Source organism: Mytilus californianus, unplaced genomic scaffold (assembly GCF_021869535.1).
Source record: "Mytilus californianus isolate M0D057914Y unplaced genomic scaffold, xbMytCali1.0.p SCAF_35, whole genome shotgun sequence".
NCBI lineage: Eukaryota > Metazoa > Mollusca > Bivalvia > Mytilida > Mytilidae > Mytilus > Mytilus californianus.
In genome coordinates, this window is record NW_026262685.1 from 326947 (window position 1) to 437323 (window position 110377).

Genomic DNA, 110377 nt, shown 5'->3' on the forward strand with positions numbered 1-110377 from the left:
CTATTCCATGACTCAGCGGGAGACAATTTTTTGAATGTCACTCTCTCGTGCAGACCAATCAAACATCGATGGTTAAATGATAATGAATCGAATGTACCCCTTTACAAAACGACACTGCTCAAGTTGTACGTTTTGGCCTCGTAACTTTTTCATAGACTGTCAAAATTTAAAAAAAAAGCATTGCTTCACTTTTGTGTTTTTTTATTGTTACTACAACGTTGTTATGTACATGCCTTCATAGTTAAGTTCTTTCAATTTAAAATTTAAAAGATAATAATGATAGAACATCCAGTATAATAAATTAAATAACACATATCTGAGTAGGTGATAGAGCAGATTGGTACCCCTCAAAAAATATTGTCAACCTTGGCTTCGTATTGGTTGACAATGTTTTCTAGGGGTAACAATCTGCTCTATCACCCTCTCAGCTATGTGCTATTTATATATTAAAGTAGCTGGGGTGTCTAAATGTTCGACGATAGATTTTTCTTTAACTTCTGTACAGGATTTCTGGGTCAATGTCCATTCAAATTTCAATCTAAAAACTGGGGATCACTGATCGTGTTTTTTCTTTTCTTCGTTAAAATAAATTGAAATTAACGCAATCACGGCTATTCTTATTTTTTCTTTACGAGGGAAATTTAGAGATAGAATATGTCGAAATTCCAGGAGAAAATTGCTTTTCATAAATACTTAAGAAATCTCAAAGAAAAGTAGGGGCCACATTCTTGCAAAATAAAACAAAAGACAAATTGTCCTATCAAATTCTATATAATAATCTGCCCTTGATTTTAAAAGGATTTTTTCTGAAAACTTAGAATAAACTTAAAGACACTTATTTTTTTATAGTTAATCCTAAAATTTAAGGTTTAATATGATTCTGTTGTATATTGAATGATACGTGGTAAACTATTTAAACCCCAAAAAAGTAAAAAGAAGGGATGCTCAAAAAAGGACACCCGATCTACCTTAATCAAATTAAAAAGCTATGGCAGGATTTTAACATGTTATAAAAGTCGCCAGTTACTGTCAAAGGTCAGTATAAGTGATCATTGTAAAATTAGGCAAATATATAGAAATCTTAGAAGTCCTTCATTATTCAAAGTATTAATGATCTTTTGGAAGAATTGTTTGCAACGAATATAGACTTGGATAATTTAGTTTTTGGAGAAGGAAAAGGTTGTCATGAAGAAATTGGAAAATGATCTGCAAGCCTAGCCAGAACTAATAAAATAACATTGACAATGACAGGATGAAATGTATATTCTTTTACTCAAATTGCAGGAAATAGTTATTTACAAAATGTGGATAAACTATGCAAGCAACAGGCGAAAACGAAAGATACGTTTGCAAAAATTTCACGCCCTCTTCCCCAGAAAATGAAATTATCGTCACCTAAATGAGTTAAATCCTCGAGACATCCAGGCATTCCTCATTCTTTTGAGAAAATTAAAAATAGATTAAAACAGCATCGGTTCTATAATTTTCTTGATCTTGTATGTTATAATTGCAAAAAAGTTTGTTTATTATTATTTTTCAACAAAAAGTCTGTTCTGAGTAACAAACCCCTCACTACAAAACACATCAAACAACAGATATATATATATATATATATATTTATTGTGCCATTAAAGGATTTAAACTTGAATAAATCACAAGTGACGTTAAATATTTGGAGTTGTCGGTGCAGAAGGTTTTGGATTTTTTTCCATTGTTCAGAATTAAAGAAGAATTTGTATTTCGGGTTATCTTGTCACTAGATACATTATTTGCATAAGTTATCATGGCATGCGCAGCTATAACTTTAATCATAATTCACATTTGTTTATACATCATTGACATCGGAATTATCATGCTACTCCAAAAGACATTATCCTAATGTGTTTCAAAAAAAGAAAACAATGATTTTACTAAAAATTCTATAACGCTATTTGATTGAATGTTTGTTGTTTGTTAATGTTCAGTGGCAGATATGTGATGTGTATTCAGACTGAGCATATATCAACAATAGATCTAATATTATTGGTTTTGACTGAGTCGATCGACAGAGGGAGGATTGAATCGCAATCTCCTTCAGACTTGCAAAAAGAGGGAGAAAGTACCAAAGGAACAATACAAATGAAAACTAACTACACCATGACAATAAAGAAAAACAGCAGTCCAAAAACTAAAGATTGAGCAAAACGAGCCCCACAAAACACCGTGCTAATTAACGGTCATCTGATTAACATTTCAAGCGCAGCTAATTTAAACTATTTCAGTAACACTTTCAACGATCCCTGAAATAGGAATCACACTTTATAAATTATAATTAGTATTTTTTCTGAAGCCTAATCATTTAGCTGTTGATGGCAAGGTAAATGTAGCACTGATTCACTGTGATTATGGATGTAACACTTCTGTCTTTGATAAATCCCAGATTAAATGGCATCGACAACTGTGTACAATCGGAAGTCATAAGTTTCTTTTTTAAACATTTGGACGAAACAAGATTAGCAACATTCCCCATGTTGATTGAAGGTATAAACAGATAGATCAGATAAAACGATAAGGACTATATCTACACGTGATGATATGTTATATGACATAAAATACATAACCTTATGTCAAAGGTTGCTCAAATTGACCCCATCGTCAAAATGAAGAGGTTGACATTACAGCGAGTAAATCAATAAAAACAGACAAAAAGACAAAAAGACAAAAAGACAAACACAATTAAATATTATGTTCAACGACGACGGCAGCCACTAAAAATCGCAAACGAAAAAGACAGCGACTGAACATCCGAAAGGTTAAGAAACCAGCTGAACATCTTGAACAAAAAAAAACACTGATTATCCTGTAGGACAAAAACACTCGCTGAACATTCGTAATGCCAAAAAAACTCATTGAAAATCCTTTAGGATAAAATACTTACAGGACATTCTGAAGGACAAAGCCTTCGCTAAACACCCTCAAGGAAGAAAACACCTTCTGAATATCCTTAAGGAAAAAAACACCCACTGAACATAATTAAGGAAAAAAACAACACTCTCTGAACATCCTTAAGGAAAAACTCTCGATGAACATACTGAAGTATAAAAACACAAACTGAACACCCTTAAGGATAAATAACCCATTATACATCATCAAGGGCAAAACATTCATTTAGGAAAATAAACACCCATTGAACGTCTTTAAAGAAAAAACACTCTCTAAACATCTTTAAGGACAAAACATGCACTGAACATCCTTAAGGATAAAATACCCACTGAACATCCTTAAGGATAAAATACCCACTGAACATCCTTAAGGATAAAATACTTACTGAACATCCTTTTGGACAAAACATTCCTTGAACATCCTTAAAAACAAAAGATTGCTGAGCATCCTTTCATGATCATAGAAAACACCCAGTGTAATAGAAATCCTTAAAGGAAAAATACACTCTGAAAATCCTCAAGGACAAAACCTTTCTGAACATTCTTGAGGATAAAACACTAACTGAATATCCTTGAGGATAAAACACCCACTGAACATCCTTATGGATAAAAACTCGCTTTAAAGATAAAAAAACTCGCTGAATATTCTTAAGGACAACAACTCTTGCGGAGCATCCATAAGGACAAATTACTTATTACGCATCCTAAATAACAAAAACTCTTACTGAACATCATTAATGACAACAATACCCACTTTATCTTTTCAAAGGACAAAGGCACTCATTGGACATCATAAAGAACATAAAAAAACATCTATTGGGCATAATTGATAACAAAAAACAAGAATGGGTCCAAAGTACACGGATGCCCCACTCGCACTATCATCTTCTATGTTCAGTGGACCGTGAAATTGGGATGAAAACTCTAATTTGGCATTCATATCATAGGGAACATGTGTACCAAGTTTCAAGTTGATTGGACTTCAACTTCATCAAAAACTAGCTTGACCAAAAACTTTAACCTGAAGCGGGACAACCCACTCGCACTATCATTTTCTATGTTCAGTGGACCGTGGCATTTAAATTAGAAAGATCATATCATAGGGAACATGTGTACTAAGTTTCAAGTTGTTTGGACTTCAACTTCATCAAAAACTAGCTTGACCAAAAACTTTAACCTGAAGCGGGACAACCCACTCGCACTATCATTTTCTATGTTCAGTGGACCGTGGCATTTAAATTAGAAAGATCCTATCATAGGGAACATGTGTACTAAGTTTCAAGTTGATTGGACTTCAACTTCATCAAAAACTAGCTTGACCAAAAACTTTAACCTGAAGCGGGACAACCCACTCGCATTATCATTTTCTATGTTCAGTGGACCGTGGCATTTAAATTAGAAAGATCATATCATAGGGAACATGTGTACTAAGTTTCAAGTTGATTGGACTTCAACTTCATCAAAACTAGCTTGACCAAAAACTTTAACCTGAAGCGGGACAACCCACTCGCACTATCATTTTCTATGTTCAGTGGACCGTGGCATTTAAATTAGAAAGATCATATCATAGGGAACATGTGTACTAAGTTTCAAGTTGATTGGACTTCAACTTCATCAAAAACTACCTTGACCAAAAACTTTAACCTGAAGCGGGACAGACGGACGAACGGACGAACGGACGTACGGACGCACAGACCGAAAAGCATAATGCCCCTAGGTGGGGAATAACAAAATGTCTTCCTTAAACTGAACATCATTAAGGACAAAACACGCACTTAACATTCTGATTGAAAAAAAAAACTATATACTGAACACCTTAAATCATCGAGAAAACCATCGAAATTCCTAACAATAGAGTACCGAGTTACATATTGTATCAAATACTTGCAAAGGGTTACAGATATGTGGAATCTTTGATTGGATGAATATGGTATTTTACGGGAACAAGATTGAGAGGTTACGCATTTTCTTTCTAAAAGAACATAACTATCGTTCGTCTTCATGTCATTAACTGGAAAAGCGTCGTTACTTCAACAACAATTTCCTTTTATGTTGCTTCAAAACTTGGTTGAGAAGAATAAAGCAAAGTAAATCATTGGATTCCTTCTGTAAATACCATTTTCTCACTGCAATTTGTTGTCATAATGTATCAAGTCATATCATCTGATCCGTCTGCACTTGTTGTAATGAACCCTCCCGTCTTCATTCGCTTCTTCTTACCGGACTTTCATAAAATTGTTTACATGTGTTTTCCTATTCGTAAGAGGTCGAGTATGATATGTCTTTGAAATTGTAAAAATCACTGCTGAATTTGATATCAAAATTCCTTTTTGCTGAGCATTGCGATAGTTAAAATATACTTACGTTTAACAAATGCTAAAATCAGAGTTAAAGTCTAATGAATAAATGTGTTATCAATTCTGTTGGGATATAAAAGTCTATAATATAATAATGCTGATTGAATGTTTTAGTTATAATTTACATTTTCTGTTTTAACAAACAGGTTAAAGTGATAAGCACATACATTTTTGTTTTTTGTATTTGCATATCTTTTTTTTTACACGAAACTGAAAGAATTTCTTCGTGCGGTTTTGATCAAACGATATCAATGTTTTTATACCGACGATTGATTATTCTTTTTTCGTTTCAATGGCGACAGAACTCTAATTTTGAAAAGTAAAGTTATTTGCAAGAAATTTTTTTCACATGCCAAAATGGTAGGACAAGATGAAACACCAATTATAAAGGAGAATTTTAAACGCAAAAATTTAGCATACCTGTAAGATAATAATGATTTTTTTTATTATAAATACAGTATTATATCCTTTCTCCGCCGTCTTCGTTTTGCTAAATATTTATATACCGGTAATCCGAAAACATGCATATATATTGGTCAACTTCTGGTGATTGTCAGTTTGAAATTATGCATAGGAAACATTAAGTCAACCTAGGGTTACTAGGGTTACTAGTGTCTCTGTAGACGTCTAAACCAAAGGCACATATTTCAGATGTCATCCATTAAAAGTCAGTTTAACAGACATTTTGACTCGCTTGATTAAAGGATAAAATTGATGCTGATGTATTTTCCTCTGACGAGTTATTGCACCCTTTTTGATTGATAATCTAATCTAAGTTTTAAACGGTAAAGCGATATTTGAATCAATAGTTAATTATAAACATAATTCATAAAAAATAACTGAATAATTTTCATAAAATGTAACATACAATCTGTCAATTTGGATTTTTAATTACTGGAATCAAACTATACAAGCAATGGAATATGAAACAACAATCCGACAATACAATTACCAAACATTAAAAGGTCTAACGAAAGATATAAAATAAATAAAAAGAAATAAATACAACAAGTTGTGGAGGTAAGCACTTAAAGGCAACCGTACGGCCTTCAACAATGAGTAAAACCCATATCGTATAGTCGGCTATACAAGGCCCCGATATGAAAAATGTGAAACAATTCAATTGAAAAGAAAACTAACGGCATCATCTATAACAAAAACAATTTACGAAAAACATATATGACAGACATGAACTAACGACAACCACTGAACTACAGGCTCTTGACTTGGGCCAGGCACATACATAATGTGGCGGGGTTAAACATGTTTGTAGGCGCCAACCCTCCCCAAACCTGAGACGGCGGTGTGACAGCACAACACTAGAACAAGCTACAAAACAATAAATGAAAAAAAAAAATGAGAAACAGCAATAACTGACAAATCTGCTTCTGGACAATTAGAAAATAAAAACAAAACAAAACAAAAAAACCGAAGAACTGAAACAAAAAACAGAGGAAGAAAACAACATCAAACGTGTACATTAAAATGTGTAATATATTAAGAAAGGGGTTTATACGGCGTTAGTATATTCAAATTGACTTGTTTGCATACCGTAGAGAAACAAATGCATATTTTAATTACATCAACAGGCTTCGATTTTTGAGGGAGAAAGTCAAATGGACCAGCTGATTCTGTTTAATTAGAGTAACATAACAACTACATAGATGGGTTTCTATAGTACTAATTATGAAAGTAGACGCTATTCTTTGCTAAGCGATTATGCGAATATTTATATATAGCTGCATTATTTATGAGCTATGTCCCAAAAATGTTATACCCTTCTATTGCATAAACAATTCCAATTTTCTTATTCATTCGTCCTTTACTTTTTCAATAGTTACTAATAATTAAAAGATACTATCCGGTACGGCATTGAGTTTACAATCCGCAAATGTTAGTAAACAAATGATTCATTTTTATATGAAATTTTCTCCTGATCTTGTTTACCTTGGTTTTTATTGTTACATCTTTTTTTTTAAATTATAATCAAACATCACAATAGTTATTATAGTTTTCACGTCTAAACGTGATCTGACGTCATTTATAGTAGAAGTTGTATAAGCATTTATCTTGGTCCTTAACATACTTTTACAGCTACTTTTCAACACTCATGCACTATGTGTATTGATTATTCTGATACTTATAACAAATTCGAATATTGTGGTGGCATATTCACTTCAACCAAGTTCAAGCCTTAACTGTTTAGAACAAAATTAGAAACCCGATGTGTTACTATAATAAAATATTGCAATAAAGAAGAAAAAAAAAGATTCATTTTCATATAGCATTTTCAATAATAACTCAAATATAAAAGTGATTTAAAAGTTAATTAAACGAATGTATAACGTATTCTAAAGCATGCTAGCGGGTTAAGTACATGTAGATAATTTGTTTATGACGAGATTGTTTCACTGTTTACTCAACAAACATAATTTATAGAAGCGTTTCTTTTTTTCAACCCAACAAACCAAATACATTTACATTGATTATTTTTTATCAGTAGTTATCAAATTATTAGGAATAATTATCTGAAAATACATGAAATTAAATTATATTAAGGAAGAAAAGGCTTTGTAAATACCATTTGAATTTTTTAAATTAAAACAACTCTTCGTAAACACGCACTGGGATTAATATATATATATGATTTATTCTTAATGTGAAAGTAACATATATTGATACAATAGGTGTTATATCTAGTATTTTCCCAGGATATTTCCTATTTATCTATTTTTTTTCACTTGACGTACCTAGGACTATTAACGTATAACACATCAGCTTATAGATGTTATTTATTTCCAATATCTGATGTGATTTTTATGTCTTCATTTATTTGTTGAAGGACCATCATAGAAAGCCATCATTTTTGCCATTAATATAAGTGATATTTCTGTTGTTATGGACGGCATGTGGTGCCATTATTATAAGTGACCGTAGTTCTGTTGTTATGGACGGCATGTGGTACCATTATTATGAGTGATCATAGTTCTGTTGTAATGGACGGCATGTGGTACCATTATTATAAGTGATCATAGCTCTGTTGTTATGAACGGCATGTGGTACCATTATTATAAGTGATCATAGTTCTGTTGTCATGGACGGCATGTGGTACCATTCTTATAAGTGATCATAGTTCTGTTGTCATGGACGGCATGTGGGTATGAATTGGAGTCAACTGAAGTTTTTGTCCCTGGAATATAAGGATTCGTGTGCAGACGTTTCCTAACAAAGTTATTAAAAATAAGGGTCGTTTCAAAAGGACAAATTTACTGAAAGTACAAATGTACTTCAAGAATTTCTAAAACACAGTCCTATTGCTTCATATGTATACTTAAAGGTGTTATGGACATTTTATTTTGCGTATTTCCAAGCATTTAACCAAACAATAAGCACCTATATAAAGCATGTAATTTCAGTTTGATCGATTGGGACAAAATTTGACTATTCATAAAACAGACAATCATACCACATCTCCTTATTTTTATATGGAGGAGGTTCTCAACCAAAACCAAATGAAAGATTAATTAGACGCAAATAAATTCCCATTGGTGCAACTGCAACTTGCAACACTGCCGCTGAGGAGCTATATGACCACACGGGACATAAAAACAATGGCCACTTCATCTAAGGTCGACTTCGCCTGGGGGCAGTTGGAACCTCAGTTTCTTTTTAAAAAATTTATTAACGAAGATTTCAAGTAATTTATGTTATACATAATAGATACAGGTTCTCTCTATCAACAATACAGGTTCTCTGATTAAATCGCGTTAGTATAAAATAGTAACAGCCACATCTTCCTCTATCTCATTTACAATTTCATATCAGTGGACAACTGAGGTCTAAATTTTATGACACTTAGAAGTATTTCATAAGAGACATTCAAACTCATAAGTCGAAAATAAACTCACAATACCATGACAAAAAAAAAACAGACAAACAACAGTACACACAGCACAACATAGAAAACTTAAGACTGAGCAACAACAACAACTTTCATACGAAATGAAAAGGTATGAAAACCCTATGAAAACCTAAACTCAACGTATATCGACAACGATCAACTATTGATATCACACAGGGAACGTGAATCTGGCATCAATAGGTTTAGACATATACACGCTTCCTTATAGGATTGCTGTATTGTTTGTATCCATCGAGTATCCGTTTTTTTTCCCAATTAACATGCTAATGGAGTATCAATTTAACATCTATAGATGATGATCAGAATTTCGCTTTTACAACTGCAGACATTTCATCACTTCAGTCAGAATCTCGTTAGAAGTTTCAATATCTTACTAATCATTGATAATGCACAATGTTTTTGGATGGACTTTGTTGTAAATGGAAATAATTTCGTTGAAATTATCTAAGAGCAATAGTCCTACCCCAAAAGATGTTTCTCTTAAATAAAATTCTCAGCATAAGACATGTTTTCCTAAAATATCTTTAGAGAAAGATTATTGCTCATAACTATTAATATTGATGGGAAGACCTCCGAGAGGATATTTAACTCTCAAAAGTTAAAATATGCTTACCAAACAAAATTCAGATATATGATCATTGATATCTGACACACGTTTATGTCTTCTTGACACCGGTATTTGAAATATATTATTAAAGAGATTTTAAGACTTTTTAATTTCAAAATCATGTTCTAAAAAGAGACTTTATAAAAATAAGGACATGTAGTATGATTGTCAATGAGAAAACTATCCACCAGAGTTCACATGAAGTGTAAGCAATTATAGGCAACCGTACGGCCTTCAACAATGATTAAACGCCATACCGTATGGTCGACTATAAAAGGCCCCGACATGAAAAATGTGAAACATTTCAAACTAGAAAACTTACGGCCTAATTTTAATTAAAAACAAATATAACAGACTATATTGCGCCTATTACCGGCCTGATTTTGCAATTCTGTATTCTACTCAAAACTTTTATACTCAACGTTCATTCAACCTTCAAATTTCTTAATAAAATTCCTGTTCTTTATCAAACTTTCGCTTTTCTAATACGACGTCTAAAGTCGCAGTAACATAGTTATAAAATATCGTATAACTAAAATGGAAATGCATATATTCAAAAGTACAAACAACAACATTTAAGAAAATGTAAACACAAAAATAATAAGTAAACAGATTGACACACATTCTACTTCTTTATAGAAGTACTTCTGTTCAGACAAGAGCATGCCATTAATTTATAAAATCCAAACTTAAAAAAATACGTATTGAAAATGAAGGACAAATTTAATGTCTGACAAAATCGCGTTTAAAGTTCGGCAAGCTAACACAATTTTAATGTTTTTAAAATATCGTTTATATTCATGAAATTCTTACGGGGTTACACGTCTACAATGAGTAGGTGTAATTATTTTGTGATATGGTTTCAAATGCAACTATCATATAACGTTCTTCTAGGTTTGAACGAAACTAAACATTTTGCTTTATTCACATATGCTTATTTTCAAAATAAAATTTGATTAAATTCTTTTTAGGTAAGTTTTACGACATTGATTTTATTAAATTTTGAAATTGTTTGTAATCAAAAGTTTGACTTTCATTCAACGAGTGACAAGTGATGATTACGTTTTGGACATTTTTCAAGACTTTCAGTGTGAATTTACAGCTCTGTTTAAAGTTTTTTTAATTGCTGAAAGACTTCCTTCCGAAATAACGTTTTGCATTTACCATACATAATATGATGCAACAAATCGGTCTAACGCCCTCATGGGTGTATGTAATACTTGAGTGATGTGTTCGAATTTTCTGCAGTAATCATAGGCGGATCCAGAGGGTAACATAAGAAAGGGACACAAAGAAGATGTCGTGGGTAAAACATGCATTGCTGATAAGCTAAACTGTTTATTGTAGCGGATACATGGTCATTTCTGTGCAAACAGTGTTGTTTTTCATAACTAAATGGGTAGTTATATTACCCTTCGGTTTTATGGAAGTTCGAATTTGTTGATCAAGTCAATAGGATTCAGCGTTCAGTGTTGCCGTATCTTTGAATAACTCTGTCTTTTGAGACTGTCTTGTGGATATTAATGTAATTCAATATTTTCTAAATATAAAATCCCTCTGGTACTCTTTTAGTCTGTATGCAAATAAATCAGTGTTAGGTTTTATAGAAACATTTAAATTCTTGTTTGTATTCATGAATTTTGTATATGTTTGTATTCATGAAATTTGTATATAAGTACAAGTCGACAGCGAAGAGATTTATAACTTCTTTTAGGGCTTTCTATCTCTTAGCATCATCATATAACAAAAGATTAAAATCTGAAGAAGATTCAATTAAAATTTCTCATCACTCGCCCACCAAGAAATCTGAATTAAGAAATAAAACTGATTCGAATTCTTTATCTAATTAACGTTTGGAAGGGTTAATTTTTATTCGATAAGTGAAAAAAAAACTTTAAAAGTCTAGTAAAAGTATTTTTATTGGAGAATATGTTTTATCTTTAAGATAATATTCAGGTTTATCATTACACCAATAAAATATTCTTGAATATCTCACTGACTCTGTAAAACATCATATGGAAAAATCATTCTTGAGATTTTATTCTGTTATGTATAAACGTGAACACGACCACCACGGAGCAAGAAAATGACATTACTTCTTTAACTGTATAATTAGTTTCATTCATAAACTTAAGGTCAATAAATATTTATATTATACACAATATAGTTCATTAAATTGTTATATGATTAGCTCTCCGAGGCAGTTTTATGTAAACTTAAACATTATGAACAGATTTTTAGGTTAGTTTAGGTCGTATTATCGTACACAAAGTACTTGTGTTTATATATAAATATAAAGACTTGAGATGATAAGGCCTATATTTAACTTTATATATTCGAGTACTTTAAAAGCATAATTTCAGTTTAATGTCGTAATAAAATAATTTAAGATACAACAGTAATTAAAACCGAATTCTGAATTCATGACTAACGACAAAAATGCCAAAGGAAAGCTGACTTCAGATCTTTGTGATGTCTTTCTAATTGATTTATTTTTCATACATACTAATCCCAACAACAGAAAGACAAATTTGAAGGACAACTTAACTTGTTTGCTTTATCATGTTGAATACATACAAACTGGGTGTGAAATAATACCTTTAGATGGAATCATTACACATCATTAAGTTTCCGAAACAAAGTTTGGAGACTTATTGGTTCTTCTTCTTCTTATTGGTTCTTCTTCTTCTTCTTCTTCTTCTTCTTCTTCTTCTTATTATTATTATTATCATTCTTATTATCATTATTATTATTTTCCGCTTCTTTCTCTCTCTTGCAGCTGAACTTGTCTAGGGTGGATCTTGGAAACCGTAGGCTGAGAGTCGACGGTCCTTCATGGTATTATAGGCCTACATGTATGTTCCTAGATGATCCAAAGCGTTTAAGTATTTTTTGGAGGGTCAAAAGTATTAAAAGTCTGATGGAAAATTGAAGAAAAAAAATTTCATATGATCACAACTTGAAAACTATTGAAAATAATGATAAGGGGTCTTCAGTAACTATTGTAAGACTGCAAATAGATGATTTGGGTTTTTTCCATGTGGTGCTACTTTTTTTGGTGGGCGGGGAGAGTTATTTCTGCTTGATATGTTCCATTTTCCGCATTATTCAGGAAGGGTGTTCCAAAAACATATTTAAAGGCATTTCCAGCATGATTCAGGTCCTGGGGGTACAATGTTCAATCGCTGTTCGTCTGGGAGACTTTCGTAACAGTATCCTGTTACAAAGATACCTTGTTATCATTGATATTTAAGTGAAAAATTCGTGTATGTGAAGGGACATCATGGATGTGCCATGCGAGTTAGTCTATTTATGCCCCCTTTATATGCACGGATTTTTCTTACGAGTCCTTCCTTACTGATCGCACTAATTCACGGATCCTTACGATAGTTTTAGCTAGAATGTTCTTCTTACAATTTGTAACATAAAAGAAAAATTGTAAAAGTTATCTTTTATGAAGCTTGTCTTTCTCCATCTCTACATTAAAATAAGAATTGCAATGTTCACCTATATTTCTATCTTAAGCCAGTTCTTTTAAAAATAAAACAAGAGACAAGTTTATCTCACTGAATATTTCTGATCATTATTTGATATTAGTTATTTATACCCCTTCCCCCATATCTAATATGGAGCCATATTTGTTGTTAAGTGATAACTTGAACTGGTCAGAGTTCAATAGAAGTTGATAAACAGATCGTTGTTAAATAAGTTATTAAATTGCGAGTTGTGTACATGTATATTATAAGTACCGTAGAATTGATACTTATGAAGATATACCAATGTCATTGTTTACTTTCTTATCTATGTGAAATTTACTAAGTTTAATTTCGTCCTTGTTCATGTACTTTACAAGTACGACAAAAGTTCCCCTGTTTACTCTCATTTATACAAGATTGTCTGGATGGGGGGTAATTTATTTCTTTATTCTTAAATTTTTTAGACCATTTTTCTCTATTCTTTATTTCTTTTTTCCCGTTCTTCTCTATTCTTTATATGTTTGCAGCCCTTTATTCTCTATTCTCTATATTTTTGCACACTTTATTCTCTATTCTTTCTTTCTTTTTTTCATATTTTTCTCTATTCTTTATTTTTTTTTATTTTGCCGCTTATTCTGCACTTTTTGCCCATTATTCTCTATTCTGAAAACCCCATCTAGACCCTCATACAAGACTATATAAAGACGACAAGATAATACGCCATCTCGAAGAAGCTATTTTTTGTGTTTTTGTTTGTTTTTATGGTTGCTTTATCTATTATATCTTTTTTTTTGGTGATGGTGCTATTTATTTTATTTATCTGCATCAAAATGCTAACAAATGGCGTCTTCTGAGAAATCTCTTTATTAAAAATATTAACACTGTCTAAATCAAACAAATAGTTAATGGTAGAAGACATAAGACGAACTAATTAAATTTCGAAATTCATTTATTAAGAAATAGGGAAACTGCTTTTATTAGCATTAAACATTTGACCCACTATTTTATGATTCAGTTCTGTTAAGGATTACATTGAGCTACATTGTATAACAGCAAATACCAATTAATCTTTGGTTTGACCCAACCGGGAATCGATGAAACACGCAACCTCCCATATTCGAGGCGAGCAAGCTTTCACGAAACCAGCGAGATTAGCTCTATTTTCATCTCTTTCAGAGGTATTATAGAACCAATCAATTATATTTCTATACAATAAAAGTATATTCAACATTGAACGACAATTTTAAATATAATGATTTTGACAATACCAATTTTTTTTTTCCTCCCAGCAGGACATTTTATGCATTTGACCTGCCATTGTTATGTTTCTTTATTTCTCTTAAAATTAATAGAAACAATTCCCGACTCAATGAGAAACTAAATGTAAAAAAGAGATGTGGTATGAGACAATTATCCATGACACATATCCATAGACCAAAGGACAAAGATGCTTCAATTATGAGCAAAACCAATGCCGTGAAGTAGGTTATAAAAGCCCCCGGCATAACAAAATGTCAATTATTGAAACTAGAAAAAGTGTAAATTGTCAACTTTTGTCTCCTTTATAGATTTTAAGAAGGCATACGATACAATTGACATGTCATTATTGTTTAACAAATTAAATGATATAGGTATTAGTACAAAGTTTATGTTTGCTTTGCAAGCCATTTATTCAAATATAGAATGTTGAGTTCGTGTGAACGGTAACACTACTGATTGTTTTAGTGTTAACACTGGTTTGAAACAAGGATGTGTTTTATCCACAGTCATGTTTGATATTTTCATTAATAAGTTAATTGATGATATAAAAGAATTAAATGTTGGTATAGACATTCACGGTGAAAAGGTTGCTAATTTGTTATATGCAGACGATCTTGTATTATTGTCTGAAAATAAAGAAGATATGCAGAAATTGATTGATGTAATAGGTGTATGGTGTAGTAATAATTGCTTAAAAGTTGATTTAAGTAAATCAAAAATCATGCATTTTAGAAATCCCTCTGTGATAAGATCAGATTTTGTTTTTAATATAAATGGTAAAGTCATTAAATATGTTTCTAGCTATCAATATTTAGGATTGGTATTAAATGAATTTTTAGATTATAAAGTTATGGCAAAGGCAGCTGCAAAGTCAGCAAGTCGAGCATTAGGCATTCTTATTGTAAAATGTAAGGCACATGATGGCTTCCAACACAATATTTTCACCAAATTGTTTGACACTTTAGTTTGGTCGGTCATCAATTACAGCTCAGCTATTTGGGGTACGAGTGAGTTCTCTTCCATTCAAGCAGTTCAAAACCGAGCCATGAGATTTTATATGGGAGTTGGAAAGTATACTCCCAGATGCTGTTTCAGGTGACATGGGTTGGAAGCCTCCATATGTTAAACAGTGGACTAACATTTTAAGACACTGGGTTAGATGTACAAAAATGGATAATGACAGAATAAATTATAAAGTGCACAAATGGTCAATTAGAAAAGCCAGTTATAAAATCGAAAATTGGAGTTATAAAGTTATGGAAATGTTGAAACTTTACAATATGGACGAATTTTGTAATGTAGATGAGTATATACTGGATAAAAATACAATGTATCAGTTAGAAGATAATATTTTTGATAATTATAAAAATGAATGGAGTACAAGGCTTGATTCTTATGGTCAAGGAAATAAGTTGAGAACTTCAAGTTATAAATTGTTTAAATTTTCATACTCTACTGAACAATATTTGTTACAAAATATACCTACTCGGTATCGCAGTGCACATGCTAAATTTAGATGTGGAGTAGCACATTTAAATATTGAAACTGGTCGTTACGAAAGATTAGATATAGATAAAAGATTGTGTTTCAATTGTGATAATATAGAAGATGAAAAACATGTATTGTTAACATGTCCATTATATGAACAGATGATGCAAAATTTATATTTTTATTCAAAATGAAAATGTTTGTAGTTCTGTTGCCAAAACCTGCCATAATATTTTATTGCGACAAAATAGTATTTTATATCGTTGAAATTTGAAGATGATATTTTTATGTACATGTACATGTATCGTTTTTATCCTTGAATGTGCATGGTGATATTGTACTTTTATTTTTTGTGTAAATAGCAAAACTATGTTTTATTCTGATGTTTTAATTAGGTATATAACAGTCTCTCGTAGTTCTTTTAAGAATGGCACATGCGTTCTAAATTTTATATTGTGTATTAAGGTAGATAGGGTGTCTTCCTCCATCTTGGATTTTGAAATACCAGAAAACAATCGGTCTAGATCTTTAATAAAAGGTGCAAATTTTGAGAGAAGTAGGTAATTCATGTGTAAGAATTTTCATTTCTATATAGAAAAATGACATATTTTATCATATTTATGGTTGTATTTTACAAAAAAACAGAATACTTTTGTTTGATTCTATTTTTTCCAACTTTGCCACATAAGGGGAGGCAACTCAAATGTAAGGGCAGATAATTCAGATAAAAGTTACTTTTACAATAGAATGTGTTAGAAATTTACCTATTTTATTATGTAGCAAGAAAACGGGTCCCGTGACCCCATTTTTTCTTTTTCTTATCTGAAAGCATACTATTAGAGCTATCTTCTCATATTTTATCTCAAAATTCTATGGTGTAGTTTTCGTTTTATGGCAGAAAATTGGGTTTTCCATGCATAATCTATACAAAATCTGTCAATTTTGCACAACCTATAGCGTGAAAATAAGCCCCGTGACCCATTCTTTTTATTATTTTTTTTAAAAAGCATGATATAAACTACATTTTGGCAAATTATTAAAAAATTCTATGGATTATAATTAAGACACCCCATCTACCTTAAATGTCATATTGTGTTTATACTTGTATGTATGTGGTGAGACTATAATAAACTATTGAACTTGAAAAACAGTTCAAAAGAGAATAGCTATAGTCTGATTTACAAGACATCAAAGAACGAAAATCCAATTAATTATGTCAGGCTGCAACAAACGGCAATTACTGTATTCCAAGTTCCTAGCATGGCACGGGCACATAAAGAATGTAGCGGAGTTTATCATGTTTGACAGCGCTTAATATAAGCCAGTGGGCGTAACAACACAACATACATGTAAGAACAAAGTCATAAAAATCAGTTGGAAAGGGCTTGACTCATTATATCAGTACCTTTCACAAACATAATTAATAAAAACATCCGGAAGGTATCAAAGGGAAAATAAATAATCTCAATTATAAAAACCCCGACAATACCATGGCTAAAAACCCCGACAATACCATGGCTAAAAAACCCGACAATAACATGGCTAAAAACCCCGACAATACCATGGCTTAAAACCCCGACAATACCATGGCTAAGAACCCCGACAATACCATGGCTAAGAACCCCGACAATACCATGGCTAAGAACCCCGACAATACCATGGATAAGAACCCCGACAATACCATGGATAAAACCCCGACAATACCATGGCTGAAAACCCCGACAATACCATGGCTAAAAACCCCGACAATACCATGGCTAAGAACCCCGACAATACCATGGATAAAAAAAAACCGACAATAACATGGCTAAAAACGAAAAAAAAAACACTCAAAGACACAACAGTCGACAAAATACTAAAAAAAAACTAAAGACTGAACAACACGCAATCTTCGGTGATCTCAAGTTCTCCTGACAGGTAAGCAGATCCTGGTCCACGTGTGGCACCTGTTATTTTGCTCATGGTAAGTACAAATTTGATTATAAATGTCAAAATTAGTAGTAAGCAAAAGGGATGGAACTACGTAGACGACAATAGGAACATACCCGTTGTCACCTGTGACACAGATATCCCATAGCGATCACCTAAAATCTGGATGGCGTCCGTAAATATTTCAAAGGAATGACCAACTTTACAACTAGGAACAATTGGTTTAAAAGCTTCATTGTCAGTAGCGACCCTCTATAAACATTATGATAGGAAACGCAAGCTCTGAATTGTCGAATTAACTGGTATATACATATATATATATATATATATATACTCTACATGCAGACGATGCATGAATGTTGCTACATAAAAATGGAAACTTTTCAATAAGAAAGCTGTAATGATCATTTTTAATCCGACCCTCATTGTCAATTTCTAGATGAAAGTCAAGATATAAGGCAGAATTTATGACTGTGTAGTGACCAAAAATATTTACTTATATTAATGTCATTTGGTCTGGTGGATAGGTGTCTCATTTGCAATTATCCCACATCTCAAATCACATTTATATTAACTGTATCTAGGACATTTTTAGTTTTAAGTTCGATTATCTATAACATCCTTAGTTTTAAGATGGGATAGACGAGTTAAACAAAGTCACCAAACTTACACACTTATTTGTGTAGATGACTTCATCTTTACAGCCGAACTTAAAGTTGAATAAAAACGCTAGTTTGTTTTAAAAGAAAAAACATAAATAGTTATCAAAGGTACCAGGATTATAATTTAATACGCCAGACGCGCGTTTCGTCTACATAAGACTCATCAGTGATGCTCAGATAAAAATAGTTAATAAGATGCACATATACAATGTTCTTTCAAGGTGATTTTGTTCAAACTTTAATTTAGTTGAAGGCTGAAAAAGAGACTGAAGCTACCAAAAGGAACACGAACACGTTGAACTAGACGAGAAAAAGCAATGAGTTCACTTAGTGTACATAGACTTTATTTGAATAACTTAAGTTAACTGTCATAAACAGGAATCATTAAAATCTTGAGTTTTTAACATAAAATTATATATTCCATATATGTGTATAAAACAAATTATAAACATTAATGTGTTAAAGTCATAAAATGATTTAGGCTAATAAACTACTAAAAGAATTTGAAAAACAAGTCCCATGAACACTTTATACGTGCACGATGATTAATTGATAATTTGATAAACATACAATTCGATGTATTTCGTGTTTTTGAACAATAAAGTCACTCAATTGATATGTTACACATAGAGTGTGTCGATCACGATGAAACGAGAAAAGGTCATGAGACATGCAGTACTGAAAATATAGGGTTTGTTGGATACAGGAAGGAACTGTAAAATCCCATTAAAACAGTTGTTGCAAAATATAGGGGTTTGTTGGATACAGGAAGGAACTGTATAACCTCATAATACAGATGTTGAAAAATATAGGGTTTGTTGGATTCAATAGGAAATTGTATAACCTCATAAAACAGATGTTAATAGAAATAAGAAGATATGGTATGAGTGCCAATGAGACAACTCTCCATCCAAGTCACAATGTGTAAAAAGTAAACAATTACAGGTCAAAGTACGGCCTTCAACACGGAGCCTTGGCTCACACCGAACAGCAAGCTATAAAGGGCCCCAAAATGACTAGTGTAAAACAATTCAAACAGGAAAACCAACGGTCTAATCTATATAAAAAACGAAAAACACTTAAGAACCACATCAACAAACCACAACCACTGAAACAGGTTCTTGACTTCGGACAGGTGCAAACAAACGCAGCGGGTTTAAACGTTTTAACAGGCGCCAACCTTTACCCTAACCTGAAATAGTAGAGTAACATTACAACATAGAAAGACACACTATAAAATATAAATTGAAATGGTTGGTTGCCAAATATAGGGTTTGTCGAATATGAGAAGAAATTGTATAACCTTATAAAACAGATATTGAAAATACAGGGTTTGTTCGATATGAGAAGATATTATATAACATTATCAAACAGATGTTGTAACATATAGGGTTTGTTCGATATAAGAACGAATCATATAACCCATAAACCAGTTGTTGCAAAATATAGGATTAGTTGGATATTGGGTGGAATTGTACAATCCCATTAACAGTTTTTGCAAGGCTTTTTTTAGTAATTACAGAGAGCATACCAGGCACTTCCCCTACATGAGCCAGTGGATTCAACTACCTAATTCCGAACGAATGTAGTTACGTTTTATGCACAACCAGCTAGCCAAACAGATGCTCCTCACAAGGACGGGCTTAACTGGCTGCCGGACAAGAAGATTGGGGAACATAAATCTATACACTGATCAACTCTTAGGGTTATCATTATGATTTGAAGTCGAATCGAACAACACTGTATTTACTTATTTTCATTCTAACCGTTAATTAACTTATATCTTATGAGTCTATATATATATCTAAAATAAAATCTTCATCGTCAATTTTACGAGCTGAACCCTTGTCAGTTGTAACTTTTTTTTTTAAATTGCCGCTGTAACCGAAAATTGTGAACATAAAACGTTGTTAAGTGTCAAGTAGTATATTCTTCAACCCGGTTTTTTTTTCTTTGTATGGACGTGACAACCATCAACACTTGCCTTTAAGTATTGCCATATTATGTCAAGCAAATTGTTGACAATTTACTGAAAAGCATGACCATGTAAAACATAATGCTAATTAGATAAGTAAAACGTTAATGTTAGACAAGACAATAAATTGTCACACTCATGGCCTTTTTTGAACAGACTGGTGTCCTAAAAGCATTATTTCAGCTTCGGGAAAGAATTTTATGGCGTCAAACATCCGAAACATAACAAATAAAGTGCTACTGCTTCCGATATATTTCACCAGAGAGACATTTATTAATTTATCACGTTCCTGGTAACATGTATAAAAACAAAGGATAAGAAAATCAAACTGCCTTTATGGAAAAAATTCCAACTTGCGTTAATATTAGGTTAATATTGGGTTAATATCGTCATTAGATTTATTCGAATTTTTTATATACACAATGGAAATACGCGTGAATTGCAAATAAGAAATTATCCAGAACAATTATCTTTAACTTTGTTGACCATTTCATCCTGAACAATTAATTGATTTTTACACTTTGCCAAGATAAAAAAAAAAGATTCGAGCCCAATATTCTAAATGTTTACAATTGGTAAATTTATGCCTTTTTATTGGTATTATATTGACGACTTAATTGTTTTGTACTAGATGGATGTTATATATAACGACTTCAATGCAGCAACTGGTTAATTCTTAGAAGTATTCAGTCCATCTATTCATCAACCATTTCTTCCGGCTTTTCTTTATCAAGTTAAATACCCTAATATCTTTAGATTGAGTACTAAACGTGTGCGATTTCGTATTGGTCTGTAGTTGTTGATTACTAATTTATCAGTTGTCTACGAATGATATATTTTATAGGAAAAATACATGTAGTATCAAATATTGATGAATATTAAAGATTACTTGTTTAATTTTCTGAGGTCCTTCTTAAATTTCCATCAAGATTTAGACTCTTTCAATGTCGTAAAGCCAAGTTCCTTTCTCCTAACTACAAATTCTGGTGAAGTATCGAAAATAAAAACGGCTAAAAAATCCTTGGGATTCTTTCTGTCTTAGTCAAATATGTATGACAACTGGTTGATCACCGTATTAAAAGATTTCGAAAGGAGCTTTATACAAGATTGTTATACTAAATCAATTTCATGACTGAGAAACAAATTAATACTTTCTGTTTTCTTTTGACAAACTAGCCTAGTATCATTTGAATTATTCATGCTTTGAAACGACACTCAACATGTTATTTTTTATTGTTCAAATGATGTATTATAGAAAATGTCGGTCTTCGAAAATAGACAGTTATCTATAGAAAATGTTGGTCTTCGAAAATAGACAGTTATCTATTATAGAAAATGTCGGTCTTCAAAAATATACAGTTATCTATCAATCTGTGTTACACGCAGTAGTTTGTTTTCTGCGTAATAATTTGTGTACTATGATCTGTCTTTTCTTCATTTTCTTTTCGTTTTGCCAATGCGTTGTTTATATTTCATTACGATCGACTTATGATTACATGTCTTCCATTGAAATTAAGTACAACGATCGGTGTTCCTTTTTAAAGATTTCACCTCAACATATATTATGTTTCTGAAATAATGTCGTCATGATCACGAGAAAGAAACACAGTTGAGATATAAAACTCTCAGAAAATACATAGATGGAGCCTATAGCTGTGTGAGGAAATTTAAATTTTGGATTCAATAATATTGCTGCGTTTAGATAAAATTTAACTTGCGTTTTGTTCTTAAACATTAAAGCATTTTCCCTAGATCCTAAATCGTTAACATTCAAACAACGACCAAAGGGGGACAACTAGAATATATCAGGTGCAAAACTATCAGTCAACTATCCTTTCCAGTTTCGTCGACATCTAGCCGATTGTAACGTTCTTTAAGCAAAGCCAACACTGGGATACATGATACTATACCACCTAGCATACACCAAGAGGCCCAGTTTGTACCTGGAATGAGATCAAACATATTAAGCTTTAAAATATCTCCTCGGGTATTAAGACTTTTAACATGTACATTATGTTAGAATTATAATCTCCTGTTTCTCAGGACGCTGCCGCCTATGAAAGATCATATGGTTCGCTTTACAGCAAAAGCCTATTTGTTAGTTTTCTTTCTCAATTACTTACAACACACCTCTATTTAAAGGTTTACAAGAGCTAATAAAATTAATATTTAATTACATGTAGTAATATTGTCAGGTTTCTGGATATTAAAATATAAGCTGCAAGTCACGATATGAAACTTTTTTGGCGAGTAAGTGATCTTTGTAGATGAAAAATTTGATAATTAATTTATAGAATTATAATGATTTTCAAAATGAAGTAAATCATTATTTTAATTTTTATTTGCTACGCCTTCATCTTACCTGGTAATACTTATTAATGAATTCCCTAGTTATGTCATTATTTACCAAGGTTTTGTAGGACGTCGGGTTTGTATAATTAAAACCCATGAATAAACTCATCATAGATACCAGACACCAAGTCATGTACGCCAGACGCGCGTTTCGTCTACAAAAACTCATCATTGACGCTCGACTGATAAAAAAAAGTAAAACAGGCCAAATAAAGTACGAAGTTGAAGATCATTGAGGACCTAAATTTCCGAAAATCAATACGTGATTAAATAGTTAAAGTGTGTGCGTGATAATGTTCAAAGCATGCGCATGTGTACTTATATTACCTATATTTGGTATCATTTGTATAAGAAGGAATATAAGTCCACCAATATTGCTGCTGAGCGTCAACACAAGGTTAGTGATGCCCTCGGGAACGGGATATGCTGCTTCACACGCCATTTCAAAGAAAAGTGGCATTGTTGACGTCAGGAACATTGTCCCCGTTATTATTGATGCATATAACATAACTATGAAAAAAAATAATATCCGTATTCAACTGAATTCACTTTTTACAAGTATATTGTCAAAAGATAAAAAAAAAAAAAAAAAAAAAAAAAACAGGACAAGAATATTTTGGTTCATTAAATAATGTAATGCTAATATTTGGTGTTTTTTCATGTTGATCATATTTGGTCATGGCGTACATAATTACCAGCTGTACAGTAGGATTCAATCAAAGTGATTGTGATTACTGAAGGGTTGATATTTCAATAATTTTGAAGTGGGAACAAAAAAAATGGCAATCAACTGCAATTATAAACAAAGGAGGATAACTCTAATTTAATTATTAAAAGAGAGGCGAAGGATACCAGAGGGACATTCAAACTCATAAGTCGAGTTTGAATGTCCAATGACATTATGAATATGTTTTAGAATAGGTTCATGCACCCTGTACATGTTATGCATGTTTCTTGACAAGTATTGTCATACACATACACATCACTTTCTCCGTACATATTTCGTTGATAAATTTCTTGAAAAGTACATGGATATGGTTTACAGAATGTTGTGCTCAATGCACTATGTGTGTTTTATCTCAAAAGTAGTGATACAGTTTGAACAATTTATCACTGATCAAGCCAGCCCCATAAGGGTTTGATTGCATTAATGCAATCTTCACCCCAACAAAATGATACCATAAGAGCAAATTAAATCCTACCGAGTAAATGTAGAAATAATCATAAAAACCTGTCCTCCGAATAAATTTAAATTAAAAAATTAAGATGAATATTGAGCCATACGTTTACTAAGCATAGTCACTGTAAGTTTTCTTTTCTTTAAATGACCACGGGGTCCAGATACCTTACATTTTGACAATGCACGTTGACTGAAAGATTAGAATGAATTAAGTAAAGTATTGACCTTAGCCTTTTAGTAGCAACTTCCGTTGCCTCAACGGACTTAACCCCGGATGCTTTGGTGGTCGAGTGGTCTAGGTTGTCCATCTACTGTATTCATAGCCTGTCGACACTGAGGTTTTGAGTCCGAACCTTGTACGTGGCGAGTGCGTTCGATTGAAATCTCAATTGACTACCTTTGTTAACTTGTTTTAGAAAATAAATGGTATATCTTTTAACTAGAATTATAAGTTTTCCTGTGGAAGGTCGGAATAGTTCTCTCCGGGCACTCTGGCTTCCTCCACCATCACCTAACCAATAGTGCTGAAAGGGGCATTAATCACCAACAATCAAACAATGAATCAATACATCCAAGCCACGTGTTGGGGGGTATTTCACAGATAGTGCACAAACAAATCTAGTTACAACTTCAAACAGTCGAAAGGTAACCTTTTCAAATTAAATTACAAGCAAATCACCAAACATACTTGGTTTAGGCAGCTTTTAGAATTGTGCACCCTTTCACCATATACAAATATGTCAGATCTTGTGAATCGATTAATTGGTTAAATTTCCGATCTGAATAAGCATAAACTATTTGGCACTTGCTTTTGATAAACAATAACTAATCAATCGGCGAGTTACTAAATAAAAATCTATTTAGACGTAATTCTTGCCAAATCTCTCATTGAAAATCTCGAATCTGGAAGCTCTACCGTAACTACCTTAACTTATACATAAAATGAAGACTTACTTGTAGAATTCTGAATAACACCTTCAACGAGAAATATAAACCATACAAAACATCCGGTAGCAGATATGTACAGAAATAACAAAAATAATCTCATATGCCGTGCAAATACATCGGAAAATCTGAAACAGATTTCAAAATTTTATTGAATACATATAAAAACTTTAGATCTCTTATACTATAAGGAAAATATCGTGTTTGGAATTGTCTGATAGTCTTGAAAACTTTGTTTTAGAATCAAAATTGTAAAAAAATTTCAACACGAGAAAGGCTTGAAGAACGATAATGAGGCAGCGACATCAGTGAAGTCTAAAAGAGAAATAGAATAGAGGTCAAAATACGTCCCTCAACAATAGACAAGTGTCGTATTAATATTATAAAATCTAGATCCCCCAGTCGACAAAAGTCGTTACTAAGTTAATAAAATGTGCCATCAAACGAAAATTTCATATACTTAGTAGGTAAAAAATCATCAAGCATGACTATTACACATGTACCAGGTTTCTAAACATCTGACTTGGTTAAACTGGTGTTTTGAAAACTTAATCCTCCCTACTGGTTAATCGTAATGAGTGATAAAACAAAACCATATACACGTAATGTTCCCTTGAATAAATTCACTCTTAAAGGCTATCAAATTTGCATTGTAGTAAGATCTTTGAATGTTGTTTTTATCGATACTAACATTGTTTTATTTGATATATAATAGTTTAATACACAACTAAACACTCAATTGAATTGTTCCATATTTTTCATGTCGGGGCCTTTTATAGCCGACTGTACGGTATTGGTTTTTCTCATTGTTGCAGGCCGTACGGTTGCCTATAATTGCTTACATCCACTTTATTTTAACTTTGATGGATAGTTGTGTCATTGGCAATCATACCACATCTCCTTATTGATATATGTATTGTTATCCAGGCATAAATATTTATGGTCCTACATCCGGATCCTGCCGATACTTGTATTTTGACATTGCCAATGGTCATGTATTTCTAAGACTGCTTATGACGTCTTACCACTGAATCCGTTGGAGGTTACCTATTGACATTATAGTTTAGGAGAACATGATTTTTCCATTATTTGAAAGTAGACAATGAACTTGTTTTCAGTTACAGCGAGTGTTCTTAGATCAGAACTTTGTGTCTTTTGTATCATTTGCTTTTGTGCCATGTACCGATCTGATGATACAAGCGTTTCTAACTTATTTTAACAATGTGCTCTTATGTTTCATTTTAACACCACTGTCCCATATAAGAGAAAGATTGAACGCGCACAAACACTCGCGGTAACCCCTGCCGCATTCTGTATGTACCTTTCGTTAGCCAGGAAACTATAATACAATGACTGTCATATTTGTTTTTTCGTTCCTTGTTGTAGTATAAATCAAAAAAGTTAGTTTTTCTTTTGAATTATTTCACATTTTGTCATATCGCGATCTTTTACAGCTTCAAGTTTTTTGGGCTCATTGTTGAATGCGATGGCCTGTGATAATTATTGTTCACATCTTTGTCCTTTTTGATAGTAGTCGCATGGCTATTATACTCTAGAATTTATAACCTACAAGATTCGATAAACAAGCCCCTTTTGATGTCATGTTACAGCATACGTGAAATGCCCATATTCAATGAGAGTAATGAATTTATCCCCAAGATGACATTCCATATACTTTACTAATCTGCTGATAACAATTTCAGTACGGCATATGTTCAATATTGGAAGTTAATGACAAAATGCAAAGTTACAGCTCTGTATGTTTGTGGAGATTAGTTTGCATAAAAGACGAGTTTATATTCGTTTATAACATGCTATTACAAAATTTAGCAAAGTAATAGACGAAAGTGACTAATCATGCGCATTCGTATTCTAAATCTAGGATATTTCTGAAGAGGAAAATAATACTAGTCTTACTTTGCGAAAACAAGTGATGCAAGGCATCCTGCAATCATTGAGTAAAACCCAAGCCACCCGGCTTCATTCTACAAAAGTGCGGGTCATTTTAGTTCAAGAGCTAACACACTTATATATTTTGAGATAAGCATAGTTAGTTCGATTTTTTTATACATTTTTTTATGATGTGCCTTAATTAAATTCATAATTACTTTAAAAGATGCATAAATACACTTAAATATATCCTTTCTTTTTCAATTCATAAATAAAAGGTAGTTGTATGTGTCTGAAACCCGTGTTTATCCACCATGTTACCGGTAACTGCCTTCTTTAAGTTGTTATATTGTATGCGTTGATTGATTTTTTGCCTATGTTTAAAACGGTTTAGTTTGGTCTTGCAGTTTTCTGTTTTATAAATTGCAATGTATGACTTAATTGTAGTGCCATGCATTAGCAACAAAAACAGTTATCATGGTTTTATTACATACATATTTACTTGATCACTTGTAATAGTTCATACAGCTCCTAACGTGTCTACGTATTTATACATCCCTGGCTTTCTAATGTTTAGATGTAAGCGTCCATAATGAAGGTAAACCCATAAAAGCGTCATCGGACGAACAAAGCTACAAAGTGATATTTTTTTTTATTATAGTAAATAAATACCTGGGAAATATTATGTGGCTTCAAATTAACATCCAAAACACCCTGCCAGCTACTGAATACACCTTGTGAAACACCAAAGGTCAGGCAGATCAACCAGAATCTTACATTTCTACAGTATAAACGTTTAATGATCTGTATATTTTGGAAATTTGACCGGGTTTGTACTTACATGAGCACATGTGGAATAGAATCCGCTTACCCTTCCGGAGCACCTGATATCACCCTCGTTTTCTGTGTTGTGTTTTGTATACTGTTGTTTGTCTTTTGGTCTTTTTCTTTTTTTGCCATGGCGTTGTCAGTTTATTTTCGACTTATGAGTTTGAATGTCCTTACGGAGTCTTAAGCCTCTCTTTTGATGTGCGATAAGTTCGGAAATAATAATATTATTAATCCATGAAAAATATCTTCAGTTGCCTCTCGTCAAATTACAGTTTACTGTAAAAACTCGAATTTGAAATTATCAAATGATAGTAGAATTAAAGGTTAAATTGGTATCTACTACTCAAGTATATACTTCATGTATTCCTATTTCTATTAGTGTCGTCTCATAGATGACATAGATAGTTCTTTTTCTGGACTTCGGACGTTTTGAGGTCATCTGTTATTTTTAAGTTGTGTGTGGAATTAAATAAAAACAAATGTACTGCTTATAACCTGTTTTAACCAACCGAATATTTTGGTGACAAACCTTAACAGATCTTTGATACCAGAACGAAAATCTAGACGTGCCACTGAGGCTGATATTGTAGGTGGGAGGTCAGGTTTCTTTGGATAGTATACTAACATCAGCAAAAATGCAATCACAATAAAGCACAAATCTGTAAAAATAAACAATAAATATAAAGCAGAAATCAGTAAACACCAAAAGGTTATCAATAGACAATTAAAGAGTAATTATTTATTCGAAAAGTTAATATATATGTTGCATGCAGTTATGATTAAATGAGTATATTTTATTACAATTAAAATAATGTTATTTCTCCAATCATTCTAATATTAGATACATAGACGTTGACATTTTCAAATGCAGGACATTTTGATCAACATAATTCTCTTAATCTTCAATTTAAGAAATTCTAAAATTAAGAAATGACTTAAAACTACCTTGTCGCCCTCTTTTTGATAACTTATTCCAGTAAGGTTATGCGTTTTTAAGACTATAAAATCAACTCTTAATTTTACAAAATCTATAGTCACCAACACGAAGCTTTTGATCGTGATTCGTTTTATTTTTATATTTACAGCTTATGACAGAACCATAAGTGTCTTGATACTTACTGCTACTGGTAAAGCTTGACCTTTCTATTCACGTGTTTAAGTATATTTGCGGCTCACGTTTTTACTCTCATGTTTGTCGTTAAATGCATGGGAAATTGAATTTCAGGTGACCTTGTCATAGAGCAGAGTTACGAAGAACGACTGAACTCGATACTATATAAGTTTTACGGTCACCACCACTAATTGTTTGACCGATGTTGTTGTGTCGGTATCTCAACTAATTAGCGACATGCTTTCACGGTCTTACAATTGTCGACTTCTCATTTCTCAGCAGTAACATACCTGTCAATGCACCCGGTCTCGCTCCTTTTTTAATTCATGTGATACCCTCAGTTTCTGTTTTGTTTCCTTGATTTGTCTTTTCCTAATCGATTTCTTATGTTCTTCAATAAATAATGTCAACATACTATCTTGTTATCTTTTTATCTCAACAATATGTATGCATCATTCTTACCGTAAAGCATGTATCTGCTGATGTCGTGACGTTCAGTTATCATATTTGTTTCTGTAAAATTATAAAATGTAAAATAAAAACATAGTTACAGAACCCGAAGTCATTTCAGTAAATTATTTTGTGAACAGAATAAAGTAATAAAATTTAAAGCTTATGCGATAACCACTGTCAGAAAATAAAATTAATTTAGACAAAGGAATATGATTGGTATGTGTTAAAATTAAGTCCATACTGGAGCATTTTAGACTACTAGCTAGAACTAATGATAATTAGAAAATTACCAGCGGAACAGTTGAAATGACCCAGTACTACAACTATAGCAAGCAATTCAGATTTAGTTTGAAATGTATCTATTTTTCTCTGATTTCTTTATATAACTGTTATTTGGCCAGACTTAAAGCATTAAAATTTGATAATATTGCTTAGTTTAAAACTGAGAATGCTATGTCTCAGTACAGAGAATTAATAGGGTGTTTTACAGGACCCTTTTATACAAATCATTTTTTGTAAGTCCATAGAATACCAACGAAACCATGAAACAGAGCTACCTACGTCTTAAAAAGACAAACTATATGATACTAAATGAATATAATTTGGCTTATAATATTACACATAAGTTAATTATGAAAATATCTATCCTTTTCACAAGTAATAGCAACACGACGGTACAACATGTGGAGCACGGTCTGCTTACCCTTCCACAGCACCTGAGATTGTGGCCTTTTTCGTGTTTAGCCATTGCGTTGTCAGTTTATTTTCGACTGATGAGTTTGAATGTCCCTTTGGTATAGTTCACCTCTCTTCTCTAAAAGAGAGACGAAAGATACCAAAGGCATATTCAAACTCATCAGTCGAAAATAAACTGACAACGCTATGGCTAAAAAAGAAAATGACCAACAGACAAACAATTGTACACAAAACACAACATAGAAAACCAATGACTGAGCAACAAGAACCCTATACAATGTACAAAGCAAACTACAACAGTACAGAACACGTTTGATTTCAAGGCAGATGTTATAATCAACAATACGATGATATGACTGTCATACAAGTGATAGGTTTAGCTAGCTATAAAACCAGGTTTAATCCACCATTTTCTACATAAGGAAATGCTTGTACCAAGTCAGGAATATGACAGTTGTTTTCCATTCGTTTGATGTGTTTGGGCTTTTGCTTTTGCCATTTGATAAGGGACTTTCCGATTTGAATTTTCCTTGGAGTTCGGTATTTTTATTATTTTATGATACATGTAGAAAGTATAATTAATCGATAGCTATATGTATGGTCAGGTATTCTCAGGAAAATAGACGACAACACATTCGCACATGAAAACATTAGACAACACATAAAAAAAGCTTGTGAACAAACTACCTTATACCACGGAAATGATTAGTTTATAAATACAATATACAGATATAAATAAATATAAAATATGATAAATAAAAAGAATGTAGTTAATACAACTTACGATTCGTGCAGTTATTTGTGATACTCCCATCAAAATTACTATAAAAATAATTAAAATTATTATTTCATCTTTATACATTGCGTACTAGTCTATAAAACATGCAAAAACCTGAGGTTGACATATACGAAAGAATAAAAGTCTGATATAACCAATGCATAAAAGAACCATACTTGTGTTACTTTTCTGCATTTTCTTGTTATATTCGGTTTAAAATCGCACGTCATGATAAAAAAGGGTGAAAATACAAAAGACAACATTGTTTGTTATTTATTATGAAATAAAAGTAGGTTGGACGAGTCATGAAGAGTAAGCAACGATTAAAATTAACATGAGGATCAACAGACAGCAGACAATGCAATAAACCCCCATTAAAAGAAGCCGGTTGTAGGCGCATGTGATATGTACAGCGAGATGTACAATTAAAAGAGCACGTTTACCATGGCATATGCATAGTTCAAACAAAAAAAACACCTTTCCCGTTTCGAAATGCAAAAAAAAAAAATATGTCCTGTAGCGAAAAAAAAAATCCATACAAGGTTCTCAAATCAATTAAAGTCATATGAAACTTCAAATTTAAAAAAAAAGTTAAATATGTTTTATATACTTTAATGGGTAAGTTTTGCTATAAAACAAGTGTACGTGATCTTTCTTGTAAAAGAAATCCTTTATATTATCAAAATCTTTATAAATGTACTCCTACACTAATTCGCCGATATTTTCCCGTATACAGTGCCCTTAACTACGAGACCTCTCGTTACAACTTCGGCTACCGCACAGCGCAAAACAGTGATGAAAGAGTGTAAACAAACGTGCACTGGAAGGTAAATAGTAATAACTTATTCTTAAAGAACAAATTTAATACAACAAATCATTTAACAACTGTTATGGAAAATTTTAATTAACTAATTGGGAACGCATGGAAACAATAAAAAAAAACAAATATCATGGCCCTATCAATTTACTTATTTGTCACGAGCTCCACATGCTATGTGTTGATTGTTTATCAACGTCAAGATCCGGTAAACATCAGCAACAAATCTCGAAAGTGAATTAGCATTCGATCAACAATCACTGAATGAAAAATTATTTGTCGATAATACGTTATAGATTCGTAATACATACAAAAAAAAACGTGCATAGGCTACAGGACTTAGTTTAGTATATATGCATGCATTGGTTTAATAATTTCGATAACATTTAAATTACTTTAAAACCTCGTTTGATATGGCTATAAATTTTACAGACGTTGTTAAATGGAAATAATGGTTACAAAAGTAAAAAATGAAACTATAATATTTATGCGTTTGCAATTAATTGATACAACTAAAATGGATAATAAGCAGGTGAAATTGGAACGATCGTCATATCTGTGTTGTGAGATTGTACTATATAGTATCACATGTATCGTAAACACTTGTTATACAATGCTGCTAAATCGTCTCTGGTTAGCATAATGAAATCTTTCTGTAAAGTCTGACTTATTATGAAGGATGAAATGAGGACAATATGAATTATTGGATAAAAGAATAAGGAGACGAACGGTACTAGTTTTACCCCACCAGATTCGCATTTCGTCAGCTATTATCTCTGGTGATGCCTAAGGCCAAAATAGTTTCAAATCCTCATATAAACGTTGAAAAGATAACGACAATATAACTAAACTTTCAGGAAAATAGTACAGATTTAAAAAAAAAGAAGGTTAGTTATCACGCACCTGCTTATGTTAATTACTGTGTCTTTGACATTACAAGAACCTCTAAACGGCACTAAGTGTGGTCCTACAATAGTTTTAACAAACATTTATAAATAATTTAAACATATTATGATATGTGCAAGCGTTCGTTATTTAAATATATGCATAACGTTCTTTTTTTTTTTGAAACAATTTGGCGTATGCAGCAAAAGATTATTCAAAGCATAGCCATCTGGAAGATGTGAACAAGATAAATCTGTGGTTTATTCATTTAGATAAAAACAGAAAGTGTTTTAAAATGTTTTATTTATGAATGCTGATATATACTACTTTGAGAAAACTATTAAAATTACAATAATTTCCCAAGAACAACAGTTGTTTCCTTATTCGTGAATTGGAAATGTTTATTGTATTTCAAAGAAAGAAAAAAGAGATTTACCTTATAGGAAATCGAAATAATGATTTTGATTACACACCAACGTTTAACAACTATCTTCAGTCAATATTGATCTTCGATCACGTTAATGTGATATTAACTACTATTGACTGCACATACCCAATGTAAATGATAGGGCGGATCCTACACTGTTTAAAACTGTATTTAGTGCAGTGGCAGTAGTTCTTTCGTTAGCAGGAAACCATAAGGCTGACAGAACAGGTGGAGCACCAAATGCTATTGGTCCAGCTAAACCATTCAATAACTGCCCAATGTTACTTGTCCTGCAAAATAAGAACAATAGTATCCAAAATAAATTTTGAGCTAAAGTATTTTATGTTCAATTGATCTGTTACCTACGTGAACGTAGAACTTGTAAAATGATAACTGGTGTACAACCTCAGAGCATTGTTAGAGTAGAATTTAATATTACATGTTTTTAAAGGCATTTTAAGCGAACATTTATGAAAGCTAGCTTTGTATTGCATTTTTTGTTTATTTCAAATTGAGTTTCAAGAATTATTTGCTTACGTTTTAGACGTTAGGGAAAAGTTTGTTTGCACTTAAAACTGATTTAACCACACCACACTGCTTGCCTGTACGATGTCTGCCTGAGGCTATGTAGACTATGCATTCGTATGTGTTAATCTTTATTTTCAAGACCGTTTTTGTCGAAGACGTCGGGTGTAGGTGGATGATGTGGTCTGTTTTTGTCGAAGACGTCGGGTGTAGGTGGATGATGTGGTCTGTTTTTTGTCGAAGACGTCGGGTGTTGGTGGATGATGTGGTCTGTTTTTGTCGAAGACGTCGGGTGTTGGTGGATGATGTGGTCTGTTTTTGTCGAAGACGTCGGGTGTAGGTGGATGATGTGGTCTGTTTTTGTCGAAGACGTCGGGGGTAGGTGGATGATGTGGTCTGTTTTAGTCGAAGACGTCGGGTGTAGGTGGATGATGTGGTCTGTTTTTGTCGAAGACGTCGGGTGTAGGAGGATGCTGTGGTCTCTTATACGGTATTTTGGGGATTCCATGTAGTCTTTTTCTTGTTTAACATCATTGTAAATTACATAGATATTTCAAATTCCTTTTTCTGTTTTTCTACAGACTTTTAGGATGAGTGCCTCACATTAATGTTGAATTCAGAAAGCTATGGGAGATATCTGAAATTTTTTATGCTAAATAACAACACAATGATAAGGAACTAGATGCGAAAAATGAGAATAAATAAATCGATATCAAGATGACAACACACATACGCAACAAACAAAAAGCAAAAACACTGGTGTAAAGGAAAAGAAGAAATTCTTCTTAAAACATTCACACTCAGATTTCTGCAATACGATCTCGTATCAAAACCGAAAATAATAAATTATGCTCCGAAGGGGTAAACTATTTATTTTGTACAGTACATATATTATTAATTATATACACGGAATTGGTTCCGTACGTTATTTTATTGGAATCAAATAATTTTCTCCTCACAAAATGAAAAACAAGATAAGTGAATGGGTTTCTATCGGTAGAAATATTAATTGATTGTATTAGTCAAACCTTTCCCTTCCTCTTGTATATGTATGTAACATTTTGGAAGACTAACGTTTTATAACAATTTTTGTCATCATTATCATTATAGTAAATCAGTATGTATATCCTAAATAACTATTTATAATTACCACGTGACGTATGTTGGATCTGTTGTAATACATCGTGCAACAGCGCCCATGAGAGTCAGAAATGTAGCTGTTAATGATGCAACTCTAATACCTGAAATGCCACATATATAGCAACATTTACAGAGCTTGTCTCTTGTGTTGTGTTGAGACCGTGAATAGTTTCTCATATTTTGCAGTTATGACGTCTTTGATCGAGGTAACTTTTCATATGTGTAGTTCTTTCTCGCTTGGTCTGTATTTTTATCGAATCGAATTGGTCTGTAGTCCAACCGTTTTATATGCCCTACTTATGCCATGTTAGCTAACACTCACCTTGATGTACAATATTGTTCTCTGAATGTGTGTATTTTATTTTGGATTTTACAGTGAGAATGTCAGATAAATAATAACAGTTTTTCTTAAATTCTTTGTTCGTTAAAATCTGACATTTGATGATATGCCCGGTATTTATGTCCTTCCATCCACCACTTTGTCATTATCTCGACACCAAGATTTCATTTAAACCGACGAATTGTCAATGATTTTTAAGCTTCAAATTGTATATGAAGAACAACATTGCTCTGGATTTTCCAAAGTGCGTGTAGGGATTTTGTGTAATGAATTAATAAATATCTATCTTCGTTCTTCCCTATTTAACTAAATACCCATTGTGTTAACTAGGTTTCAGTATTGTTTGCCGTTATATTGAGTGCACCTTATTTATGTTTTATGTTAACTAGGTTTCAGCGTTGCTTGCCGTTATATTGAGTGCATCTTATTTATGTTTTATGTTAACTAGGTTTCAGCGTTGCTTGCCGTTATATTGAGTGCATCTTATTAATGTTTTATGTTAACTAGGTTTCAGCATTGTTTGCCGTTATATTGAGTGCATCTTATTTATGTTTTATGTTAACTAGGTTTCAGTATTGTTTGCCGTTATATTGAGTGCACCTTATTTATGTTTTATGTTAACTAGGTTTCAGCGTTGCTTGCCGTTATATTGAGTGCATCTTATTTATGTTTTATGTTAACTAGGTTTCAGCGTTGCTTGTCGTTATATTGAGTGCATCTTATTTATGTTTTATGTTAACTAGGTTTCAGCATTGTTTGCCGTTATATTGAGTGCATCTTATTTATGTTTTATGTTAACTAGGTTTCAGCATTGTTTGCCGTTATATTGAGTGCATCTTATTTATGTTTTATGTTAACTAGGTTTCAGTATTGTTTGCCGTTATATTGAGTGCACCTTATTTATGTTTTATGTTAAGTAGGTGTCAGTATTGTTTGCCGTTATATTGAGTGCACCTTATTTATGTTTTATGTTAAGTAGGTTTCAGCGTTGCTTGCCGTTATATTGAGTGCATCTTATTTATGTTTTATGTTAACTAGGTTTCAGCGTTGCTTGCCGTTATATTGAGTGCACCTTATTTATGTTTTATGTTAAGTAGGTGTCAGTATTGTTTGCCGTTATATTGAGTGCACCTTATTTATGTTTTATGTTAAGTAGGTTTCAGCGTTGCTTGCCGTTATATTGAGTGCATCTTATTTATGTTTTATGTTAACTAGGTTTCAGCGTTGCTTGCCGTTATATTGAGTGCACCTTATTTATGTTTTATGTTAACTAGGTTTGAGCGGTGCTTTCCGTTATATTGAGTGCATCTTATTTATGTTTTGTGTTAACTAGGTTTGAGCGTTGCTTGCCGTTATATTGAGTGCATCTTATTTATGTTTTATGTTAACTAGGTTTCAGCGTTGCTTGCCGTTATATATAGTGCATCTTATTTATGTTTCATGTTAACTAGGTTTCAGTATTGTTTGCCGTTATATTGAGTGCACCTTATTTATGTTTTATGTTAACTAGGTTTCAGCGGTGCTTTCCGTTATATTGAGTGCACCTATTTATGTTTTATGTTAACTAGGTTTCAGCATTGTTTGCCGTTATATTGAGTGCATCTTATTTATGGTTTATGTTAACTAGGTTTCAGCGTTGTTTGCCGTTATATTGAGTGCATCATATTTATGTTTTATGTTAACTAGGTTTCAGCATTGTTTGCCGTTATATTGAGTGCATCTTATTTATGTTTTATGTTAACTAGGTTTCAGCGTTGTTTGCCGTTATATTGAGTGCATCTTATTTATGTTTTATGTTAACTAGGTTTCAGCGTTGCTTGCCGTTATATTGAGTGCATCTTATTTATGTTTTATGTTAACTAGGTTTGAGCGGTGCTTGCCGTTATATTGAGTGCATCTTATTTATGTTTTATGTTAACTAGGTTTCAGCGTTGCTTGCCGTTATATTGAGTGCATCTTATTTATGGTTTATGTTAACTAGGTTTTGGCGTTGTTTGCCGTTATATTGGGTGCATCTTCTTTATATTTTATGCTGACTAGGTTTAAGCGTTGTTTGCCGTTATATTGAGTGCATCTCATTTATGTTTTATGCTAACTAGGTTTATATGGAAGGGGATATCCGCAATAATTATACATTTCTTAATTTGTAAAATGCGCAATTTCTTAATTTGTAACATGTATTTTTCCCATCGTTATATGAATTTCTGCAATTCTTGATTTGTGAAATGTAACTTCTTAATGTGTGAATGCAATTTCTTAATTTGTAACATGAATTTTCCCATCGTTATATGAATTTCTACAATTCTTGATTTGTGAAATGTAATTAATGCAATTTCTTAATTTGTAAACGTTTTTTCTTCCTTCGTTACATGAAATTCTACATTTTTTTATTTGTAAAATATAATTTCTTTGTTTGAGTCACGTTTTGGGAGAATGTGTCAGTGAAATCGTTACCGCTGTCAGCCAATGAGAAGTTCCGTTTCTCAAGAAAAACTACAAGTTACAAATCAAGAAGTTTTACAAATCAAGAATGAAATAGTTCCACAATATTCCACACGAGGTCGCTGTGGATCCAAGTCAACTCGTACCTTAGCCAACTCGTTCTCAATATCTACCAACTCGTACTTTTACCAACTCGTACCCAACATTTTATTATTTATACGCATTAAAGTTTTCTTGTTCTTTTATATAATATACAGATTACAATAGAGTACAACTTTATTGATTAGTAATCTGATGCAATTTGTTTTCAAATCAGAAATACCTAAAGTTAATCATTCGTCTTTAGAAGTAAGTGATTATATGAAATTATTAGAACGATAATTTATTTCATATATATGTTGAAAAATTATATTCATACAATGTTCTAATCAGTGATCATTAGTCAGTGCCGGGGGGAGGGGGCGGGGGGGGGGGGGGGGGGGGGGGGGTGGGGGGGTCCGATGGTTTAAAAGCCCTATTTGACAACTAATGCTTTTGTATGGAGACATATGGTTGGAACCCCCCTTTTTATATGTTGGAACCCCATTCAAAAATGGTTGGATCCGCAACTGATTTGTAGATAATAGGCTAGGACCTAAAAAAAAAAAGGCGAACAGTATGATCTTACATTTGTAATCATGGTTCGTATCTGTTACAGTATCTTAACTGTAAATTTAAAAACGTTTGGACTATGTTTTATTTCTTAAGCTGGCTTTATTGCTTCAAAACGATTAGAAAGACCTTCATATATAAACTAACTAGAAAATCTCTTGAACACAAGTTCAACGCAAAAGTCAGTAAAAAGTATCCCTCTCTCATATTCTATGGAGCTTTTTTTTACTGTTTTTTGCGTTGAACATGTGTTTAAGAAGATTATTTTAGTTAGTTTACATATGAAGGCATTTCGAATCTTTTTGATGCGATAAAGCCAGCACATAAATTCAAAATTAGTCAAAAAAGAAAACATAAATATAATCGTTTGGTAGGTTTAAATTATCTAAGTTAGTTAACATCGCTTCAACAAAAATACAGATATCATGTCCAAGCAAAATGTCAATGAAATCTGGAGACAGCAGTCTTTTCTTCAGCCCACAACCGTTTAAGAAACAAAGCGTTAAGCTATCGTTGTTCAATTCATATTCACTATTTACGGTTTCATTACTGGTCGATTTCTTTTTAGATAGTCCTCTTGCACCAACCCCCTATCTGCCAGAAGTCGGTGGAGCATTTGCGATTGGTGGACGAGGGGACGGCCCCTGTTGCTGTCTTTTACTAGGTGGGATATCACTAGAGTAAGACCCTTTTGGGGGTTATGTCCTGATTTGTTGACGAAGAGCTGGTACGCTCTGTCCTAACTTCGTCTAATACAGTAACAGTAATATAGAGCTGATTGTCTAAGACGAATGATTAACTTTAGATATTTCTGATTTGAAAACAAATTGCATCAGGTTACCAATCAATAAAGTTGTATTTAATTGTATTTGTATGTTTCTATATTATATAAGATAACATAACAACTTTAATGCATATAAATAATAAAATATTGGGTACGAGTTGGTAGAGATATGTGTTGGTTGAGTACAAATTGGCGAATGTACGAGTTGACGTGGATCCACAGCGACCTCGTGCAGAATATTGTGAAACTATTTCATTCTCGATTTGTAAAACTTCTAGATTTGGAACTTGTTGATTTGTAACTTGTAGTTTTTTTTGAGAAATGGAACTTCTCATTGGCTGGCAGTGGTAACAATTACACTGACACATTTTCCGAAACGTGACTCAAACAAAGAATTTACATTTCACAAAATAAGAAATGTAGAATTTCATGTAACAAACGAAGAAAATACATTTACAAATTAAGACATTGCATTTACACATTAAGAAGTTACATTTCACGAATCAAGAATTGTAGAAATTCATGTAATGGATGGAAAAAATACATGTTACAAATTAAGAAATCACATTTTACAAATTAAGAAATGTATGGTTATGGCGGATATTCCATTCCATAGGTTTAAGCGTTGTTTGTCGTTATATTGGGTGCATCTAATTGGTGAATCGTGTTGTATCCGGCTAGGATCGTTCATTCTCGACATTTTTAATTTTCTTTCATCACAATAGATCAATATTTCATTGTGAGAATGACGTAGATTAGAAAAAGTTGCTCCTTGATTAAATATAAAAATATACATAACCGGTTTTGTGGCGACCCATGCATCATAGTTTGTGTGCCAAGTTACAAATGTTGAAGATTATGTTAACATCTTTATTATGTTGGTATTTTTGGTTTTTGTTTGGTTGCTGCCTCATTTACTCTCAAATAGGTTTTTTCATACATACCCTGTGTATGCCTTTGTTAAGAAAATGAAAATTATATGACACCTGAATGCGTATTAAATGATTCTAAATAGAAGACAACCAAATAGTCCCTTACAGTTGTACAAATAAACAAGCAAATAGTCCCTTACAGTTGTACAAATAAACAAGCAAATAGTCCCTTACAGTTGTACAAATAAACAAGCAAATAGTCCCTTACAGGTGTACAAATAAACAACCAAATAGTCCCTTACAGTTGTACAAATAAACAACCAAATAGTCCCTTACAGGTGTACAAATAAACAAGCAAATAGTCCCTTACAGGTGTACAAATAAACAAGCAAATAGTCCCTTACAGTTGTACAAATAAACAACCAAATAGTCCCTTACAGGTGTACAAATAAACAACCAAATAGTCCCTTACAGTTGTACAAATAAACAAGCAAATAGTCCCTTACAGGTGTACAAATAAACAACCAAATAGTCCCTTACAGGTGTACAAATAAACAACCAAATAGTCCCTTACAGTTGTACAAATAAACAAGCAAATAGTCCCTTACAGATGTACAAATAAACAAGCCATTAGCCCCTTACAGTTGTACAAATAAACAAGCAAAAAGTCCCTTACAGTTGTACAAATAAACAAGCAAATAGTCCCTTACAGTTGTACAAATAAACAAGCGAAGGCCGTACGGTGACCTATAGTTGTTAATTTCTGTGTCATTTGGTCTCTTGTGGAGAGTTGTCTCATTGGCAATCATATCAAATCTTTTTTTTGTGAGCAAATACATTCAATTTGGTAAATACGAACGAATGATCTAACTGGTAATTAATTTTCTTAGCAAGGGCTAAAATAAATCTTTGGAAGCCCGATCAACATGGAAGTATTACAAAATTATAAACTGAACAATTAAACAAGAAAGGGAGAATCATAGTCAAAGTTAGCAGGTCATATCAATTATAAACAATGGTAAATTGAACAATGACAGTATAACATAACTAGTACATGTATGTATGTTTGTAATATTTAAGATATACATGTGTAACAGTATTTATAACTATTAAGTTCTTTGTTTACCTTTCGTTTCTATCAGCCAAGCGAATGGAAAGGTTGTTATTAAATACGCTATTGGTCCCCACGCTGTCAACAACGCTATGTTTGAATCTTTCCAACCAAATGCGTCCTCTGTTGTAGCTGATATCGGACCATAAATACTCCACGATCCGCCCTGAGACATAGCAAATAGACAGAATATTACCATAACATACCAACGACGTTTATAAACTTTTGTTCTCGGCATCGACTCGTTTGCATTATTGATAACATTTTGACTGCATGTCTTATAAATAACTGAACCCGTTTCGCTGTAATTAGTATCCGTATTGTCACTACTATCTTCACACAGAAGCGATTGCTTCTCACATTCCATGATTGATGTAACGGTTTAATCAGTCATACTATATTTGACTTGGCTGGTAATCTTGATCTTTTCGTATTCCATTTTTGCGAAGACTTCATGATGACATTAATTCCGATTAAAAGATTGAAACACAGATTTAAAATATTGACAACGCTTCACTATTATTTACTTGAAAAAGGTGAAAAATCGTTCATTAAAAGATAACACGTATATTATGTATTACACATCTTACACATGTTACATGACACATTTAAATTTATTTGATTATCGTTGATAACATAATTTTGTTTATGGAAAATGACATGCAAAATGGGGCATACTTGAAGTATACAGGTAAATGTTTGAATTTGAAACCCTTTTGATATTTTTTTTACAATTGCTTCTCTTATTTCCATAGCTAGATTTTCGAACTTGTTTTATTAATTTGTTTCCAATCTAATTAAAATATAGAACTCGGATTTCGTTATACTACATACAATCCGAGTTCTATATTTTAATTAGATTAATTTGTTTCCTTATTATCTTCTGCCTTTTTGTTGTTGTCAAGTTGTTGCTTTATTTGAAGTGGTTTTCGGGATTTTCCATTCATCTGGAATGCTCGGGGTCAAAGACTGGTGAAGCCAAACAATTAGAGTTAAAAGTAATTTAACATTGTTCTAAACTAGAATAATAAACTGAGAGAAAAATAGAGAATCGCATGAAATACAAACGGACCGATATCGGATTAAGTTATGCGTCTTCTTCTGTGAGCACATCATCCGCCCTGCGAATTCAGACTATAAACATATTCGGAACTAGCTATCCAATGGTTGCTATTTCTTTTGTTATGCCCCCACAACTGAAAGTTGATATTGTTTTACCCCTGTCAGTCCGTCCGTCCCATTATGGGTATATTGCTATTCCAAATAACTCCTCCTACAGTTTGAATGCTAGGAAGTTTTCACTTTGCTTGCTGTTTGTACATATATTGACGGTGTGCATGTGGTCAGGGTTTTGATTTTTATTAATATTTGCTCTTTTGGGAGATAGTTGAACTTTGTCATTTTTGGAGTATATACTTGCATAAGAGGTGCATAGCTATTCCAGATAACTCCCCCTACAGTTTGAATGCTAGGAAGTTTTCACTTTGCTGGCTGTTTGTACATATATTGAAGGTGTGCATGTGGTCAGGGGTTTGATTTTTATTAGTATTTGCTCTTTTGGGAGATAGTTGAACTTTGTCATTTTTTGGAGTATTTACTTGCATAAGAGGTGCATAGCGTTTACGGATAACTCCTCCCACAGTTTGAATGCTAGGAGGTTTTCACTTTGCTGGCTGTTTGTATGTATACATATATTGAAGGTGTGCATGTGGTCAGGGTTTTGATTTTTATTAATATTTGCTCTTTTGGGAGATAGTTGAACTTTGTTATTTTTGGAGTATATACTTGCATAAGAGGTGCATAGGGTTTCCGGATAACTCCTCCTACTGTGAGCCATAGACCTATATGCTCCCATGCTCAACTTTGTGTATTTCAAACTATATACACTTTGCATCTGTGGGGCATCATTTGTTTCTCCCAGGCACAATAATATCTCAAAGAAAGTCCTACATTGACTTATAATACAGTTATAATACAGTCACTTCAGAGTGGAGTGCGGGGGCATCTTTTTGTCTAGTCTTTTAATAAAAATCCTACCAGATTTATCTTATTTAGAGGTTGGACTCTTTGATAGTACGAGCGTTAATCTTCTCTGTACATACGCAAAATATCTAGAATATTGCAATTTGGAAATGCGTTAAAAGTACGGTCAAAATTTTACAAATTAAAAAACGTGTTAGCTAAATTTCGTATACGTCCTTCCGTTTGTAGGATATATTTAATTTCAACCTCCTCATGAAAAACGAAACATATCTCAAACTTATTACATCTTTTGTATGCATCTCTTCATACACTTCCTATAAGTTTGCAAAAATACAAGGTACCTGATCAATCTACCGGTTCAATCAATCAATCAATCGGTTTTCAATCTACCGGACAGTATCAGTAGGTCAAAATAGCTGTTGCATCATTAAATTAAAAACAAATCATTGAATATAAGAATTAGATAGCAAAATCGATTTACACAATAAAAATGGTCAGTCGTGTTATGGAACACTTTCAACCCACAGGAACAAGTTACTGATCTGAAATGTTGAAGATTTCTTGAATATCAGGTACCTTTATTTACAACGCTAAAGACAAAATAAAATGTTTGGAACGCCAAAATATATCGTTTGAAAGCATAAAATTCAAAAGGGTCAAAACAAAAAACCCTAAGTCTTCCAAGATCTTCTGTCTGAAGAAGTTGTATACATAGTAAACAGTACAATAAATTTCATTAATTTACAGACAAACTATATTAGTTTCAAAACATTGACTAATGTGTGGATTGAACTCAAGATCTGAAACTGATAGTCTACCAGAACCGATCCAGTGCTAGTAACAAGACGCGACACATGTTTCGGAATAATATTCATCAAATTCGCTAGAGATAACAGGTATGAGCGCATATTTCTTTTTACAAAGCACTTTTTGTATCAAATCTTTTCATGGAACTTCGGTTAATTACATGTATAAAAAAGAGAACTAAAGATAGTATAACGTAAAAAGATGCCAATTTGGATGCACCAGATGCGCACTGAGACAAACACAGTATCTTAAAAGGTATTAAAGGATATGACGTAATCCTGAACGCTAAATACTGTGGTCCCCAAATTAAAAATAAACAAAGAAAAGCTTATTATAATCAAACAAAAACGAACTGAAACCTGACTTAGATCCAAAGTTGTGAAAATGGAGAAGTGATATGTCAAAAGTCTTGAATGATATTTATTTCGTTTGCGTTCGATCCCAATACCATTTGTTGGCTCTGAAAAGTCGTTAGGAAAATAGCGAAAAAGTAGAAAAGATCTCTATAAATTGTTGCGTCCATCCAATCAAAAGATATGCCTGAAAGCCTTTATAATTAGAAAGAATAAATGTATTTTATTACTACAATTTATTAGAATAAATATAAATATAACGTTATAATATTTGGTAAGCAATAAACCCGTAAATAATGAGACAGTAAAAGAGAGTACAAGATTCTATATGTCGCACTGTCAACTGTCTATTGTAATTTCGTCGACTTCTAAGCGATTGTATCGTTCTTTTAGAAAAGCTAGTACTGGTATACATGATACTATACAGCCCATCATACACCACGTGGCCCATTTTGTACCTAAAATTATATCAAAACAAAAATGTAATGCTCAATCAAATCTTGCAAGACTATCATTTAAGTGAGATGTTTGGTGAAGTTTTAACATTAAAGAAAGTCAAAAAAGTATTTACAAAAATATCGAACTACATTGTACAAGTTAAATTCAAAAATGGGGAAGTCCATTAGACCTGACAAAATCAAACGTTATAGACTGTATCAACCAACGGAACGAATGGAAAACAACTGTCATATTCCTGACTTTTACAGACAAATGAATTCGTTAGGATGGTTATATGTGGGAAATATCCGTTTGAACTAAAAAATTGATTCTTCTGATGTTTCAGTCTCGTTGAAATCTCGTTCGGGAATTATTTCCAAAACATGTCATACAAGTGGAAAATATTTATGAATTTAAAAAATATTATAATCAAACTAAATTCTGTGAAAAAATTGTGTACTTACAATAATTAGTTGTTGAGTAATAAAATCTTTATTTTTTAACCAATCCGGTCAGTATCATCAGCCAAAATGTTGAGAAAATGGGTGAGGGTACAAAGAAATGATTCATCAAAAATATGTACATCCCATATCAATTTTTTTTTTTAAATTCTTAGATATATATTTTTTCCATCATTTATAACAAAGAACTTGAAATGATATGCTTTTTGTTCTAAAAAAAAAGGAGAAAAATCCAAAATTTACCAAATTGACAACATGGTCAATTTGACACGAAAAAGCAACAAAATTTTATAAAGCTTTCTAGTTTTAATACCAATATATAGTTTTTTTAAGTTAAATTTATTCAGATTAGTCCACTTCATCTTTAATAAAAGTATAAAAAAAAGTTTAATTCTGAAACTGTGATTTTTTTTCATGATAATAGCCCAAAAATGGGTAAAATTTGATGAAAATGGGAAAATCATTAAAAATGGGGTACTTTCAAATGGCCGTAGCAAAATAAATGTGCACCACCATATGATTTTTTCTTCGTCAACCTCTTTCTAACAGTCATATAAACCAAAAAATCAGGTTAAGAAAAAAGGATTAATCCTAGAAATTTTTGGCTCCTCAGAGGTGTACATCCTTTTGTAAAAGTACAATGTACATCAATATGAGCACTCGTGTATGTAAACAGGCAATCTCAAGATTTTTTGGGAAATTTGAAATGCAACTAGAGCTTGAGGAACTACATAATTATGAATATAAAATGATGATGTATATATATTTTCATGTTTTTTTTTAGATATTGATAATTTAATATCTGGATAGCAGAAGTACAAATGTATAGAATACAAATAATATTGCTCAAAGGTTCACCAATTTTGAATTGAAAATATTATTACTTGGACATATGCCTTACGAATTTTTGAAGTTGGTTAAATACTTTTTTTTTTTTAATTATTTCATTAATCTCAAATTTACTTACCAATATTTGGTATCATTTGTATGACTAGGAATATAACTCCACCAACATTGCTACCGAGTGTCATCAGCAGGTTAGTGGTGCCCTCTGGAACCGGATATGCTGCTTCACACGCCATCTCAAAGAACAGTGGCAAGGTTGATGTCAGGAACATTGTTCCCATTATTATTGATGCATATAACATAACTATGGAGAAAAATGGTTATTTGAAAGTCAAAACGTGAAGCATGCATAAAAAAGGTTCCATACTATGTCATCATGGTTCTTAGCGTTAATCAATCAGAAAAATGTGTATGGCAATGTTAAATTCAAAGGTGATTGAAATTTTTGATGAAAATCTAATTGTGTCTTATTTACTTTATTGTTTAAATGGTGTTTTTTTTTTTATATATATTAATAAGATTATTCTCTTGATATAGTCAAATCCTTTACATTCGCTCAATTTAATGGAAGTTAGTCTTACTGGATACAAGAACAAAAGTTTCCGAATTGACTTGCATGTCTGTATATGGACGTTATCTTATCATGTTTGAAAGCACCAGCGCGATAAATATTTAAAAACGATTTATATTGTTAGCAACTGCGGACTCGGTTATCCATTTATTCATAATCCAAACTTACATGTAGAACTGTGAATAACACCTTCAACGAGGAATATAAACCATACAAAACACCCGGATGCACATATGTACAGAAATAACAACAATAATCTCATGTGTCGAGAAAATATATCAGAAAATCTGAAAAACATCAAAGAAAGAATTGTAGAATCATTTTTACGTGTTCAAACTACCTGGCAGCCTATATCAAATACAATAGTTATTCCTTAATATGTCACTAGTAAATGAGGGGCTCTTATCGCAAAAAACAATTACGACAATAATTTCATGATTGGTTGGTAGTTGCTTAACGTCCACTGGTAAATATTTAATGCATTTTCAATACGATCGACATTAATTGATCATAAGTTATATTGAAATGTTCATGACTTAAAAGAGTATTTTTTTCATAATTTCTTTTGTAAAAGTAACTTCCTGAGCACCCGAGTTCATCCACAGTATGTTTCTGTTTCGGTTTCCATTCCTCAACCCTTAAAGTTTTCTGTTTACCGTGTTTAGCCATGATGTTGTCTTCAACTTATAGTTTTTAATTGACTCCTTGGAATCTCCTCCCTCTTTTTTTACAAGAAACGTGACAATGACGCTAATAATAACATCACACAAATGTAAAAACAATAGTAACAATTTAAGAGATTAATGTTAATATTGAATGTTATTTGTTTTGTGTAATATGACTTTTTACTTACTTAGCAAAAACAAGTGATGCAAGACATCCTGCGATTAACGAATAAAATCCAAGCCACCCGGCTTCATCCTACAAAAGTTCAGTGTTTAATATTAGAGTTTTAAAATAATCCCAGCCACCAGGCACTGTTCTACAAAAGTTCAGTGCCATAAGAGTTATATAAATTCCAAGCCGCTCTGCTTTATCTTACAAAAGTCCAGTGCCTTTAAAGTTATATAAAATCAAAGTCACCATGCTCTGTCCTACAAAAGTTTAGTGCCATAAGAGTTATATAAAATCCAAGCCACCCATATCTGTCCTACAAAAGTTCAGTGTCTATGTATGTTGGCGTTTGTTTTTATAGCAGTTCAGTGTTTATGCTGTTCCGTTGTTTTCCTCTAATAGTTGATGTGTTTCCCTCGGTTTTGGTTTGTGACGCGGATTTGTTTCAGTTAAATCGATTTATGACTATTGAACAGCGGTATACTACTGTTGCCTTTATTCATTAGAGTTATATAAAATCCAAGCCATCCTGCTCTGTCCTACAAAAATTCAGTGCCTTTAGAGTTTTATAAAATCCAAGCCACCCTGCTCTGTCCTACAAAAGTTCAGTGCCATTAGAGTTATATAAAATCCAAGCCACTCTGCTCTGTCCTACAAAAGTTCAGTGCCTTTAGAGTTATATAAAATCCCAGCCACCCTGCTCTGTCCAACAAAAGTTCAGTGCCATAAGAGTTATATAAATTCCAAGCCGCTCTGCTTTATCCTACAAACGTTTAGTGCCTATAGAGTTATATAAAATCAAAGTCACTCTGCTCTGTCCTACAAAAGTTCAGTGCCATTCGAGTTTTATAAAATCCAAGCCACTCTGCTCTGTCCTACAAAAGTTCAGTGCCATTCGAGTTTTATAAATTCCAAACCGCCTTGCTCTATCCTACAAAAGTTCAGTGCCATTAGCGTTTTATAAAATCCAAGCCACCCTGCTCTGTTCTACAAAAGTTCAGTGCCATAAGAGTTATATATATTCCAAGCCGCTCTGCTTTATCCTACAAACGTTTAGTGCATATAGAGTTATATAAAATCAAAGTCACTCTGCTCTGTCCTACAAAAGTTCAGTGACATTCGAGTTTTATAAAATCCAAGCCACCCTGCTCTGTCCAACAAAAGTTCAGTGCCATTAGAGTTAAATAAATTCTAAGCCACCCTGCTCTGTCCTACAAAAGTTCAGTGCCTTTAGAGTTATATAAAATCCCAGCCACCCAGCTTGCCTACACAAGTTCAGCGTCATTAGAGTTATATAAATTCCAAGCCGCCTGCTCTTTCCTACAAAAGTTAAGTGCCATAAGAGTTTTATAAAAAACAAGCCACCCTGTTCTGTCCTACAAAAGTTCAGTGTCATTAGAGTTATGTAAAATCCAAGACACCTGCTCTGTCCTACAAAAGTTAAGTGCCATTAGAGTTACATAAAATCCAAGCCACCTGCTCTTTCTTACAAAAGTTCAGTGCCATTAGAGTTATATAAAATCCAAGCCGTCTGCTCTGTCCTACAAAAGTTCAGTGCCATTAGAGTTATATAAAATCCAAGCCACCTGCCCTGTCCTACAAAAGTTCAGTGCCATTAGCGTTTTATAAATTCCAAGCCACCCTGCTCTCCCCTTTACAAAAATTCAGTGTCATTAGAGTTATATTCAATCCAAGCCACTCTGCTCTGTCCTACAAAAGTTCAGTGCCATTAGCGTTTTATAAATTCCAAGCCACCCTGCTCTCCCCTTTACAAAAGTTCAGTGTCATTAGAGTTATATAAAATCCAAGCCGCCTGCTCTGTCCTACAAAAGTTCAGTGTTATTTGAGTTATATCAAACCCAAGCCACTCTGCTCTTGCCTATAGAAGTTAGTGTTATTTGAGTTATATGAAATCCAACCCACCCTGCACTGTCCTACAAAATTTCAGTATCGTCAGAGTTATATAAAATCTTATATAAAATCTTATTCACCCTGCTCTAGATCTGTCCTATACAAATTAAAGTTCAATGTCATTAAAGTTGTGTACCGACGTACATACTCGATTTTTTTTATTTAAGGAATGACTGTAATGTTTTTTCTGTCTATGAAGAATTAAAATCAAAAATGTGATGCACACTGAATATTACAGTTTTCGTTACTTTAACAAAGAATGGAAAAAAATATATAAAACGATAAAATTTACGTGAGTTGATTCTTTTATCATAGAAAAAGGTTGACAATGTTTTCAGATCAAATGGCCGTTGTATGAAATTCTAAATTTTTTATTTTTTTTAAAATGTGTGTTCAATGCATTGCGCCAAAAATACCATGTTGTACGAGTTAATAGATGTTCAAACTGAGCTTTTTACTCGAATACATAGCATAAAGTCTTTGGACTTTTTCGAGTTTGTGGTTCATCGATAAACATCTTTAACACCTTATTTAATGCTACTGATATATAATACTGTGTAGATACCTCTGAAATATTGTGTGGCTTTAAAATAACATCTAACACTCCTTGCCAACAACCAAATACACCTTGTGAAACTCCAAACGTCAGAAAAATCAACCAGAATTTTACATTTCTGGAAAATAAATGTCATAAATACATACTAGTATAAAACTGAGTACGGCCTCCTCTGAACGTGTGAAGGTCCTTGCAATGTACTAGTATTGGCTAAACTACACACATACAACATGCGTTATAGAAAGATTGACAAAGATCAAAGAATTTGTAAATTTTGTTCTTATAATTCAATTGAAGAATGTAATAATTTCAAAAAGCTAAATACAGAAACCAGATTTATTTTTGCTACATTCTTGTGAAAATGGAGAAATATACAACACTGTGGCTTTAATTTGTCATAAATGTTTTACAATAAGAAAACAACTACTATAGCTCCATATAATCATAAGCATTATCGTTATTGTTTTTTGTTTCTTGATTTTTGTTTGTATTTGTTTTTTACTTATGTCTATTTGTAATCATTATATGTAACTTGCCCTTTATGGGCTAATAATTGGTTTAATAAAATATTTGTTTTCGTATTCGTATTTGCACAACCCGTCAAATATCGTTTCTTTACCAGTAAAAACCATTTTCCAATCGGGATATCACATCTTCACGGTGATGCTGTTTTTAGAGTTCAAAAATTTAGATACGATCCATGTGATCATTTGAATACACTTTTTCTTAAAGATTATCAAATTTACACTATAGTAAGATCTTTGAATATTGTCTTTATTAGGACTGACACTGTTTTTGTTTTTAATAGCTTAAAACATAACTAAATATGTAAATATGGCACTCTTATGGTCCAACATCCTATCGATACTGTTTATAACGCCTACATGTTACTTGTTTTGAATTATCCCTGAAGTAAATGCGTGTACATTTACTCTTAGATTGGTATTGTGTTTCTTTTTGTTAGTTGATGTTGGCTTCATGTCGATCTGATGCGCTATTTTATGATAAACGGATTTCAGAACATATTGTGTCAAGCTCTATAAGTCGTTCAAAGTTTTAAAAAGTTGTGAAAAAAATCATACTGACAATCAAAAATCTGCCATGTTTCCATATTGGACATGCGCATGAACATGATTGTGAAGGTGTTAAACTTATGTTTAAGATCGTCAACCTCCCTTTTTAATCTGAAGCAGATACATTAAAAAACAAGAAAGCACTAAACTCGACAATAACGGAATAATAGACAAACTAGCAAGACTATTATTAACAAAATATGCAATATGTTTTGTTTACTACTTCAATACACTATCTAGATCACATGTTTGATCGATTGATTTGCCCAGTCGCAAATATTTCTTGCATATTCAGGACGATCAGATAACTTATTTTCTAGAATTTAAAGTAATTACGAGACTATGAAATTAATTATATCATTCATATATATTAAAGTAGGCAAAAGACTTATTATACCAATTTTGTTCGCACGAAACATGAATTTTTAATACCCTTCATCTGGTACACATGGGGCAAAAGGTTTGGTAAGCCAAATAGAAAATATTTTAAGAATTGCATAATCTGTAAAGTGGATTATAATCTAGAAATTGAAACAATTGACCATTTCTGACAACCTACCTTATAAGAACTTTAATACCAGAACTAAAATCTAAACGTCCCACTGACGCTGATAGTGTGGGTGGTAGTTTCGGCTTTGCCGGGTAGTATACTAACATCAAGAAAAAAGCAGCACCGACAAAGCAAAGATCTGTAAAAAAAAACACGAAAACAAGATAATAAGGCAAAACTCTGCAAAACTCTTTAATCGACTGTTATGAAATTTGTATACAAAGTTATATTCGAATGAAATAAAAGGTAATATAATTTATTTTTTCAATCTAATTTTATTTTCATTGTTTTGTTTAGAATTAAGTTTCTTATACTTACAGTAAATCATGTAACTATGGATATCTTTACGTTCAGCTGTTATCACTGTTTCTATAATGATAAGTATATTGTAAAAAGAATAGAAAGTTTTTTTAAACAAAACTTTCAGAACTTAGCAGATATTTGACAACCTAAATGTAGAACGTTTCTTAAAATTTTCACTACTAAAGTTATTGAATCATAAAAAGTGATGGAATTTTCTAAAGTGTTAATTGTATACAAAATATACTACACGATAGCAAAGTATGTTTAAAGGTTGGGATAATTATTTGATCATGACTATGAGATTGAATAATGTTGATTCTTCAATTTTAGCTCGTTGTTCAAAATACTCTCACCAATAGATTATATTTCCGATGGGAATCTAAAAACAGTGAAAATTTCGTGATTCACTTTATAAAAGAGGAACTCATTTGAAACCATATCGACCGAAACAATTATTTTTTAATTCCCAGGTTATTTTACGAATAAAATGTATAAAAACGCGACGAAGTTCGACTAAAGGTACGGTAAAACATTTTCACAAATTTTCAGAAAAAGAATAACTTATTGTAATTAGAAGGCAAAAAGGTAAGTAACAAAACTTACGATTGGTGCAGTTGTGTATGATGTTTCCAATGAAAATACTGCAAACATAATTAAAGCAAATATTTTTTATTTATTTGACTTAAATATATGAGATATTATCTTACCTCCTATAGATTTCTGGGGATATGATTGGTTAAAGGACTACACGTGGTGACTACATATATTTGATATAGGGTGTCCTAAAAAATATGGGGTTAGTTACCATATTAGGTTAGTTACCATATGGGGTTAGTAAGGAGTCACTTCCATTTCAAAACAAAAAAGAAATCTGAAAGGTTTCAACAGACGAAGAAATTGAAAATGAACGATTGAAATAAATTCATAAAACAAATTTAAAGCTAACAAGTTGTTATTGTTTGCATTTGTTTTTGTATAGACCAATTGAAGTATGTTCTTAATACTAAGTATTGAAGACTTAATCACTTTGATAGGACGCTAGTCTAAATACCACATGTGAAAGATAGTCGGTAAGATAAATTCGTTACACGGTGTGCTAGTGACCTAATACTATGGGGTCAGTAAATTCCATATGTGGATTCGAGCTTCGCTCTCACCCCATATGGAATTTACTGACCCCATATATATCGTATTAAGTCACTAACACACCATGTAACTAATAAGATAAGATAATGATTATTTTGTTAAAGTGTCACACATATATATATATATATATGTGAAAAAACAACCCATATATATATATATATATGAAACAACAACCCAAAAGGAACAAAAGGAACACTTTATCTTAATAAATGATAACTTTTCTTACAGTCAAAGTTGGATCTTTTTGGATATACCGATGCTTAATCATAAATCATAAATCCGATATCAAATGAGAATAAAGCTGGACGGAAATAAGAAGTTGCAATGTGTAAAGCTTTGCTATTATGTGAATATAATATGACACTACATCAGTATAATATAAATGTATTAACGTTCCCTGAATCTACAGCTTTTCATCCTGCATTATTTAGCAATGAACACATCATACAGTTGTTGTCGTTGGTCGTTGTCTGTTTAATTTTTGTTCATTCATTGTTGCAAGGAATTGTATATTTAAATATACAATTCCTTGATTGTTGTAAAATTAATCATGCCGTTTTATCTGATCGATTTCAAATGTTGTCATACAGCTGTCTTCTATAGCCTACTATTATACATTAAGGGTTTTGTTTATTGTTGAAGGCCGAATGCTGAAGCGTTTTTTGTTCACATCCGTATCTGTAGGACTTAATGGACCATAGTTGTCTCTTTGACTCATACCACACATTCTCGTGTTAAAAAAAAATCTGATAAAATTGTTGAAATATATAAACTCTTTATTGACGTCTACTGAATATAAGTTAAAAAATTTCGGTTTCATATTTTAAGATTAAAAATGATAATAATCATAGTGACCAGAGGGAAATATATAGAAGAAACAGAAATATAATAGACACACGCACCTGCTTCTCTTATGTACTGTCTTGTTGTCATGACAATTACCTCTAAATGGAACGAAATAAGGCCCTACAATAGTATTTAAGCTTTTATATTATAGATATTATTTGGACATGAACATATTTGGATAAAATCATTTAACATGTAGACCTTTTCAGTCCTTTGACAGTTTATAGTATTTTATAGTATATATTATTCGACGTTCATTATCATACGTGACTGTTCCCACAAACTGAGTATAGTATACAAATCATATATTTTATCAAATATACACAAGACAAGGAAATGAAAGTGTTTCGTGATTCAATTAACACAACGCGTACTGTAAAACAGTTTCCATAAAACTGTAAGGACATAGATAATTCATAAATGACTTTCCTATTGCTATTGCACTTTTAAATATCCAAGCTGTTATTAATTTCAACCTATCTATATCATCTACAGGCAACATAACGTTGCAACACAATAAATAAATCAATATATAAAGATATAGATCCATTTACCCAGTATGAATGCTAGACCAGGTCCTAAACTACTTAATACTGAATTAAGTGCTGTGGCAGTAGTTCTTTCGTCAGCAGGAAACCATAAGGCTGACAGAACAGGTGGAGCACCAAAGGCTACTGGTCCACCTAAACCATTCAGTAACTGACCAATGTTACTTGTCCTGAAAAATGACAATAAGCTCTAAATTAATTTGATTCATTTGAAATGCTTTTGCATTATAAGCATAATAATGCTACACTTGTAATGATTAATGGGCGTATAAGGTCAGCAACCCTATCAACAAAATGAAGCCAACCGAAATGTCAAAATGTCAATAAAGATTGGAAAATGTATGTATCATATACAATTTCTATAGATTTACAATGCTTTTATGGAAAGATGTATATTTCATGATTAATTGACTATTGCTTGTTTCCTTTGACGCAAGTATTTTGTTCGTATTCAGGAGAATATTCTATGTATCTGCATAGTAAAATATTTTAAATGAGGTGGATTTTGATTTTTCCCACATGTCCACTGTGGCATGGGCACAGAGGTGGCAAAACTTCTACATTATGAAAATAAGGAGATGTGGTATGACTGCCAATGAGACAACTATCCACCAAAGTTCAAATGAAGTGGATGTAAGCAATTATAGGCAACCGTACGGTCTTCAACAATGAGAAAAACCCATACCGTATAGTCGGCTATAAAAGTCCCCAACATGAAAAAATATGAAACTATTTAATTGAAAAAACTAACGACATAATTTATTACAAAACAATTAACGAAAAACAAATATGACAGACATGAACCAACGACAACCACTGAACTACAGGCTCCTGTCCACTATATCAAATTTATGAAGATTATATACCGTTTCTTTTTTATCAAGTGACCTATAATTACCATCCATTTGAAGATATCAAAATATGTACTCAACATTTCTATGCGAAAAAAGTTAAAAAAAAAAGTTTATTGTATATTGGTTTGCTGCCAACCATTGCAAACAAATCAAAGACATAAGTATCTTTCCTTATCATCCACGCCGTTGTATAAAAGTACTATAAACTATTATGTATAATTACCACGTGACGTATGATGGATCTGTTGTAAGACATCGTACAACAGCACCTAAAAGTACCAGGAATGTAGCTACTAAAGATGCAACTCGGATACCTGAAAAAGAGTCAAATATAATATATTCATCTCCACTTGTTAAATGTTTTATGTGTTGTTTGTGACAGGACAGCAATTACAAATAAATCCACCACACCTACGGTACTGGAACCATCATTTAGCTAAATAAAATTACTGAAGTAAAACCTGCATATACTGTTATTCCTATCAATAACTTGAGAATGACCAAATTACATAGGACACAAATAATATGTTACAATTGTATATAGTTTATATATGCAGTAATCATTTGAAATAACACCAGTATATATCATATCAATATTTACCTTTCTTTTCTATCAGCCAAATAAATGGGAGGGTTGACAGAATCGATGAAATAGGTCCCCATGCCGTAAGCAATGCTATATCTGAATCTTTCCAACCGAATGCGTCCTCAGTTGTAGCTGAAATGGGTCCATAAATGTTCCATGATCCACCTTGAGACATAGCACATAGAGAGAATACGACAAGAACATACCAACGACGTTTGTAAACTTTGGTTCTCGGTAGCGCCTCGTCTGTGTTTATTACAACATTCTGATTGCATTTGTCGTCAATAACAGAAACTGTTTCTGTGTAAACAGCACCTGTATTATCACTATCACATAGGAGAGGCTTACTTTCATGTTCCATGGTGGCTTACGCTTATTTTGTCATACCATCATATGATCCTGACGAATGAACATATTGATATTGTTTGTAATGTTCTCCATTTATAGTATATTTGTGTATTATATCGATTCGAAAATATTCATACATAAACGTAAAGTGTTTAACTGCATATATTTATTATACACAAATGTAAAGTGGAACTGCTTAAAGGCAATAAAGTTTGCATTTCCATATTACACCTGCAGTATGTGTGTAAATGTGTACAGTTTAAATAAATCCTAGGTTTAAATTCATTCAAGCTTGTCATTTTTTCGCTATATTTAAATATATATAACCATTTGACAGTCTGTCGAAGTCTATAAATATTTTTTGACGTCGTATATGTGTCTTCAAACATCTATTTTCTTCCTGTCAAATGTTTTTATTCTTATTTTTAATTTCGTACCACTATACTAGAAATAGTATACATGCAGAATGTCTTTATATATATATATATATGAAAAGTAGACAGCAGATAAATAGTCAATGTTATTTGGGTTTAAACATGTTAAAAGCTATAACAAGGCTAAAATTTCTCGACAGGGTATTTATCATAAGAGTCTTAGAGATTTAAAAGCGTTAACATAATTTCTTATCTATATAAATAAGAAGATGTGGTATGAGTGCCAATGAGACAACTCTCCATCCAAGTCACAATGTATAAAAAGTTAACAATTATGGGTCAAAGTACGGTAGTATATTTTCAAAATTACCGATTTAAAATAAATTAATGAATATTGTTCTGTGTGTTTTTAATGAGAGCTCATGTGAATGGTGGTGACAGAGTATCTCTATTCAAACGTGCTTTTGATGAGCGCTGGAAAATGTCAAGTTTTCATACTTCAATAATTATTTAAGGGTATAATATTAAAATGAAATATATGAAAATATATAAAATAAGGTTCTCTTATCTACATCAGTACTATAATATGAACAACATATCAACAATTTTTTTTATAGTTGTTGATGTATGTATTGAGTAGCATTTATTTAATTACTATTCTTGATTTATTGTATTGTATTATTTTATTTAGTTCTCCTAATTGATATGTCATTGCATGTACATATAAAAAGAGATGTGAGCTTTACGTCAATAACAAAACCAAGCCAAAACACAAATTAACCAAAAGACATCTAGAAATCATAGTCTTCAAGAATAGACAAATATTGTCTACAGAGACAACATACTCAGTTTTTGTCCAAAAATATGTATCAAGCCGTCATATATACATCTAGATAAAAAAACATATGATAATTGCTGGTACGTTTTCAGTTATCCTACAAGTGCAACTTATCCAATTGGTGTCTCTATATTACCATCATTTATATTCTATTTAAATATCTCCTTAATATAAGATCGTCAAATCGTTTAAAACTGCTTCACTAATTTAATTCCATATCATGTTTTCTATTGTTTTATTTTGTTTTATTCACTTTTGATTTTTATGCATTTCCATCGGAGAGTTTTGTTTTTGTGGGTTATTTAAAAAAACAACACTTTATAAATTTCATGCATCCGAAGTTCAAATGGAATTACAAGTTAAAAACATTGCCTCGTATAAAGACTAAAAAAACTTTGACCTATAATGGTTTACTTTTATAAATTGTGACTTGGATGGAGAGTTGTCTCATTGGCACTCATACCACATCTTCTTATATGTAAATAAAACGGAGATATAGCATAATCATAAATATGTCATACAAGTTTGCCTCGCTTAAAGATACGTAATCGTCCTCTTCTTGCCAGAAATTTTCGATGTCTCAGCGTTTGAGTGGCAAATTGTGCAAGAGACATTTTCAGTAAATTTAAATTTCTATATACGACAGCAGGAATATAGATAAGTTGCTAATTTTGTTATCAATTGTTATCAATTTTATAATAAAAAGACGTTAAGGTGTAATCATACGGTGTTCATTAATAGACAAGTGACAATATGTCAAGCTCTAAATAGTCTAGATTATAACTCAAACTTGTGACTATTTTTATCAGAGACTATTAATGATATGACATACTTAACGACGTTCCTTTCAATCTTTACGTCCTGCATGATTGCTTACATGTAGCACGTCTACTGTTCATAGTCAGCGACGAGACCAAGAGATAAGTTAGAACTTTTAAAAGAGATAACAAATATTTTTTTGATATTTGATGTTTCATTTATATTACGTTTGTAAAGCTACAAATGTTGATGAAAAATACAAAAGTAATCTTGACCTTACGTACACACATGTGATACTACTTAATATGTTATTCGTTTGATATATATTTGAAATACTCTAATTGTTGACCTCCTGACTGGTAAATAACCTCTCAAAAATTAATAACAAATATAAAATTGACATCAAAATAATGCAATATAACGACATTTTTGAATACTAGATACACTCTCACTGTGTATTTTTTCTAGAATTAAGTTAGCACATATATACCAGAAAGTAGAACGCGAAGTGAGTGTTGTGTTATTATCAAACTATTGGTTTCAAAGACTTTTGACGGATTATTTTGTTATTGTCGTGTGTATACATGTATATGTGTCCCTTTTTAGTAGTCAAGCATGAAATGGTTTAATGATTAACACAAAAGATTCGTCCAACAAACAATACACATCACACAGACCTTTAAGAGATCCCTTTGTGTGACAGGTGCCTAAACAATATATCAAGCTCTAAATCGTTTAGAGTCTTTAAAAAACGGGGCATGCTAATACAAAATTTAAAGTAACTGAGAGAATTTTCAATCTAACTTATTATTTCATTGTTCCGTAAAAAGCAGAAAATGCAGTATGAATTTCTAACTAGGAGGAGGATAAAATCCACCTTCATTGTGATTGATTGATTGTTGGTTGCTTAACGTCCAGTGACAAATATTTCATGCATGTCCAGGACTGTAACAAATTACTGATAAAACAAAAGGTAGGTCCTGTAATAGAAGCAGTCATCACGAAGGTCGGGAACTTTTGGACTGCTACTGGTAAATGGGGATATATTGGATACACAGCAATTTTGCCTTGCAACAGGCCATATACGGACCCATCAAAGATTTATTGCAAGGTTATTTACGTGAGAGGGCGTGACACTCTCTTCACACGAGGCATCGGATTTAACGTCCCCATTCTGACCGAATGTGGCTGGAACTTGTACATCCCGCACTGCCGAACGGAGGCCTCACTTTTGCAAGGGTTTCACTGCCGGTCGGAAGAAGACATAAGTTACCATATTTCTTTTCCCCAGCCAACCTTAGGGGTCCTTTGTTAAGAATAAAACAACAAGAGAAGCAATTCAAAGAACCTCTTTATATGATAATGAAATCATGTTTTTCATGTTTATATATTAGTTGATATCTAGACATTTACATTTGCATGTACATGTAGTTTCATGTTCCCAAATTTGACCAATGCCTTTACGAAATATTTTGAGGGTCTGGATGGGGGTCTTTCATTTCTGTATTCTTAAATTTTTTTAGGACATTTTCTCTATTCATTATATTTTTTGGCCTTTTTTCTCTATTCTTTATATTTTAGCACCTCATTATTATCTATTCTTCATTGTTTTGGCCTATTTTTCTCTATTCTTTTTTTTTCCATCTTATTGTAGATTTGACCCATTATTCTATATTCTGTAAACCCCATCCAGACCCTATATTATCTTATCTCATCGACATTTCGATCAATAAGTTACAGATATGACACCAAAAGTTAAGAACACTCATTTCCTATTATTGCTTCTTGTCAACTTTGTCTTTGGCGAAAATAGCTCTGATGGAATTTGGACAAAGGAACAACTCCATTATCTAGAGAATCTCAAAAGAGAAATAGGTGAGTATACCAACTACATCACGTGACATTTCATTTATATATGAAAGAGTGAGATAAAGTGTACGACAAAAAAGATGAATTATTCTGTCTACTCTTATTTTTATCAAGCAGCTCTTTTATTTGAAGAATATATATTTCAACGGATTCGATTTTCCAGAACTTTGTGTTAAATCTGCTGACAGTCGCCTCTCTTAAAGGAATTTCAGATCCTCATCCCGGTCCTATCTGAAAATTTTATTGAAACCAATAGATATACCTGCTTTGAACTAGACCTGCACGCTCAGTCGGAGTTTTAACGTGCTAGTTCACCAGGTGACAGTCCACAGGAAGTCATGTCACCCTACTCGGACACACTATGCTGACTCCGAGCCGACCAGCTTCCATACTCCTCAATGCCGCGTGCTTAGCAGAGAAGCAGCAGTTACAAATTTTAAAGTCTTTTGTTTGACCCGGTTTCCCGCACTCGAGGCGATCAAGAAGATAAAATGTTATCGTTTAACTAATTTAAGAAAGTCAGCAAACCACTTGCACAGTAAGAATTGAAATATCATCGTATGTTTTTAACCCTGTTGATCGTTAGGAAAAGGAAAACAAATGACTTAGATTTTGATTTAAATGAATGCTCCTCAATAAATGAATTTTAAAAGAACTTTGTGTATTTTATGTTAACGCACAGAAAAAAGATTTAAATTGTTATGTTTACATTTAAAATATACCCAAAATACTACATGTTGTGCATCTTTTGTAGAATATCTGAAAGAGACATGTAAACAGCCACAAATTTTAACTAATGGTAAGTTGATATTTTATTCTTGGTTATAAACCCTGTGTATGTAAAACAATTTGTTCAAAGAAACAAGAAACATTCTTCAGCACAGGAGACATCGATTTATTGGAATAAACCAAAGAAAATCCAAAGCATTAACCTTAATGTTAGTATTATTTTGCAGTTTCCACATGCAAGTTATGTGAGCCGTCCTCGCATGCAAAATATTCTGTTAAATGTCTTACTTATGAAAACCTGATTTTCGTGTATGAAAAAACTCTGAAGTGTCAGCATACTAGTTGCAGTAGACCTTGTCGTTACTTATAAGTTGAATTCAAAATATGGTGAATTTATCAATAATTCTTCAATAGTATCAGATTAAGACTTGAAGCACGCAATGACCACTGGTAACGGTCCAGATATTTCTATATAAATACCTATGTACACATAGTCATAGATTTAGATGAAATTATTTTACACGATAGGAAACTCGTGTTCCTTTTAAATTATATATTTTACCAAACATAGAAATATCTGAAATGAAATATCCCAAGGAAGCTATTTAAACATATGCAGTGCACAGATTCGATGTTTATGCAAACATTCATTGGGAAACATGGGAAACATGGGAAACGTAGAGGTTTGTAACGTGAAGTATGTAACCTCTGTCAAACGTGTTAATGAAATGCACATGTGCTTTAATCTCCTCAAATTAAATACAGCGGTAATACTTTTGACAGTTAAAAGATATGGTTTCCCAATTTCCATTCTCAATTTTGTTAAAATACGAGTAGCTTTAATTACAGGTGATTAAAATCGAACAATTATTATGTTATAAAATATCTCTGAATTATTCTGACCGAGAAATTAAGGGGCGGAATCCGTTATTCATATACGATAATCAACAAATTTCCTATGATCTGGGTACAAAACTAAGTATTATGAAGATTAAACGAAATTACCATTACCTTTTCGTAACATGAGGTGACCTTCTATCAGTCCGATTCAAAAAATATTCATGGTCCATATTGAAATCAATATGCAACAGAGCTCAAACTGTAAAGTACGTGTGTTGAAAATGGATATGTTTAAGATGCAGTCTTTAATTACAATACAGAGATATTATATCAGAGTTGATAGAATTTAAAACACAATATCATACTAGTATTTAATTTGACAGGTCAGAAAAGTGAGGAAGTACCTCTACCGATAGATGTTCCGACCATAAATGAAATACAGCCTATAGCGTTCTATGCTCAACTCTCACAGACGTTGACTATCGGAGACTTACAATCAGTTGAGTACGATGTCGTAAGGGTAAACGTTGGCAACGGCTATGATAAAAGACATGGTCATTTCACAGCTCCCGTCACAGGACTCTTCTATTTCTCGTTTACTGTCATGTCGTTTCCTGATCATAGCGTCCACATGGAAATTGTAAAAAATGGAGCGGTCATCGGAAATTGCTTTGCTGACAGTCATGGGTATGAAAGTGGTACCTCAACAGTGATCACCCAATTAGACAAGGGTGATATGGTGTGGATACGACACATCAAAGCAGAAGGTTCACAACCATTGCATCCTATGTACAACGCATTTACTGGTTTTCTCATTGCCAGGACATAATGAAATTTTATTAAATCATTTTGAAACAAATAAACCATATTCAATTTCAATTTCTTTCGAATTAACTTCGAAAAAGTAAAGCAGATAACTATAATATGTGAAAAATTTGGAAAATATCCGAAGTGACAGGAAATAGGTTGTACACGATAAATGCAATAAAGGAAGTCGTTTGTCAATGTCATAGATATATACAGACAAGTCACTCATTATCAATTCAGAACTGTAATCTACCTTTAGAAATTGAATCAAAAAGAGAGGCGAAAGATACCAAAGGGACATTTAAACTCATAAGACGAAAATAAACTGACAACTCCAGGGCAAAAAAAGAAAAGGATTAAAAGACAAACAACTGCTTAAAAACATAGAAAACTGAAGACTGATCAACACGAACACTTATAAATTTATCAATTCTCTTTTATATTTTACTGGATATTAATCATTACATTCAATCCTTGGTACTATCAAGACTGATACTCCAGGCTTCTCTGATAAGAAGAGCATTGAGGGGTAAAAATAACTTATTCTAGACTGGTCTCAAGTCAAAATACCGCTTACGAGTACCGAAAGGAATATTTCTTTTTATTTTAACCTTACGAGTTAGATATCAAATTTTGACTAAGCGTATCGCAAAACAGAGTGTTTTGTCAAAAAAAAAAGACCGAAAATCATCAAAATAACAAATTTGCAACCTTATCATTTATTCTACATATTTTAATTAATAATAAAACAATAAATATATTACATGATAAACCATTCAAAAATCGAAATAAAAATAAACAGCATTAAGTTTGAAATAAAATCACAACTTTAGGAATTGAGACAAATTAATAAAATAAATATCCTAATCCACTTTAATCTCAGTTTCATCGATTTCAAGTCTATTATAACGTTCCTTAAGGAACGCAAGGACTGGTATACAAGATGCAATAGCTCCTATCAGACACCAATTTTCCCATGATGAACCTAAAGTTAAAAAGAAGTTTCATTGTAAATATAATACTCATATTTGCAAAACACAAATACGTAAATTGATTTAAAGGAACTAAATGTGATGTAAGCCATCGCTGAAAACGTCAAGTCATGTGACGAAATTAACCAGGATTATTTTAAGTCTGATTTGAGACATTTGTGACCTTTAACAAAAACAATATTATCAATATGATTGTAATTACTGATTAACAAACTGCTTTCATGTATATTAAATCTACTGGGTTTCCTCTAGTCTTCACAAATTTATTCTTAGTGATGGTTTTAATGGTTGTCCTGGAATGTTTTATACTTCTATTTGTCTATTTAAGAAGTTAACATTGAAATTCAATGAGTCATACTTTTCCTTGATCAATATATAAATGGCTTACCAATATTAGGAACCATAAGTACTATAAGGAACACTAGACCACCAATGTTGTTAAGTAACGTTAGTACTAAGTTTGTGACTCCTTCTGCCACAGGGTAACTCGCTTCACAAGCCATCTCAAAGTATAATGGAGAGGTGGAACCAAGCATCATACAGAATATTATTATGGAGGCATAAAGTTGAACTGAAATTGGAAATTGAATATTTTAAAAAATTAAGAATAATTTTAATAAAACGTTGTTTTTTTTAGATTTTAAGTTTCACGCTTCACTGACCTCCTGACATATAGTTGTATTCATGGCGTAGATACTACAAACGGTTCTGGCGACTGTGCAATCCTAAACTGATAGAACCTCTTAACATTCCATATTGTTACAATATTATTTTTTTTCATTTCATCACCACGTCACTAGTGTCAATTCAACTTTTGGACTTCCAAATTTTTTTATTCGAGCGTCACCGATAAGTCTTGAGCAGACATGCTGAATGAATGTCAATCAAACTGCCACCAACAAAAACAGATATTTCACGCAGTCGTCTATATATGGTTTTCAACAACATTATGTGTATAAATAATATTAATTATTTCAGTGAATTTATAAAATCTCTAATCAGTTCAGTGATTATAAAAAAACCCTGAAATTTCAAGGATTTCACAAAATCCCTGATTTTACAAATTCACTGTAACATATTTACCACATGTCCAGATCTATATCACCCTTAATCAATGTTGACTCTACATCAGATTTTGCATAAGAATTCCGGATAAATACAACAAGTTAATTTTCTGTATCTTAATATTGTTTTAATGTACTCTCACTTTAGTTATCTTTTGCCATTGCTAAAAAGCAGTGATTCCATCGCAGACAAATGAGTAAGTATGTTAAAGGCCTTCGTATTATTTCTTACTGAATTAAACAGTTTGTAATCATGGTGAATTTTAGTATTCATTGTTTGACATACAATAATTTTTGAAACTGGTTACTTATTATACTTGTTACAGGTATTGTAAGCTATTAAAAAACAAATTTTTATGGTTTTTTTTGAAATTTTAGTTTATAAACATTTTTGCAAAAATATGCAAATCAGCTGATTACTTTAAGTAAAATAAATACCACAAACTCTCTCGACTTCTTACAACAAAGATTATTAAAATGTATTGTTAACTAAGAACGTATAATTTGCAATTTTCTTATTTAAATAAACGTTTAAGGTTTCTTTAAAAAAGTACTTACTTTGAGAATTAGGAATGGTTCCCTGTATAAGAAATGTAAACCATACTAAAGACCCAGCAGCACCAACATATAGAAACAGTAAAAACAATCTCATGTGTTTTGAAAATACATCAGCAAATCTGTTCAAAGATGAAACACGAATATAGAAAAAACAGTCGTTCTGTTACTAGACAAATTAAGTAATATCTTGTCAAATATAAAGTGAACAAAACAAATGTGTTGACACCCTGTCTGATTCGATCAAATCGCCTTTCACAACAAAATGGCTAATGATTGATGCTTGATAATCGTTGAAAATCACGTGTATTCTATTTGAAATACGCAAATTTTCATGAAACTTTCTTTTTTTCAATTTCCTATAGACATCACGTGGGACAAGTGTTTCTTTGAATAGTTGGAATTTTATTGGAAGCCAATCATTCCTTGTTTATTTGTATTAATATGAGTTTCGATTTTGCATAGTAACTAGTAAAAGAATGAATTTATAACTAATTACTGTGATCTTATCTATAACTAAAATTTACATCCCACATTTTCCGTTTGAATTCAATTGATATATTCTTCCAAGTATACAAAAGGAACCAATAAACTGTTCCTTCATACATGATACTGAAATAATAGAATCTGACGACATATTTGTATGCATATCAAAGTTCAATTACTAATAAGTAATGAATTTACCAACTGTATTATTGTATTTGACATGCATTTCTAAACTCATGTAACATGCAAAGCATACAGCTCATTCTGAGATCAATCAACACGTTTTCTGAATAATATAATGTAAACTATCAGTCGTCGGTTACAGTATGAACCTTTTTGCCGAATGAGCACTCGAATTAATGACTTATAGTATTATTATAAACCTCACAATACAGTATGCAGAGGAGCTGATATTTTGGAACATTTTCGTACAAACACAAGCGATTGAACAATTATATTTTTTCTATTTACAATTATCTATTTTTGAATAAGGAATTCAGTAATTGATCCAGGAAATCAGTATTGAACCTACCTTGCGATAGCTAACGTTACAATGCATCCTGCTAATAAAGAATAAAATCCTAACCAACCAGCTTGTTCCTGCAACAAAATAAGTTTGATTTCGCTTTCCAGTGAATAAAAAGCACTTGGAGTGTCCAACTAATTAAATTAATTCTTTAAGTCTCAACAGTGCCTAACTCCACCATCTATTATATGATGATTTATTTAAATAATGAGTAAATGCCACCTTTAACGTTAGAAGGCTTTAAAGTTACTTGTATTTGTATGAATTTGTTATACATTTGTAGTTGATTGCATATTATTCATTTCTATTTCTTTTTATTGTTTTTACTCATCCATTTGATTATGAATACTACTATTGATATAATGATTTGTAATGTGTAAACCAATAATTATTATGAGATACCTAAACATTAAAATTTATCATTTAATTAGTTTTATTAGTCTGAGAACAACTTACCTCTGATATATTATGAGGTTTGAGGATTACATCTAGAACACTTTGCCAACAACCATAGACACCTAACGACACTCCGTATGTCAGTCCTATCAACCAAAACTTGCCATTTCTACACAGTGAAATAGTTAGGTTTGTACATGAGTGCATGTTTACTGTGACAATCAATACACAAATAAAATATTTATTTATAAAGTTGTTGAGAACAAAAATCGGAAACTTTTTGAATTAATTAATAGATTCTACATTTCACCTTATTGGATTGGATGAAAATTTTATACGTAAATTCACTGAAATCTTTGAGAAAAAATTAACCATTTCTTTAAGTTTGCAAACCATAAATTAATTCCCGATGCGTTTTCCATCTTACCTGAATAATTGTTTGATTCCACTTTTAAAGTCTACTCTTTCAGCTGAAGCTGATAAAGAGGGCGGAAGTTTTGGTTTGTTGGGAAAGTATACCAACACTAACAGAAAGACTAATACTGCTAAACCACATTCTGTGAAAAAATATATAAAGTAAATTAGAGGCAACAGTATTGTACCGTTAGTAACATCTAATATATCCATTTAGAAGATATAAATCAAGGTAAACCAAAAGGTGACGGAATCGCATGAACTCAAAAAGGAGCGACGCTGCGTGCGTGGCCAGGATGAAGCGTCTCCTGCTATGCATGCATCTCCCGCCTCTTTATGGAGCTATTGACTATTGAACAGCGGTATACTACTGTTGCCTTTATTTCTTATCATATCTTTTAAACACGAGATGTTGATATGCGATGTCTTTATATAATTTTATTCATAAAAATAAGAGTTTAAAATGAAATTTTTGCATGGTTCTTCCGCAACTACAATTCCATTAGCCAATACTACTAAAGCTATTCTTTGAATCCTATGTTATTATAAAGCGAGTCACTGGTGTTGACCTTCGTTGGGTAAAACACAACAGAAATGCAAAAAAATCAAATTTCAATAAATTGCACTTCTCTGAATCGTTTTCACTGGAATACAGATGAAACAAAAAGATTAGTTCCTAACTTGTTATGTTATACTATATCTTACTTACTCAGTGGCTTCAATCAAAACATGTGGAGTTCCAAAACATAACGGAAATAAGAAACTACAAACACTTTGGTCACTCTGTATCATATTCAAATAACAAACTGTATTACTGTTCAAGAGATAATATTTTTATCATGTCAAAAGATACGTATTTTCTTAACATGTTCCTGTCTTAAGATAGTTCCGTGTCAATACTTACCCCAATACATAAGTTTCATAATTTCCGCTCTCTCTTTATGAATTCTTGTTTCTATATAAATAAATTAATTCGAATTGAACATAAATGCAGCAAAACACCAACGACATAAACAAAGCAACATATTTCTAAAACTGCATTTTATAAAATATATATTATAACTGCTTAGCTTTATAATCGCCACTATTGCTGAACATTTTCCGGTACTATTATTTTCACAAATTTGAATTGATTTCCACGTGATGTGGTACTTTATCAGCACTGGCTTTCAAATATTTGACTTTTAAAGTTCCTGGTGAACATTAGTACCGAAAAGCACTTCGGTTCATGAAAAAATGAAGTATTATTTTCACTTTTTATAGCACTGGGTTGAGACAGCTGTTAGTGGACTATTTGTTTCTTGAATTTTCTGTTTATAAATTTTGAAATTATTGAGAAACTAAGGTTCCAACTGATGCAAAGTTTATCTTAGAGGGATTTTGTTATTATTTTACCGTTTTCTTTTGTCATATAGCTCTTCACGTGTTTGGGTACCTATTAATTCCTGGGTTTTCAAATATTTGGCTATGAGTGTTCCTGATGAAGGTAAATCCAGGTTAGACAGTTGCTTTTCATTTGTTCCGTTAGTTGATATAGTCGAGACTGAGTGTTTGATTTTATCAGGTTTAATGGAAAGTCCCTTTTTAAATTTACCTAGGAGTTTGATATTTTTGTAAATATATTTTTTTTTCAGACGCATAACATTTATTAAAAGTATTAATTTTATTTTTTCAGAGAATCACAATATTATCTTTTCCATTTAGTTCCCTCATCGGTTTGTTATTTTTTTTGTTGAATGGAAATTTGGCAAGTCACTGAATTGTGTGAACATATAAAGCATGTTTTAATTCCTTAAAATGAATCGCTTTTGATTAAATGTACCAAATGGACCAGCGTCTCCTCAGAGATCTCAGAGGTAAAAAAAGGAAACAAAATTATAGCATTTCAGCAAATATCATGCCAAGGAATGTCATTTAGAGCAAACTTACCGGAGGTCTTGAAAAATAACAAGGATATTTGTTCAGAACGAAGAAAACGCGTTTAAATGTAAAAAATTACACCAACTATCGACTTCACGTGCAATTAAAATATCTACTAAATTTCATGTATCACATATAAATTGATACAAAATGTTTCATACCAATAAGAAAATAAATCTCTTGGTAGGACAGTGATAGTAGTATTTGTTTATTAAAGAAACTAATTAGAGGCAGTATCCCCATTTCAAAAATTATGTTACACCGAATGTAACTTGACACGCATTAAACACGTTTAGGAAATGTGAAAGATATTATCTTTCGATTTTTTAATTTTTTTTCGATTAACATCTATGATTCCCAATTATGTTACCTGGGTTGTACCCCATGTTTTATTTCATACCTACCGTTGAACTGACTAATGTTGTACCATATACTTTGGTTATCAGCAGTACTATAATGGAAGAAACGATTATAGCTATTAACAAAGACAGATAATAGTGTATTGAGATACATCAATGTGCCAAAGCAAGTTCACTTCAGTACTAACCGATATATTATACTGTAAGCCAACCCACTGAAAAGTTGACTATAGAACACAAAGCACTGTATGTAAATGTATTTAAGTGTATATAATAAAATGAAAATATATTAAATAAAATAAAGTTATAAATCAATCAACCAAAAAGAATATTTACAACCAACAAAAAACAATATTCCATTTCTTTGCATCAATAAAAGAACACTACTGTCAAAGATAGGTGCGAGTCGAAAATGTTTCCACCTAAAACAATTACTTGTGAAAAATCTATTCTGCACATGGTGTTTAACAGTGACTGTGTCTTCTTGATAAACATTTATTGTGATGATGAATTTGGACTATCTCTTTAGAAAATATGTCCAATGCAAATAAATAAATTACTGCATTTACCGAATAGGCGATTTAAGTTACAGTTTTTAAATTGTATGATTTTCCAATTTTTCACTAATTTCCATTCCTCAAAGTTTTGACATTTTGACCGAATATAGATTCTTACAACGAGCATTTATTGCAGGAGAAAAATGGCTACCCTGTCGAGGCTTTCTCTTTATGCCATGCAATTCCCTAAAATTTTACCCCAATGTTTATATAATAAAAACGGATTGACGAGGTTGGAACATCAGTAAACTACCGTTGCCACTATTTAGTTGCTAAAAGGGATGCTAGCTTTACAAGCGACTTAACTTAGACCTTTTACTATTAGTGTTGTTGTGCTCTTTGTAACTTGTAACCGGTAGATAAATTGAAACAAAAATGAAACAGTCATACCCTTATTCAAAATTTCTGTAAAGGGAAAAAACAATACGGATTTAATAACCTTTTGTCTGCAAATTGTTTTTTATTAAGGATATTTTTCTTTTCAATTTCACACTTTCGAAAATTTGTTGTGTGTACATGGAGCACATGTGCCATACAAAATGGCGAAACAAAATCTTAATAACTTGATTAAATAATAAATATGGTAGTGAAGTGTAGGAGTATAATTAAGTAATCAATATCCAAACTCTTTTTTTTATATTTTTAAAGAGAATTTGAAAAGTTAGAATGAGAACTAAAAATTACAAGGTGTATTTTGAATTAGGAGGAGTCCCACTGCATTTACAAAGGTATTGTAAAATGATCCTTGATGGATTTGGCTATTCTGTTTAGGTCCTTTTTGGTCATAAAGCTCCCAAAGTTTCAGCGTATTAACGCATTCCTGGCTTTTAAATGTTTAAGTTTGAGCGTTCTTGGTGAAGGTATAAATCCAGAAAACCGCTTAATTCGGACGCACAAAATTAATCAAGTGATTATTTTATTTATCTCTGTAGACCTGTTAATTTTATATATCAACATTTAATAAGAAAAGAACGTTTACATGCAAATGACTTTTATAGCTTGTTCATAGGTTGTGCTGGTTCACTACTGTACCAGGTTTGGGGAGGGTTGGGCGCCCGCAAAAATGTTTAACCCCGCCACATTCTGTATGTCCCTGTCCAAAGTCAGGAGCCTGTAATTTAGTGGTTGTCGTTTGTTGCTGTATATCATATTTGTTTTTCATTTATTTATTTGTACATAAATCAGGACGTTAGTTTTCTCTTTTGAATTGTTTTTATAGCTGATTATGCGGTAAGAGTTTTGCTCATTGTTGAAGGCCGTATGGTGACCTATAGTTGTTAACTTCTATGTCGTTTGGTCTCTGGTGGAGTGTTGTCTCATTGGCAATTATACCACATCTTCTTATTTTTATATATAACTTGATTGTGACATCACAGAACGAGATATCACCGAATTTGTACTTATCATGATCAAGACAGCATGTGTCACATGTGGAGCAGGATTTGCTTCATCTTCCGGGAGCACATGACATTAACTTTCGGGTGTTTTTGAAGTTGCTCAGACTTTGGTATATAGTGTTTTGTAGACTGTTGTTTGTCTTTTTGTCGGGGTTTTTTTTGTGTTTTTCTTTTGCCATTGTGTTGTCCATTTCTCTTTTACATGAGTTTTAAATCCCCTTGATATTTTTCGCCTCTTTTTTTAAATTGAAACTGGAAGTCATTTAAATATAACAGAAAAACCTAAATATTTTATATACAACTGTTTTAAATGATATAAAAGTACTTTAATATTGGAAACTATTTATACATTGTTGAAAGAATTTGTAACTCTAAATTGTGAAAACCATGCTCCAAAATTGTATGAATGATATTAGTTACTGTCATGCTACAAAATTGTATGAATTATATTAGTTAATACCATGCTCCAATTGTATTAAGTTGTATTAATTAATATCATGCTCCAAAATTGTATTAAATGTTTTAATTAATATCATGATCCAAGATTGTGTTAAATTGTATAAATTGTATTAATGAATTACTAAATTGTATTACAATATATACTGTTCTGTTAGCTATAAGCTGTATTGCTTTTGAAATAAAGAATATAATATATATATAAACCCCTGTTTTGAAATAAAGATTTTACTGTAATATGGTAAAAAGATGACAGCACCAAACAAAAAATGTCATGATCTGACCTTGACCAGCAACTTGTTAAATCATAAACATGTTTAGAAACATTTCAAGCATATTTGATTTGATGAGTAATTAAATACTTTAAATTCAAAACAATTACTATAATTGCATAAACAATACTACATAGAAAGAAAGCTGTACTGGATTAAAAAGTCAAACTACAACTCACAAATTGAAACAGCACTGAATACTACAGATAGAAAGGATACAAACCTAAATATGGCTGAACACAAAAACAGTGAACTTAACAAGTCGAACAAGTTTGAATACCAAAGATAGCAGGTTACAAATTTGAAAGAATACTTAAGATGAGTAAGTAGAAAAAGCGAACAAATTTTATACAAGTATATTCTAAATGTGTTCGTCTTTAATCTTAACTTGAATACATACCTGGTATTATAGGTTGTTGTATTGCTTTTATCAGGTTTGTCAGGAACAAAATAGGGACCTGTAAGTAAGATACTTCATTAAAGAACCTTGGTGAGTGCGCTCACATACCCCACGTCCCCACATTGTCATTGGAGAAATAAAATAAGTGAAAGAAAAAAAAATTGTATCAGAAAAAAAAATTGAATCATAATTTCCTGTCAATATGCACATCTACATAGTATGTCCTTATTATCTACACAGTTTCATGAAATTCTGTTGTGTGGTTTGAGAGGAGTTGCGATGACAAAAGGTTGCAGTAGTATATTGGGCAAATAAGTTCAAAGGGGCGTAACTCCTGGAAAAAAAATTGAATCGTAATTTCCTGTCGATATGCACATCTACGTAGTATGTCCTTATTATCTGAAAAGGTTTCATGAAATTCTGTTGTGTGGTTTGAGAGGAGTTGCGATGACAAAAGGTTGCAGTAGTATATTGGGCAAATAAGTTCAAAGGGGCGTAACTCCTGGAAAAAAAATTGAATCGTAATTTCCTGTCGATATGCACATCTACGTAGTATGTCCTTATTATTTGAAAAGGTTTCATGAAATTCTACTGTGTGGTTTGAGAGGAGTTGCGATGACAAAAAGTTGCAGTAGTATATTGGGCAAATAAGTTCAAAGGGGCGTAACTCCTGGAAAAAAAATTGAATCGTAATTTCCTGTCGATATGCACATCTACGTTGTATGTCCTTATTATCTGAAAAGGTTTAATGAAATTCTGTTGTGTGGTTTGAGAGGAGTTGCGATGACAAGAAATAGGACTGACGGACTGACGGACGGACAGACAGACGGACGGACAGACGGACAGATTGACGGACGGACGGACGGGTCAAAAACATTATACCCTCCGCAACTCGTTGCGTGGGGTATAATTAACTTTGTCAATTATACTACTATTTTTTTCTCGATATTCCAAATGCACGTACATGTGTTGTAATAAATTGAATATAAAGAAAAAACAAGCCTGTGGTAGGAACTTTCCTTTTGAATTTCTTTCAATCTTAAACTTCGCAATGCCATTGATTCTTGTAAGTACCTTGAGATTATGACAACATAGCAGGGTATTTGTGACCTGTTACATAAAGTAAAGAAGCTAAACAAATTTGGCACATTTTTAGTAATATTTATCAAAAAAAAAATAAAATGGGCAATAGAAAAGAAATTATATCGATCGAATATGCAGATACATTAAATAGATAGGGAAAGAGCAAATGTACAAAGAAAAATTACTAAAGGTAAATTCGAAACATCAAAATCTCTTCTAATGATTAACATTGGAGATGTATTATTAAATACTTGTTACAGGCAAAGATGTGGATTGAATCAGCTTTTATTGCGCGTCAAAGCTGTTTGAAATGTGACTGTGTATATATATATAAATCCAACAGAGCCTAAAGGTGTTGGCTCTTGTACGTCTAAAACGCAAATGCATACTTCAGGGTGTGAATGGGGGTTTATAGAATAGAGAATAATGGGTAAAAAATATAAAGAATAGAGAAAAATGGACCAAAAAAATAAAGAATAGAGAATAATGAGGTGCTAAAATATAAAGAATAGAAAATAATGGGCAAAAAGTATACATAATAGAAAAATTGTCTAAAAAATTAAAGAATACAGAAATGAATGACCCCCATCCAGACCCTCACACTTCTAAAAAAAACATTACTTAGGCGTCACCTATCATACTGGGCGCTTCTGTACATCAAATTTCCAAATTATTCATTTTGGTTCTGGAAGATGTTCCAAATTGATACAAAACTTAACAAAAACATTTAGAAATTTTCTTCAACGCTGAGCCAAGTATAGCACTAAAAACTTCCATTTTTTTCATTTCTTTACACTTTGTATTAAAACCTCAATATTTTGAATTATGTAAAAAACTAAAAAAAAAATGATTAAACAGAAAAAATTTGAATATCACCAAAAACTTTATAAATCACTTTCAGATAATTTTAAAAATAATCCAAAAGAATATTGGAATGTTCTAAAGGCAATAAAAAAGAAACCAAATATTGAAGGAGATATTCCTGAAATTTTAATGCATGAAAATAAAATCATAAAACATTTTCAGGATCAGGGTACACCGGCATCATATGATAAACCCTTTGTAAATAAACTGGAACGTGAATTAAACATTCTAGAGGATAATATTGAATTGAATATGGAAACTGATGCACCAATTACATTTGCTGAGGTAAAACTGGTCATTTCAAACCTTAAAGTTAACAAATCAGCAGGTCCAGATAGAATTGTTAATGAAATACTCAAACATTCACAACCTGTGATAATTAATTCTATTGTAAAAGTTTTTAATTTGATTTTAAAGACAAGTAATTATCCAGATTCATGGAAATTATCTTTCATGATCCCTTTACATAAATCAAAGCGCGAAAGCGCTGTAAAGGCAGTTAATTACAGGTTGTGTGTATTTTTAGTCCAGTTATATCATTATCTTGCATAGTACAGTGTACTTATCAGAGGTGGCTTTCAGTATTTAAGATTTAGAGTTCTCTAATGATATTGAACAAGTTTTATGAATGTCATATTCTGAGCACTATATGAAGGCGATTGTTCTCACTTGTTTATGAACTAGTGCATTATGTCCAGTTTGTACCTTTTTTTTATCTATGTTTATAGTCAAATTAGTTATCAAAGGTACCAGGATTATAATTTAATACGCCAGACGCGTGTTTCGTCTACATAAGACTAACCAGTGACGCTCAGATCAAAATAGTAATAAAGCCAAACAAGTACAATGTTGAAGAGCATTGAGGACCCAAAATTCCAAAAAGTTGTGCCAAATACGGCTAAGGTAATCTTTTCCTTGGATAAGAAAATCCTTAGTTTTTCGAAAAATTCAAAGTTTTGTAACAGGAAATTTATAAAAATGACCATATAATTGATATTCAAATACTGCTTAAAATAGTTAAGCATTTTCTTTTTAGTAATAAGTAAATGTTATCAACTGTATTTTATTCAACTCTGCAAATGTGGTTTGTTACTGGTAAGTATGGATGATAGTTGTTTCATTGGCAATCATAACACATCTCCTTATTTATATAATGATCTATATTCAACGACCTCAGGTACAAAAAAAATGTATGTAACTAAACTATGATGGGAAACCTTTGACTTCTTTCTTTTATATAAACTTTTGATTTGGTACCATAGAACTATGTAGAATAAATGTACATTGCAACATGTCAACTCTTTCAATGACAATACTTTTTTTGTAAACTATAACTCCAAGCAAAATTATATTTCCAAGCATAAAGTAATTTATGAATGAAAAAAGGAGTTCTTAATTAAGAAATAAACTGATTCGCTGAGCGCAGCTGGATACACCCGCAGAGGTCCAACCCTGAACAGTTGGGGCAAAAATGGACACAATATTCAAGCTTGATACAGGTCTGAATTTGGATTGTAATTAAATATTTGATATATTATAGTTTCTGAATAAATGTAGTCAAAGAACTTGAAATCGGTTATATGAATTGAATTTATATTTAATTAAAGATTTCTTGCTGTTGTGCAATACACTATGCTGTTGCACAATACTTAATAAATCTGTTGCCAGACTATAAACAAATAAAGTTCAATTTCTTCTCAATGTCATATTTGAAATTTATGAAAATCAATAGGGAGATTACATCAATAGCTATAAATAATTCACCAAAGTTTCATGTGAACCGCTTAAAGCATTTTTGAGTTGTTGTCCAAAAACTGGAAAATCCCCCCTTTTTTAATGAATAAAACCCCATAACTCAGAAATGTATAATCTAAAATTTATAAAATTCTAAAGGGAGCTTACGGATTGATAATTTAGTCTTCGATGCAAGATTTTTTTATCAGTTGTTAGTGGCTTTGAACTAGCTGTTAGTAACTGCGAGTACTCTCAGATCTGTACTTAGTGTCTTTTTGTTGTTTGGATGTACAACTACCCGACCACGTCCACTTGTATTTGTATTTATCCATCTGATGAGTTAAGCCTCTTTCAACTGATTTTTATAGTTCGTTCTTATATTGTACTGTTACACCACTGTCCCAGGTTAGGGGGAGGGTTGGGATCCCGCTAACATGTTTAAGCCCGCCACATTCTGTATGTACATGTATGTGCCTGTCCCAAGTCAGGAGCCTGTAAAAGTGTAATTCAGTGGTTGTCGTTTGTTTAAGTGTTGCATATTTGTTATATTCGTTCATTTTTTGTACATAAATTAGGCTGTTAGTTTTCTTGTTTGAATTGTTTTACATTGTCATTTCGGGGCCTTTTATAGCTGACTGTGCGGTATGGGCTTTGCTCATTGTTGAAGGCCGTACTGTGACCTATAGCTGTTAATTTCTGTGTCATTTGGTCTCTTGTGGAGAGTTGTCTCATTGGCAATCATACCACATCTTCTTTTTTATATTTACATCAACAGATATAAAAAATTCACCAAAGTCAAGGTGAGACAACAAAACTTAGTTGTAAGATCTCTGAAATTTTTTACACGGTACGAGTTTTTCTCATTGTTGGAGATTGTATGGTGACAGTAACACCTGTAACTGCTTAAACCCATTTCTTATGCACTTTAGTTCGATAAACTCACTGAATATCATACCACATTTCCTTATTTTATATGCATTACAATTTACATGTGCATGTAATTGTAAATATATATATATACCAGAACAAAATTCATTGCGTCACTTTTATTTATGCATCCTTTGGCACAATACAAGTTCTAAAATTACACAACATAAAACAACTAAATGTTATTTCAGATGAAAGTTTTGTTTCAGTTCCATTCATAGGATTTATTAGAATTTTGTATGTTTTGCCAAGTCCAATAATTCGCTCTATGTGCACGTGTTAATTGGAGACTTTTCTATCCCGTATAAATGTTTTGGAACTAATTCTGTTTTTTGAAAAAAGTTAGCAGACAAATCTTGCACATTTAAACCTTTGTCTGCCATCACACTGTCACCTGGATCACATAATTGAACTATTCTACATCTTTCAACTATTTCATAGTCACTGGTACAACCAACATACAATGTACATGTATGCATTAGAGACATAGTTGACTAAACCACCAGGTGTCGAACATTCAAGAATTTTCAGTGTTTCTGTTTTTATATGATGAAAAGGTTGCCTGAGCTCTAGGAGCTTTAGGTTTTATCACGGGATATTCTGTGCTGTCAATAATAATCCAAATCGTAGGAAACTTTAATTTGAAGTTGGATGGTGAAAAATGCCTGACTAAACCACTAGATGGCCAAGTGTTAGCCTCACACCACTGTTTAGACATAAAAACAATCCATGTATACACAATATTCTTAACACTAGATCCAATCTAGAATCTAGACAGTTCAAAGTTGGTTGTATAATGCCTCAATTTCATCAAAGTCATAAAAAAACTGATTTTCAACTGACACCATATCAATTTGAAAATATATGTATCTCAAACAATGTGCTGCTGGACCAAATGCGGTCAAAACAAATAAAAATTTAGTATACAACTCTAAACCGGTATAAAAATGCATGGCTGTGTCACGTGTCTTCATTTAAAAATTCTCTGCTGAAAACATAGGCATTGATGGTGTTTGCGTAATTCCATCTGTGAAGCTCAACATTAGCTCGGCAGTTGGTGGTGGACAGTCATAAATCCTTTCTGCAGTATGAATGACTTCTTCAGGAAAACCAACTTTACAATCAAAAATTTCCTCTAGATTTCTACTACAATATTCATCAAATTTAGTTCTTTTGTTTTCTCAGGAAACTGCCCTGATTTTTCTTTTTGCGGACGATTCAGTCTCTTGCTCGGTCCAGGAAAATAGGCTGGGAATGGCAGTAGACTTAAGTCTCTGTATGGTGGGTTTGCGCCCTGAAAAAGGTTATAAAACATTAGTTTTTTGATAATTAAATGAACTTCCATTAGCAATAAAATTGAGAATGGAAATGGGGAATGTGTCAAAGAGACAACAACCCGACCATAGAGCAGACAACAGCCGAAGGCCACCAATGGGTCTTCAATGCAGCGAGAAACGTAAATGTATACTTTGTACTACCTGGCGAAATATTAACTAGATTTATTCATTACAATCTGGATAAAACTATGTTTGCCTGATTCAATGTATGTTATGTAAATCCAAAGGACAAATAATGAGAGACTTATGCAACAAAGGTACATTGTTTGTACCTAAATAACTATAATATGATCTAATATAGATGAGAGCATGTCATTGTTTTGTTCCTGTTAACGTTGTCATTGATATTTTTCAAGAAAGTCTATGAGGCATAGCTTATGCATTCTTGTCATTACTACATTAGCATAATTACTGCTAAAATAATGCTCAGTATGATATACCTCTTGTAAGAAATCATTATAATTGTAGCAATAACCAAAAAATCTCAAACAGATCACATTGAATCGTAATCCAAAAAATTATGACGTCTTGAATTAACCACCCCTTTTTATTCTAAAACGATAATTGCGGTTGTAAACAGACTTTGGTTTATTCGCATGGCGATTACATATTTAACTATATATTTCAAAAAGAAAATAGAGTTTTACCATGAATAGTTTCCTGCACGTAGTCTTTTTCAGTAAAACGTGCCTTGCAAACAACAGCTGATTGAGATGGACTCCACGATTTCATCGTGTTCTCGTCCAATCTGCGTATGGGCCATGGCGTTGATCCAACTTTTCCTTCTTTTTAAGTCATTTGGAAATGCATGTCCTCCTCTTAAATGACACCCAGGTACACAACAACAAGTACTTGGCATCGTTAATTAAAAATGTAACTGAAATAGTTGCACAGTGCAGAAACCGGAAGTTGAGGAACAGGATCCGCTACCACAGCGCCACCTATTCAGGAACGATAATTTGCTACTTTATATAACAGCGAAATAACAATAACGTTAGACGGGTTCACGTGCATAAACGGATCGCTTTAAATTGTATAATATAATTCATGTTCAGTCGACCTTTAATTATTATATCAACGACTGAAATGATTTATAAACATCTAGATTGCAGATAACACTCGAAATTAACCCGAGCTCTTTCCACACGGAATTCCGATAATTCTAGTTTGTCAATCGGTTGACTGCCTATAATGCAAAATACAAATATATCAAAAGTTTTTAAAACTAACAAAACACAATGATCATTTCTCTATTTCCCAATGTAAATGAAATGAAACAAAAAACATTTTATATCGCAATAAGAAGAGGAGAGAATTCAACATTTCCGGATCTACTTGGAGCCTAATGACCCCCCACGTAGATAAGTTGGATATCGCGGAAGGAAGTATTAACCCGGCAACCAGAAAGGCATTAAAGCACTGCCTTTAAAAAGGTGACAAGTTAGACCCTAATAATTATAGAGGAATTTCTCTTATAAGTAATCTACAAAAAATTGTTAATGCCATATTGAATAATAGGCTAATCAAGATTGTTGACAAACAATTAAGTGATTGTCAGTTTGGTTTCAGAGAAAATCACAGAACAGCTGATAGCATCTTTTTATTGAAGTCATTGATTAATAAATATCTACATAAAGAGAAAAAAAAGATTTATGCCTGCTTTATAGATCTGAAAAAGGCTTTTGATTCAGTATGGAGAACTGCTTTGCTTTATAAATTATGCAAAATGGGAGTTGGCAGGTCTTTTTACAAAGTTATAAAACAACAATACTTAAATACTAAATCATCTTTGAAATACAAAGATTATGTATCAGAATTTTTTAATATTGCTAGAGGGGTTAAACAAGGAGACACCCTGAGCCCCACTTTATTTAATGTCTTCATAAATGATATTGTAAAAAATTCTGAGGGAAATGATTCAAGTCCCCTTAAGCTTATAAATAGTAAGGTGGGATGCCTCCTTTTTGCGGATGATCTTTTGATCCTGTCAGAATAGAAAGAGGGTCTTCAAAACAGTTTAAATAATGTTAAATTATATTGCAACAAATGGCAACTCTCTTTAAATACAAAGAAAACAAAATCCATGATTTTCAGTCAGCCCAAACAAAATGGTGAAACATCACATATTTACTATGAGAATGAAGCCATAGAGAGCGTATCAGAATATTCATTTTTGGGAATGTTGATAAAATGTAATGGAAATTTATTACAAAGTACTTTAGAGCTGACAAAAAAGGCAAAAAAAGTATTTTTTGCATTAAATCCTATACTAAATCATTGAATAATCTACCTATAAAAGTAGCAAATAACCTTTTTGATTCTTTAGTAAAATCAATTATGACCTATAATTCAGAAGTAACATATTTGGATACATATATTTCTTTTCATAGAGCCAAAAACAGAGCCTTATCTTCAGGAAAACAAATTAATCAACTTGATTTTACAGACAAAACCCCTATTGAAAATATGCATCTTAAATTTTGTAAATCTACTCTAGGAATAAGAAAAAATGCATCCAATTTAGGAGCAAGAGATGAATTAGGAAGATTGCCTATAGAATGTTTTATTAAAACACAAACCCTTTTATATTTAGCTAGACTATATAATAATAATAATATTAATCCATTGATAAAGGAAGCTTTTTCTCTAGCACAGTCTCTAGATTTGACTGGAACTTATTCATGGTATACATATGCAAAAAATATTGTTGAAGAGACTAATATTGACCATAATATTTTTTCTAATTGTAAGGACATAAAAGATGTAAATAAAATAAAAAACGATATAAAGTTAAAAATGAAAAATAGATATGAAGATTTAATTGAAACTAAATTTGAAAACATTGATGATAAAAGTAAATTTTATCTATATAAAAAACTTAAAAAGGATTGCAAACTAGAATCTTATCTAAATATACCTAATTTTCAGATAAGGAGATTGATCACTAAATTTAGAATAAGTGATCACTCCCTCTTAATTGAAAAGGGGGGATATTTTAAAATCCCAAGAGAGGAACGATTTTGTCATAAATGTAAAATACTAGAGGATGAGAAACATTTTTTACTCTATTGTGATTATAATAAAACACTAAGAAATGCCTTTTTTGAACACATATGTACTGAAAATAATAACTTTAAAAATTTAAATGAAGAAGAAAAAAATCATTATTTACTAAATCCATCAACGCCTTTACAAACAAATAAGTTAGGATCCTTCTTGAAAAAGTCATTAGAACTGAGGGCAGGGGACTCTTAACAGCTTGTTTGTTTTTATAAATTTTGATGCTGTTTTTATTGTGTTTGTTTGATATGTATTTATATATGTTTATTGTGTTAATACATGTTGGTCACAAACTGTAAAGTTTATACGACAATAAAATATTTGATTTGATTTGATTTGTATTACTAAGATTAAATTGGAAACGAAGTGAAACTACGTTGCACACGAAATTGGCCATTATAATGCCTCTTTTAAACTTTGTTTTAGTTATAAGTATTGATAAACAATCGAGAGCCATGACGTGGGAGATTCGGTATTCTATAAGCATTGGCGAAATACAATATATTTGTAATAAAAAATACAATATATTTGTAATGAAATAAAAAAATATGTCTGCATGACTGCAAACAACAAAATCCTGTTTCATTTCAATGCAATCGTACGAACACATTTGTCAAGAATATCTTCTTTGAAATGGTACCAAACATTTGTAAGGCTGTCCCCATGCAGGCCATTATATATATTCATGCTTAAACTACAGTGACTATCTATAACTAAAGGTCGTGCTGTCGTTGGACCGCTTCCATCAATCATTTTATTTAATTAATCATGTACCATGAACATTTGTAGCCAGTGATATTGTCAAAAATGTCTGCTTTGCATCAGTCCGAGAGCTAGAATCCCATGTCGATCGTGATTTGAAACATGTAGATCATATATAAAAGTACGGAATAGTCAGAATGGGTTTTGGTGAGTGTAAACATGAAATATTCAATTGGATTGAAAGGTCTCATTTTAACAAGAAGTGATTGCATATTCAAAGATATTTCAATTTAAAACTCAGCAGTTCAGGGAGTCCATTAGTAACAAGCAGCAGTGTTTACTTCGACATCTTTCCTACCCTTGTGTTTAATATAAAAAATAAAAGAACGCCTTTTCATCCAGACGATTTCAACTAAAATTGTTTCCCCGTCACTGTGAGGCAGTTACAGATCATATTCAGCGTGTTTTTGACTTCATCGGCGTTCCATTAGTCTATAAAAACGATCCCTGCTGTTATAACATTTTGGTTATAATCTAACGCATTTCATACTTATTAATTAAATCATCAAAATATTACCTATTATAAAGGAAACTCCAAGTCCTAAATTATTAAATACTAAGTTAATAGCTGTGGCTGTTGTTCTTTCATTGGCAGGAAACCAGAGTGCTGATAAAACAGGTGGACCTCCCATTGCAACAGGTCCTGCCAGTCCATTTAATAACTGTCCAATATTAACAGTCCTAAAATATTGAACTAAAATGGAGTATTCATTATAAGTCTAAGATAAACAGTTAAACTGGAATATATTTTTTATAAACTAAGCACATTTATGTTCGTTAAACTTTTGTGAATTGTGAAACTGTGTTAAAGTACAAACCAAAGAGCAGCAAAAGAGCTAGTAATCAAGTTATCTATATATTTACTAGCACTGGTTAATTAAATTCATCAAAATTGTTACAATATCTTTGACATGCATACATACCAGCTGATATACTCTGGGTCGTCTGTTATACATCTTACTCCCGCTCCAGCTGCTACCAGGAAAGTTGATATCACACAGGCGGGCCTGAGACCTACAAATGTTAGTTGTCAATAGCTAGATGTAGGGTAAATATTAATTTTAAAAAAGCACGATTCATCGTTAGGTCAAAATAAAGAAAGCGCATAATTAGTAAAAAGTTTTTTTTATCACAAGTGGTTCGTTTTTATAAACAAGACTTGCAACATTTTACATGTATTATTTTATGCAAGGAATACAATTCTACGTAATCTTTAGATATGCGAAACAGTGATTAATTTTATTTACCTTTCACATCAATTATCCATGCAAGTGGAAAGGTAGCAATGAGATAGGCAATAGGTCCCCAGTTGGCAAATAATGCAATGTCACCATCCGTCCAACCAAAGGCTTCCTCGCTCGCCTCTGCTATCGGGCCCCAGGTATTCCATATCCCACCTTGCGCAAATGCAATCAATGAGAAAACAACCAAAATATACCATCGTCTCTTGTATAATTTTGTTTCATGTGCAACTTTGTTGTCTGTGTCTTTCAGTACACCAACGTCTGATATGTTGTCGGAAGTGTTGATAACAATGGCTTGATTTGGATATATTGAATCGTAAACCGTCTTTTGGTCGTCCTTAAGCAATGGCTCTCGAGCGGCTTCCATTCTTTAAAGTTGTCAGCTTTAATAAAGTAAATACAAAAACGTGTGCTAAAATAGTCGTGGTGAAACATTCTTTTATTTTTTTGTGTCGTTGGGTTGCTATCTCAATGACGTATACCTTACATCATCGTGTATGCCTATTTTGAGAGGAGAGGAAGTGCAAACATACCAAATCAATATCAGGTCAAGGCAAGAGGCAAAATCGAAAAATTTGGTTTTTTGAAAAAAAATGATTACGGAATGAAAAATTTACAAAATAAAAACATTAAAAATCTCAAAATTAACCTTAACGGACGACATGTCCATCAGATTCAAGGGTAAAAATAACAATAAATAGACAATGTCTCAGTGACAATGTTTACGCTTCCGAATTTTAATTTGATATTAAAAATAATTGCTTCTATGCAAAACGTCACATACAAATAAATAGTCACATTTTGGCTGCGCTCGTCCGTTGAGTTATTTCTTTTTATCTGTCACTTTTATTAAACAAAATGCCTACTAGACATATAAAGTGTTTAATAATTATATGTTCATGTATCAAATTTATCGTAACGGGCCTAATACATTAGATATATCATTGTTATATTTGTATATATTTAGCTTTATCTAATGAGTTGTAAAAGGGTCTTTGGGGAGATTCGTTGTATGTTAATTGTGTTAGTCATGTCAGTGTTACCCTCTAAGAAACGTTATTATTTATTTACTTACTAACTTACTTATATTTGACAATTTATTTCCTTTGTACAGTGACTTTTAAATGTAAATATTAATAAAAATAAGATTATTTAGCAGTTTCAATTTTTAGTGAAAAAGGGGGGAACGTATAAGGTCATCTCAACCAAAAGGCCTTTACTGATCAATAAAACGTGTATCTGAATACGAAAACTATATTCTTGGACGAAGATAAATCGACAATGTCTCACTCAGTTGTACTGTTGAAAAACGTAGATAGCATTGTTAATTAACAGTACGTGAAAAAGCAGTGCAAACAGATCATGTGACTCCACCAATAACTTTACAATAAATCGCCATACCTTTTATTTGTTGATTTGTTCATCCAGGTGAAATTATAACATAAAATATACGTACACTTGTATGTCCGAAGTAATTATGTATTCATTTTAGGACATCTGACAGGACCGATAAAATTGAATAACCCTTGTGACAGTTGTTACCAAATGTAAACATAACTGACCTACTTATAATAATGAAAGTATAGTATAAATAACGAAATATTAACGGTAAATATATTCCGGAATAGAAATATCCATACATTTATTCCCGATCGATGTTTAAGTACTTTAATTTTGATTTCTTTTACTTTATTTTATCTACAGCAGATTGTATTTAAATATCATTTTCTCCCTGCAAAATATCTTAGTTCTGAGCTCGAAATTGAATTTTAAAGAATAAAATAATAAACTGAAAACGTCATTCAGTTATCAATCTGGCTTATGGAACAGCCACTATGTTCCGTCAGTTACTTTGTTCCGGCGGAACTTTTCAACTAGTTATTTCGTTCCGATGGAACTTTCCAACTAGTTGTTTTATTCCGAGTGCAGTCGAAAAGTTCCGGAAAAAAGTAGCTAGTTGAAAAGTCCCGGAACAATGTAGCTAGTTGAATAGTTAACCGTAACCCTAACCCTAACCAAACCCTAACCCTAACCCTAACCCTAACCTAACCCTAACTCTAATCCTAACCTAACCCTAACCCTAACCCTAACCCTAACCCTAACCCTAACCAACCCTAACCCTAACAAAGAGGAACTTTGTGACTAGTTGATAAGTTCCGTTTGACTTTTGTGGCTAGTATCTTTGTTCCCCTTTGAAAAGGTTCAAAGATAATATGTTGCGCTTTTACTTTGCATCAATTCTCCAAATGGAACTTTGTGACTGGTTGATAAGTTCCGTTGGAACTTTTGGGCTAGTTTGTTAGTTCCGGTTTTGACTTATTTGCCAAAGAGGAACTATGTGGCTAGTTGATAAGTTCCTTTTGACTTTTGTAATCAGTATCTTGGTTTCCCTTTGAAAGGTTCAAATATAATATGTTGCGCTTTTACTTTGCATCAATTCTCCAAATGGAACTTTCTGCCTGGTTGATAAGTTCCGTTGGAACTTTTGGGCTAGTTTGTTAGTTCCGGTTTTGACTAATTTGGCAAAAAGGAACTTTCTAACTAGTTGATATGTTCCGTTGGAACTTTTCAACTAGTCACTTTGTTCCGATGGAACTTTTAAACCAGAGGAAGAACAAAGTAACTAGTTAATAAGTTCCTCCGGAACTTTTCGGCTAGTTAGTTCTTTCCGCCCGGAACTTTCCAACGTCGGAACAAAAGAGCATTTACACTTACACAGGCGTTTTTGCCCTTATTTTCTTTTCTTTTTTCCTTCTTTGTGTGTTGAATAATAGTTTATGAACGCTGTCCCTCGATTCTTATTTTTAAAATTGAAAATAATAATAGAGGGACAGTATATGCGCTAATTGTATAGTGATATCGTATTGATAAGAGCAAGAACGCATTAAATAAATGAAAATAAGTTAAAACATTATTTCAACCAAGAATGAAAATTATAAATGAAATGCTATAGTTGGCGAGACTTTATTTTCTACCAGATGTGTGTATTTTTTTATATTTATATACCAAATGTATGTATTTTTCACCTACATCATTTGAGAAATCTTTCGTATACCCGTTCCATTTTATGTACAGAAATATGCTAAATGTATGCAATTTATATGATTCTTTTCTCTCTTATTTTCAATATATATTTTAAATTGTGACTATCTATAGTTCCGTAACTTTCTATCTGTATAAACCAATGATCGACAAGTGCATACATTTTTGTGAAATAAATATATAAAGGCTATATATATGTTTCAAATTTTCCATAATTATTGAAAGCGAGTATATACTTACAAAAAAATGTACACATGAAGTATATTACATCTGATAGTTTTTAAATGGAAAGTTCCAAGTTACCGGCCGTGTACACTGATACGCTCAGCAGAGAAGCGATGTATGAACCTGCATTATGTAATTGTGACTGTAATAAAGAGTTTTTTTTTAGCCCGATAGGAAATCACTTGAATACCTCATCTCACAATAACTCTGGCAATAATTCCTTTAGCCATGCTGATGATCAATTGAGAGAAGGACAGACTTGAATAAATGTGTTGCAAATAAGACTTCTGACCAAATTAGATTTTTGGAAACAATTTTACACGGAACACTGCTAGTTAATTATGACTTTAAACTTTGAGAGAATCCATAAAAGGAATTGCTCTAAAGTTATTCCCCTATATATTTACTTGTTTCATAAACTTTAGTTTAAAAACGACAGACCATAGTTATTTAAGAAAAATAAGATGTCCAATCAGCCGACTTTTCCGACTCTTAAACCTTTTTTTAAACATTGTTCCGTATCAAGTTAGTTTAAAAAGTTTGCCGATAGGTAGTACAACATGTTTGGTATAATTCTTTATTTTTTGGATCCGGGAAACTGGGATTGCTTTTGTCATTACCTTGTCGGGTTAAAACAACCGTACGCATGAAAAGTGATTTCGACATTGAATTCAACAATTTTACACGGAACACTGCTAGTTAATTATGACTTTAAACTTTGAGAGAATCCATAAAAGTAATTGCTCTAAAGTAATTCCCCTATATATGTACTTGATTCATAAACTTAGTTTAAAAACGACAGACCATAGTTATTTAAGAAAAATAAGATGTCCAATCGGCCGACTTTTTCGACTCTTAAACCTTTTTTTAAACATTGTTCCGTATCAAGTTAGTTTAAAAAGTTTGCCGATAGGTAGTACAACATGTTTGGTATAATATTTATTTTTTGGATCCGGGAAACTGGGATTGCTTTTGTCATTACCTTGTCGGGTTAAAACAACCGTACGCATGACAAGTGATTTCGACATTGAATTCAACTACGTAAGTCCTTGCTTGTTTTTTGGTACTTTGTGGTTTAATATAGATATGACGTGGTTTTTTAATCGGCAAGCCGTCAAGGAGGCGACATGTAGAGAATTTATAATCTTAACTTAAAATCGATGCTGATCTCTTATCTAGGGGAATAAAACGTTAATATTTATGAATTTGTGTTTTTTTTATTCATAATGAACATAACATCAATTTTTTTTATTTTTTTGCGAAGTTTCCCTTTAAGCTCTTTTCAACTGACTTTTATAATTTTTTCCCCAGCTAACATGTTTAATCCCCGCGCCACGTTCTGTATGTGCCTGTCCCAAATCAGCCGGAGCCCGTTATTCAGTGGTGGTTGTTGTTTGTTGTTGTATATCATGTTTGTTTTTCGTTTATTGTTTTGTACATAAATCAGGCCGTTAGTTTTTCTCGATTGAATTGTTTTACATTTGTCATTTCTGTTATAGCTTACAATGCGGTATTGGATTTGCTCATTGTTGAAGGCGTATGGTGACATATAGTTGTTAACTTTTGCATCATTTGGTCTCTGGTAGAGAGTTGTCTCATAGGCATAGCACATCTTCTTATTTGTATATTCTATTCATTGAAGACCAAAAAGTTTGACTGACGGAGCAGAGTGTGTCACATGCAGATTATTAAAAGCACAGAACTGTTCAAGTTTTAACTAGTTGCAGCCCTCAAACTTCAATAATGTTATTGTCTATTGAATTGTTGGTAGAGTGTCTGACATGTCCAGCATCCAGATTCAATAGTACCGCATATCACCTTTCACATGTTCCATATAACCTGAGATTACTATATGAATGGTTATAGGAATATCAGATGTAACCATGCAGTTTGAGAATTTACCCTACAGGTTAGGACTTAGGTATTAAAACATGTATAAAAAATGTATAATGGCATACTTCTGCATGAATAAAAGGCATATATTTTAATTTTAACATTTTAATAGAATTTCAATTTCACCAAAATCATCAGATTATCTAAATTTTCGATAAAGATATCAATTTACGTAAGCAGTATAACACATGTATTTACTTTACTTCATTACATGCCAATTTGTTCATTTTTTTAAGAACAGACTTTAAGCAGATTTACTCTTTAAACATTTTCCCCGCAGTAACTATGTACATGTACCCTTATACGCTCCTGGAACCTGCTTAAATAGTATAAAGGCACAATTTCCGGTATAATAAAGATTCATTGGGACCTAAAACGTTTGCGAGTTGTTTTATCGGGACAATTAATGGAAGATCACACTTTTCTCAAACAGAGAGTAAATAATGACATGTCTGCTGAAAAATTTATTTATAAAAAAATTTATTGAAATAAGTACATGCAAAAACGCAAGTGATTTAGAAATTAAGCCCTTTCCAGGAGTTAAAGATGACAAAGCACAAAATTAGAATTGTAACCCTTACACTACTATATTTGCCTGTCCTCTACTCCACTTTTATACCCCATTACAATTTATACGCAGAGCAATATTCTGAATGGATGAAAATACGATGATAGCAAAAAAAAAAACAATTTTCAACATAATAAGCTAAAAACCGGCAAGCTTTTTGGAAAAGCTATTACTTGTATATATAAATATGACTTACATGGCATCGTCCAACAACAGAACCTGAACAGGGCAAATGCAACTGTTGGAAAAAGTTAGAAAAAAACGTTTACGATTATGATTTCATTAGTATATTGATTTTCAGTTTTATTGATTTGCTTACTATTATGAGGGACGTCCCATAACATTTTACTCAAATCCCGAGCTGAACGATACCGGGAATGATTTCTGCGCAGATGTGGGAAACTAAAAAAAGTCTGAAAATAAAAAGTTAACTATTTTCAGTTCATAAGTAGATTGATTTTTTTTTTATTATTATTGATTTTTCTATCGTTATTGGGGACTTCGTCCCCATATTATATTTTAAGAGATAATATGGGGGGAAAACACTAAAATTCATCTGACGATTTTGGTGAAATTAGGAAGTAAGTAGATCTTGACATCCTAAGCATGGCTAACCCTGTCAGATTTTCTCTATCTATTATGGTTGTCAAGATATAAGATGCATTTCACCCTTAAGTTCTTTTTCTGTCCATGGCGACATGTTTGTCGACTTAATTACTGGAAAAACCACATACTTTATACTAGGTAACCTTATGATCATTCCCCCCAAGTTTAGTTGAAATTAGTTCAAAAGCTTCGTCATATAAGATCTTTTAAAAAGTTTACGACGGGCGATAGACGAAGGACGAATACGGACGCCAAGTGATGGCAAAAGCTCACTAGGCCCCAAGCGCCTGTGACATTTCAGATGAAGTATATGTAATTTGTGGTATTGTTAACCCTGTATAATCCTTAATTATCCGATGGAGAATGTCAGTCTTAGAGTTGTCACATATTTAAAGTAGAAAATAAAAACATTTGGCTTCATGGTAAGTATTTATGACCCTTAATCATTGACAAGAAAACAGCTGATCTGCAAAGTATACCATCTATACATGCCGCCATAAAACATATTCAGTGTTCTAGACAAAACAGACGAGGGAAGGTATCACTCGACTAACGAAAGTGTTATTCTTATAAAGCCTAGTTGGTGAATGATATAGATCACTGCATACAGTACCATGCCAAGAAATCCTCACTCAAAACTCCGGTGGACCTCCTACGGCACCCATTAGTAGATAAAGATTTGATTTCATTCAACAAATTAATTTATGACCTGCATGTACGTGTCGCTTAGAACACGGCAATGTACCAAATGGTCAATATTAATCATCCGTGTAATTTGCTGTATGGGATGTTTGCAAACTTTCAACGGAGGCAATTTCTTGGCATGAACTGGAATACAGATTCATCGGTTTAAACCCCTGTTAGAGAAAGACAATTTGCTAACAAACATTTTCAGATCTTGCGTTGATACGCTAAATTACAGACGTTTAGTCCTGTTTTCTTGCAAGATTTTAATTATTTCCATGTAACGGATACCCCAACTATCCTGAGAAATTTTTTAAAACAGTGTTAATTTATAAATCTTAATCGACACATAGAAGCAAAAATTCGATTCTCCTGCTGGATATAGGCCGTGAAAAGCTTTATCACACTTGAGGTGAATGCTCTTAAATCAGTTTTAATACAGTTGTGGTGTAATTTTACTCTTGATATAATTATCCATGTGTTATTAAAGCGATACGGAACTCACACAAGTTATGGAACCATTACTTATGTGAACTATTTCTCTCTCTTGTTTTTCGGTTTCAGTAACGTTCTTTGAAAAGGTTTTGCCAATTGTCCGACTATTTGCCTTCAGCTGTTGATTGTTATTTAATACATTAATTCCCGCAAAGGTATCTATCAAATATCTGTATGTGCCTCGTACACGGCTGTCATTCGGTATATCGAGAAAAATGATCTTGAAAGAATAAGTAACGGTGTTCAAGTATTGCGATTGGATCGTAAAAGATCTGGTATAGAATCGTGAAGGAAATCTTATCGAGAAAACACATGCAACGTCAGTAAATAAGCTAATTTAATCAATTATAATGACAAATGTTGGAAAAATAAAACTGCCTGTCAAAATGGTTCAACATTATGATCAGTATCCGAAAAAATTAAGACTTAAAAGTAAACAGTTTTTACAAAACTACGAAAGGCAGATTGCTCTTCGAAATTTCAGAGAAATACAAATGTAAACAAACATGTTTTTTTTTAATTATTTTTAAATGCATAAACTACTTTTCTCTTAAAAACTATCGTTGAATATTACTGTTTAAAATAGTTCTTAAAGTTATTTTGATATAGTTTAATCAGAAACTTTGCAAAAACGGTACTGTAATATTTGTAAAAATTGATATTTCGGATCGTGAAAGATCGGGTACCGCATTTTAATGATCGTGAAAAGGATCATGATAGATCTGATGTCGATATATCAAAAGATTTGATTTGCATGACTTATTCCGCTTCACTTTTGTTTGTGAATAGGGCTATGATGGTTCAATGCCATTGGATCTGATTATTTGATAATATCACACCGGCTAGTTTTCTTCTATGTCCGTCCTGCATAAGAATTATTTCGTTTGAAAAGTTAAGATTGTCTCATCTGAATTCCATTAATTTTTATGCACAGTCATATCTGTAAAACGAAGATCCTTGTTGATTTTTGTAAAAATTGGAAAAAAAATGTGTTTAAAAAAACAGAAGGAAAACAACTGCCATATTCCTGACTTGGCACAGGCATTTTCCTAAGAAAATGGTGGTTTAAATCTGTGTTTTTAGCTAGCTAATACGCCCACTTGTATGACAGTTGTTTAATGTTCCGTAATATTGTCAAATTGAGCAAGGAACCCACACAGAAAATAGTTGGTTAACGTGGCTATATCTGAGATCCAGCAGCCAAAATGAGAATACAGTCAGTATAGTAAAGCATAATAACGGAGCCCCTTAAGTGCAAAGTAAATAGAAATATTTCCGTTTGCAGCGAAAATTTAATCTGGTGCGCATCAATTTGAAAAATCGTGCGACTTTTAAACTTGTGCGCCTGACTTTCAAACTGGCGCGGAAGACTTTCAAAATTGGTGCACACGACTATCAAACTCGTGATCATGACTTTCAAAAATGAAAAGGTGCGGGCAACTTTTCAGCTCGTGCGCACGAGCGACTTTCAAACTTGTGCACATGACTTTCAAACTGGCGCGCACGACTTTCAAGCTCGTGCTCACGACTTTCAAAAATGGTGCGTATGAGTTTCAAGAACTCGTGCGCACTAGTTTGAAAGTTGTGAGCACCAGTTTTTGAAAGTTGTGCGCACCAGTTTTCAAATTTCGTCCGCAGGAGTTTCAAAGTCTTGCGCACGATTTTTCAAACTAGTGCGCACCACATTAAATCTCCGGCAAACGAACATATTTCTATTTACTTGGCATGCACTTAAAGGGCTCCTTACATAATGACATATACACTTTCCCGATAAAATACAAAAAAAAGTAAAATATATAAATACAAGGATATACAAAATGAAACAACACTATAAAAACCTCATGTGTCCGAATCGCATCTCTGGATCCACCCACACAAGGAACTCCAAAAGCCAAAAACCTTAAAGCTGGATGCACATATACCGAACCACGTCAAGAGGCATACGATCAAATGTATCATATTAGTACAAAGACAAATAAATGGAAAACTGTGAAGTAGATAAAATACTACACAGAGTCGGCACATAGAATGTATAACTCAAGACCATCCTGTATTATTTGTTAAGTAGACGCTGAATATTATTATGCCCCCGCCATAGCGGAGGGGGCATTAAGTGTTACTCTTGTCTGTCCGTCCCGTCCGTCCCGTCTGTCCGTCCCGTCTGTACATCCCCAAAATTGGTTTCCGTTTTCTAACTTTAGTTTGCCTCAACCTAATGTTATGAAACTTATAAACAATGCTTATTTCCACAAAACACAGATCAAGTTCGAAATTGGGTGGCGTCACTTTTACCGTTCTTGAGTTATGCCCCTTTTTAAATGGAAAATATTCTAAATCTGTCGTTTCCGTTCTCAAACTTTAGTTTGCCTCAACCAAATGTCATGAAACTTATACACTATGCTTATAATCACAAAACGGTCTTAACTACGTGAATCCTGCATCTGTATGTGGAAATTGACTCATGTATATTTACAAGCGGGGGCATATGTGGCCCATAGACACATTCTCCATTTATTTTATTATGTCTTGGTATTTTCCAATGAATTTTTTGAGAAAAAGGACATGTTCTTTCACAAAACCCTAGCTCATTATTTTTTTGCTAAGGCACTGATAACGTTTTAAAAACTTTGAGTAATGCAAGCTCCTGAAAATCGTATGAGTTGAGAAATGTATACTCCATACGCGGATGAAGTTGGTAAATCGCTGCTAAGGTGAGGAAAATTGATAATTTCAAAATTGAATCATCTCGTTTGTCATAGACTTTGGTATTGAGATGACCGCTGTAGTCAAATTCGGGATATATGTCTAAAAAATGCAGCCGAGGAAGCTGTATATATGTTGTCTGTATTCTCTAGTTCATGACTATAAATGGGACCCAATTAGAAAAGTTTGTATTGTTAATGGAAAGAACATCTTCAATACACCTGTATGTAAAATGAAATATTATAGCTTCCTTGATCTAACCCATACAAAAGCAAAAATGTACACTTTAAGACATTTCATGGGGAAGACCACCAGACCCCCTCTCGCTTCACTTCTTTGTGGATGCATTACGCATTATATATACAAAGATATTCACTTTTCGACAACTTACACTCCTGAGGTACTTATTATCTTGGATGCCTAGTTACATGTAGCATTGCATCTTAAATGAAAACATGCAGGTCTAAATGTGGGTAAATATATATTTACCCACATTTATATATATATATATATATTTATATATATATCACCAAAACAAATTAAAGCATTAATTTACGTTCTAAGTAAGTAATTACACGCTTCAACCAATTACAAGTATATCAATTTTTGGTAAAATAAATGCTGTTTTCTGATCATTAAGTCTGGTCACGCCTCGCTTTCACGATCAAAATAATGATAGACATGAACTAACGACAACAACTAACATAAAAACAATAGACACAAATCATCGAAATAATAGGTCTCTCAGTAACTGAAAGCTAGGTCAAAGCCAATTACAACCAACAAATAAATCATGTTCTCCAGACTAAAGTATCAATCAGTACACATCCAACGGATTTAGTGTAAAGACGTCATAAAAGGTCTGAGAAAAGCATGACCTTGTGCAATGCCAAAATATAAGTAAACAGCATCGACAGGATGTATGATTGTGAATGTTTTAATTTTAAATGTGTAGTAACGAAATCCCTGACTTAATAATTGATCTGTTATACATACATTACGTGCATTCAAATCTAAAACGAGACTACAGACACGAGCATAGAGAATTTGATGTGAAATATACACACAGTAAGAAGGTGTTAAAGGAACATCTCCTTCAAAAAAGGGGAAATTAACAATCATTATTGTCTCTTTTGTCGTAACATCTCCGTCAAAAAAGGGAAAATTAACAATCAATATTGTCTCTATTGACTTATTTTTCGTATAAAGTTTTCCCGTGCATGTGAAACTGAAATATCCAAAATGTAGAAAAAGGACAATTATTTGTGTATGGATATGATTTAATAGATGGAGATTAATGGCTAAAAAATAAGAATAAACAAAATAAACAAAATATTAAATAATTAAAACATAATGTATGCTAAAATAGAAAGAACAGAAAAAACAAATAAAAAACATATAACAAATAGAGAAAATGACATTTAATAGAATAAACAGAATTTAGACCATCTTATCCAGTCTCTGATTCATTGACTTGGAAGAATGAAATGAACCTATATTATTCATTAATTTCTTAATCCGTTTTGTTAACATGGTGTCCTATCGCTATCTTATTTAAATTTCGTTGACTATAATATCTCCGTTGGTACAATTTGTAAACTTGTGTTTCCTATCTTTATTACTTTGCTTGATGCTTCTTTCAAGAAAGTGCTTGATGTAACGGTACTAATTGGTACTGTTGAAATGATGTCTTCAAAGGTATGACTTTGTTCACTCTGTCAAAGTTACCTAGAGGTATCTTCAATATGCCTAAACCGTCCTCCTTTCCTTGTTGATGACACTTTTCACTGAATTCGACTTATCATCGGATATTCCCATGTCGTGACAATCGAGAGGAGTGCAACTTATGGCGCAGGAAGTGCTTACCCTTCCGAAGCCCCTAATTAAAATCTTGGATATAAGAAGTGTCATTGGTTCTCAATTTACTTAAAATGTTTTGTGAACTTTTGGTTTTCTTCCTCCTGTATTTTTTATGTTTTTGCTCACCCTGCTGTCTTCTTAATTTTTGCGTTTTTATATATATTGAACTTTCTGTTGTGAAACTAGACAAAATGGCGGCTACCAACCCTGCTATAATGTTTTGTTCATTTCATTTTGCATAGTGGATCGTTTTATAATGTAGATATATTTTATTTTTTATGGAATAATCAAGAAATAAGGTCCAACTACTTATTGTTTAACTGAACGAGTGAAAATGTTCATAAACTGATAATTTAGTTTGAATCTAAGTTTATCTCAGTTTCGTCTATCTCAAGTCGGTTGTAATTTTCTTTAAGAAACACTAAGACAGGTATACAGGCTGCAATAGCTCCTAACAGGCACCAGTTCTCCCATCTTGTCCCTGTAAAGGATACCTTTTATTTTGTGCTGAACATTCTTTTCGGAAAGTTTAGGCAATCTAAATACAATTTGTCATTTTATTTAAATGTCTTTGTAAATGTGTTTTATATATATATTTCCAAGTCGATATATCTTATCAAATGTTTATGCTTAATCAGAATGGTGTATCTTGGTAATAAAGCAATGCCATCATCGATGTTAATTTCATCACAGATATACCAGCTGGTTTCAAATTTTGGACTTCAGATGCGCGTCTCGTCTACAAAAGACCCATCAAAGACGCTCGAATAAAAAAAACGTTAAATTGCAAAATAAAGTAAAAAATTGAAGAGCATTGAGGACCCAAAATTCCAAAAGGCTTTGCCAAATACAGCTAAGGTAATCTATTCATCTGGAAAGGCCTTGGTGTAATCCCTTAATGTGATAGTATGTACAGGTCAGTTTTTCTTGAGTTCTATACTTGAGGGTCTGGATGGGGTCTACAGAATAGAGAATAATGGACAAAATGTGCAGAATAAAGAGCTGAAAATATAAAGATTAAAGAAAAATAGGGCAAAAAAAAAGAATAGAGAATAATAGGGTGCTAAAATATAAAGAATACAGAGTAACAGGCAACATTTTTAAAGAATAGAGAAAGATGGCCTAAAAAATAAATACAGAAATGAAGGGACACCTATCCACACCCTCTATACTTTATAATTTTTGAGATGTAAAATTTGTCATCATTTGAGTGCACAGGTAAAATAATAACTTCAGTTTCTTACCAATATGTGGCACCATCTGTACACCTAAGAATATTAAGCCTCCTATATTGTTAACTAATGTTAATACTAAATTAGTAATGCCCTCTGCTACAGGATAGGTTGCCTCGCAGGCCATCTCAAAATACAGAGGCGACGTGGATCCAAGAAACATGGATAGCAATATGATAGACATGTACAACTGCACTGAGAATTAAATGATAAATAGTGTCAAGAGTTAACTTAATAGTTGTATAAAGTAATATAATGGATTATACAGACGGAAGTATAGCAGAGCGGAAAGAGAGACCATACAAAACACAATATTTTTTGTACATCTATAACAGTGGTCAATTTTATACTGTCCTATAAGATACGTTCCCTGTCATTATTTCTACTGTAGTACAGTAGTTGTATTTCTAAATATGATTTAATATTTATCGGACTTGTGGGAAAAAACGTGTAATTCTATAAGAAAGTATATCAACTAGCATATAGTTTGGAACCTAATTTTAATTTTACACTCTCGGGTCCCATTGTCATTTTTTCATGATTATTTTTGGTAGATAATACCGCTAATGCTATATTCTTGCCGCAAACAGTCTTAACTGTGTACTGAGTTATTGAGCGATACTAAATTCTTCAATCTGGTACTCAATCAGAATGCTCAAATCTATTATACAAACAGCTTTCTAGCTAAATTTCATCTGTGAAAATAAATTTCTTTTTTGTTTTGTTTTGTTTTTTCTTTTTATTTTACCTGTAGATGAATGGATGGTTCCCAAAAGAAGGAATGTAAACCAGACTAGACTACCACATCCACCAATATATAAGACTAGTAGGAATAAGCGCATATGCTTTGCAAAGATGTCTGCAAATCTACAAAGTGTATTTCAAATATGATATTCTAAAAGGATCACACAGAACGTAGGCAAAGTAAGTGACAATAAATCCAAAGAAATAGTTAGAGCTATAGTCAAGAGAACCGAAAACTACAGTTCTATAAACACTAAAAAGCGTGTACTCTTCAACAAGCTTAATATTGTACTAGATAGTGGCCGGTATATATAATCATCATTGACATTTTTTTCTTTCACAAAAACAAGCCTACTGTCTCAACAAGAGACCAATTTTGACATAACAGAAAAATATCAAAGGTCTTTATAAAGTCAAGCCTTTGTTATGACATACTTAATCCCTTTGACTTATATAAGATAGAAAAGAAAAACTTGGCTATTCATAGATGTCATATACCGTACATGCATCTTAGAGTTATATAATAAATGAATCAGTTCATATGGATTCTATAACTGCTTCTTCAAAATATCAACTGAAACCAGGTCAGAGATAAACTTACTTAGCTACAGCCAGTGTCACAATGCATCCTGCTACTAATGAATAAAATCCCAGCCATCCTGCTTCATCCTAACAATATATATAATGAAAAATTATTAATATAACCTAGAATGTAAATTTCAAAAGCATGCGTAGTAGGAAACCTTTGTCTATTTGATCAAAACATATTCACAAAAATACCGAAAAAAGGGGGTCAATAAAATCTGGAAAGATCAAACGCTTGACTAAATCAACCAACGAAACGAATGGAAGACAACTGTAATATTCCTGAAATCACTTACAGTTACTCTGAGACCAAATAGTGCTATTCCTGAAATCACTTACAGTTACTCTGATACCAAATAGTGCTTTGTGTAAGAGATTATTTTGTGTTATATCAGATACAGCAGAATATATTTTGATTTTCAAATAGCTGTTTAAATGTGTTGGTCGAGACCATTAGATAACCAATTATGTAACATTGATGTTTTCAACCTATTGTATTGCCAAACTATTAGACGGAATATTTTGAAAATGTGGCACCTAAAAGGAGTCTTGCGAATAATATTTTTTTCCGATATCTTTTTATTTTCGTTTTTTGGCAACCTATTATTTTACAAGATTAATTTGGGTATATGGAAATATTTATACTATGCATACATATTTTTATAACAATTCTATTATAATGAAAAGGAATGTATGTAAGGTGATACCTGTTCATATATATATATATATATATAGATAGCAAATTTGTTTCTTCTATCGGCGGGATTTGAATCTATGCTTCTGTTACATTGTGGCCTGCAGTATAGACAGCAACCTCGAGCACTCGGCCAACGAGGCTAATAAAGCTATACTACTCATCAACACTATTAGTATTTGATATACTTTTCCGTCAATGATTAAATACCTCAGATATTCCATGAGGCTTAAGTATGACATCAAGGACACTCTGCCAGGAGTTGTAAACTCCTAATGACACACCATACGTTAGACAGATCATCCAAAACTTCACGTTTCTGTTAATAAAAATTCAGTAAACGGATTTAAAACTAGAGACGATAAATATCTACATTAATTGTCTATGTTTCTTTCAGCAGAATTAGCAGAAATCCAAATCCAAATATATGATAAAGGATGAAAAGAATTATGACATTTTCACGGCATAAGGGTGCTCTTTTATGTACCCTACTCAGGTGACAGAAATAAATTATGGAATGACATTGGATGTACGAGTTCAATATATTGTTTTGAATTATTTGTGAACAGATGCAGTAAATCTATGTTAAGAAAGATGAAACAATACGGTTGCTACGGAAAATACTATGATAGTTTCTGCATGGTGAATATCTAAATCCAGAAAAGCGCTACTAACAGACTAAGTTAACGAAGAGTTATTTTCATATAATTTAGACGAGCTCAACAAATGATAGATATGACGTATATATTGTAAAGAACTTATATTTAATTCTTTTTCGGAATTTTTGTTTTTCAATGTTCTTTTGATTAATCATTTGGCCTCCTAACTGTTTTGATTCGAGCGCAACTGATGAGTCTTATATAGACGAATCACGAGTCTGGCGTTCAAAATCATATGGATCGATGCCGCTGCTGGTGGACAATATCACCATCCGAGTAATCAGCACTTCTGTGCTGACATGGCATATCTTTAATTAATTCATTTTCTGTAAATTTACTGTTTATAAAATTTTGAATTATTCGAAATACTAACTTAAAGGTATTTCAACCCTAGATATTGATAGCTTTAGTTGTATTTAGTAACTTTTCGGAACCTGTGGTTTTCAAAGCTTTTCAATTTTGTATTTGATAAGGCCTTCTAACTGTTTTGGTCGGAGTGCCACGAATGTGTCTTATGTAGTCATGACGCGCGTCTGGCGTACCAAATTATATATATGGTAGCGCTTTGGTCAGTTTTTTATTATAAAAAGAAGCAAGGTCATAAACAGTGAGTAGTATCGCCTATATTGGCACAAATACTACTTATATATTAAGACTGTAGTTATAGATAACATGACATATCTAATGGTTTTACCTCATTAATTGTTTTACCCCTTCTCCAAAATCTACCCTCTCCACAGAAGCTGATACAGTTGGTGGAAGTTTGGGTTTATCTGGGAAGTATATAATCACAAGCAGCAAAGCTAACACGCACATGCCACATTCTGTTCAACAAAACGAATATTTAAACACAATCAGCCTTAACAGCAGCATATTTCAAATCAACAAGAAAGTAATATAAAAAACGTTTGATATTGATGAAATGAGGGATACAGCAGATACAATTAGGTCTGATCCATATCTTGACTTACATAAAGAAATCGGTGGTGAAGTACTTTCATGTAGTTGGGTCATTATAAAAAAAAAACATGCAAATATATGTTATTTGGTCTTTTTAAGTCACAGACATGACAATATATCAAAATAACACTTGTATATGTTAGATATGAATGTTTTGTGATACATTATATACAGTTTACAGTATGAAATGTTATAAAAACATCCTTAATGTTTTCTGAAACCCTTGGATATAGCCAGAATAAACTGTTATTTTTTTTCTATATTACCTTTCAGACATGAAATAGGACTATTATTCATATTCTTTGTTATTAGGATTTATCACTATTTATTGCATTTTGATATATACAAACATTTTTTAATGATTTGGAAAGTGTATCATTTTTTTTAAGTCAGTGGTGTAACCCAAAGACAAATTGGTTGGGTAAGAGTTATCTTTCTCAAGATTTCAGCATTTACAATAGTTTCTCCCCTAGCAATGTTACCTGTAAGCATGTAATTCAGACGACACAAAAAATCTATGTTGGAAATTATTGAAAAAATCTTAAAACTGAGTAAGTAAAAACTACATCGTAAATAAAATTAGTGCCCATAGTGCACCTTTATAAAAATCATTTTCCGAAAGATTTCCGAAACTTTGATTTATGAAAAGATATTGATTGTAGAAACATGCACCAGGAACAACATATAAAATAGGGGAATGCATGGAGCACTTAGTTCAACTAAATCTAAAAATACACTTGTACGTCATTGGTGTTACTGTCAATGGTGAGACCACTTTAATAAAGTAACACCATTGATCAGTTTAGTAACAACAATGAATATATTATGACAATCAGCAATTTTTTGTGTTTTTTCATGTTTAACAACCGAAACATCATATTACTTATGAAATATAATACTTATTTAACAATGTTTTAACAATATAATGTATTACCTATACCAAGTTTTCACAAACTGGTGTATGCTGGTAACACCAAGGACACCATTTAGTAACACTATTGACATTTTTAGTTATTGATGTTATGATATTTAACTCGGGATTTTTTAGCCTAAGAATTACTTTTTTTTTTTTCTTTTGCTTAGTGTTCTTTAATTGTTTTGTGTTCAGTACTTAATAAAAGTAAAATTAGAACTTTGTTGTCAATGGTGATACTTTTGTGTAATTGTAGTAACTGATGGGTCAGTGGTGTTACTATATAAAAATGCAATAATTTTTATTTTCTATTAACAAATAATTTAATTTTGGATGTAACACGTCTTCTGATTGGCTGAAAGTGTTTTGTCTATCAGCTCATAGACATAATTTTGTCATGTGACCGTGACGTCACCAACGGTTTTTTTTAAATTTACTCCTTAAAAATGGAATTTAGAATTAAATTATAAGGAATGACTGTAATATTTTTTCTGTCTATTCGAAATAACCTAAAAAATGTGGTGCACACTTTTAAGTAACCCGCTACGCGGGTTATTCAGTGTGCACCACATTTTTTATGTTATTTCTTCATAGACAGAAAAAATATTACAGTCATTCCTTAAATGAAAGTTTATTTAGGCTGTATACGAAGGATTAGGCATTATCTAATCATTCAGTCTTACACATTTAACATATATTCAGTTTTAGTGTATACTTTAGTATAAACAACAGCCATAATTAGGACAGCTATGTTTTTTACAACAATTTATTCTGAAATTTATGTTCAAATAGAATGCATACCTATAAAATAATGTCAATAAGTAGTAATTTAACCCTTAACAACAAATTGGAATAGTTAATTGGTATTTACAAATATTTTTTAATAAATAAATGCATGTTTTTATTGGTAACACCATTGACATGATTCTATCAAAGGATGACCAAAAATTGTTAAAATTGAAGGAACTCCTAATTTTCCCCATTGCATATTTCTGAATATAGTTGCTACCATATTTCAAAATAGCAGGACATATTTTAATTTTTAAAACAATGACATCAGTTTCCCGAAATTTCCCTCATCGAAATATGCATGTTTTTTTATAATGATCCAGCTACTAATTTAAAGTTCATTCTGAATGGTAAACGGTCGCCATCTTAACTTCTTTTTTTTACCGTGAGCAATTCCTAAAATTTGTCGCACTCACAATTCTGTTAAAGATTGAATATGTACGTTTCCATGTAGGAGCGCACAATAACAAAAGTATATGTATTTTTTTAAGTTTACCTTTAAATCTATCAGTACTCACCCCAATACATAAGTTTCATTATTTCTTGTCGCTCATCAAGTACTCTTGATCCTGTAAAACAAAGCTGGCTTTAGCAGATCATCCAGCCAGGCTTTTTATATATGTAAGTGGATTATCCTAGATTGCTTCAAGTATCATAATAATATACATTTTCAGACCACATATACAGACAAACTAAACCCACTATTGAAAGACAAAATAAACTGAAAATTAACAGACAAACTAAACCAAAAATTTAAAACAAACAAACTACGTAATAAAAAAGAAAAACATATTCTGTTTTATTTCAAATAAAATTCGTATAAACACATTAGATTTATGAAATTACAAGATTTTGAAATCATTCAAAAAAACATTTTTTTTTCTCTCTTATAACTAATTTTATGTAGCCTGTGCTAATATATAAATAACACATAGCTGAGAGGGTGATAGAGCAGATTGTTACCCCGAGAAAACATTGTCAACTGAGGCGAAGCCAAGGTTGACAATGTCTTTTCGAGGGGTAACAATCTGCTCTATCACCCTCTCAGCTATGTGTTATTTAATTTATTATACTGAATGTTCTGTTATTACTGTCGATTAAATTTCAAACTATGACGTCTTGTACATAACAACCATCCGTATTTAATAAAGCGCACACTTGATCAAGCATCTCCGTGAAGGGTAATAGAGTAAATTAACACCCTCGTATAAGCCAATCAAAATATTGCATTTTTACGTGAAGTATAATAATAACTAATGTTATTTAGCCTGTGATGATAACTAATGTTATGTAGCATGTGATAATAACTAATGTTAGTTAGCCTGTGATAATAACTAATGTTATGTTGCGTGTGATAATAATTAATGTTCTTTAGCCTGTGATAATAACTTATGTTATGTAGCCTGTGATAATAACTAATGTTATTTAGTCTGTGATAATAACTAACCATTCGTGATGCTTACGTTGTAAAAAGAACTGTAATTCTTGATATTGCTGAAAGGTAAAATAGCAAATGCATTCATGCCCTAAGTGATCAGAATAAACCAGAGGTATTGTGAGATGCGCTAACAAAATGATACCCCGCCCCTTCCAAAGACCTAAAATAATTCGGACCAAAACAAAATAGGAGGTTCACAATAGCCTTATACGGTTAATATGTTGAGATTACTTCTTTACATTACAGGGAGGGGTTTAGGAGGAGAAACGGACACAAATATGAACAATGCTGTGCGGATATGACGATGCCAGTGTCCATATCGATTCAAAGTAAACACCAAAAATTATTCAGATGAAGAAATGATATAGGAGTACGATTCTGTTAAAGTTTGACTAAAATCTGTCAAGTGGTTCAAGAACAGAAATTTGTTGGTACAAAGGTGGGACAGAAGGACGAACGAACGAACTCCCTCCATCAGTATAGAATGTCTGCTTTAGAAAGCAGGGTATAATAATGTTCTGATATAACCAGCAGTCATATAGGACTTTTACTTTCTTACTAATCAATGGAAGAAATGCACTTTGAAAATCAAATTATTAAGAACGGATTTAGGCATGCAAAAACGTCACTTTTTGTTCGATGAATGCGTTACATACATTCACGCCTTCATTTTATAAAGAAAGAAAGAAATGTTAAATCTCATCATCCGTTGATAGACAAATCAAATGGTTAGTTAAGTATAAGTTGGCTCTTACATTATTTTACAATTCCTAATGTATGTATAAGTTCTACTGAGGTAGATGCAACCACTGTAAGAACAAGAATCTTCTTATATAATAGTAAAGGAAGGATATGGTGTATCAATTCATGGCACGAAATCACTACGCGCACATGAAAAAAGACAAAAATAAAGGTACAGCGCTTTTATAATTTCTTAGTGATTGAGTCCAAGTAAATAGGTTGTTTCGTCAATAGTTATGGTAAATGTATTATACATGTAACTAATCATCGGGAACATGAATAATTGTTGCAAGGGTTCCAAATGCGTTTTGCCGATGAAGGAAATTCCTAAACTTTGAATCAAATATAAACACATTTTAATTTGGTCGAAGACCAAAATCAATAGTGAGCTGCAAACACAATTAAAGCAATTAAAAAAACAAAGCAGGAATGTTAGAAAAATTATGTAATAGATTTACCTTGCATTATAAGCTGTAGCATTATTAGTGTCTTGTTTGTCAGGCACGAAGTATGGTCCTATAAATAAATATATATCACCAATATGGAAAATACCGAACCTTATTCTAAGATAAAATATGGATCATTTGATGAATTTTTCTTATATTTCTACGAATTAAACCGTAAAAGTTTATAGAATTATTTAATTTCATGTTCTATTCTGGAGAGGTAACATCTTGTGTTTCTTATTTCATTCTAAAGCGATAAAATCTTTACATTAGGATAGAGCTTTTTCTGTGAATTATGTTGTCTAATCATGACATGTCTGCTTACCTATTATAAACGATATACCGACTCCAAGACTGTTCAATATGGCGCTGATGGCTGTGGATGTTGTTCTTTCATTCACAGGAAACCAGCGAGCAGAGAGTGCAGGTGGAACTCCCATGGCAACGGGACCAGCTAAACCATTCAGCAGCTGTCCAATATTAACTGTCCTTAAACCAGCAAAATTTGCGATATTCTATGAAAATTGTTACCAACAGTAATTTGCTCTGCTGAATTACATTTTTATTTTATGGATAATTGTCAATATGATTATGTATAATACTTTTAAATATTCAAATTCCGCTTGGTTGTCTAACTTTTTGATTGGACTATGGGAGTGAAACAATAAAACTGGAAGTAGACATGCCTCTTGAATTATTGTATAGGTTACTCAGTTGACCCAACAAATTACGATATAAACCTCGAATATCATTTGGTTGGTATAAAAGCACAAAAAACACAAAAATCTCGACTATGAAAAAAACCATTATGTTTACATAACAAAATACAACAAAAAAAACAAAGCTTAAAACAAAACAAAAAAAATGAAAATATAAATATTAAACAACTGTGATTACATTGTATAAGACTATGTATAAATTAACACCAAAAGATCGTCTTACCATTTAACATAATCAGGATTATCGGTAATACATCGTACGCCAGCTCCGGCGGCTACCATAACTGCAGCTATCAATGTGGCAGATCTTAGCCCTGTAACAGACCAATATCAATGTGGCAGAACTTAGCCCTGTAACAGACCAATATCAATGTGGCAGATCTTAGCCCTGTAACAAACCAATATCAATGTGACAGATCTTAGCCCTGTAACAGACCAATACCAATGTGGCAGATCTTAGACCTGTAACAGACCAATATCAATGTGGCAGATCTTAGGCCTGTAACAGACCAATTTCAATGTGGCAGATCTTAGCCCTGTAACAGACCAATATCAATGTGGCAGATCTTAGCCCTGTAACAGACCAATACCAATGTGGATGATCTTAGTCCTGAAACAGACCAATGTCAATGTTGCAGATCTGAGCCCTGTAACAGACCAATATCAATGTGGCAGATCTTAGCCCTGTAACAGACCAATATCAATATGGAAGATCTAAGCCCTGTAACAGAATAATATCTTAGCCCTATAACAGACCAATATCAATGTGGAAGATCTTAGCCCTGTAACAGACCAATACCAATGTGGCAGATCTTAGCCCTGTAACAGACCAATACCAATGTGGCAGATCTTAGACCTGAACAGACCAATATCAATGTGGCAGATCTTAGGCCTGTAACAGACCAATATCAATGTGGCAGATCTTAGCCCTGTAACAGACCAATACCAATGTGGAAGATCTTAGCCCTGTAGCAGACCAATATCAATGTGGCAGATCTTAGCCCTGTAACAGACCAATATCAATGTGGCAGATCTTAGCCCTGTAACAGACCAATATCAATGTGGCAGATCTTAGCCCTGTAACAGACCAATATCAATGTGGAAGATCTTAGCCCTGTAGCAGACCAATATCAATGTGGAAGATCTTAGCCCTGTAACAGACCAATATCAATGTGACAGATCTTAGCCCTGTAACAGACCAATATCAATGTGGCAGATCTTAGCCTTGTTATAGACCAATATCAATGTGGCAGATCTTAGCCCTGTAACAGACCAATTTATGTAGAGCTGTCTAACAAAATTATAATTACATGGTGTATGTATGATTTCTAATTTGGCCTCTCATTTTTTTTTTCAATTGTAGTGTCATTGTACACTCCATGCGGCGGCGTTAACTAACTAGCTAAAAGCTTAATATTTAAGAAGGTAGAAGACCTGGATGCTTCATAATTTGTATATAGATGCCTTATGTTGTGAAGTTTCCGTCTGTCATATGGCCATTGTCTTTAACCTCATTTTCATGGTTCAGTGACTACTTGAAATAAAGTTAATTTTTTTGTAATGTTTATTTCTCACTTATTATGAGTAATCGGATAACTATATTTGGTATATGCGTACCTTTCAAGGTCCTCATACATGTCAGACAGTTTTCACTTGACCTCGACCTCATTTCACGGATCAGTAAACAACAAGGTTAAGTTTCCATGGTCAAGTCCATATCTCAGATACTATAAGCAACAGGTCTACTATATTTGATGTATGGAATGATTGTAAGGTGTACATGTCCAACTGATTGACCTCATTTTCATGGTTCAGTGGTTATAGTTAAGTTTTTGTGTTTATACTGTATACAATAGGTCAACTATTTTGGTGTATGGGAATATTTTACGATGTACATGTCAGTCTGGCAGGTTTTATTTTACCTTGACCTCATTTTCACGGATCACTGCTCAATGTTAAGTTTTTGTGTATTGGTCTGTTTTTCTTATTTATATATATATATCTATATTAATTTATAGGCAATATGTCAACTATATTTGGTGTATATTTAGAATGATTGGAAGGTGTTTATGTCTGTCTTGCAGGTATCATCTGACCTTGACCTCATTTTCATGGTTCATTTGTCAATGTTAGGTTTTCCTGATTAAGTTTGTTTTTTAGATACTCTATGCAATAGATCGACTATATTTGATGTATGGAATGATTGTAAGGTGTACATGTCCAACTGCTTGACCTCATTTTCATGGTTCAGTGGTTAAAGTTAAGTTTTTGTGTTTATACTGTATACAATAGGTCAACTATTTTGGTGTATGGGAATATTTTACGATGTACATGTCAGTCTGGCAGGTTTTATTTTACCTTGACCTCATTTTCACGGATCACTGCTCAATGTTAAGTTTTTGTGTATTGGTCTGTTTTTCTTATTTATATATATATATCTATATTAATTTATAGGCAATATGTCAACTATATTTGGTGTATATTTAGAATGATTGGAAGGTGTTTATGTCTGTCTTGCAGGTATCATCTGACCTTGACCTCATTTTCATGGTTCATTTGTCAATGTTAGGTTTTCCTGATTAAGTTTGTTTTTTAGATACTCTATGCAATAGATCGACTATATTTGATGCATGGAATGATTGTAAGGTGTACATGTCTGTCTGGAAGGGTTCATCTGACCTTGACCTCAATTTCATGGTTCATTGGTCAATATAAAGTTTTCATGGTTTGGTCTGTTACTTGTACAGTATAATCAATAGGACCACTATATTTGGTGTATGGAATGATTGTAAGGTGTACATGTATTTCTGGCTTGGTTTATCTGACCTTGACCTCATTTTCTTCGATCATGTTACGTTAATGTGATACTTGTAGTAAAACGTTATATTTAGGACTATCAACCTAAAATCAATGGTCAGTAAAGCAGGCGAGATATTTCAACGTGTGCACTCTTATTGACCAAGTTCTGGGCAATTTCTTTTTCGACTCTCTAATTATGTTCAACAAACTCGTTTACTTTACGTTTTAGATCATGGATTCACGTATATTTTGGCTTCAGAATTGACTAAAGAGATGAGTATTCTTTAGATAACAAACGATTGATAAAAGTAAAAGAGGGACGAAAGATACCAGAGGGACAGTCAAACTCATAGATCGAAAACAAACTGACAACGCCATGGCCAAAAATAAAAAGACAAACAGACAAACAATAGTACAGACGACACAACATAGAAAACTAAAGACTAGGCAACACGAACCCCACCAAAAACTGGGGGTTATCTCAGGTGCTCCGGAAGGGTAAGCAGATCCTGCTCCACATGTGGCACCCGTCGTGTTGCTTATGTTATTACAAATCCGGTAAATAGTCTAATTCGGTAGGTCACATTCGTGAAAAGGGAAGGGTATTGTAGTTACGACATAAGGAACATATCCGATATCATCTGTGAAACGGTTATTCCATAACGGTCAACCAACTCGTGATGGCATCCGTAAAATTTACGAAGGGATGATTTCAACTTCACCATTTGGAACTCTTGGTTTAATAGCTTCCTTGTGAGCAGCAATCCTCTATCAAGGAAATCATGATAGGAAATACAAGCCCGGGAATATCGTATCTGGGAGATATATACTCCGTATGCAGGCGCTGCTGGAATGTTGCTACATAGAAATGGAAAGTTCACAATTGGGAAGCTGAAATCATCTCTTTTGTCGTAAAGTTTTGTTTCCAACCGACCCTCATTGTCAATTTCTAGATGTAAGTCAAGATATGAGGCAGACTTAACTGTATCTGTAGTATCCTTTTTCTCTAGTTCGATCGATGGGATAGATTCGTTCAACATAGTCACCAAATTTTGTATTATTTTGTGAGAGAACATCATCTATATAGCGGAACGTAAAGTTAAAGGATATTGCTAACTTCTTATCTTTCTTCCTAAGAAGTTCCTGTATGAAGTCAGCCTCATAATAATAAAGAAACAAGTCGGCAAGAAGAGGGCACAATTGGTTTCCATTGGAATTCAGACAGTCTGTTGAAAAACACGTCCTCCAAACGTAACAAATATGTTGTCAATCAAGAAATCAAGCATCTTGATAATGTCAGTTTCAGAGAATTTTTTGTTTTAATCAGAGTGATTCTTTACAAAGTAGGATTTATCCCTCCCCAAGACAAGATACAAGATACAAGTAATAGTCTATTGTGAGGCGCTTCTTATACTGGGTTGTTGTTACTTTATAGTTGTCCCATCCGCCCATGTAGTGAGTCCCAATAAGACAGACGTTAATATTATAAATTGAAATAATCCAAATTTCATAGTTATTTCTAAAAATGTGAGATCCAGCGCACTGAAATAAATACCTTTCGTGTCAATCAGCCAGGCAAATGGAAATGTTGCAATCAAATAAGCAATAGGTCCCCAATTAGCATACAGGGCTATATCACCATCGGTCCAATCAAAAGCTTCTTCGCTGGAAGCGGCAATCGGTCCCCACGTATTCCATAGTCCTCCTTGCATCATAGCAACGAAAGAGAAAACAAACAAAACATACCAGCGTCGTTTGTAAACCTTCGTCTCCTGTGTTTGTGTATTTGTTTTGTTGACAACAGCGACATTTGGCGTTCCATCGTCTTTAACAACAATGGATACTTCTTGATGAGCATTAGCCGAATCATACACAGCTTGGTTTTCGTCATTCTTTACTAATGATTCTTTTTGAATGTCCATTCTGCTACTGATAAAAAAGTGAGATATTAAAAAAGATACCAAATTTCAGTTACATTTTTTTTAAATTAACTAGACCAAAACGTTGGGTCCGATTTATAAAGTGCTAGTTAACTAAGGTATATATAGAGCAGTTAACAATAGATTCTGTGTGATTTACTTTGGTTCCAATATCTGATTTTACCGATTGTTCACTATTCTTGATAGTGATATTTTGACTGACTGTGGATTCGCATGTCGGGCGATGCATGTATAGCTGGAGACGCTTACTGTCGACGCATCCAGTCTTGCTACTTTTGGAGGTCGTGCAATTCCCTCAGTTCCTCCAATTTGATTTGTATCAAAACACTGTTTGAGCTTCTTCTCGAAAACCGCTTTACAGATTCAAGTAATACATTGGGAATGGATGAGGGATTGGTGGCCCTTTCTAAAATAAAATGCCGGTCTTCATTGTCTTTTTTTTAACTTTTAAATACGGGAAAATAAAACCGAAAACTTTACCGATGTAGTATAAAAAGGGTTTACTTTTTAAAATTGTATTGATTTGTAGTAAACTTGACACAAATTATCACTTTGTATTTTAAAGGAAGAAAAGAGTTGATGTTAAATGAACGATCTCGGCTCCTCGGGTTAATTGGTTTATTATAACATGGCTTGAGTACCAATATATATATATCACCCATATTGTTGACAATTACCGGATCTTTTTACTAGTTCTAAATCATGCACAATTTACTGACTGAACACGTATGAAGATGCAGTTCAGCCGAAATTACTACGACGATTTCAGGTGCAAAGCTT

General features: G+C 32.4%; 5 protein-coding genes and 2 long non-coding RNA genes across 8 annotated transcripts; 2 read left to right on the plus strand and 5 right to left on the minus strand.

Moving 5' to 3' along the window:
• Positions 1 to 18944: 18944 nt before the first annotated feature.
• Positions 18945 to 41423, minus strand: LOC127736665 (solute carrier family 49 member 4 homolog). Its single transcript, XM_052247227.1, has 12 exons — positions 40843 to 41423; positions 34638 to 34728; positions 33089 to 33252; positions 32554 to 32617; positions 30840 to 30877; positions 29369 to 29419; positions 28325 to 28454; positions 27637 to 27745; positions 26992 to 27059; positions 25084 to 25202; positions 23277 to 23459; positions 18945 to 22540 (listed from the first exon to the last, which is right to left on the minus strand). Exons 1-12 carry the CDS (start codon positions 41192 to 41194, stop codon positions 22422 to 22424), a joined length of 1488 nt encoding a protein of 495 aa, XP_052103187.1. The 5' UTR covers positions 41195 to 41423; the 3' UTR covers positions 18945 to 22421.
• On the plus strand, positions 39612 to 40832 carry LOC127736667 (uncharacterized). Its single transcript, XR_007999100.1, has 3 exons — positions 39612 to 39986; positions 40191 to 40224; positions 40395 to 40832. It is a non-coding gene; the product is annotated as an uncharacterized LOC127736667 (long non-coding RNA).
• Positions 41424 to 44189: 2766 nt separating the features above from the next.
• On the minus strand, positions 44190 to 54218 carry LOC127736666 (solute carrier family 49 member 4-like). Its single transcript, XM_052247228.1, has 10 exons — positions 54060 to 54218; positions 53562 to 53625; positions 52117 to 52154; positions 51529 to 51579; positions 51220 to 51349; positions 49597 to 49705; positions 47140 to 47207; positions 46455 to 46573; positions 45837 to 46019; positions 44190 to 44428 (listed from the first exon to the last, which is right to left on the minus strand). Exons 4-10 carry the CDS (start codon positions 51536 to 51538, stop codon positions 44310 to 44312), a joined length of 738 nt encoding a protein of 245 aa, XP_052103188.1. The 5' UTR covers positions 51539 to 51579; positions 52117 to 52154; positions 53562 to 53625; positions 54060 to 54218; the 3' UTR covers positions 44190 to 44309.
• A 5336-nt stretch (positions 54219 to 59554) lies between these two features.
• On the plus strand, positions 59555 to 62633 carry LOC127736669 (complement C1q tumor necrosis factor-related protein 3-like). Its single transcript, XM_052247231.1, has 3 exons — positions 59555 to 59687; positions 60436 to 60480; positions 61634 to 62633. The coding sequence occupies exons 1-3, from the start codon at positions 59555 to 59557 to the stop codon at positions 62077 to 62079; spliced, it is 624 nt and encodes a 207-aa protein (XP_052103191.1). The 3' UTR covers positions 62080 to 62633.
• Positions 62634 to 62759: 126 nt separating this feature from the next.
• LOC127736668 (solute carrier family 49 member 4 homolog) lies at positions 62760 to 84430 on the minus strand. 2 transcript variants are annotated; one of them, XM_052247230.1, is made up of 13 exons: positions 84319 to 84430; positions 82866 to 83245; positions 82542 to 82632; positions 82136 to 82299; positions 71852 to 71909; positions 68815 to 68861; positions 67395 to 67445; positions 66504 to 66633; positions 66137 to 66245; positions 65687 to 65754; positions 64672 to 64790; positions 63438 to 63620; positions 62760 to 63042 (listed from the first exon to the last, which is right to left on the minus strand). In XM_052247230.1, the coding sequence occupies exons 2-13, from the start codon at positions 83227 to 83229 to the stop codon at positions 62921 to 62923; spliced, it is 1506 nt and encodes a 501-aa protein (XP_052103190.1). In that variant the 5' UTR covers positions 83230 to 83245; positions 84319 to 84430; the 3' UTR covers positions 62760 to 62920. The 2 variants fall into 2 exon arrangements, with proteins under 2 accessions (XP_052103190.1, XP_052103189.1); XM_052247229.1 differs by having other exon boundaries at positions 84264 to 84419.
• Positions 76564 to 78767, minus strand: LOC127736670 (uncharacterized). Its single transcript, XR_007999102.1, has 2 exons — positions 78444 to 78767; positions 76564 to 77753 (listed from the first exon to the last, which is right to left on the minus strand). It is a non-coding gene; the product is annotated as an uncharacterized LOC127736670 (long non-coding RNA).
• Positions 84431 to 94484: 10054 nt separating the features above from the next.
• LOC127736677 (solute carrier family 49 member 4-like) lies at positions 94485 to 99687 on the minus strand. The gene is made up of 6 exons (XM_052247252.1): positions 99547 to 99687; positions 98404 to 98512; positions 97516 to 97583; positions 96919 to 97037; positions 96183 to 96365; positions 94485 to 95419 (listed from the first exon to the last, which is right to left on the minus strand). The coding sequence occupies exons 1-6, from the start codon at positions 99666 to 99668 to the stop codon at positions 95292 to 95294; spliced, it is 729 nt and encodes a 242-aa protein (XP_052103212.1). The 5' UTR covers positions 99669 to 99687; the 3' UTR covers positions 94485 to 95291.
• Between the last annotated feature and the right edge of the window lie 10690 nt (positions 99688 to 110377).

Coding starts and splice junctions, on each gene's coding strand:
- LOC127736666 (XM_052247228.1), bottom strand. Junction 47,208..49,596: donor AGCCACACAATATTTCAGAG/GTATCTACACAG, acceptor GAACTTTTGTAG/GATGAAGCCGGGTGGCTTGG. Junction 46,574..47,139: donor GCATCACTTGTTTTTGCTAA/GTAAGTAAAAAG, acceptor GATGTTTTTCAG/ATTTTCTGATATATTTTCTC.
- LOC127736669 (XM_052247231.1), top strand. CDS start 59,555: ATGACACCAAAAGTTAAGAACACTCATTTCCTATTATTGCTTCTTGTC. Junction 59,688..60,435: donor GAATCTCAAAAGAGAAATAG/GTGAGTATACCA, acceptor CATCTTTTGTAG/AATATCTGAAAGAGACATGT. Junction 60,481..61,633: donor GCCACAAATTTTAACTAATG/GTAAGTTGATAT, acceptor TTAATTTGACAG/GTCAGAAAAGTGAGGAAGTA.
- LOC127736677 (XM_052247252.1), bottom strand. CDS start 99,668: ATGTGCGTGTTAGCTTTGCTGCTTGTGATTATATACTTCCCAGATAAA. Junction 97,584..98,403: donor AGCCTCATGGAATATCTGAG/GTATTTAATCAT, acceptor ATATATTGTTAG/GATGAAGCAGGATGGCTGGG. Junction 97,038..97,515: donor GTGACACTGGCTGTAGCTAA/GTAAGTTTATCT, acceptor TACACTTTGTAG/ATTTGCAGACATCTTTGCAA.
- LOC127736665 (XM_052247227.1), bottom strand. CDS start 41,194: ATGGAATGTGAGAAGCAATCGCTTCTGTGTGAAGATAGTAGTGACAAT. Junction 33,253..34,637: donor GATCCAACATACGTCACGTG/GTAATTATAAAT, acceptor CTTATTTTGCAG/GACAAGTAACATTGGGCAGT. Junction 32,618..33,088: donor CGCCCTATCATTTACATTGG/GTATGTGCAGTC, acceptor AAACTATTGTAG/GACCACACTTAGTGCCGTTT.
- LOC127736668 (XM_052247230.1), bottom strand. CDS start 83,229: ATGGAAGCCGCTCGAGAGCCATTGCTTAAGGACGACCAAAAGACGGTT. Junction 82,300..82,541: donor GACCCAGAGTATATCAGCTG/GTATGTATGCAT, acceptor TCAATATTTTAG/GACTGTTAATATTGGACAGT. Junction 63,621..64,671: donor AACCATTCCTAATTCTCAAA/GTAAGTACTTTT, acceptor TTCCAATTTCAG/TTCAACTTTATGCCTCCATA.